General features: G+C 38.3%; 14 protein-coding genes across 17 annotated transcripts; 7 read left to right on the forward strand and 7 right to left on the reverse strand.

Moving 5' to 3' along the window:
* Positions 1-146: 146 nt before the first annotated feature.
* On the reverse strand, positions 147-1,230 carry LOC127792982 (uncharacterized). Its single transcript, XM_052323691.1, has one exon. It carries the CDS (start codon positions 1,087-1,089, stop codon positions 259-261), a length of 831 nt encoding a protein of 276 aa, XP_052179651.1. The 5' UTR covers positions 1,090-1,230; the 3' UTR covers positions 147-258.
* A 1,198-nt stretch (positions 1,231-2,428) lies between these two features.
* On the forward strand, positions 2,429-4,550 carry LOC127792980 (pentatricopeptide repeat-containing protein At2g15980). Of its 3 annotated transcripts, XR_008021251.1 has the most exons (3): positions 2,429-3,999; positions 4,153-4,207; positions 4,309-4,550. XR_008021251.1 is itself a non-coding variant. In XM_052323690.1 (2 exons), the coding sequence occupies exon 1, from the start codon at positions 2,578-2,580 to the stop codon at positions 3,994-3,996; it is 1,419 nt and encodes a 472-aa protein (XP_052179650.1). In that variant the 5' UTR covers positions 2,429-2,577; the 3' UTR covers positions 3,997-3,999; positions 4,153-4,550. The 3 variants fall into 3 exon arrangements, 1 of the variants encoding a protein (XP_052179650.1); XR_008021250.1 differs by having other exon boundaries at positions 2,429-4,207; XM_052323690.1 differs by having other exon boundaries at positions 4,153-4,550.
* Positions 4,551-5,645: 1,095 nt separating this feature from the next.
* LOC127792983 (mitochondrial import receptor subunit TOM6 homolog) lies at positions 5,646-7,739 on the reverse strand. The gene is made up of 2 exons (XM_052323692.1): positions 7,486-7,739; positions 5,646-5,861 (listed from the first exon to the last, which is right to left on the reverse strand). Exon 1 carries the CDS (start codon positions 7,660-7,662, stop codon positions 7,498-7,500), a length of 165 nt encoding a protein of 54 aa, XP_052179652.1. The 5' UTR covers positions 7,663-7,739; the 3' UTR covers positions 5,646-5,861; positions 7,486-7,497.
* A 6,349-nt stretch (positions 7,740-14,088) lies between these two features.
* Positions 14,089-16,352, forward strand: LOC127793244 (RING-H2 finger protein ATL65). The gene has a single exon (XM_052324075.1). It carries the CDS (start codon positions 14,615-14,617, stop codon positions 15,788-15,790), a length of 1,176 nt encoding a protein of 391 aa, XP_052180035.1. The 5' UTR covers positions 14,089-14,614; the 3' UTR covers positions 15,791-16,352.
* A 2,942-nt stretch (positions 16,353-19,294) lies between these two features.
* Positions 19,295-26,383, forward strand: LOC127793029 (probable CoA ligase CCL6). The gene is made up of 19 exons (XM_052323777.1): positions 19,295-19,649; positions 20,519-20,582; positions 20,773-20,862; positions 20,962-21,018; positions 21,390-21,438; positions 21,549-21,625; positions 21,836-21,875; positions 21,964-22,058; positions 22,169-22,333; positions 23,146-23,256; positions 23,413-23,500; positions 23,584-23,650; positions 23,734-23,809; positions 23,885-24,002; positions 24,754-24,999; positions 25,231-25,370; positions 25,571-25,753; positions 25,843-25,962; positions 26,170-26,383. The coding sequence occupies exons 1-19, from the start codon at positions 19,504-19,506 to the stop codon at positions 26,215-26,217; spliced, it is 1,980 nt and encodes a 659-aa protein (XP_052179737.1). The 5' UTR covers positions 19,295-19,503; the 3' UTR covers positions 26,218-26,383.
* Positions 26,384-26,468: 85 nt separating this feature from the next.
* Positions 26,469-27,910, reverse strand: LOC127793030 (cold-regulated 413 plasma membrane protein 1). The gene is made up of 4 exons (XM_052323778.1): positions 27,599-27,910; positions 27,249-27,356; positions 27,085-27,155; positions 26,469-26,972 (listed from the first exon to the last, which is right to left on the reverse strand). Exons 1-4 carry the CDS (start codon positions 27,772-27,774, stop codon positions 26,719-26,721), a joined length of 609 nt encoding a protein of 202 aa, XP_052179738.1. The 5' UTR covers positions 27,775-27,910; the 3' UTR covers positions 26,469-26,718.
* A 14,335-nt stretch (positions 27,911-42,245) lies between these two features.
* LOC127792845 (protein JINGUBANG-like) lies at positions 42,246-44,074 on the forward strand. The gene has a single exon (XM_052323460.1). The coding sequence runs from the start codon at positions 42,382-42,384 to the stop codon at positions 43,711-43,713; it is 1,332 nt and encodes a 443-aa protein (XP_052179420.1). The 5' UTR covers positions 42,246-42,381; the 3' UTR covers positions 43,714-44,074.
* Positions 44,075-49,543: 5,469 nt separating this feature from the next.
* Positions 49,544-64,508, reverse strand: LOC127792985 (extra-large guanine nucleotide-binding protein 1-like). Its single transcript, XM_052323703.1, has 8 exons — positions 62,943-64,508; positions 62,686-62,823; positions 62,492-62,596; positions 62,214-62,399; positions 60,761-60,935; positions 59,649-59,890; positions 58,785-58,948; positions 49,544-50,386 (listed from the first exon to the last, which is right to left on the reverse strand). The coding sequence occupies exons 1-8, from the start codon at positions 64,095-64,097 to the stop codon at positions 49,804-49,806; spliced, it is 2,748 nt and encodes a 915-aa protein (XP_052179663.1). The 5' UTR covers positions 64,098-64,508; the 3' UTR covers positions 49,544-49,803.
* A 2,421-nt stretch (positions 64,509-66,929) lies between these two features.
* Positions 66,930-96,924, reverse strand: LOC127792986 (uncharacterized). Its single transcript, XM_052323705.1, has 17 exons — positions 96,495-96,924; positions 90,763-95,734; positions 90,496-90,684; positions 89,000-89,114; positions 77,302-78,355; positions 76,162-76,609; positions 75,634-75,687; positions 72,674-75,536; positions 72,466-72,579; positions 70,686-70,816; positions 70,112-70,204; positions 69,706-69,975; positions 69,088-69,602; positions 68,966-69,033; positions 68,051-68,126; positions 67,810-67,976; positions 66,930-67,700 (listed from the first exon to the last, which is right to left on the reverse strand). The coding sequence occupies exons 1-16, from the start codon at positions 96,767-96,769 to the stop codon at positions 67,877-67,879; spliced, it is 11,337 nt and encodes a 3,778-aa protein (XP_052179665.1). The 5' UTR covers positions 96,770-96,924; the 3' UTR covers positions 66,930-67,700; positions 67,810-67,876.
* Positions 96,925-100,040: 3,116 nt separating this feature from the next.
* LOC127792848 (diphthamide biosynthesis protein 3) lies at positions 100,041-100,869 on the forward strand. Its single transcript, XM_052323463.1, has one exon. The coding sequence runs from the start codon at positions 100,280-100,282 to the stop codon at positions 100,523-100,525; it is 246 nt and encodes an 81-aa protein (XP_052179423.1). The 5' UTR covers positions 100,041-100,279; the 3' UTR covers positions 100,526-100,869.
* Positions 100,870-105,008: 4,139 nt separating this feature from the next.
* LOC127792831 (pentatricopeptide repeat-containing protein At2g15630, mitochondrial) lies at positions 105,009-107,439 on the forward strand. The gene has a single exon (XM_052323441.1). It carries the CDS (start codon positions 105,144-105,146, stop codon positions 107,052-107,054), a length of 1,911 nt encoding a protein of 636 aa, XP_052179401.1. The 5' UTR covers positions 105,009-105,143; the 3' UTR covers positions 107,055-107,439.
* Positions 107,440-108,655: 1,216 nt separating this feature from the next.
* Positions 108,656-110,987, forward strand: LOC127792834 (uncharacterized). 2 transcript variants are annotated; one of them, XM_052323444.1, is made up of 2 exons: positions 108,656-109,620; positions 109,948-110,987. In XM_052323444.1, the coding sequence occupies exon 1, from the start codon at positions 108,699-108,701 to the stop codon at positions 109,587-109,589; it is 891 nt and encodes a 296-aa protein (XP_052179404.1). In that variant the 5' UTR covers positions 108,656-108,698; the 3' UTR covers positions 109,590-109,620; positions 109,948-110,987. The 2 variants fall into 2 exon arrangements, with proteins under 2 accessions (XP_052179404.1, XP_052179405.1); XM_052323445.1 differs by having other exon boundaries at positions 110,075-110,987.
* LOC127792832 (cytochrome P450 CYP82D47-like) lies at positions 110,030-112,084 on the reverse strand. Its single transcript, XM_052323442.1, has 2 exons — positions 111,009-112,084; positions 110,030-110,694 (listed from the first exon to the last, which is right to left on the reverse strand). The coding sequence occupies exons 1-2, from the start codon at positions 111,951-111,953 to the stop codon at positions 110,068-110,070; spliced, it is 1,572 nt and encodes a 523-aa protein (XP_052179402.1). The 5' UTR covers positions 111,954-112,084; the 3' UTR covers positions 110,030-110,067.
* An 11,305-nt stretch (positions 112,085-123,389) lies between these two features.
* On the reverse strand, positions 123,390-125,000 carry LOC127792833 (cytochrome P450 CYP82D47-like; the record flags this gene model as incomplete). The annotated part of the gene is given in 2 exon segments (XM_052323443.1): positions 123,390-124,291; positions 124,789-125,000. Coding segments are annotated over 2 exon segments (839 nt in total), but the record flags the coding sequence as incomplete, so codon positions are not given.

Consider the following 125,000-nt stretch of genomic DNA (forward strand, 5'->3'; position numbering starts at 1 on the left):
CTTGTTCGCTTGAAGGGTATGGAGAGGTAGTAGTATGAACTGTGTGGAGATTAATGGGGGAGAAAATTCTGATGATTTTGCAAGATTCGCCAGAAGGGTATGGAGAAGAAGTATGAATTTTGTTGAGATCAATGAAGGGTCGAAGATGGATGCAGTAATTAAAAGATACATTACAAGAAAGAAAGTTTTACAAGCGACATTATTATATATTCAGTAAACAGAGCTAGAATAGCCCTTTTTCAAGCCAATTTCACCTGCTTATTTGGACATCAATGTGCCAACAATCCCTGCAATAAGAGTAGTAGGATCTCCAAGCAGTGCCGATACGACAAACTGCAGAGCCAGAGCAGCTATCTTGCAGCATTTCTCCACTTTCCCCTTCTTGTGCTGATGAGTCTGCAGTGTGGCTTTGAGGTTGGGGATTCTGGTCTCCAGCTTCCGACCATTTCCCCCTCTCCCGAAGTAAATCTCCTGCCAATTCTCGACCAGCATCTCCTTGACACAAGCAACGTGTAGATTGTACTTCTTGCAGGTTGACCGGTAGCTCCAGCTCCTGCCCTTCCTGCCACACCGGAGGCACGGCTCGGTGACTTTACTGTACAGGGAGAGCTTCACCTCGCCATCATCGAGCACCATTGGCAAGTTGGCGCAGCAGGGGTGGAGATCGAACCCACAGGCTTCGCAGTGGTAGACAAAGCCAGTGACTGCCTTCTCGCATGCATTGCAGTAGCGTGAGATGCTTCCAGGGGCCCGCGGGAGGAACTTGAATGAGCATTTCGGGTAGAAGGGGTGGCGGAAGGAGGATGAAGGCAGAGCACAGAGCTTGTGGAGATCGTAATCACAGCTGCTGCACTTGTAGCTCGAGCCTATGCCGACTTCCTTGCAGCCATCACACTTGAAAGGGGCTTCTGTGTACTCAAACTTGAGCTTGTGATAGGGGTGGCTGAAGTGAGATATCTCATTGTATTTCATGGCTGGATTTGGCAGGTTAACACCAATGGGCTCTCTGGCAGCCAATATATAAAGGGTAAGTTTTCCGGGAATATTTTTCTTGATGGATGAGAATCCCTTTCTAGTCACATTTAGCATTTCTAATTGGGATTAATCCTTCTGCTTGTTTCTGAAGCTAACCAGAGGGATTTATGCTTATGGATTGTTGTGGTAGTTGCAATAATGAATGTGTTCAAGAATCAGATTCTAATCACTATTCTCTTGCATCCAAATATAACATATGATTCGTCCAACAGTTAATTACGTGTCAAAATTTACGTAGGAGCTTCCACACGATGAAAACCCAATTATCTTCCTAGGAAGAGTATCAATGTTCTGTAATATTCCTAATTATGTAGGCAGCCCTGTCGTCACTCGGAAGAATCTATCGGTTTCCAAATAATCTGGGATCAGTGACTCTGAATTAGTACAACAGATTAAGATCAAGACTGTCTTGTCTTCCTTGGGGAACTATGCTTAGAAGGAACGAATTCTCTAGTGAATGAAGTTAGCATACGGAATTGATCCTCTGTATTTTAAGGAATAGATGTTGCTTTAAGCCAAGAATGGAGGACTAGGAAAAGTCGCTAGAAGTGAATGTGAAGCTTTGTCGACTGGGTTTCACTTGCAGACTCTGGAACGAAAAGCGATGATTGAGACTCTTAGCCTTGAATAACGAAAGAAGGAGAAGATAAAATGAGGGTATGTTTTGGGGGATTCCTTCTTCTTCCTCTTCTTGTAGGTTGGCTTTAGCTTTTTTTGGTTTCTTTTGGGGACAAAGAAACATTTGGAGGGTTGTGAAGAAGCGTAAGGCTTTTCATCTTTGTATGTTCTGCTGTGCTGACCAGTGGCTTTGTACGTCCAAAGATGGAGTAGCCCCCCCCCATTAGTGATGTGCACAGCAGAACAGAGCGAAGTGGTTTTGGCTTTGGCAACAGGGAAAAGGGAAGAAGAAGAAGAAACCAAAGTCTGATTCTTTCTTGTGCTTCTTCTACACTCAATCTCTCTTCTTTTTCTTTCTTTTTTTTTTGGGTTCCCTTTGTTTTGTTTGGTTTTCTTCTTCTTAGTTCTTGATTCTCCCAGGGCTATGCTATGCTATTTCTTGCTCTCTGCCTTCATTTCAACTTTACCCATTGCTCCCTAAGTTGGCCTCCCTCCAAATTCCTAAACCATATTACCTTTTAGAAAGGTGTTTCTTCTATCTATAGTCGGTCCCATATCCAAATAAAAATGAAAGCAAAAGGGCATAAAACCACCGTGTCTCCTGGGGGAATTATACTGTAGGTAGGTGTGTGTACCACCACAGTCACTTCAATTTGAATATCATATTATTAACAATAAAGTATGACATGCTTAGTGAATTAACATGACACCACCTATATAATTTAGTTTAGTCATTAAAATATACGGAAAAGACTCTCTGCGTGTGTGTAGAATCCATCATTTTATCTTTCGTCGGACTGATTCCACGTCATTGATTCTCGATTTCTTAGCCGTTGGATGGATTGGAAGGTCACCGCACTGTAACCCTAACACCATCCGCAACTGAATGCTTTTCGCCGGAGAAACGAAACGGACGCCACTCCCATGGCGTGGTTAATCATCAAACGCAGCCTCTCCTGCTCTCCCTCGCCTCCCCCGGCCGAAACGCTAGCCTCCTCCGTGTTCACAATCCTCAAGCACCACCGCTCCAAGTCGCGATGGAACCAAATCCGATCTCTGTGCCGCCCCACCGGCCTCACCGCCGCTGAAGCCACCGAAATCATAGCCGGCCTACGCAACAGCCCCCACCTGGCGCTCCGCTTCTTCCTCTTCACGCTCCGTCACTCACTCTGCCAACACACCGTCCTGTCCTACTCCACTGTCATCCACACGCTCTCCCGCCACCGCCTCAAATCCAAAGCCATAACCCTAATGCAATCTGCGCTGCGTCACTTTCCGGATGAGAACAGCCCGGCGCTAAAAACTCCGAAGCTCTTCGAAACTCTGGTCAAGACTTACCGAGCGTGTGACTCGGCTCCGTTTGTTTTCGATTTACTGATCGAAGCTTGTTTGAGATCCAGCCGAACAGATCAGGCCGTTGAAATTGCTCGGATGTTACAGTCTCGAGGTATTTCTCCTACTGTTATCACCTGTAATTCGTTAATTAGGTCAGTTTCGAAGAGCCGTGGCTGTTTTGCTGGGCTTGACTTGTACAAGGAGCTTTCTGGGGTTGATTCGGAGGCTAAAGCTAGAGGTCGTAACGTTGTTGTTCCAAATGTGCATACTTTTAATGAGATTATGCTTGGTTTTTACCGAGAAGGCTTAGTGGAAAGCGTGGAAGAGGTTTGGAAGGAAATGGGAGAACTGGGTTGTGAACCAAATGCTTATAGTTACAGCATTCTGATGGCGGCTTATTGCGAGGATGGGCAGATGGGGGAGGCTGTGAAATTGTGGGAGGGAATGAGAATCAAGGGTGTGGAATATGATGCCGTGGCTTACAACACTATCATTGGTGGCTTTTGTAGAATTGGAGAGGTTGGAAGGGCAGAAGAGGTCTTTAGAGAAATGGGGTTGAGTGGTGTGGAGTGTTCTTGTGCCACTTTTGAGCACCTGATAAGTGGATATTGTCAGATTGGGGATGTGGATTCAGCAATACTCTTGTATAAAGATATGTGTAGGAAAGGTTTAAGGCCAGAGGGTTCAACGTTCGATGCTATCATTGAAGGGCTGTGTGGAAAGAACAGGGTTTCTGAAGCTATGGAGTTTTTGAGAGTTGCAGTAAGAAAATATGAGCTTTCACTGAAGGGTAAGAGCTACGAGTTTCTGATAAAGGGGTTGTGCCAAGAGGGGAGATTGGAAGATGCATTAAGGCTTCAGGCAGAGATGGTAGGAAAAGGGTTTCAACCCAATTTGGAGATCTACAGTGCTTTCATAGACTCATACACAAAACAAGGAAATCATGAACTGGCTAGAATGTTGAAGGAGGAGATGCTGGAGACCCAATTGCCTGAGGAAGAGGAATAGATGGTTTTCTCTTCTCCCCTTCTCTTGAGCTGCCTTTGATTTTGGTGTTCAGTTTGCTGCACCTTCAAATAGACGAATTTGTTTAAAAATTTAAACCCATTCTAGTGCATATACTGCTGTATTTATCAGGAATTGTCTTCTGTTTCCTATATGCAGCTTGCCATTCCTTGAGAGTTCTTTCAGGAAGGGAGGAGGACTACCTTGAGTTGAAGTTTGATCCTACTTTTTTTTGTTTTTTGTTTGTAGAGAGGTCGGTAACATAACCTTCTTAAACAATGTTTTCCATTCACTAATAAGATTTCTTTTGGGCAGAGGGCGGACATCCTTGATCTGAAGTTTGCACACGGTTAAGTGACTGCAGTTAAGAACCTTGCTGCTTCATAGTGCGGTTGGATGAGAACACACCACCACTCACAAGCCTTTATCCCCTGCGAAGGGTTGGGCATATGAGTTCCAATTCTCCGTCTAATATATGATCATATTTTTTTGTAAGAATCTTGGGAGAAGGTTTATTATCATCATTATTATTTTATTTTATTCGTACTTCTTTGCCACCAACGTTTCCCATTCTGTCCACTTGCCGCAAGTATTAATTCTTCATTTTTTGGATGCCCTCCTTGTACAGCTTCTGTTCGATTTCACAATTTCAACCAAAAAAAAGATAAATTTGAATTAAATCCGCAATAATTACACTGAGAGTGGTTGAAATTGTACTATAAAAAATTGTGCCACGTGGGATGCATGGTACCGGTAGAAGTCTTCACGGTAAAGGCTGCATCTTCTCTTATTATAATCAATCTTGTTACCGTCCTAGGACAAAAATTTTGATGACTACCCGATCGTCCCTTTTGGAGTCTAATAACAAGGTTCCAGTACCAGTACTACATATATACGTAGATCTTTTGGAGGGAGTCCTCCATAAAGAATTTGCCTAAAAAATATTAAGAGCAGGAGGCTTTTGAGTGGGAATTTACACAACGCGGGAACTGCCAGACTTCTGCCTTCGCCACTAAGGCCAAGACTTTACTGGCTAGGCAAAAAAATTTCACAAGCAGCACACGGATCTATAAATTTTAAAGTCACTACAATTTGTTTACAGTTTGACCTTTGAACCAAATAAAGCATGAATAAATTTGTTAAATTTAACAGCATGTACATTTTTGTGATTCCAGTCAAACTATTAACATACTTTTGTACAAAAAGGAGTTAAAAAGTGTTTAATTCAAGTAAAGAAGATCCATTGGTTCTTCACCTGGATTTGAACTACATCAGGATATCATGGAAGGTCCATCGCTTAAATAAAAATAAATAGTAATAATTATTCCTGCATGTCAAATAGGATAGCGTTATTCAGTCTGAAAATCGAAGTCCAAATGTAGTCCGAGGAGAGTGAAATCTTTCTTTCTACTTTCGGGCTGGAAATCATTATCCTATCACCATAAACAAACCCACGCAGTAACACTTGCCAATCCTGTTATCCAGCTTCCTGAATATTTCATATGGAAGCAAACTCATGGGTCCAGAAATTCAACTCCTGGAGTTGTTTCTATTCAACTAAAACAACCCTCCCACCCACCCATACTCATCCATATTCCTGTTCATATTCAATCAAAACCACCCTCCCACCCACCCATGAAAAGCAAAACCAATATATAACATGACATTCGGATTGACAAGCAAGATTAAGTTGAAACAAACTCAATACTTCAATGCCATGAGGTTCAAATTAACTTAAAAACTACCACAGATATTTGCTAGCCTCCCAAATACTGAGCTTCGGAACCTACGAGCCAAGACATAAAAAGAAAACAAAAGACATATAGGCAATTGCTCTCCATTCCAGCATTCCTTCCCTTGCAGGCCAACTGCAAGAGGTAAAGCTTATGTTATCACCAGTCTATCATAGAAGATAAACTAAAAACCTGCTGATAATTAGAACTGGATACACCATAACGTTTTAAGTCATTACCAGTATATCATAACAAAAAATAATACAAATTTCTTCTTCACTTCCTGTTTTTCTTTTATATTCTGTTTTTCTTTTTTTTTTTTTAATGGTGGGTGTTAAACAACAGCAGGTATTCAGTGTAAGAGTTCAGGGACTGGTTTAGAAGATATGAAAAAATTCAACATGGCAAGAAATATTCCAGTCTGTATAGTTCACGAAAGTTGTAAACCCATGGATACATCCACAAGAATAGCTGCTTTGCCCTTAACAGAAATATCTAGGTTCATTGCTAATTTTGCACTTCCCAAAGTGCACATAAAAAAACAACATATCCAGCCTTTATCCCACTATCCCAAAGTGCACATAATTTAAAAAAAAAAAAAACACTAAACGAAAAATGTAAATGTTGCAAGTTGATAAATTTCCAAAGCTAACAGGCAGCACACCAAGAATTCTAATACATTGATTACCAAGTTCCTTCCAGCTTCAACAAGCATTCTATGACGAGGAACAAAAGAACAGACATCTAATGACAGATTCCTTTATGTGGTCAGTGCATGTAAGGAGAAACCCGTAAACGACGAAATATAAATGTGGCAAAACAACAGATTTTTAAAGCTAACAAACAGCACAGCAAGAATACCAAAACATTGATTATCAAGTTTCTTCCAGCTTCAATAAAAGTTCTTTGGCAAGAAACAAAACAACATACAGTTAATAACACATTCCTTTATGTAGCCTTTGCCATAGCGCATGTAAGGAAAAAACAAACAATAAACGACAGAAAAAAATGTTGCAAGTCAATAAATTTTCAAACGTAACAAACAGCAGAATGAGAATTCTAACACATTGGATGCTGTGTTTTTTCTAGCTAATAAGCATTCTCCGGCAAGAAAGAAAAGAACAGATGATTGACTACAGATTTTGATATTCTTCTATTAACAAGCAACTCCATGATGGGCTACCTCTATGCCATCCTCTTCTTCACCATGCTTTACCATCACCTCAAAGTCTTAACCTTACGGATAACAAATTTTATATATCATCGCCCTTTTTCTGTTTTCAAACCAGACCTAGATTGCTATTACTGTTGTAATATGATAGCAAACATCACTAAAATTGGAATCTTTGAGCTCTTTCTCAGACATTTTCCACTTCTCTTTCCAGTTCACCCCTAAATTCGCTCAAAACTGGATTACAGTGAACAGACACCAATAACTATCAAGGAGGAGAAATGAATTGCCATAAACACATGAAATCAGCAATCAGTACGATAAAATTTCCGAATATTGGCAAGCAATATATCACCACTTTATGGAGGTTTTTCATCGCCACCGCCCGTGAATGTAAAGACACACATCAATTACACGTATCACAAACTACACATCATTCCTTAAATCGAAGCGAATTACAAGGCATGAACAAAATCATCTCCTGTTCCGCACAATATGGAGTATGGAGAGAGAGTAATCGAAGAACACAGCAGAAAACCAAAGAGAGCACGAATAGAAGTATATAGGCAGAAGATTTAGGGATTTTACCAGAGAGAGGATTTAGAGATCAAGCTTGAGTTCGTCTTTCTGGTCGGAGAAATAGTGAAGAATGTAAGGGGCGACACGAACCACCGAGACCCAAACGCCGAACATGGCGACGTGGCTCTTGAGCTGCTTCAGAGCCACCTCCTTGTCCGGCTTCCGGGGAAACATTGACGCGAACATCTTCACTTTCTCTCTCTCTGAACCCCTGAATCTGAAACCCTAGCTGCTCTGATATTGCTCTGATATTAGTTCCCTCTTCGACCAGACTTTAGGTTAAAAAGAACAGTACAGGGTCAAACTTGGAAATGAAAATTATAATTTAAAGATATTAATAAATTCATTCAGTAATTTTATAATGAAAAAAATTATACAACAATATTAACATAAATTAATAATAAAAGTCACATAAAACTCATGATCAAATATTTAAATTATAAATAAAAAATTATTAATATATTAACAAAATAATAAATGATATTCAAATAACAGGCAACAACTTTTACACATATTTCAAATTATTTTTGGATGTCGAAATTTTTTTAAAAAAATAAATGTCTATAAAAAATAAACATTATTTAAAATAATCTTAATTCTAATAAAATTAGAAAAAAATTAAAATAGACATTATTTGTAAGAATGTTAATCTTATTAAAATTAAAAATATATATATAAATATTATTTATAATAATATTAATTCTAAACTATTTCGAATTATTTCATGTTACTTTATAAAGTTGGTGTTGTGTATAAACTTAATTTAGAGAGAGGTCACTAAATTTTTTTAAAAAAATAAAATAAGAATCGATACCTTTTAACCAAATCTCGACAAACAATTAATAATGGCCAAAATTTACTCTTCTAAGTAAAGACATCCTCGGTATAGATTTCCTTTTTCTGAAATAAATTTTCATAGAGTGAGTAGTGAGCTCCCCCTTCCCCCCCCCCGGCAGCCCGCGAAAATCAATATCCATTGTCCATCATGTGAATAATTAAACGACAGAAGAAGGACTCTGCACAAATATTTTGATACTTAAGTCAAACACTGTCGACAGTGATTCGTTGGCCTGCACTGGTGTGGTGGATCTGAGAGAGAGGAGATGGAGTGTTTGGTTCAACCTATTAACCCGCGTGGCCCGTCCTTACAAAGTACTCCGATGTTTAAGTCAATGAGCGAGTAAGTAGGTATGCAAGGTATTAGTCAGTAGAAAAAACATACTCTGACTCTCAAAAGAGTTGGCTGATATATAGGAGGATGTGTCCTCCTGCATGCGCTGTACGTATGTAGATAATGTGATGGAATAGTCGGCGTCAGCAGGAATGTCCATGTAGCAAGGCGTCGACTAGACCCTCATTAATATGGATGTGATTCGTCATTAATGAGGATGGGATCTGAGGTGAATGTGCGGAAACCCAGACGCGACTGTAATGATGTTGTCGCAAACAGGCCAAGATAGGATCGGCATGGGCCGGTCAAATGGGTAGAGAAAATGGGCATGAATGGTCCAACTGGGGTGGCCCCTATGTAATACCCAGGAATGATTTGAGGTCATAAATAATATTTGATAAATGGTACAAGTGGAATTATCAAAAGAATAAGACTTTAGGACACACTATTGCAGTCTTAAAAGACCGAAGTGGCTCGAGGGAGTACCCCAGACCTTAGATAGCCAAGGAAAATGGTATAATATCGACAAGTGATTCGAATTATGATTTTTAGTGATTAAATAAATTGGATCAGGAACAGTTTTCGGTACAGCTATTGACCGGGCTGAGGAAAACCGAATCGACGTAGGAGACATCCGAAAAGTCAACGGAGCATGTTGGGGACTAGTATTTAATGTGTAGAACAACCCTTAAGCGATTTCGGGTTGAATCAAATGGATTTAAGGTCAATTTGACCAATCGGGCCTAAGTGCAATTTTCTAATTTTACCCGAGGGAGGTCAAAACGATAATCTTTCAGGAATCTTGAGGGTCAAATAAGATGTACTAAACTTGTGGGACTTAGAGGTATATTTGGATTTATTAGGGGTGCTTTGGAAGGGGGCAGAAATGTCATTTGGAAAGTCAAGGGGGTGAAAGTGCAAATTATCAAACTTGCATAGTGTGAACACAGCAACCAGATTTCGGCTGCCGCAAATCTTTGCACGTGGAGGCCGATCTCGGCAAAGGGATGGCCAAGGGCGACCTGGGGGAGGTGGTAGCCGGCGCGAGGATGCTTGGTGACCAAGCTATGGCTGGTGATTGGCCAGATCTCAACCGGTTTTTGGGTATAAAAGGGGCCGAGGGTTTCGGATTTTGGAGCTCAAAATCGATCGTGTTTTTGGATGTTTTTGAGAGAGTGATTAAGGGGCTTTTGATCCTTGCATCGAGGAGAAGAGATTGGGAGTAATTTGAAGCATTTTGGTGTGAGTTTGAGGGTTGTTCGAGTTCGGCCGAGAATCGGAGGCGGTCCGCCACCGCCGACCTGCAACTGGCCGTTTGGGCCATTTTCCGGCGAGCTTTCGGCCTAAAAATGGTGCCGTTGGGATCGACTCACCGAGGGCTTGAAGGGGGTGTGCTTAGATCGGTCATCGGAGGGGTCGTCGCCGGCGGGTCTTGAGGAAGAAGACGACGCGCGTGGCTGCACGCGCCAGCCTCCACGCGCAGCCACGCGCAGGGCGCGTGAGAGCGCGTGCGAAGGGCTATTTTGGTAATTTTAATTCCAATATTTTTATTTAATTATTCTAGGAATTATTGTGTTGAAATATTTCGGAAAATAGTTGAAGAAATAATTATTTTGGAATTAACGAGGAGAAAATTGGGAGAAAATAGAGAAAATTATGGAAAATTGAGGAAAATGGATTTTAACGCTTCCTTAATTAAATATGGTGTTTAGGAAGTACTGTGGCTCGAGGTTGAGTATAAGTTCAAGCATTTGGGATTTGGCACGCAAACCGAGGCGTTGCACGAGGATCGAGGCGATCTGAATACATTCGAGGTGAGTGGTTTGATTCCAACTTTTCCTTGTTTTGGAAGTGTTCTTAGGTGCTTGTGGTGAGTTCTAGTGAGCGGTTATACCCTCCTGGACATAAATTGTTTTACAAGGCTTTGCTTATGATCATTGTGTCGATATTTGCTACATTGCATTAACTGTTTATTTTAAAATGTTGGTGCATGGCGTGTAAATCTTCATATCATTTGGGGTCAAGTTTAATTGCATCGTTGGGTCCGTATGGGGCGGGATGGGGTCTGCTTGAGATTGGGACAATGTTAATCCAGGTGAACGGGTGTCACACTGGGGGCACTCGAGGGAATAATGTTAAACCAGGTGAACGGGTGTCACGACGGTGCACCCGAGGGATTAACGTTGGACCAGGTGAACGTGTGCCACAGTGGGGCATTCGAGGGATTAAGTATGTCAAGGTGATATCTCGAGTTAGACATGTCTTGCATATTTACGTTTATCTGAGTATGCCATGCTCGTGTGTCTCTCATGCATTGTATGAACTGTTTTATGCCGTCACTTAGATGTTTATCATCTAACTTGGGCTATGCCCCTGGAACGTTTAATATTCCAGCCAGGAACTGCTGCGGAGGCAAGGATGTGGCCGGTTGAGGGCCAATGGTGCTTAGTTTGTTAAGTCGTTGTAACGTTTGGAGGATTTAACATGCATTTCAGGTTGTAAACGAGTAGTTGTATATAGCAATTTTATCATTTGATCTGTATTATGTATTTTGCTATGGAAATACAATGTAAGAACTATGGTGTTTGGTATTAGTGTATCCGCTGCGTTGTATTAAGACTCGTTTAGGTTATTGATCTTGATAGTTAAACGGGCAAGACTGGGGTTCGCGGGGTTTTGTTTCTGCATGTGAAGATTGTTCTTGAAATACCGCGCGTGTTGAACTTAAAGAAAAAAAAAAAGAAGAAAAATCCCGGGAATACCCTTATAGTGACACGCCTGGCGAGACGGGGTGTTACACCCTAACCTACTGATATTTCATAGCGTGCATCCCTCCTATTATGCGAGTTGATTGGTGAGCCAACGAACTACAAGGGTCGTTGAGAGTTCGCTCGAAACGTAGCTGGGTGTTCGCCTGAATAGGTTGATAAGTTAAGAGGCATTACCGAGAGTTCGCTTGGCCCTGCCATACGAGCCTGGGCTCCAACAGCGTGTGAGCTCGCTTCAATGGGCTTAGCTCGAGGTCTACTGGACCTTTTATGATTGGGTCAGTCCACTAAATTAAGCCCAGCCCATAAGGAATAGAGTGGGGAATACCCATAATAGACACTAAAGTTGTTAAAAATTGTAGATTGAAATTTTTACTAGTATCAAAAACATAATTTTCTAAAATAAATATCTACTTATTTATAGAGCGATATGGGATAATTCTAAGTAGAATAGAATTGAAATTTTTATAAATAATGTCTATTTCTTATAAATGACATTTATCTTCTTAGATAAATTTTTAAATATCGAAATTATCTTATTTTACATGTTATATGGACTGTCGCATTTTGGAAAAATATTTTTGACAATTGTGCCGCCCCTAACAAAGCCCAACTCCTGGGCCACGAGCGCCTTGTGAGTGTTTTGGCGACCCTATGGCCTTTACAGTAAGGTCACAGGCATTTTCTGTGAACATCTAAGGGTGTTTCTTTAGAGCTTTCTTACTATTTTGCCTGAGAGTCTCACAGAGAGACTTATCGAGATAGGTCAAAATGGCAAAAATATCCCCTTACCTACAATGTCTCTTCTTCTCTATCTCCCATTCGCATGGCTGCCGCCTTCAACAAGCTCTAGCATCTACTGTCGCCTTCATCATGCCGACTCTAATGCAACGACAAGTGTTGGAACTTGCTAGAGACAAGGGAGAGAAGAGGTTGGCTAATGGGCATTTTTGTTATTTTGACCTCTCTCGATGAGCTTTTTCTGAGGTTCTCAAACAAAGTAGCATTAATTGTTCTCCCATGGCCCCCTGGTCGAGTCGTGCACCCTTCTAGTCTTCCATTGTTGGGTTAGCCCAATTGATCTTTGTTAACCCATTTATTAATTTTTTTTCTTTTGTACTTTTTGTACTATGCCATATCAGTAGAAAATTATGAAACCACTCAAACTTAGAAAATGTATAATTACTTAGTGATTAAACTGAATTAATCAAATTGACAATGAGAGCCACTGCCTGTGCCTGGTTTTATTATATTAATTTCTATCTTCTTCAGTGGCATCATTCTCTATGTTGAATTGATCTTGTTCACTAACTAAACAACAAAAAGTTTAGAAGCCATGACGATATGCAATTGTGTATGACAATAATTGAGCTTAAATCTCAGGCTTTGTTTGGAATAGAATTTATTTGGACACAATATAATATGTTTTCTCCTCCAATTTAGGAAAGCGGCAAGTTTGAAATAGCAATTGAAATGGATGAATTATGGGGGTATTTTTACTCTCTCTTCCAAACAAATAAACAAAGGGAACAATTCCTAAAAAGATCTACATTTTATCCATTCAATTGGCACTGGGCGAGGAAGGCAGTCTTGTCTCCTTATCCTATGCCTTTTCATATACTTCTTGTTCCCTAACCTAAACAAGTAAACTTCTGAGTGTGAGTGACACCGATGGCCCAGCAGCCTAGCGCCTATCCCAATTCATTTGCAATCACCTCATTCATCAAACTACCAAATTTCGATCAAACCAATTCTTCCTTCCAGCTAAAGGATTGCCAAATGGGGAGATTTCGAGACATCGGAGTTAGTGATCGAAGTACAGCGATAGTGTCACCTGCAAGACACTTCGATGGTGAAGTGAGTAAGGGATTGAGTTGACAAAATCTCAATAGACTAAAAAAAAACATACCTTAACCTATGAGCAAATTAACTTATATAGAGAAAAAAATAGCTCCCTAACATACAAACTGCCCCTAGGCGTTGCAACGGGATGGAATGGTATTCAGCGCCGACGAGGTTTTTTGATGGAAATATGGTGTTAACGTACAAGACATTTATTAAATGTTGTATTAAATGTCGATAGAACCTATAGTGGGCGCGAGAGTGTTACAGGTATAGAAGTGATGATGATCACTATTGACAGGTATCGAGCCGAGATTAGGCTGAAAGACCGATAGACGTCTTGAAATTCTATCAAATCGGGTCCAATTAGGCAGTACGGTCCACCAACCATAATAAATAAAAAGCAAGGATGCTCCTGAAAATATTTAAAAGCTAAGAATATTGTAACCTCACCACCCACATTATTGTTGTTCTCTTCCCTTTGTTTTCTATCTTGTCTGTCCCCGTTGGAGCATTGCACCCTCAGGAATATCACTAGTGTAGCAGTAGTAGTAGTAGTAGTATCTATCATGGCTTCCAACTCCCATTTCCATTCCCCAGTCCCCACAAATAAATCAACGTATGGGACAACTATTATGCTATTTTTGGACATTGAAATTCATGTTATAAGACATTATTGTTATTGTCTGCTATAGTAATAAAGAGGCCCAAACCACTAATTAACAAGAGAGTAGATATAATGAAGCCAAATCATCAATTGGCTGGATTGAGAGCCCAAACAAATTCAAGGGTCACCATGAGCGTTAATACCAGATCTCCGTGTGACACCAATTTTTATGGTGCGCTGCCCTCTACCGGATCATTGCCCCCCTCCAAAGGAGAGGCAAATTAAATGGAAGCAGTGAAGCTCAGAATATACGCGCAGCCAAACGAGTTTTTAGTACCAAACCACGAAGCTTTTCTCACCAGAGGAAACGACCCGCCAATACCTTTGACTAAATTGAGACCAATCAAACCTTCCCACGTGGCGTCCCCCATACGGGTATGAGAAAGCCGCTGGCGAATCCCGAGCTGCCAGCGTAATCCCCACAGTAAGGGCTCAGTACCTTTCCGACACTTAGAAAACCCCCAAGCTGCTCTAAAATTCACAAATGTTGACGTGTCGTTCGCCCGAAGCCCGTCGACAAATCGTAACATAGACGGGACGCACCAATCCACCACTCCACTGCTCGTAAGTCAAAACCACCCAAAATACGCATTAAACCCTCCAAACACACCCCAATTCCCAACTCCACCAGCCTCCATTAACAACCCCTCGCAAAACCCATTGCTCCTCCGCCACCGCTTTATCTGGACCATGATCGCCGCGGCCGCCCCAGCTCCCGCGCCGAAACACCGAGCGCCGCGGTGGACGCCGTCACCGGAAGCCACGTTGTCCCTTCCACAGTCGTCGTCCCCGCCGCCGTCGAAGCTCCCGGTTGATTTCAGTCCTCCTTTAATAGCTATGGTCGTGATCATCGCCACGGCGTTCGTTATCATCACGTACTCTCGGATAATCTCGCGGCACTTTGTGAACACACGCCGCCGGTGGCGGCAGTGGCGTAGGCGGCGGCGGCTGATGCGGTCCTACGTGCCATCCTCGGCCGGCGACATCGAGTCCCCTCCCTACAATGGATCCCCCTTCGATCCAACCGACGGTTTCGACGTGTTGTCGCCCTACGGCCTCGACGAATCCGTCATCAAGACCATTCCTCTCTCCGTTCACACCAGGAAGAGCAGCGTTCACGAGTGCGCCGTCTGTCTGCTCGAGTTCGAAGAGAACGACTACGTCCGGACACTTCCGGTGTGTTACCACGCGTTTCACGTCGATTGCATCGATATATGGCTCAGGTCGCATGCGAATTGTCCGCTCTGCCGCGCCGGAATATTCCGGCCGGAGTCTCCGTTTATTCCGGTGATGGCGGCGAGGATCAGGCCGAGCCTGGACGACATGATCGTGGAGAGCGCGATCCTGGAACCGCTGGCAGAAGCACCGCCGGAGTCGGAGACGACGGTCGGAGAGATCACGCAGGAGCCGTCTCCGAGACAGAACTATTCGGAGGACCGTTTCAACGGCCGCGATTTCCTGCTGAAGCGTTCGTACTCGTTCGGATTCGAACGGAATATAGGATCGGAGAGGATAGTTCTGGAGCCCGCCACCGCGTCCCCGTGGAGGTACCGGCGAGGAGGAAGCTTCTGGAGCAAGAGGCCGTCGCCTTTCAGCTCGCTAAGCAAACCGCGAGTGTTCTCGTTCCGATACTGCAGAGGCATGAAGTCCCCCTTCTTCCGGCGGCGAGGCGGATTCTTTCCGTTATCGGAATCAAGCTCAAGGTACGCGGGCAGCGGAGGCGGCTCGTCGCGGCGGACCAAGTCGATGGCCAGTCCGATGTTCATGCGGTCGTCGGGGACGGCCGCCGGGCTATTCTCGTCGAGCCGGCTGAGGAGCGGCGATCCCGAGGCATTGCTGTCGCCGGAGAGATTCAGCAGACGGTGAAGACGACGCCAACACGTAGACATCCGTACAAAATCCTGACAAACACAGATAAATATAAAAATTACATACATATATGTATATGTTGTCATCGGGAAACGTATGAATAGCAGTTGGAAAGTGGAGGCGATTGCCGGTGATGGGTGGGTGGCCGGAGGAGGAGGTGGCTGATCTGATGGGGTCAGGCGCTTTAATGGAGAAATTAATGAGTTGTGCAGTGGGCTGAATTCTCAAAGCCTCTGTCATTTAATGGAGGGTTGTTGTTGGAGATTGGATCAGCATTTAATGAAAATTAAACACGCCAAACAGAGTGTGAGTGTGCGAGTGAGTGAGAGAGAGAGAGAGAGTCGAAGAGAGATCCATGGAGGCAGAATCGAATCCGAATGCGAATCCGAATCAGACTCACACTCAGGTCCCCAATCTCTCTCCCTCTCTCTCTCTCTCTCTCTCTCAACTTTCTTTCTTCTTCTCTGTTAATGCAAACGGCTCTATTTTCCTTTTTTCTAAGGCGGCTCTTCTTCATTTTGTCGTATATTTAATGGAAAAAATCGGATAATTCTTTTTTTTTTTTTAGCCTAATGAATAATAAATAAATATATATTATTTTTAGATAACGTTTAGTTGTTTTAATTTAATTTTAAAATTTCCAAATAACATAGTTAGGAAGCATGATCAATTACTATATAATAAATAAATTAATTAATTAATATATTGTTTTGGGGGGGGGGGGACGGGGGGATGGCATTAATTGCATGGTTGGTGACAGCTCACTAATACCAATAGCAAGAAGATAAAAAATAATGAATATCCCCTAGTATTTGCTTGGGGAGTTATGAAAAGGTCATTTATTTTATTTTTAGATTATTATTATTATTATTATTATTATGTAATTTAAATGCTGCTTTGAATTGTCTCTATCTTCGAGTCCACTCGTTTCCATTTGTCCAGTCAACAACAACAACTACTTCTTCTTCCTGCTATTTAATGAGACGTGCTTTTAAAATTAGTTTTTAATTTTAACATTATTAAAACTTTAATTGAGAGTTTGACTCAGGAGGAGACACTATCCAATTAATTAATTAATTAATTAATTGTTCTCTTAATTAATCCTTTTCTTATACTTAGAAAGACTTGGAATTGGCTCGGGCTACCATCAAATTAAACAGCAGCCCAGAGTTTCTCTAGATGAACTAATTAATATGGAAAAAATATCCCAAGGAAATGTTATATTTGTAAATAAATTTGACAAATAATCTGATATGGTATACATAAATTTATAATAATTTATAAATTTATTTAGGTCAATTTATAAATATTCAAATTTATTTGTGAAAATTGCATTTCCCATATCCACATGCGTTGATAAATTAGTATAAAAGGATGCTCCAATATTCGTCGTTCCATTAATTGCCATCATCCCATGCCACCGCAGGAGTCGCTTTAGGTGAATTGTCACCAATTAAGTTCTTGAAAATGTCATTTTCAGTAAATTTATGTAACAATTTTGTTTGTGATTCTTTGATGTGAAGCAGAGAAAAGTGAAGAGATGTGTTTTAAAAATTTGCCCAAACTTAAAACCGGCTCAAAAGAAGTATGGGTGCGTTTGATAGACATGAAAAATGAGGGTGTATTTTATTTTTTATCTAAATTTTAGAAAATTCTATAAAATAACTTTTCAATTTCATGAAATTCGAATTCTATTTTAGTTCAAAAAATGAATATTTTTTTTGAAATCAAGGAATTGAAATTCCTAGATATTGGGGTGAGAATTAGAATTTCATCCTCATTTTTCAACTCTATCAAACGCATCATAAGATTAAAGATATGGAGGTTGGAAAGACTTTCTCGAGAGAGATCTTCTTAAGGGTCTCTCTTGGTCCTAAGTACCCCCAAAAGACCATTCTCGAAGCCCTTTTTGGGTCCTAAAAATAGTCTTAATAATGGCCGGTTAAAAATGCATCTAACTCAATTTCAAAATTTTTACTTAAAGATAAAAAAGAAACAATCTTAAAAAACGAGGATACTCTTTCACATGTGAATCTTAATCTTATAAATAGGAAGTTATCATTTTGATTGAAGTACGCAGAACTCTTACACAATTTATCTAAATATTTTTTATTTTTTGATCGAAACTGACTTAAGTATTAAAGAACTTATGTGAGAGAGATCTTATGCCCTTAGCTATTTTCTATTTTACAAGTCTCCTAGAGAATTGCCACCTAAGATGAATACTCTTTTGTATATATACATTTTGACAATAACATTTTTAAACCCTCAAAGACAAATTCATTTTAAGTTTAAAATGTTTTGACTCAATTTTTCCTCATTTGAAAAATATCGCTTTACTATGATCTACAAAATAATTTTTACAAAATGCGAGAAAGTAATTCTTATAGAAAAGTCACATCCTTGAGAATTTAACATGTCTCAACATACCAAATGTAAAAATCACTTCCTTACTAATTAAACTCTCTAAAATGTAACTTACATTTCATACACCAATGCTGCCTACAATTGAAATAAACTCATGTCAAATTAAACAATAGTCACGTCTCATGTCCATTACATATGAAGTGTCATATGAATAAAAATCAAATATCTAGAAACAATTACAAATTTGAAAATGGGCAACTTTTTTGTAAATTATAACACTTGTTTCAAAAACGAAAAGCTTGAATACACATCCAACCAAAATATGCCTTGCATAAGTATAGAAGACTAATGCTATTCATCTCCAGTAGAGATGAACAATAATAATATGATAGTTTATATGAAAGTATTCATAATATGATAGTTTATATGAAAGTATTCATTTGAGAAAGATGAAATGACGTCTGACATATTTTAGTTTTTATATATTTTAAATAAATATATAATATCAATTAAATATTCGAAAGAAGATGAATAGCATTACTAAGTATAGAAAAGGGTCAACATCTTTACATGTTCTTGCAACCAACAGTGCCTCACCTATAAAAGGAAGCATTAATGGGTTGGGCCTGGGCTTCAATTTCTGCCCATTCGAACCCACATGGAGGACTAAGTCACACTATTTTCCTTAATAGTCATGTCAAGTACCCAAGTAAAGTTGGAAAATAACATAAAATAGGAAATGAATTGATAAAATTAAATAAATATAAATGTACAACACATTAATGCACCAGTATCATAAAAAATAGTGTAAATTAAGGACACTCATTAGCCAAATTCTTAAAATAATGTAAGTTATTATTATTATGTGATTTATTTATTTATTATTTTCATGAAATTTGTGTCACTTTCATATTCCATCTATTTAGACTCTTATAATTGATTTGATTATTATTATTAAATCTCTCCCAAACACGTCATAAATAAAAATACATTTCTGTTGAAGAAAGCTGGAATGAATGTCGTCGTTGTGGTTGGGGTGATGGAGGAGGAGGAGTGGATTATCTTCTGATCATTCATCTGTACCTGAAGAGGCGGAGGCTATCATTTAAAGCCGCTGTGAAAGTCGCTGAGGCATTTTGCCTTTTCTTCCCATCTTCCATTTATTGCTGCTGCCTGCTGCCTGCTGCCTGCTCAACCAACTCTCTCTCTCTCTCTCTCTCTCTCCGCGTTAAAGCAAGTGGAGGAGATTCAGAAGACGGATCATACAGCGACCGAAGTACATTGTGATTGAGGCGGTGCATCGCGAATTGTAGGTTAATTTCTCGATCGATCTGAGGCGGAGAATGTCGGTTTACACCGTGAAAGTGGAGGAGGCGAGGCCGGCTACCGGCGGCAAGCCGGCGGCGGGGCCTGTGTACAGGTCTATTTACGCCAAGGACGGCCTCCTGGAGCTGCCTGCTGAATTGCACTCCCCGTGGGAGTTTCTCCGGTACACACACTCCTGCTTGCATACTTGCATTCATCACTAATAAATGATTCTATCTTAGTATATATCTTGATTTCTGGATCTGTCTGTGTCCATCCAACCATTTCATCTCTTAGATTGATGCGCGTCTCGCTGATGCTGTGAACATCAAATAGGCTTAAATGATGCTGTGTTTTCTTAAGTTTCTTTGATCGCGGATGCTAGATTTTCGCACTCGCGATGCAGATGCAGCGTGAATGTGTTGTGATTACGTGGATATTCAGACGGTCGATGTTTATCTTAAAGTCTTAAGCCCGTACCATTGAATTGACATCTGGATATATATATATATATATAGGCTAAATAATATGCTTGATTATTCAAAAAATAATAGAATTTTTTGAGAAAACAAAGAAGAAAAGCGACAATTGCTACTTTTTTTTTTATTGTATGATCATAATGTTATTTAACCCATATATATAGTTTTTCGTTTTTAATAGAAGATAAAGAAATTGTACCACCGGGAAGATAAAATGAAAGATTTAGTGGCCCGTGCAGGCTTCGAACATGAAAAGCGACAATTGCTACTTTTTTTTTTATTGTATGATCATAATGTTATTTAACCCATATATATAGTTTTTCGTTTTTAATAGAAGATAAAGAAATTGTACCACCGGGAAGATAAAATGAAAGATTTAGTGGCCCGTGCAGGCTTCGAACATGCGACCTTCGTGTTATTAGTACAATACTCAAACCAACCGAACAAAAACGAATCGAACTAATAGACCATTTGCTTATAAGTGCAATTATCTTCATGGTTTGAAGAAGGCATTGTCAGCTTGGTCCCATGGGTTCATCGAACTTGGTCTCTGAATGGTTGGTTTTGCTTGTAGTGATTCTGCTAAGAGGATCCCAAAAAACCGTGTGCTTGGACGCCGTCAGATCATTGACTCCGAGGTACCTCTCTCTCATCGTGCGTTATCGACACTGTCTAGGTTGCCAGGCATATGAAAATATTCGTTTTAAGCCCGTATCAAGAACTCCACAATTAACTTTCAAATCGAAGAGAAGCCAATAAAGTTCCATGAACCGTAGGTCGAAAGTTAACACGATTGATCTCTGAATTTCCAATCAAAAACCTTGACAGGCGGGTCCCTATGTGTGGCTCACATATGAGGAGCTTTATGATGCTGCTCTTCGAATTGGGTCTGCAATCCGCAGCTGCGGTGTTAATCCAGTAAGAAATAACTGAAAAGATTCAATTTCTGCATATTAAGGGGCTACGCAGAGTTTGAAACTGAACTATATCTTCTTGGGTTGGGTTGTGTGCTTGCAGGGAGACCGATGTGGTATCTATGGATCAAATTGCCCAGAATGGATAATATCTATGGAGGTGTTTATATATATACATATATAAATGCCGTTTCTTTTCTTATTTTCACTTTGAAAGAAGCTAGCTTCTTGATGGCTTCTTCTTTCATTACCATTTTGATCTTTCTTGCACCTGCATTTTCTGAGTTTTTCTTTCAATTTCTAAGAGTTCAACCAGAATCGTGAGTAATTTTATTATTCACTCGAGGAAAATGATGTTCCACCTGAACTTTTAAAGAATATTCTCATTTGGAGAATGATATTGCAATGGTATTTTTAGGATGAATCATTTAGATAGGCTATTTATTGATAGCTATGGAATTGAAGACTACTTAATCATTTTGGTTATTTTTTTGGTATTTAGTCTGACAAACTTGTTTGATTTTGACATAGGCATGTAGCAGCCATGCCATAACCTATGTGCCACTGTACGACACACTTGGTATGTTTTACTCCTGCGATAATTTTCGGAGCATGGATGTAGGGTAGCTACTGGCTTCATTTCAACTTTAGTGGGAACTGAGTTGCTATGTTGTTCTTCTTGTACAATAGGACCTAATGCCGTGGAATTCATCATCAATCACGCTGAAGTTTCTATAGCTTTTGTTCAGGAGAACAAGTTGGCCGCTGTATGGTTTCATTGCTAAAATAAATTTGTTTTTCATTTTATCAAATTAGGTTCTATTATCTACGTAAATTCAATCCCACCGAGTCTAACAGGTATCTAGTTTGCTTTATTAATATTCTTTTGGAACAACAGAGGCTTTTATTCCTTGTTGGCAAGATAAGCAGTATTAGTAATCTCTTCTGTAATCCCTAAACGTTCACCTTTCATGCAGATATTAGCATGCCTCCCAATGTGCAATTCTCACCTAAAAAGTAAGTCTGGTTTCCGCAGGAGTACTAGTAATTAAACAGGCATTCTTCTTGAAAATGTAAGACTAAAATCTGCACATCCTTTGTTAAGCTATTGTTAGTTTTGGGGAGATATCTGGCATGCAAAAGAAGGAAGCTGAAGACGTAGGTGTATCTTGCTTCTCTTGGAAAGAATTTGCTTTATTGGTGAGAGACTTTTGCATCGATATTTTACTTTTTTTCTCAAGTAGTGATCTTTTGGTGCTTCAGTAGTTATCAACTTGTTTTGGGGTTTGACCCTGTTTATCATTTTTCAGGGAAACTTGGATCATGAACTTCCTTCAAAACAGAGAACCAACTTCTGCACAATCATGTATACAAGTGGAACAACGGGAGAACCTAAAGGTGTTATTTTAACTAATGAGGCTATCATGACACAAGTTTTGAGCATCGATCACCTGCTACTAGAAACAGACAAAGTGGTAAGTAAACAATTATATATCTTGTATGTTTCAAATGATTTTAATCTCAAAGTGAAGTTCCAATTTAAAAATAATCTTTCATCTGCCTGAGCATCAACACTGTTTCAACAGGTGTTTATGCCTCTTCGATTTCAGTCATTGCCTTTACATAAGAATTTTGATCCCCATATCCTCATTCTATTCATACTAAATTAGTGTATTGGGTGAAACTGTCATAATGCATATTCATGCATATACACCATAAGCAACATGGCTTTTGTCCAGAAACCAATGAAGCTTTGGAAAATCTACTTCTATCAGTTAGTTTCAAGGTGCTCAACTTTTCAGTGACAACAGCTTGTAAATGCCCTTATTATGAGGAGGAGAAAAGGATTTTCCTTATCATAGGACTAATTTTTTTGAACTGGATTTGAACCTCTGAAAATGATTTAAGATATGGTCCATCTCAAAATCAAAATTGACTTTAAAATTCTCTCTACCTAAAAGTTCAATTTGAAGGAAATATTGCTCAATAGTTTAACACAATGAACTTCAAGGCCAATGGCAGATCCCTAGTGTCAGCATTAATATCATGCTGAGGGGAGTCATACTCTAATTTGAAATACATTTATGTAGGAGCAATGTATTTCGCTCATGCTTATTTTTAACTAAAAATTACTTAGGTGAATTCCAGTTTTAGTGAAAATATTATTTCTCTCTTTTTTTTGCTCATTAAAATATTATTTCTCTTAGTTGAGCTAAAATGTCTTTTTATGTAGCAAATCATGTTGAGAGTAAATGCTAAAAATGTAACAATTACTTTCTCTTAACAGGCTACAGAAGATGATACATACTTCTCGTTCCTGCCTTTGGCCCATGTATATGACCAGATTGTTGAAACCTATTGCATCTACAAGGGTTCTTCAATAGGATTTTGGCGAGGCGTAAGATTACAATAATTTTCATTGTTATTTATTTTTCTATTTTTTCATTTATGATTGTTATTGTTGTTGCCTTCTTTTGTGAGATCAATTTGGCCTCTACAATTTACAATCTGGAATCATATCCAACTTAGGTTTTCGTGATTCTTGCTAAGACAGGATGTTAGATATTTGATTGAGGATGTTGTTGAACTGAAACCCACTATGTTCTGTGGGGTTCCCAGGGTTTATGACCGTATATATGCAGGTATGGATGCACCTTAGATGTGATAGTATACTTCGTTGATTTCTGTTTACTTATTATGTGTTAAATGTCATTTGTGCATGAAGGTATAATGGATAAGATTTCGTCTGGAGGTGCATTGCGGAAGGCATTGTTCCAGTATGCATACAACTAGTATGTGCTGCAGCAATTCTTTCTTCATATGTGTTGCCACTATATGCTTTATTCCACTCCTGATATGGGGAATCTATTAACAGCAAATTGAGGAATCTGGAGAAGGGACTGCGACAAGATCAAGCAGCTCCTCTATTGGACAAACTTATTTTTGATAAAGTATGCGATAATTTTCTTCCACGTGGGAATTGCTAAACTCCCATTTACACTTTACTGATGCCTTTATTGTGGTAGATCAAACAAGGATTAGGGGGACAAGTTCATTTATTGTTATCTGGAGCTGCACCTTTGCCAACGCATGTCGAGGAGTTTTTGAGGGTGGCATGCTGTTGTGTCGTATCTCAAGGATATGGTATGGAAGAATTTACTGTTCATGGTGCATATCGTGATTTAAGAATTTGGTACTTTAAGCATCACCATTAGTGAAATAAACTGTTGAAAAACAAATTTTAGTGGTCATTTTTTAGATTGAAAATGAATATCAAAATGACATGCTAATGCAGCTGTGGAAAACCAGGAAGATTCGGCTGTCAACATTACTGAATCATTAGCTGTCTCATTTGTTCTTTGTTACTAAATATAACTTAGTCAACCTTTGTATTATAGGATAGCTGTAATTAGCAGTAATTAGTTAGTTTCCTATTCCAGTTATTTCCTATTACTGTATAGATTCGTCATTTATGTAGATTTCTAATCTAGGAATAGGCTACATGCATATAAACAGATGTACACGCCAGTTATAAAATATACAGACTCATTCTCTTATTCATATATATTCTTACTCGAGTGATATTTTAAATTAGTCAGCTAATTTAGTTCTTATTTGAGTAAACCTTCCTGTTAGTTAGCTAATTTCATCCTTACTCAAGTAAGTCTCCCATCCTTACTGGAGTAAGCCTTCCAGCTGATTTCCTTCTCGTTCAGCAGCATATTTTGCCTTTGGCATTTTTCCCCAAATGGACATCTTAAAGACGCTGCTGGTGACATCCTGTCGATCATTTATGTCTGGCTTACTTAAAGTCCTTTCTTATCATGCCATATACTTTCTCAACTGAAATTCAGTCACCTATTGTTTGACCACTCCTAAATCTTAACAATCTCAGGTCTTACTGAAAGCACTGGTGGATGTTTTACATCAATAGCCAATGTCTTCCACATGATGGGAACTGTTGGAGTTCCAGTCACAGCAATCGAAGCAAGGCTTGAGTCAGTGCCAGAACTTGGATATGATGGACTTGCTAGTGTGCCGCGTGGAGAAATCTGCCTGAGGGGAAAAATTTTGTTCTCTGGTTACTACAAACGACAGGATCTGACTGATGATGTCCTTGTGGATGGCTGGTTCCATACAGGTAATAAGTCCTTACGAATTCAACAAAAATGCTTCAGTGCACTGGAAGCAGAAATGCTTTCTCAATTCCTGGACACTGGTAGATAGTTACACTGCTTATCTAATAGATTCTTTTGCTAAAGCACGTATCTTTCTGCAGATAAGTGGAAAATTAAATTTAGATTCTAATCTGATGAGTAAGGGTGATTTGGTCACTATTGAGTTGATGAAAATGCTGCTTGCTCAATTGCAGGTGACATTGGAGAATGGCAACCTGACGGAGCAATGAAAATCATTGACAGGAAAAAGAATATTTTCAAACTGTCACAAGGGGAATACATTGCTGTGGAAAACCTTGAAAATACATACTCCCGTTGCCCTCTTATAACATCTGTAAGTTAATTGATTAGCCATGGCAGATATGAAAATGTTGAAATGCTTGAAGACTTCTAAATGCTCCCAGTAGATGGTAAATAGAAAACTACTTATTTTGCCGAGCAAAAAAAAAAAAAAAAAAAAGAAAACTACTTATTTCTATTTGAGTGCCTCCTGTTCTACATGAAAATCAAAAATTGTTTTTCACTGGGTTGCAGATTTGGGTCTATGGAAACAGTTTTGAATCCTTCCTTGTGGCCGTGGTTGTTCCTGAAAGAAAGGCACTTGAGGAATGGGCTTTGAGCAATAACCAAACAGGAGATTTCAAAATGTTGTGTGAAAACCCTAAGGCAGTTAAATTTATTCAAGATGAACTCAATAGCACCGGTCAGAAGCACAAGGTTGACGATGCACCCCCATCCATCTACTTGTTGATTCTGCCTTTAATTATGTTCTCCTTTCTTATCTTACCTGAAATACGATTTAACAGCTTAGGGGCTTTGAAATGCTAAGAGCAGTTCATCTGGAGCCAAATCCTTTCGACATGGAGAGGGATCTAATAACTCCAACATTCAAACTGAAGAGGCCTCAGTTACTGAAATACTACAAGGTACTTCATGGTTCCTGTTTCTGCTTGAATTTACTTACCATCTTCCTGACCTGAATGGCTCAACCTTAAAGACCCTCCTCTTTGCTAATTTCTAGCATTGTTATTTCAACATTTATCTTCTATAGCTCGGTCATAGTTTCAGTTGTTTTTTGATTTAGTGACCATTGCTCCAAAAAACTACAACCCTTTGGCTTCCTGTCCTTGCAGGATCGCGTCGATCAACTCTACGCCGAAGCAAAGGGGAAGAAGGAATGAAAGCTGGGCGGTTGTCGACACCACGTGTAGACAAGCCAACGATTTAAAGAATAAGATCTCGGCTCAAGAAAAGATAATATGTACTTTCCCCAGCAACTTCAGATGCTTATCCTTGTTTACCATTGCACATAATATAATAATTAATAATATCATTCACTCCTAAACATATAGTTGAAGTTCTCCAAACCATCTATTGTTCCTAAAATATCATTATCAATGCCATAAAAGTCACTTGCTCGGCAAGAAAGCTCTGTTTCAATGGCCGATTCGAGTCTTCATTACAGGCATATTCTTACCGACACAGAGCCATGTTACTATGTTTTAATGTCTTTACACAAAGATCATCCATCATCATATAGAAGAACACAAGAGTTTCGCAATGTCCACTACAAACTGAGGGTGCTTCACAGGTAAATCAATCAAGCAACATGATTTATTCAGAAATGCAAACCAGGAGACAAAGCAGCAAGCAAAGACTACAGAAAGATCGATGGTGGGTGCCTATAGGATGGCGAAGATTAGAGCCCAGACCGGATAGACGAGGAGGACGATGATGCCGATGGTGTTGGAGATGCCATTGCTCTTGGTGAATGAGTTCCTGAACCCGCCGGAGGCTCGGATGTGTTCCTGCAGCAGGTAACAGCCGATGCCGAGGCATATTCCTAGGCCAATCCAGCTATCCTTCACCGTATCAGCAAACAGGCTGGGAGCTGTCACTAAGAGCAGAATCAAAGCCCCCGGCATGTCCAGCCAATCTGCAAACAAAAGGTGAGGTGTGTGTGACTATCGGGTCCGGTATTAGGTAATGCTAACAAAACGAATGCAAACGTGAGGGATTGAATAACACTACTGAACTAAAAACTGAACCTGGAAATTGTTTCGGGAAGAAGAGGCGGAGCACGACCGAAACAAAAGCGATCCATTTTCCGATTTCTCCCCTGTATTATGAGAAACTAAGTAAATAAAACTTTGGAAAGAAAGAGATCGTAGGAAGTTAATAGAGTGAATGAAGCAGAATTAAGCTTCTTCACCTGAGCAAGTTGAACAGCAATGAAGGCAGGCTGAGGAAGATGTAAGGCACCAAAAGGCTTGTGAGAATGTTGGTCTTCCAGTTTGTTCGATCCAACACCAACAAATAACTGCAAACAGTAATAATAACAATAACATATCATTTTGTAGGGTCGACTATATTAATTGTCGACTATGACTTTGTTTGTTTCCCTAAAGGGCTTCCTAGAGATCACAACAAACAAACTTTTCAAAGCCCAAAATGCTCAGATACAGTGAATTTCCTATATATGCTCTAAAACAAAGGGAAAGATCAAAACATGATGAAGAAAGGGATGTTCTGAGAGAGAGAGATGAAATAGTTGAAGCTTACATTGCCGAAACTGAAGCGACCCACTGGAGCAAAGTAGTGGCCAAACCGGAGCCCAAAGTGAGGTTCATGGCATCATTGGCCAGCCTCTTTGTTGTGCGGCCAAGATCATGCAGATCAGATGTGATCAACTCCGATGAAGTTGGCCCCGTCTTCATGGCCAGGTAATTCTTCTTCATTTTCTCTATCTTTCCTGGCAAAGAAACCGATTTTCTCTCTCCCTTTCCTAGCAAAGAAACCAATCACCCGCACACACACATATATAGATAGATATGAGAGAAGGAGCAGTGATGAAAGAGATTTGGAGGAAGTCAAGAGGGGCCTGTCGGTAGAGGGGGTCTGCTTTGTTTGGCTTCATCATCATCATTATCATTAATATTATTATTACTATTATCATGCATAACAATAATTCACTCTCTTACCTCTTTCACGGGGAATTGGGTAAAATTCATCGTTTAAATACATCAAATAGTTCAGAAGTTACATAATACATCGAGTACGTAAAATTGTGTATCTACCCATTCATTCATTATAATAATCTCTTACCACAAAGACAAACTCCCGAGAGCTGGATTTTTTTTTTTTTGGTGAGTGTTGGACTGAGAAATATTAGGTGTCATTAGGTAGGTGGGGGGTTTGGCTTGTTTGGATTAGCTTGCCAGTTGGCCCTTCTCTTAGGGGGGATAATGCTACTTTAGACTTTGAAGTTCACAAGGCGATGGCTTCCGAAGATTTTGGTGTCGTTTTCTCTTATGCAGATTTGTGACCACCGAACCTGGATGCAACTAATATAATATATATATATATATTGTGGGTACGTGGCGTTTGGAGGAGATGCCACGTTACTGTATGACTCACAATGATTGTGGAATACTTGTCCCAAAATGCCACGTCTTAAATCGTGGACTGTGAATTGTGAATTTTCTAATCATTTTAAAATTCTCAAAAATGTTATTGGCTAATCAAACTCCTTGTCACATATTGCGAAGGACAACTTTTTAGTACTTAGGTTTAAAATAAAGGACAATGCTGCATGTATATAGAGATTTATGCAATCATGATAAAATAATAAAAATATATCTCTTAAATCATTTTCACGGTACCTTCAATCTCGACAAACTCATTATCATTATTGCCCTTGCGCCGCCATTACCGCCCCCACCAACACTCGAGCTCACACCGCCATCGCCCCCACCCGTACCTTAGCTCACACAATCGTCACCCTTACCCGTTGACCACAACTAGTAGTTGTATCTACCGTTATCCCCACTCGCCACTGTTGTTGACATTTTTGCTTGCTTCTCGACCGTGGATCAAAGAACTTTATCGGGAGAGTAAGTTTCCATGGGGATGAAGTTCGATCGAACTTCATCTATGGAGAAAGTCTGATCAGACTTCATGAGAGTAAGTCTCCATCGAATGAGGTCCGATCATCTCTGTTATCTCTTTTCGACGCCATTGACATAAATATTGGTCTGAACTAGGTAAGGTTCACCGATGGTGTTGCCCAAGAATTCAAAATCGAACTCATTGTGACTCAGACCGTCCAATGACATATGTTCATATCAAGCAACAAAATCCAAAATAAAAAAATCTATAGCTTGATATACGGAGAAGACCTAGAAATGCACAATGATGTTGACTTAAGCTAATAAAAAAGCAAAAATTTAATGGTTTATAGACAAAATAGTGGTGGATAAATTATATTTTGTACTTTTTTGAAACGTGACGATAGAACATTGAAATTATAATTTAACACGGAGGGATAGAAAATGCTTTAATCACTCATTATTTTCTTACAGTGACTATTGACAATGAATGAGGCAATGACAGTGCGACGGTTGACACAAGGTGACGATTGTTGGCGGTTGGTTAAGGCGCCCATGGGAAGGGGAGAGAGAGGAGAGATGAGGCGCCCATGGAAAGCAATTGTAGGTGATGATATTTTTATCATTTTAATATTTTTCGATCATCATTTTAGTCATCCATTATGTACACATTTTTCATAAAAAGGCGTAAACTAAGATAAGAGTTTAAAGGGTGTTTTGGGAGTTAGAAGAAAGAAGAAGATGAAGATTAAGGTTATTAACTATATTTGGGGTTTTACAGTTGAGAGGATAGATTGACAATTACCTACAAATGAGTGGATATTTAGTTACTACTTATTAACTATATTTATATTTAATAGTAAGAGTGCAGGGTGGGGAGAATTCATACTCATATTATTATTAAACAATACAATTAAATTGGACTCCTCTCATATACTTTGATGCTCCTCTGTGTGTATCGATCACTTTCTCACTCTCTTTTTTTTTTTTTCAAGTTCTTTTGATGGGTACAAAATACATATTTATACTTTATCAAAAAAATAAATAAAAAAACACATTCAAATAATGGGATCAACTTTATAATCGAATTACAACAAATATAAATCAACTCTCTTACAAAGAGGCAAACGACAATTAAGAAAATAACGAAAATCCCAACACTCAAAGACGAGCAATAAAGAGAATTGGCATAGTAGGAGAAACTCTAAGGATTATTTAGAGTGCACTAACATACTCACATCCCAAGCTACCGTTATAGGGAAGGACCGTTCTAGAGAAGTATGATGCGGGAGCAAACTGACAACCCCAAAATATTAAGTGATACGAACAATAAATGATAATGCAATTGTCTTATAAGTCTTTTAAAAAATAAAAAATACTTTTATATTCTCCCAAATCATCCACATGACACTTGTACAATAGTTATAGTATTAATATATTATATTAGTAATACATAAAATTGTATTATTTAATGAAGTGGATTTTAGTTAACAATAGCATCTTTTACACTAACACTTAGGGGTGTTCAAAAAAATCGGTACACTACGAAAATCGAACAAACCAAACCAAATCAAACTGAACCGATCGATTTTTTTTTTTTTTTTTTGGCGATCCAAAACGGTTTGGTGGTTGTACAAACCGCACGGTTTGCGGTTTGTATAGTTAACCGAACCGCCCAAGAAAATATAAAAAAATAAAATAAAAAATATATTATTATAAAAATCACCCCAAGAGCCCCTACAACCCCTATTATTATAAAAATCACCCTATATTTTTATAAAAATATATAACAAGTTTATAATAATATATAACATTATAATTACCAACAAATTATAATAGTTTATAAAAATATATAATTATTTTATGTAATATTTTATAATATATTATATGTTGTCAATAGTTATTTTCAAATCGCGGTAAAGCGCACCAAACCAAACCGAAAATGTGGTGCGGTTTGGCCGCACCCAAACCAGACCGGTCTGGTTTGATCGGAAAATCGCACCAACGATCTGGCTTGCTGAAAATGGTTCAGACCGGCTAAATCACACCGTGCACACCCTAACTAAAACTAGTCCATATCAAAGATTAAAAATTAGCACCATCTTTGAAGCTAGCCCTCAACTCTGAGTAATGGGCTGCGGTGGCCCAATCCATTTTAATTTCTAGGGTTCTGAGTTATGAAGGCCCAAACAATTGTTTGTTAATTGACTCGGCCCATTAAACTCTTTTTAGTTTCTTAGGGCTTTGTTTTTGAAAGATTGAAAAGGATAGTATGAGATGGAATTATGGAAGTAATATGAAATAAATTTTCTTAATTGAAAGAGTAATAATAATGGATTGAATAGAAGGATATTAAAGCGTAAATAATGATGAATACCCTTCAACTTACAGCACCAAAGCATGAATGTCCTTTAACTTAATTTCTATAATGATATGACTTATAATACTAATAATAAATAGTATAAATTGGCACAAATATTGGAAGCATAAAGACATGAATTCAACACAAGAATTTGAGAAAATTCTTTCTCAATTATATGAAAAACTCTAATAATAATCCACCCATCTCAATAATACAAGAAAATGGCTTAAATAGTTCCAAATCCCAACTCTATAATGAAATAAAAAGACAAAAATAACCCTTAATTACGAAGTTGAAACAAAATTGAAAAAAAAAAAAAATCATCCCAACAAGATTGTGTAATCACAATGTTCAATTTTTTTGGCCTCCTTTTTTTGTTGTTGCGAACCCAATGATCTAAAAATAAGACAACAATCTCATCTTTATTATTCTCTCTGAGATTAATGTGATTCGAGAGCTCGAATCGACAACAATCTCATCTTCATCATAAATCCAACTAGAAATTTTGTTTTTACATACCCAATGAAATGAATGTCTGGACAATCCAACTGCTCACAATCTACCACCATTTGCACATAAACTTTGGTTTTTTAAACCCGCTTCAAGCCATGATGCCTAATCAATCAAGATTGGGGTAAACAATAGAAACTGGTTATGTTTCCTTTTCACTTAACTCTTGTACATAGAAAATGAGACTCAATCTTTTTACTACGAATTTATAAGCCGTTTTCTTTCATTCATATAACTATCTGGTTTAGTTCATCAACTTAAATGATGAATAAAATATATATATATATATATGAAATTCATTTCACTTCTTTCTTAGAAAAAAAGGAAATAAAAGAAGGTTTATACTTCAACGAATCACACATAGAGATATTGATAATATGCATAGAATTAATAATATTTCATAACTAATTGATTGAGCAGTAGCTCGTAGACTACTTAAAAATGAATATTTGTTATTTGATTCATATCGTGACATAAGAAGTTCAATAGGATTGTTGTTTTAGCAAAACCCCTTTATTAGTTCATTATGAACCTGCCACTTGAGCCATCCATCCAAATCTAGAATTCTTAGTCATACTCAATCATTGATATTTATGATATAATAGATGATTACATCAACATTATCTTTAAAAAATGTTATTTTTCTAGGTTTTTACACATAATAATTAATACATATAGTTGTAAAAACATAACTGTTAAATTATTTTTCCCAATGATTTTGATCTCAGGTTTATAACTTCATATATAATTTAGGGTAAAATACATCGTTTATCTCTAAGGTCTGATAAAAAATACAAGACGTGGCTCTAAAATCAGTGCTGAAATTCTATAAAATTCTCATTTTTGGATATGATGGAAAACTAGTGAGCTTGGAGCCAAGCACAAAGAGATGTGATGTGATAGTTAAAGTCATGTCACATGCAATAATTCAATAATTCGAAGCTGTGTAATCCCCCATGGCCCATTAATTGTCCCAACAAGAGTTTGATTCATTTGCGTAACCTTAGGCCATTGAAATGTGTCCAGCGCATGGGACCCGGATCCGGATCATCAACCTTCATTTCTGGGTTTCTGGATTCTTGTACAGTATAAGCACAGTTCTCAAATCCTATCTCTTTCTTCTGGATTTTTGCCATTTGGAAAGCACTACAGAGCAGTGGGGCACCACTTGCCATTTGTACTTGGAATTCTACATTAATATTTGCCTTCTCTATAGCTAGCTATTAACTTTATCCATCTTTATGATTCTTCTTCTTTCAAAGTGCGTTTATGGTCCAGACTAAGGGCATGGGCTGCCACTAACCAAGATCCATAGATGAATATATAGGGACCCTTTGGCCCTTGCATCATACCAGCAAATTGAGCACATATCTGTGATGCATTATATATACATACAAACACATATACATATACGTACCATCTTTTCATGGGGCAAGATTGAGCACTCATTGATGATGATCAGGCACCAACTACTACATCTGCTTCCTTTGTCATTACTTGCACTTGGCTGCTCATCATCATCATCATCTTTGCTACCTAGCTGGCTAGATTTCCAATATTTGTAGCTAGCTAGTTTATTTGCAATATATATGTATATGTACGTATATATGAATATATATGAACAGTTCCATGCATGCAGTTGCTTTTTGGAGAAGCCCTTTTGTCTTTTGACACTTTCAATTATTGAAATATTTGTCTTCTGCGGATATATTAATTCTGAAAGATAAGTAGAGCACTAGCAATAGTACTAGTGCATCAAAAGTATTGATCATCATTGCTTCTTCTTTTGCATGGTCTACATTTGACCACAAATTAATGCCATCTAGCAAGCCTACCTCCTGGTTTAGATATTCTGGCTGTTTTTAAGCAAATTTTTGTCTAACTGTCGGGGGTTTTCTTTCATAATTGCTTGTTGTTCCCAACTGTTCTTAAGCATCATCGAGTTGTTTCCCATCGGCTAGCTAGCTGTAACATTAGTTCATTATAGTTGTTCTTTTTGATTTTTGGCTAGAATAAACATAAAAAAGAAATATAGAACAACCTTCGGAGCTAACCAAGAAGACAGCGGACACTGGTCATAAGGGTAGGCATTACTTGGGAGGGAGCATTTGGGGTTGTTGATAGTGAGATAGATAGAGAGAGAGAGAGAGAGAGAGCACAAAGTTATCGTATGTTAAGGGGTTATATGAATTAGTTTTTATTTATTGAAGTATGAAGTAGCAGGTGGAGAAAGAAATGATTGGAGAGAACCTTAATTAGTTAACACGTAAATAAATAAATACCCTAAAGAGTAAATAAATGCCTACCCTAAACACAATATCTACGTAACTGTTGATGTTACCTGTAAAGTAATTATACAGTCACACGATCAAGACCAAAAGTAATACCAAGATCGACAAGTTGAAACAAAAAATAAAGAACATTCACAACATCACAACGCGTGCACACACAAAAAGAGTACACCGCATACACGTGTTTGGATTCGAAAGAATCCTAGTCAAGATAGAGACTCCGCTTAGTCAATCCACTATAGATTTTGGTGATTTCAATAGTAAGATTACAACCGAACCCATAAGAATCAAACACTTGCAGTATTGTAAACAAAAATGAAAACACAAGAGTACAAGATCATTCAAAGGATGAACAAAAACAACAAATACAGTACTCTAGCTTCTCAATACAAATCTCACACGCCTCAGGCGATTTTCAAATATTCAAACACAATACCTCGCCTTATTCTTCTTTGATTTCTTGCTCCTCCTCGGTCCGATCTCTCTCGCTCCGTGAGCGTTATTCTTGCCCAATTAGGAATTTCTATCTAATTTTTCCAAATCATTGCTTTATATACATGGGCCAAGAGATACGGCTAGAATTAACATAAAAGAACAACAGACTTGGGCTTGGGCTTATTGGGTAACGGCTTAACCCAGCTTCCGTATATCTCTCACAATAAAATTGGCCCATTTTACATAATATAAAATGACATGCAAATGCCCATAAAATTTAAACATATATAAGACAGAAATATAAATGACAATATTAATACATTTTGAATGACAAATCTTAACACTAACAACAAATGACAATTGCAAGGCCCAGAAGATACAAAACCAAGATGCCAGAGAACCCAGGTCTTCTTCTTCCTTAGCAATCACCAAAACAGAAACCAAAGAATAGGACAGGATAGAGCAAGGGTGGTCTTTTTCTGGCTTTCCCATGGGACAAGGGCAAAGCCTCTAGCATCTGTCTGGCTATCCTATCCTATCATATGCATATAATTCTCTGCTATTAACTTCAACTTCTAGTTATATATATATATATATATATGTATGTATGTTCTTTCATTTGCTACTAATTAAGGTTATTTAATTAACCCACGTCATTGACGAGATCTTATCTAATTAATTCTTAAATTAATTAATTACTCTCTCAAAGAACTAAATGTCTGTCCAAAACTTCCCCGGCATGTTTCCAATCAAAAAACAACAACATATATATAGAATTACTCAAACGTCGTACATTTTGCATTAGTTTAAGGATAAATAAATTAAGCCATAAAGTAGGAGAGTCAACCCGCCTGGATTAGCTTGAGTGTTCAAGCAAATTAAGCTAAATTTTATAAGCAAGCTCTTTGAGATTACGTCTCTCTTGCCACTAATCGTACGTCGTGGCGGCAAGGCAACGCAGCATATATACCACGTACGTATAATGATCTGCTTCAATCTTTTTAAACACCCATTAATTAATTAACGCACTCCATTGACCCAACTGCCCATTAATCACAAGGGGCTGCAGAATGTATTTGGTTGGAAACAACTAATTAAGTTTTTGCATGCGTCAGATTAAGATATGATTAAGGAATCCCGTCAGGTAATTTGTTTCATGTGCTTCCAAATTAGTTCGTAAATTAGGGTTTATTCGAAATTTGTAGGGTAAAGTTCAAGAGATCGATTTGCATTGTAAAAGAGACTTTTAGGGGGCAGCTATAATAAGGTGATGGCCTGGTTCATATGTATGTGGCAAGAGAGATGACGTGTTATATATAAAGTATGTATGTTTTGAGTTTCCTTGGCCATGAGTAGACGTCTTTGTTTATTTTTTATGGGTTTAGTTAGTGATTCGTTATAATTAAGATCATCTCAAATTTAAGAGTAAAATGGGCTAATAATTAATAGGATTATTGATGTAATTAAGATAAAGAATTAATGTTGAGGAGAAACTGTTAAACCTCAAGAGGATAATTATGAACTGAGACTTGGAATTCATTAAACTGCCGGCCCCTCCCAAATGAACTAAAACTTATGATAACATGTGGGTATTGTCTTTGGCAGATAATGAAACTCAGAAGAAATTTTAATTAATTAATTAGCTGCCTCCACCCCCACAGAGTTACCTAACATCATGATGACAGGTAACACTTGGCTCAATTTACAAAATTTTCAAACTTAGGGTTTGCTCGCTTTATAATAACACAGTGATCACAAAGTCAATGTACCTTCAAGATTAGTATCTTAAATTCTTAATTACTCAGTGCTGGCTGCTGATCAGCATATTTCTACCCCCTTACCCACCAGCAGCACAGCAACTCATCGTAAACAATTAATTAACAAATCAGAAAGCCAAAGATGCCATTAATTAATGGGGGACACCCTGCTTGTGTTTTGCTCATATCATCGTTACCTAATTAGGGGGGGTTTGTTAATCAAGATATGGATATAAGATGCATCCCGAACTTTTACCTTTTCCAACATATGTTTGTTAAGTTTATCTAAAAATTCTTGAAAAAATCATTAATGACCCCTTATCTTAGACTTTCAAGATATGCTTATCTCTCCCCCTTCAAGATAAGCATATCTTGGTCTTTATAAATAAGAAAAAAAAAAAAAAGACATTTGTGTCCTTTAGTACATTTTAAAAAATTTAACAAAACAGTTTGATAAAAATCTTGGAATGCTTTTCAGCCTTATCTTGATCATTTCATATCTTGATCCGGAATGCATTCGAACCTTATTTTGATGCCTCTTATTTTGCTCTTTTTAACAAACGCTCTCTTAATAAAAACATATTATATATTATCTCAAAGACAGATTATTATGTATGTATCTATCTATCTATATATATCTTATTCACGACTTGCCTAATATAGTGTTGAAGAATAAGATGAAAAACAAAAGATCCAATCACAGTCAAACACAAGAGTTTTATATGAAAAATCCTAAGAGAAAAAAATCACTACTGTCAAGACGACAGAGAAAAAATATTACTATGTAATAACGTTTATAATTATAAAACTTAATATTCTCTCTTTAAACTCAAGTCCCAATTACACATAATTCTTATATCTCATAAGTGATTTACATCCCTTGAATAGCAAGTTAAACATCTTATTTATAGATTAATTTCCTTGTTCATCAAGGTTAATGTTTCATTACCTAACAATAATTAACAACTGACTAGTAAATAGGATTACACACTAAACAGAAAACCAATATTAAGAATAAGAAATAATTTTCAAGATTAATTATAATTTTTCGCTAAAAATCTCAACAAACCACCACCTCAGCAAGAATTCCTAAAAAACATTCACCAATTCTTCGAGAACAACCATGACTAACTATTACCAATAATCACTATGATCTCAATCACCAAGATCACTGTACCCTACCATAAAAGGTACAACCACAACCACATATAGCTCTAAGATTTTCACGGCACAATGTCGAAAAGGACCTTGCTAAAAAACTATGGTGCAACCCTCATGTTGGCTTTCTTCGAAGCTCTTCAACCATCGATATCTTTTCCACCACACACCTTGCATCATCGCCAAACCAATGTTAGTGTGCAAACTTGTGGACTTGCTAGAAGTATCACATCCTCTTTCATGACAACCAAATGACAACTTTGGTGGTTTAGCAGCATACCATGAGAATATATCCATCTTTTTAGTGGACATCTTTATTTCTCACAAAATTAAAAAATGAACTTCTACTGTCACAATCTTTGGAACCCTTTGCCAAACTTGTTTTATCAGTGTGACAATTCTTTTTCACATGATTAGATTGTTTGCACTTCTAGCAGATCATTTTACTAGATTTTTCAGAGTCTTCAAGAGTTAGGTTGCATTTCTAGTAGATCACTGTATCGGTGGACTTACTATAAAAAAAATGATTTTTTGCGACAATTTTCAAAACATTGTCACTAAACTTAGAAAATAATTAAATAAGTAAAAAATAAAATCGAATTTAGTGGCAATTTTTCAAAAATTGCCACTAAATTCAAAAATAATTAAATAACTAAAATTAAAATACATTTGCAGCGATTTTTCAAAATCGTTGCAAAATTGACTAAAAAATTGAATTTAGAGCGATTTTTGAGAAATTGCTACTAAATTAAAAAATAATTAAATAATTTAAAATTAAAATTAAATTAATATTTGTGGCGGTTTGAAAAAATTGCCGCCAAATTCATTAAAAATTTGAATTTTACTTAAGAAAATAATTAAAAATTAAATTAATAAAAAGAAATATAAAATCTTAAAAGAAATTTAAAATTTAATTAAAATTAATCACAAAATTAATTAAAATATTTAATTTAAAACAAATAAAAAGAAAAGAAATTTAACAAAAATTTAATATATAAAATTTTAATAATTTTAAAAAAATATAAAATCTTTTTTTATTTTTTAATCAATTAATTTATTATTTTAATTCAATTAATTTATTGCTTTATTCTTTTAAAAAATCATAAATTAATTAATATTTTTTTAATTTATATAAAAAAATATAAAATATAATTCTGAAAAATAATGGTTGGATTAATATATAATTTATATGCACAAATATATATTTAGGAGACTTGTCAGATCGGATGATTTCGTGCGCGCACACACATAAAGGAGATCCTGGGATCGAAACCAAGAAAGGGGAAGGCTGGAGATTTAATTTCCAGCATTGTCACATGGTGCACAAAGTTCGGCATGCGCGGGCGCTAGCTGGCCGTCCACGCTTGTGAGAAATTAAAATTTTAATTTTATTTAATTTTTGCGGCATAGCACTGGCTTGGCGGTGATGCAAGGTGTGGTGGAAAAGATGTTAATGGTGGAAAAGAAATTAAATATTTTCAGCAACTGCAGCAAAATTACTGATTTAGCGTCGATTTTTAAAATATTTACCAGCAATTTTTGAACTGCATAAACTTGTGAACCCGCTAAAAGTATCACATCCTCTTTCATGACAACTTTGGTGGTCTAGCGCCATGTCACGAGGATGTATCTATTTTTTTAGAAGACATCTTCATTTCTCACAAAATTAAAAAATGAACTTCTAGTGTCACAATCTTTGGAACTCTTTGTCAAACTTGCTCTATCAGCGTGACAATCCCTTTTCACATGACTAGATTGTTTGTGCTTCTACCAGATCACTTTACTAAATTTTTCAAACTCATCAGGAGTTGGTTTGCCTTTCAATATCTGTGTAACCCATATTAGATCAAGATATCTTTGACTTATATTTGTCACAAGCCAAAAATGATCTTCCTATCGAACTTTTTAAAATTAAACTTTATTATGCTTGACATATCTTTTATCTACTAGGTGATTGATAATTAAATATCTGATACCATTTGTTAATAGGAAACCAATAATATGAATAAAAAATAATTTTTAATACTAATTAAGATCGCTCGTTGAAAATTTCAACAGATAATATACATTAACTATATATAAATTCTATGCTTTTGAGTAATATAGCTTGTGGCACTCGTCGACGTAACGTAACAGTAAAGTATGTTAAATTTCAAAAAAATATTAAAGATCAAATTTTTATAATAACATTTATTTTATATGAAGGTGCCAACTAATTATTCTATTTTGTATATATATATTGACCGTGATCACGTCCAACTTTACTCTATAGTCGAATAGGGGGAAAAGACCATCTGATTTGAAGATTAGAGGGGTGAAGTTTGAAACTTAATTATTAAAAAAAAAAAAAAAAAAAGCAAGCTTGTGTTGTGATTTTGTCGGGGTGACAGGCAGGTGTCCGTACCCTTCCAACCCATCCGAATCCTATACCTCAAAAAAAAGGTTTAGGCTTTGGAGGCCTGTTGTTCACTGCACCTGGGATTGACATTTGACAACAGTGACAACCACCCTGTCAGTCACTACGCCTTGGTGACGCTCGGTGACACACCCCCTGCAAGCGTGTCGCCCACTCATTGGTCCACCGTATTTCCTTGTTCACCTGGCCACGAAACTTTGCCTCGGCCCCCGGTTTGGTGCTTTTGGCGCGCACCGGGACACCGCAATGTTACGTGGCGGCCGTTGCTGCTACAGTCACTGTCGAACCGTCACCCTTTGTTTGATTTATGGGGGAGGCGGAGGCTGTTTGTCAAGGACCCGGACCCGTTGACGTTACAGCGGCCCAACCGCCTTGTCACGTGCCTGGTGCGCGACACGTGTGTGAGGGCAGCAGCCCGTTGTTGTATTTAACTTTGGAAACACAAGCAAGCAATCACCACATTTGGCGGCCGTTTGGTTTATCTTTTAATTCTTGTTATTATTAAAATATTAATTATTATTTACTTATTTTTTTAATAGGGTTTTTGTTCTTTTCTTGCTATTGGCTCTCTTTTTGAGTAAATTGCAAATTAGAAATTACATTAATTAGTCTCTACCAATATAAAGTTAAATAATATTAGATTTAATTTTTAGAATGTGGAGAACGCATTTTGAGTGTAATTAATTAATTTTATTAGAGTTATTTCAATTTTTTTTAAAATCTTAATAATTCAACTTTAAATAAAAATAACTCTAATATCAATGAAAGCAAAAAATAGAGTGATTAATAATAAAAAGTGATTAAGATAGTATAAGTATCATTTACTTAAAATTGTCTCTTGTTAATAAGTTTGCTTAATATCAATAGGCACAAAACATAAAAATATTCATGTACTTTATCAAAAAAGCTGCGTGACGATCTGAATTTTTAAAATATTTCATTAGACACCTTTATTCAAATAAAGTAAAATTATTAAACATATTTTTGTCTAATCAGTAAGCAATATTGCAAGAGCACTTGCTAGTAAGTGTCCTTTTAGCACATACATCCCTAACTCTCTTACTCTTTTTCTAACGACATCTTCTCAACTCTCTCTTTTTCTCTAGCTTCTGGCATTTTTCAACCACTTCTTTTAGTCTTTGGCAATATTGAAATCAAAGCCTGTCCACGATCTTTCTTAAACTGCCTTGTTTACGTTGATCTCCAACTTTTTGTTCGCCGAAACCCAAGCTCCGAAAGTTTTGTAAGTTTTCCAATTTGGAGTTCTATGACAGCAAGAGCAGACAATAATACTATAGTAAGGCCACGCTAGCGACAATCACGTGCAGCAATAAAAAGAACCAAAAGGTTAATGATGGATTGGTGATGAAAATGATGAAGAAGAGGCTAAAATTGCTCATGGGCTTGTCGAATGACTTGCCATCATTCTCTTAGATTGATTTTGGGTTAGATCTTGGATGGGGATTAATTTGTGAGAAAAAACCTAGTAATTCGCTGGTTAGATCTCGGGTGGGGATTAATTTGTGAGAAAAAACCTAGTAATTCGCTAGAGAGAGAGAAGAGATACAATTAGAGAAAGAGATGAGAGAAAAGTTGAGGAGATATCAAAAAGAGAAAGAAAATATGCCAAAAAAGACGCAATTCATTGATAAACAACATTTTGCCATGTCACATGTGACTTCTCGTTAGCCTAGTTCACATTGCATGTGCGTTTCAGGCTTTAACAAATCCAAAATTAGTATTTAATGAATATTTAATAATTTTATATTTTTTAAATAAATATGTTTAACGAAACATTTTAAAAATTCAAGGTACCACACTATTTTTAATAAAATATAAGAGTATTTTTATGTTTTGCCCGCATTTATCTCATTCATAAGAATATAAATAAGTGTTCTTATTGCCAAAATGAATAATAATAATAGAAAGTCGTTCATTCTTTTTACATTTTTATCTATTCGATATGTCTTTTTTTTTAAAAAAAATATTTTCGTTATTATCCATTCTTAATAAGGTTAATAAATGAATATTTTTTTAATTATTTTTGACCCCTTCTTTACCCTATAGAGAGAGTTGAGTAAGATACTTTTTTTTTTTTTGTCAATGTAATTTTAAAAATGGAATAGATAAGAAGGTGACAGGTAAATGGTAATTTGTGTTTGAAGCATTTCACGTAATATAAAAAGTTTAACCACCGGCTCAGCCGGTTTCCAGGAGCAGCAAAAGCAGATGCAGATCTTTCCGTTACCAAAAAGCTGCGCATTTGTAACCCTGACACGTGTCGGTATTTCAGACCCTATGCTTGCACCCAGTGGGGCCCACACTCTCCTATATTTGTGTGTGTGTTTATATATATATATATATATGTATATGATCTGCCCGATCCACTCCGAATTCGCTGCGACTCTTCAGTCTTCATCGGCTTCTCCATTTCATACCACACATTCACAGCGTTCCACTTTCTTTCTCTCTCTCTCTCTCGCCAGTCTCGCTTCTTCTCTCGATTGTCTACGTACGTCTTTCGAACCCATGACAAGCGAGGGAGGCGGAGCCGCCGCAGACCGCAACCTGTTGGTGGAGCACACCAGTTTCCGGCGCCCCATGTTCGGCACCTTCCTCCACTCCGAACCCACCCTCTCTCTCGACCAAGACGATACCATTTTCGATGATTCCCAAAGTCCCCGATCGTTCGATGGGTTCTATAACGGCGACGGCTCTCATTCTCCCTTCTTCATGTGGCCGCTCAACCACCCCTCGCCCTACAACAAGTCACCGTGGGTTCGGGCCTCGCCTTTGATGCCGCCCGGCGAATCCAAGAACTTGATCGGCTCTCTTGTTCGTGAAGAAGGCCATGTCTACTCACTAGCCGCCTCCGGCGGGCTGTTATACACCGGCTCCGATAGCAAAAACATTCGGGTCTGGAAAAATTTGAAGGATTTTTCTGGGTTCAAATCGAGCAGTGGATTAGTAAAGGCCATTGTCATCTCCGGCGACAAGATATTCACCGGCCACCAAGACGGGAAGATTCGGGTCTGGAAGTTCTCGGCCAAGAACCAGAAGAATCCATACAAGCGAATCGGGAGTCTCCCCACGAACATAGACTTTCTAAGATCCTCGTTTAATCCAAAGAGCTACGTCGAAGTACGGCGCCGCCGCGTGCCGTGGATCAAGCACTACGACGCAGTTTCCTGCCTCAGCCTGGACGAGGATCAAGGCCTTCTGTATTCAGGCTCCTGGGACAGAACCCTAAAGGTCTGGCGAATCTCCGACTCCAAATGCCTGGAATCCATCACCGCCCACGACGACGCCGTCAACTCCATCGTCGCAGGCTTCGAAGGCTTGGTCCTTACCGGCTCCGCCGACGGAATGGTCAAGGTCTGGAGCCGGGAATTACTGGGTAAGACCTCGAAGCATACGCTCATTCAGACCATTCTGAAACAGGAGAGCGCTGTGACGGCGGTGGCCGTGAACTCTGCCGCGCAACTGATATACTGCGGCTCGTCGGACGGTTTGGTGAACTTCTGGGAGCGCCAGAAGGAGCTGACCCACGGCGGCGTGCTGCGCGGGCACAAGCTGGCGGTGCTTTGCCTGGCGGCTGCGGGGAGTTTGGTGTTTAGTGGGTCGGCGGACAAGAAGATATGCGTGTGGAGGCGGGTGGAGGGTGGGGACCACGTCTGTCTCTCGGTGCTCGGCGGCCACGTCGGGCCGGTGAAGTGCCTGGCGGTGGAGAAGGACCGGGAGCGGGAGGGGGCGAAAGGGGAGCAACGGTGGATATTGTACAGCGGGAGCCTGGACAAGTCAGTGAAGGTGTGGAGGGTGGGGGAGCAGCTGCCGGATTTGAGGCAGTTGCATTACGTGTGAGAGATATTGAGGTGCCGCCGGGAACGGTGGTGATGGATGGAAAAGGTATGATTTTGAAGCACGCGGGATCTTAGAAACGTAGTAACGGTCCAGTCCCCCCAATTATTTATGAATACAGTGTGCGATCAGATCAGTGATGAATGATGAATCGACCCACCATGCACGTTTCGAAGAAGAATAAGAAACAGTGAAGTGGGTACTTTTTAGGATGAGTAATAGTATTCATCTATATATAACAGAGATAAATAGCAGTTTATGTGACCGTATTTGAACTCTCCTTTATCTCTATTGAAGATGAATAACATTAGTCTTTTAAGATATAAGATTAGGTGCACCTCTCTCAATTGTCATTATGTAATAATAATGTGAACCGAGCTCGTAAAATGCATGGAATGAGATTATGGATGGTGCCATCATGCAATTTCAACTAAGCATAACATTGAACGTTTGAGAGTGAGTCTTAATATAGTCTTAATTTCTTCTTAATTATTAAAATAAACCCATATCAGAGAGGCTTACGTACCCTTCCTTGGAAGGCAATTTACATGTTGTTTCTATTTTGCCTCACTCAAATAATCAATCATACACAACACTTGAATAGATAAGAGGGACTTGAATAGATAATTTCAATAATAATATATAAGACTATAGTTAGAACGTTACAATAAACTTTTAATGGTAATATATATATATATATATAGTTCATAAATAAATTCATTAATTTGATCCTTCTCTTCATTATTATTTTCTCTCAAGCAAGCTGCTGGTAGTTGTTGAACGGGCCAGACACTTGGTCCACGCCCAATAGAAGAAGCCCAATTATTGGCCCAATTAACGGTCTCACCACTTCAGGCCCAATCCGCTATATAATATAATATAAACCCCATTTGAAAACAAACAGGGTAGAGGACAATGGCTAGGTGGAGGGAATGCATTTTGTTTTCCGATAAAAGCATATTTATTAATATTTCATTTTTTAATTATCTTTCTTTGTCTTTGATATCAAATTATTGCTTTTGTTTATTTTAGAATTCTTGTTTTAATATATTGATTATATAAAATTAGAAATTAAGACCTAAATTGAGTTTAATTAAATTAGATTAATAGAGTTAATTTTATTTTATCTTACAATTAATCTAAAATTTCAAAACCAATTTTGATTATCTTTGGATTTTCTTTATTTTTAGTTTTTATATTTAATTAATTATTTTTCCCGAAACCTTCTTTCACTTTTATTTTGGTAACTTGCAGTCTAACGGACTTAGAAACAGAATTTGACGGTGTAGGGAATCTGAAAGAACGGGCAAATGGCCGCCAAGTTATCGGCGTAACATCGGTTCCGAGGGACGGTCGCCGGCGGATTTCAGATAGCTTTTCTAAATCTAAATCTCATCAACAGGTACGCATGCCGGAATATCTCTTTTACTCTTTACGATTCATAAAAACAATATACACACAACAACACACACGCACACAAGTAAGACGACATATATATTTATGGCCGGAGCATCTCTTTTCCGGCATTCAGCACGGCGCGAAGCGGTCCATGAGCAGGAAGATCGCTTCCTCCGAAATCGAGTTGCCTTTCTCCGCATCCTTGCTCGACCTGAGGTTCTGTTCCACGGTCGGGGAGTCCTCATTCGGGCGGCGAGTTTCTCCGCTGTCGTCTTGTCTTCTTCGGAGCTGGAACAACAATGGCTTCCTAGCTTGAATCCTCTCCCTAATCTTGGCCAGCTCGCCCTTGCACGTTTCAACCATGGCCGACATCTCTGTAAGCAGTGTTTAATTATAAGATATGATTTGAGAATTGAGAATAGTGTGGAAGGAGAAAATGTGGAGATGGTGAATTTATAGGAGGTTAGGGAAAAATCAGCGGGCGAAGACGAAGAGAGAGAGAGAGAGAGAGGGCGGAGGGCCCCATGAATTAGGGCACACAGCATTGGGGGTGTTGGTGTTGGAGAGAGAAGGGATAGGTTTTGGGATATTTCAGTCAAGACCACTGATTCAGCTCCAGCAAATAATGGTGATGCCTGATTGCCTCATCATGGTGTGCCCACTGTTTTGGTTAGGGATTGGTAATTTGATCTTATCCTTTCTGAGGTCGTGGGACTATTTTTTCAAAATCCTTTGCCCCAACTTAATGATTAAAACCTTAATATCTAAATCTCAATCTAATCCCCAATCCCAAATTCCAAGACTTCTTGTGGTTAAGGCAAGAAGTTGTAGCTTTTTTTTTTTTAATTTAATATCTTATTTATTTATTTAAGATTTAGGATGATGGATTACGGCATGAGAAGGATTTGATTTTGAGGTGTTATATTGGTTCGATTGCGAATTTAATAGTTTAACTTGACATTTTTTATTATAGTAACAAACAAGTTATATTATAGTTAGGGGTTTGTCGTTTGGTACTCGAACATGACACAAGAAAACATACAAAATTAAAAAAAATAATATCGTTTAAAGTTCGGTTAGATCATTCTTTCAACCAAAATCAAATCAAAAATTGAAAATATAACGTTTGAGAAAAATTAATTGAATCAAACTAATGTAAAAAATTAAATCAAACTAAATTGATAAATTCAATTGGTTCTCAATTAATTTGGGTAAATTAAACTTTGACTCTTCTCTATATATGTGAGTTAGCTTATGACACGACTCATTAGGTTCATTTAGCTTGATTGAAATATTTTTTTAAATAATTATAAAATTAATATATAAAGTCTTATTGACAATAATTTAAATTTTGAAGTTAATATTATATTTGATATCTACTTATTTAGTCCTTACCCATTCAAGTGCACTAGTCTCGTTAATAGTATACACACTAATTGATTACAATAAATTTAAGGTATATTTTTTAAATTATGAGTCTAATTTAAGAATTTAAAAATTCCATCTTGTGAACTTTAAATTATTATGGGTTCAAATTCAAGACTAAAAAAACATTGAACTTTTAAAATAGTTGGGAGTTTATTTAAATTTTTGTAAACTATATTGGAAATATTTTTTATTTATGTTTTATAAAAAAAATGTATTTTAAAATAATTACAAAATACTTCAAAAATATATATATATATTTTTTAAAAATTACATAAGTTGGTCTATTTAGTCTAATAATAATCTAACCCACTGAGACCAAGACAAGCTCGACACATAACCCAATCCTTTCAGCACATGTATTGATCTAACCCTTTTATGAATGGTTTAAGGGTCATGTCAAAGAGTTAGCAAAGTTTGTTTTAAAAGAAAGAAGAAAAAAAGAGTCAAATTTAGCCTAACCCTAACCCACCAAAAGAAAGAGTGGGAAGTGAGCTGATTTGACACATCTTAACATAGATGAGATTTGGCCCAAATTTATAGGCAATTTAAGCAAGCACAGGACAACAGATTAGATTGAAGATGATAAGAGAAATAAAAATTAAAACGAAAAGCAAAAGACAAAATAAAGTATAGTAGTACATCATAAAACCGACAGCAGCGAAACTGTGAGCCAAATTAAGCCAACAATATTGTTATGCTTGTGATGTAAACTAACTAACTAATATTATGATATTGAATTCACAGCACAGCACAGCACACAGATTAGAATCACTTTAAGATCATAATCTATCTATCAAACCATTTGAGCAGTACGTAGATCAGTGTCCGTACCATCATGATCTATCATCTCAATCTTCTTCTCGTGTATATTAAGCGAACCCACCCACCCCTTTCTCTCCCAAAATATCTAACCTAATTCCAAAAACCTTTCTTTTTCTCTCTCCATCCCTATCTCTCTTTCTCTGTTGATTTTATTGACGGTTTGGACATGTCTGGGCTGGTGGATATGTGGACGAGCGAGCGAGCCAGGCTGCGCAGCCAGCAGCAAGCCAGTGGTAGTAGTAGTAGTAGTGATCCTGCTCCGACCCAAACCCAATCAGTGGCACAACTTCAAGCACAAGAAGAAACCAAGAGGAGCTCGGCTCTTCTTTCCAGCTTGGCCAGCAGTAGGCTCGGCTCTTCCTTTCTCTTGCCGTCTTGCTCTGAGGCTTCTGTCTCAGCTCTTGTTGAGTGGTTCAGCCCTTGAACAAGATATGCATATATCATCTAGCTTGCTGCCCTCTCTTTGTAAATTGTGGGTTTTGTGACCTTTTTGTGTGTCTAAGGTCTTATTAATTCTGTGCTACTTAACTTTTGCAGTAGAGTGAAATAAAAATGTGAAGAATGTCTTTTTCAATCTGAGGAAAATGATAATTTGCAAGTTGAATGCAATGAAATTATGTATTGTTTGTCATCCTTAAAACAAACAATACATAAATCTCTTTGATATGGTGTTGTGGGTGTTCCTTGATATCGTCAACAAAAGGACTCCCTAGACATGTGATTGTTTGGCAATATCTAAGATATTTTGAGATATTACAATCAATCTTCCCATTATGATTGAGAGATTGAAGTAGTCTTAATTTTTGTTTAATTAATGAAAACAACAATCTCAACCGTAAATCGTAAATTTCATACTCTTTTTATTTTTTCGATTTAGAAATGACATGAATTTGTTGGCAAGAGATGGAATATTATTAGGAAGAAAAGAGAAAGGTGAAGCGGAAAATGAAATGAAAAGGGAAAATAGAAAAGAAAAGCATCGACACAATAAACTTATCAATAATTGAAGAAACTAATGAAGACAAGAAACATAGGTTGGAAGAGTCATCTTGTCTCCACTGGTTTCAAGAGATGGGCCACCTTTCTTCAAATCTTTCTGTGGCTGAGCCACCATGAAAGAAGCCAACAAGAGGTGGAAACAAGCATACCAGCGGCAGCTGCCTGTAGCAATTCATTTTGCCGTGTGCCACTCTGCTTTTTTTTTTTTTTTAAATAGACTTTCTATAATGAATTTCTTTACCCATCATAAAGAGCAATTTTACTATTGGTACGTACCAAGAATATTTTTTTACACTGTTTGACCCTGTTTTCATCTTCCCTTTTTACAAATTTTGCAATGAATAGTCAGTCATATGGAACTCTCATTGATTTATTGGTCATTTTGCTTAACTTATATATATATATATATATATATTGTGCAAGGTGCCGAGCTTGGCACCACATCTATGAACATTCAACAACACAAAATTGTGGTCCTCCACACGACTTGTTCAGAAAGAGAGCAGAAATGGGGAGGAAAAGCCCAAAACAAAACAGTGGTCATTCTTGGCTAGATATCCTCAACCAGAGCTCTGGAATATCCCAAAACATATCCTTTTCTAAGACCATATTGGCGTGCCTAAATTCAAGGGGCCTCTTTGGACACTGATTTTTCTGAGGCCCTCCCCTCCCTCTTTCTTCCTTGTATAAATGCATGAACACATTCAGCTTCTTCCACATTCTTCTTCAACGCTGGTTTTGAAGGAAGCGATCAGAGGGAAAGAGAAGAGAGCCAAGATGTCAGCCATGGGGGACTCATGGAAGGGCGAGCTGACAAAGATAAGGGAGAAGGTTCAAGCTAGGAAGCTATTGCTGTTTCAGCTCAGAAGAAGAAAAGATGTTGGTCAAGAAACCTGCAAAAATGAGGCATCGCCGTTGAAGAAGCTGAAACCTCCTCCATTGCTCTTCCCCAAGTCAAGGGAAGATGCAAAGGAAGACAACTCAATGTCTGAAGACACAATTTGTTTGCTCTTGGACCGTTTTGTGCCATGCTGAATCCCAGAAAAGAGTGTTCCAACGACAAATATGTAATCATATATGTATAGATTGTATGTTGTTTATGAACAATCTTCTTTGCATTCAAGAACACAGCAGAGTGATTTACAATTCTCAACCAGTCTAAGGTCATTTAAAACAAGGGTTCCCAATCATAAACATAGTAATGCACTTTTACATACAGGTCTTTACTATTATCTATATGTAGCTCTTATACAAGCCCAATCCTGCATCGGCAGATAGACAATCTTTGGTCTGTTAAAGAGCTCTCTACACCTTAACTTTCTTACAAAATCTAGCACTTTGGAGCTTCTTATTGCTTCCTGTCCACCATGTGTACATAGATGAGATTTGGAAAGGCTATGTGAAAACAGAAGGTTTATCTACAAGCCATTTCTTTTAATTGGGAATCTATGAAGAGTAGGTTTCCCCAATGCTACCAGAAGAACATTCCTGTAAAGGAAATGTGCGTTTCAAGTCATCCCACTTCAGAATCTCTCTGGCATATCTAAGAGTTTTATCAACACTATCTGGTTCCAATCCGGTAACCAATGAGACATACAACTTTCGCTCAGTGAGGGAATGGAAGAGTCTTTTAAACTTCATGGCAATATGGTGGAAGGCACGTTGAGCCATCGAAGCATTAATGTAGCCGCTGGTGCTGCTGTGGGGATGAAGGCTGATAACCGGCTTGAAGTCATGAAACCATTCGCACTGAGACAGAGGAACCTGTTCAATCTTCTCCTCAAGAAGGTCAAACTTGTTGAGTATCAAAAGGAAGTTCTTTTGATAGAAGGTTGGATGGGTGACAATCCTTTCAAAGAGCTTCTTGCTTGCTAACATTTTGTTTGTTGAAACTCCATTGCTGCTATATAAGAATTCATCATACTCTGTTAAGGAAACACAGTAAAGGACGAGGTCAATATCTTCGAACATCTCCAGCCACTTGCAGTTCTCTCCAAGACTGCTTGCATGCAACCTAATGAGTTGGTACCTGCAGTAGGAAGAGAGAATGACGATAGATCAACAACTAGTGCTCTGAGGGATGGATGCATGTTGAAACATTTGTTAACCTTAATGGTAACTTCAAATCATCTCTCAAGGGAAAAAATCATTCTGATTGTACAAATCAATATGGTGAAATAGATCATCATTCATTCAAAATTTCCTCATAAGTGTTAAAATTTATCAAAAGGGAACTGTTGTTTGGTTGACCAAACTGTACGATCTAGTCAACCAAAGCCAATTAGTAAGTTCTGTAACTGTGAAAAAGAAACCATGTATGTGTCAGATCACGAATCTGACAATAGAATTCTTGAGGGAATCGAGAATGGAAATCAAGAGAGGATAGGGAGATTTTAGGGAGAAAAGGAGAGATTAGATCGGAGAGAGAATTTAGAGAGAGAGATTTAGAGAGAATGAGAGGGAAACTTATTTCCAATTTCATTCAACATACTCATTTTAGCGCCTAGATCAACTATTTGTATTGATCCAGCAACTTGGGCACCAAAAACAGTTGGCCCGAGCCATGTGCGCTTACAACTAGGCTATAGCATGCTGGAACATTCTTCTAGCTATGCGAAATATAGAAACTCAACCTCTATTAGTCTAATTACACATTATTCATACCGCTAGCTACTACCCCCAACATCTCGGTACATGACAACTACCCCCTCCGTCAATCATTTCTTGTCCTCAAGAAATGTGTAATAGGCTGGCCGAATTTGGAAACTGCTCCAGGAGATCAGGTAGGTACTCCCAAGTCTCTGACTGATGTGAAGACCATTTGACCAGTACTTGAATAATTGGTGCCCCATGTCTGTAAATGACTCTCCTATCTAGGATGGTAGTAGGGATGTTGGGTCCTTCTTCTTTCTTGGTACTTCCTGGAAGTATGTGGCTGACTGGCAGCGAGCCCACTCCTTTCTTGAGTAAGGATACATGAAAGAGCAAGTCTAACTGGCACCCTTCAGGTAGTTGCAATCTGTAGGCCACCGGTCCCACTTTTGCTAGCACTAGGTAGGGGCCAAATAATTTAGGACTCAGTTTAGACACCGGCTGCTTGGTAATATTTTTGAGCTATTGGGGGTTAAGTTTGAGATAGACTTCCTCACCTTCTGAAAAGGTTCTCTCACTCCTTCGGTCAGCCATTTGTTTCATTATGTTCCCAACCTTTGTTAATTCAGCCTTTAAGAGCCTCACTATCCCTTGCCTCTGTTGCATGTATGCCCCAACTTTCGTCACTGTCGGTGGATCCTTTATTGTCGGCAATAGTATTGGTTTGTACCCATACAAAGCCTCGAATGGACTCATATTTATGGAGCTATGGTGGCACAAGTTGTACCACCATTGAGCTACTGATAACCACTTGTGCCACCCTTTTGGTAGCATGAAACATAGGCACCTTAGGTAGGATTCTAGACACTGATTCACCCTCTCTAATTGCCCATCCGATTGGGGGTGATAGGCAATAGACATATGTAGCTTAGTGCCTAGGGATTTAAGTAGTTCTCACCAGAAAGCACTAAAGACCTTGTCCTTGTCCGATACTATAGACTGAGGCACCCCATGCATCTTTACTATATTGTCCAAGAAGACTCTTGCCACCTCCTGAGCAATGAAACAGTGGGGGATAAGCCTATGAAATGGCTGAATTTAGTAAACCGGTCCACAATTACAATGATGCAGTCCTTTCCTTTCGATCTGGGTAGCCCTCAACAAAATCCATGGTTATATTGGTTCAAGCCCTTCCAGGATTGATAGTGGTTGTAGTAGACCTAGTTGAGCTATGGTCTCGTGTTTGCACCTCTTGCACACATCACAATTTACCACAAAATCAATCACAAACTTCTTGAGTTGTGGCCAGTAGAATGTCTAGCGTACTCTCCGATATGTGTTCTGTATCCCGGAGTGTCCCCCTAATGGAGAGTTGTGTAATGATTGCAGTATCTGATTTCTTAAAGTCATATCCTCCCCTACTATCAATCTTCCTTCGTACCTAATTAGTCCATTAGATAAAGCGTAATCGGGTTTGTAGTTCCCATTTACACTCAACTGCTCTAATAGCTCCTTGGCCCATGATCCTTGCTGGTAACTCTCTGAAACCTCTTGTACCCAATCCGATACTACTGTAGTGATGGTTGTCAGTGTCCCCCCTTCATGGCAACGAGATAACGCATCCGCAACCACATTTTCCTTACCCCTTCGATACTGAATAATATAATCCAGCCCCATCAATCTTGCCATTCCCTTCTTCTGAAGATGAGAATGAAGTTTTTGTTGTGTTGTGAGAGGAACTTAAGACTCTCATGGTCAATCTTAATGATAAACCGTCCTTCCTCTAGGTAATGTCTCCACTTTTCCATTTCCATTAAAACCGTTAGAAGTTCCTTGTCATATATGTTGAGCCCTTGGTGTCTGGGGCCTAGAGCTTGGCTGAGAAAAGCCAAGGGTCTGCCCTCCTGAGATAATACTGCCCCTATGCCCACTCCGCTGGCATTAGTCTCCAAAGTAAAGGGCTTGCCAAAATTCGGTAGCCCAAGTTTTGGAACTTTACTCATAGCTTCCTTGAGCTATTCAAATGCCTCCTCTGTACTCCAGTCTCATTTGAATCCCTCCTTGCGTAGCTGATCAGTGAGTGGTTTACTGATCGTTCCATAGTTCTTTACAAATTTGCGGTAATATCCGGTCAATCCTAAAAAACCCCTTAGAGCTTGGATGTTTGTGGGCTTAGGCTAATTGGTGATAGCCTCAATTTTCTTAGGATCCATTCCCACCCCTGCTGCCGATATAACATGCCCCAGATATTCAACTTGTGCTTGTGCAAAAGCACACTTTAACCTTTTGAGATACAACCGGTTGAATCACAGGATTTGAAAAGTAGTCCTAAGGTGCTCTAAGTGTTGGTCAAAAGAGGAGCTGTATATCAATATGTCATCAAAGAATACTAAGCTTAATTTTCTGAGGAATGGTTCAAATACTCGGTTCATTAGTGCTTGAAATGTAGCAGGGGCGTTAGTAAGGTCGAATGGCATTACCATGAATTCATAGTGCCTATGATGAGTTCGAAAAGCAGTTTTTGGAATGTCGAGTGGGTTCATTCTTATTTGGTGGTAACCTAAGCGTAGGTCAAGCTTAGAAAAAATGGTGGCATGTTTAGTTCATCAAGAAGGTCTTCAATAATGGGTATTGGAAATTTGTGGTTGTCGGTAATCGACACCAAAATGCCATGTCCCATCTTTCTTTCGAACTAGGAGAACAGGAGAAGCAAAAAGGCTTCGGCTGGATTTGATAATTGATTGGGAGAGCATTTCTCTCGCCAAATTTTCAATTTCAATTTTTAGTTTGGGTGGACATCAACAAGATCTTATGTTAACAGGCTCAACATGTGGTTTTAGGGGAATGGAATGGTCTAGGGGTCGCTCAGGAGGAAGATACTTAGGTTTTACAAATAAAGTCCTGATATTCAACCAGTAATAACTCAAATAAGGTCAGATCAAATACCTGCCAAGCCTCTTGTGGTCATATTTAGTCATTTTTGGGGTGATCCATCTCTGTTTCTATCCCTTCTTCTTTGGCCTCAATCGAGAACAAGTGAGCTACCTGGGATATTTTCCTCCTCAAAAGCTAATGGAGTTTCTTCCCTTTTATCATCTTACAGGATCCCACCTCCATATTACCTTAGAGGATCACCCTCCGGCCCTCCTTGTCTATTTATTCCTCCATTTTATTAAAATCAAAACTAATTGGACTCTCTCATTTCATCCAATCCATCCCCAACACTATTTGACAACCCCCTAACTTTAACAACCTCAAATCAGCTTCGAATGCCTCACCTTGCATCTGCCAACAAAATCCCAAATAAGTTGATGTGCTCGGGACTTTGTTCCCATCGGCCACCTTACACTTCATCTTTCTTGCAATCCCCTCATCAATAAAACTGTGGGTAATCCCATTGTTGATTAACACCATAAGGGTACCTTTTGGTACCCTGCCTTCCACCTTGATTATTTTGCTACTAGTAGTTCCCTTGATGGCATGTAGCGAAATTGCTCCGTTATCCTCTCGTTTGTTTCTTCTATCAACATGAGGCCCTCCTCGTTCCCTTCCTCTTCTCCTTCTAGTAGCAGCAATTGCTTCTTACATTAGTGCCCCACGAAGTATTTATCCCCACACTTGAAACATAACCCCACTTGTCTACGTTGTTCAATAATTTTGTCCCGAGACTGCAAGTTAGGCCCTGGGGGTGGTAATGCCTGAAATCGGCCCCCTGTTCCTCCATTCAGGGGTCCTTGTCCTGCGAATTTATCCCCATATTGCATAGCACTTGGCACCCCTCCCTTGTTTTGTACTCTTTGTTTCCTCATTAGTGCCTCAAACGTTAATTCTTGCACGGAGGCCCCCTCAGCAACCTCTTGTACTGTTTGGGGCCTTAGTACCTTCACCGCTAATCTTAATTCATCAGTCAATCCCCCCATGAAACTAGACACAAAGTACTCTTTGATAAGGTATGGAATCTTGCTTAGCATTAAGGATTTAAGTTCTTCGAACTTCATCTGGTATTCCATCATTGTGCCTTCCTGCCTTAGGGGATTAAACTCTTCTACTACATTCATCATACCCCTTTCTCTGAAGCTCTCACAAAGGCCTTTAGAGAATTCTTCCCAACTGTAAGACTCCCTTACTTTAGACCACCCTAGGAAGCAAATGTCCCCGAAGTCATTGAGGTAGGCAGAGGTTAAGGCTACCTTTTGGTTTTCGACCACTTGATGGATCCCGAACATCTTTTCACACCTCCTGATCCACCATCAAGGCTTCTGTCCTTCAAACACTAGTAATTCCAATCGTGGTACTGGAAATCCAGTATGGTTTGAGTGAGCATTGCCTCCTGGCCTATTCTTCCACGCATTTTCTTCCTCCACCAATAGATCTATCTCCTCCTCTAATGGTGCTACATTCCGCCGACTAGTACCAATTCCCGATAGAATTGGTTCATTATGCACCTTAGGAGTAAAGTTTGGCGAAATCCTCACCTGATGTTGATCGGAGAACATGATCATAAACTGTTGCAGTTGATCGCATAACACATTGCTTTGCTCGCGCATCCCCTGCACCTCCTCCTTAATCTTATTCGCAATCCCTTCCAACTTACGATCCACCACCGTACCAATCTTATCCTCCATCGTCTCCACTCGAACTTGGACTTCCGCCATCGTAGCGATCACCTGTTGAATCTGCAACTCCATTTGCCTCATCCTCGTGCCGTCGACCATCGTCTCTACACTGAATATTTTCCACTGGAAAGTGCTCTAATACCAATTTGTCAGATCACGAATCTGACAATAGAATTCTTGAGGGAATCGAGAATGGAAATCAAGAGAGGATAGGGAGATTTTAGGGAGAAAATGAGAGATTAGATGGGAGAGAGAGATTTAGAGAATGAGAGAGAAACTCATTTTAGCGCCTAGAACAGCTATTTGTACTGATCCAGCAACTTGGGCGCCAAAAACGGTTGGACTGAGCCATGTGCGCTTACAACTAGGCTATAGCATGTTGGAACATTCTTCCAACTATGCAAAATATAGAAACTCAACCTCTATTAGTCTAATTACACATTATTCATATCGCTAGCTACTAGGGGTGAGCAAAAGTTCAGTTAAACCGAACTAACCGAACCAAATCGAAAAATTCAGTCAATTCGATTCAGTTTTTCATAAAAAGCGGTTCGGTTCGATTATATTTTCCTTTAAAAATCGGTTATTCAGTTCGGTTCGGTTATTTTGATAAAAATACTCAAAAACCAAACCGAACCGAACCGGAGGTGTAGCAAATAGGCGAAGCGAACCAGCCACATCGCCCCCCCCCGCGCGAATCGAATTGATCGCCCCCCCCCCTCACGCACACGAGTGCGACACCCCATTTTGTCTTCTCTTCGTTCTTTTCTCTCTCTCTCTCTATCTCTCTCTCGCCTCTTCTCTTCTCTTCTAGTTCTGGCGATGACGAAGACGAAGACTCTCTTCAAGTTCGAGTCTTCGAGTTCTGGCAATGGTGAAGACGAAGACTCTCTTCGAATTCGAGTCTTCACAGATCTGGCGATGGCGAAGACGAAGACGAAGACTCTTCGATGGCGATGGCAAAGACGAAGGCTCTTGCCTCTTCGATGCTTTGTAGATCAGCACTGGCCACCCACAGATCTTGTGATGGTGAAGACGAAGGCGAAGGCTCTTTGTTGCTTCGTAGATCAGCACTGGCCGAAGGCTCTTCGTCTTCATCTCTTCTCTCTTCCTCCACCATCCATCGCCGTCGCCGATGGCGAAGAAGAAGATGAAGGCCGGAGACGAAGACGATGCGTCGATGCCGATGATTTTTTTGTAAGTTTTCCGGCTACTTCTATTTTACATTGAAACTTTGAAACTTAGATCTACTAAAATTCAACCATTAGATGCTTTTAATTTTTGGGTATGTGGGTCACCGTGGTTGGGGGAATCTGATGATGGTTCTAATCATCGGAATCGCCAGTCGGCTAGGTGGTTGGAAGCAACAGCAAGGCTGTTCTCTTGGTTATTTTGTATTCCAGTTTGGTTAGCATAGTTTAGGTTTCAATTAGTTCGGTTTCAATTAGTTCGGTTTGTTGTGGTTAGTCGATCGGTTCGGTTCGGTTCGGTTATTGCATATGGTTCGGTTCGGTTTGGTTCATAATTTTTGGCCGGTTCGATTCGGTTATAACCGATTGCTCACCCCTACTAGCTACTACCCCCAACATCTTGGTACATGACAGTATGGTCGACAAAAGTCAATTGTGTAGTCAACCAAATTTAAACAGTAAACTTTTGAGCATTGCCCCTTTCAATCTAGTCAACCAAATCCAAATGTATGGTTGACTAAAAGCCTACTGGCATTAATTTGTTGTTGGATGTTTAGTGAGGTGGGCTCATTTTGTGAGGGTTTTATCTTGCTACAAGGGTTGTCTTGTTAGCAAGGGATTTTGTAATGAGGTTCTAGCTCATGTACAAAAGCTAGGTTATCTCCATACAAAGTGAAACTTTCAAGCTTTTGCTTGAAGAGAGATAATGTGGACTCTTAAAGGTTGACCTTTATAAAAATTTTGTGAGGTTGTGTTTGTTCGTACTTCTTGTTCAACTATATCTATTAGCAAATCACACTTTAAATCAAACTCATAAACCAAACATTTGATAGAAAAATCCTAAACTTTTAGAAAACCCAATGCATCCCCCCCCCTCACGCACACGCAAATCACACTTTAAATCAAACTCATAAACCAAACATTTGATAGAAAAATCCTAAACTTTTAGAAAACCCAATGCATCCCCCCCCCCCCCCCCCCCCTCTCACGCACACAAGGCTTGACCTATTACCGAAACATAGGGCTTGGCTTGGCGCATGAGCCTAGGCCTATGAAGCTCACAAGTCAGGCCAAGCTAGGCTCAAGAGCCTGAATGGTCGAGCCTAGCAGAAGCTTGTCGGACTGACCTGTTTTCAATATAGTTTTAAAATTAATTTTAAAAAATTATATTTATTTATTTAATGAACAGGATATAAAAGTATTTTTAAAATACAAATTCCACTTTTAAAATGAAAATTTATAAGGTAGAAGTTAAAAGTTTAAAAATTGAAACTTTTTTCTTTTAATAGTTTTCACTTTCTGGTCCAATTCCATTTATTAAAACTATATTAAATTTTATAAGTATTTAAAAGTTCTAAAAAGTCCAACCATGCACCGTTCAACTTTCCTCATTCAAGAAATATATATTTAGCATTTGTTTAAGGTAATTATGACATTTTTTATATGACCATGTATCATTAAATAATCATATGAATAATGTTTTTATATAATTTTTATTGATTGCCATTGTATCATGACATCTTCTTTATATTTTTAAATTTTAAAAGAAGTAGACTTATTAAATTATATATCAAAAACTTAAAATCAAGATTGCAATATAAAAACTATAACTTTCCTATTTGGAAAAAATGAATTTAGGCTGGGCCCAAAAAGCCGAGCTTCCCAGGCTGACGGGCTGGTGGGCTTGAGACAGGTCAAGGCTTTTTCTGAGCCGGGTCGGGTGGCCCATGTTTGACATGCCTATTCCAGATCAAGTTTGGATGAAAATGAGAGGGATTTCAAAGGGTTTCTATCTATTTGCAGTAACTACCAGAATGGAGGTTAACATCCCAAATTTTCCATCTCTAGAAATTCTAAATGAAATTGTTCATGACAGTGATGCTGAAACTTCACTTAATTCAGTCATGAAGCTACAGTATCTGTTCTTTATTCCAATTTTGTTTTTGTTTTTGTTTTTTTTTTTTCATAATTGAAAATATATCTAAAAATATAAGAGAAATAATACAGAAAAACAGAAACAGATACTGACCTCGGCCTTGAATCAATTGGCTCAGATGCGCCTGTGAAGCTATCCTGTGTTGCCTTGGGAAATGAAAACTCCATGGAACTAATTCCATTTGATAAAGTGACACCCTCGGCATACAGGATATCCAAGTCAGAAGGCTCATAGTCCGTCCTTGAAATCTCAACAGCCTTCAAAGGAAGGTTAACTCGTTAGTTTAGGTGCTAACCAGTAAGACTGCTCAAACTTCAAATTACATTTTGAATGTGATGCAAAAATGTAATTTTGTAAACGCTGGAGAGCTAAAATCATTCACACCACTTTACTTGTTGGTCTAAGTCTAACTCACAACGTACAATAGCACACCATTAAGACAGAAACATGTGGGAAAATGCTCATTGTCTGATCTCATTGACCTCAAGTCCAAATTCTTAGCATGTATATCTATTAAGTTCTTGGATCCAAAACACTCTTTAAGATACATACATAGTTAAGATTAACTCATTTTAAGCTCCGAAGAACATAAAAGAAGAAAATGCTAAATTTTTAGCCCTCATCTGAATCACTAACTCCTATCAGTGAGATCAAGGGACTCCCTAAATTGAAAAGAGAAAAGTCATTCAATAGTGCTGTTGCATTTTGCTCGCATGCGATCATTCCATTAATGGTGGACCAAGTACAGCCTATATGATGTACTACATTCATATAAAGTGACTGCTCCCAGGACCCAGACTTGCAGCTAGTATGGCACACTCAAAGAGATGGGTCGCTAAATTGTTTACTGAAAAAAAAAAAAACAGAGCTTCAAATTGCATCTATAGGAAAAATAAAAACAATCTGGCAAAGGAATTAAGAAGCCAAAACCAGCTCAGGTTAGGAGTGTGGTCTCACCCGATCTAAGAAATAATTAGCTACTCTGGGCAACATAGGTAATTCATTCCTCCTGTTGTATGTAGCTTGAAGAGCTTTATCATTCCATAACTCCTCAATAAGTGGAGCATATTCACGAGAAGCAGCTGGAAAAATGGCTTCCAAATTGCCTGATATCATGACTTGCAGAAGCCAGTCAGAGAAGGCTTTCAATCTCAGGCTGATGGAATACACACTTTTTTCATCAATTTGTCCACAGCTTCCTGTTGAAAGCTAATCTCTCAGAGACTACTCAATAATATAATAGAAAAAAAATGACACTAAGATATTGTGAAATTCAACAATTAATCTAATTTCCTAACAAATATTCCACTTCGTAAATAGCTGGTAGTTGAGAAAACTAAAGAGCCAAAAGGTTTTATAAGAACAATATATTATTTTCTCTTTACTGAGCAAAAAGAATAACACATTATTTAATAGAGGAGGCCTCTATTTAATATTTATCTAACCACACTTTTTATTCTTTCAAAAAATCCATTCAGCAAAATCAGCCTGAACACCACCACTCCAAACACCTCTCTCACCCCTCCCCACTCTCCAACCCACACACACACACACAAAAAGAGGAAATGGAAGTAAGAAAAAGCAATCTTAGTTCAGGGGGCGGGTTAACCTCGCAAAATCCTAACTGAAATATAAGTAATATTTTTTCTGATAGATAAATATAGAAGTAATAATTGACAAAGGAAATATGTTGACACTATGATAGCCCTGTTAACATCCAGACTTCAAGGTTTTCTTGTTCCTCAAGAATTCAACATTTTAATTCTTGATATATTCTGCCCTCCTCCGTCCTAGGATCACTAGACAGGCTGCTGGCGGACAAACAGCTCTATGAGATGCTAAATGTATCCTTTCAGATGATTTAAGTACAAGATACAAAAAGCACTTTGCCAGCAAAAGAACCTGTGTTAATGCTCTCAAGTTTGGCACATGATTATTCAACGAATTCGTGCAACAAAGAATATTTACAGGGTGTGATATCCTTTAAAAAATGAAGGAGAAGAATAAAGTAGAAGATAAAGTATAAGAAGCAGAACGAAGAAAATGTAAAATAAACACTCCCCTTGTACCTGAAGGACCTGGTTGATCAATGCGCTTTTTTCTCATTTCCATCAAGCATTCTTCCTCAAACTGTTCACGCCCCTCAAGAAGTATTCCAAGATAAGCATATAAACGGGTCTGGATCATCAGTTTAATATTTTGACGCTCAATTTCTGAGAAATGGGCATCAAACATCATCCTGGCCTGAATTATGCACTCAATTAGTCAGTGACCTACTTAATCTAGCAGAAAAAATAACTTCAAAAGTTATTTATAGAAAATAAAGATTAACTTTGAACATTTAAAACAGAAAATAATTTTTCCCAATATCTATATCTACACATATTTTGCGAGTGCATATGCTTATGGAGGTAGGGCAGCATGAATACTATATTGTTTGGTGTGTCTACAGAGGGCTATATTTTGTATGAATAATTTGAAATCTCAAGTACCTTTAGCAATCATCATTATACAAGCCATGTATCATGAATAAGTATAATGAATTCCAGAAGAGGCACAAGCAGAAGCAATTCAGAAAAAGATAAGTCTACATGCTGGTTAAGGGGGGAAACATCTGCTCTGAATTGGGACCTTTCATTATTAATCCTCTACTTGTAGAAGGAAATAGTGCATGGAGACACTGTTTTTAGAGGCTCTAAGTGCACTAAAGCGCAAAGTGCAAGCACAGGCTCAATCCATACAAAGCACAAATGTTAGAAAAAAAATAAAGGGATGATATAACAATTGCAACTAAATTACTACATAATACAATCACAAAGACGGTTTTCAGTGCTAGTTATCCAGTTACAGAAGCAACCCCATAGCCTTTCGCTTTCGAGTCTCTCTAAAATTGCAGTCATGGTAAAATCTTGGTTTATCTAATTATCAAGGACTCCCAAGCACAGGAATTTTCATAAATAGAAATAGAAATAGAAAATTAAAGGCTTGTTACTAGTATAACATGACTTATGTCTGTGTCAACCAATTTCTATCTAGGTCTAGAATTTTTTGTAAATAAATGAAGTGGATCGCAAAAATAGAATAAGGATTTTTATACATATGACAAAAATTCATGCTAAAAGAGAACAACTGAACAAAACAGGGTCTTTTAATTCATTTCCAATTATTTAGTATAGATCAAGAAAGTCATCTTCATCATTGGAGTTATAGTTCTCATCATCTTCCTTATCAATGCTCTATCCAATTGACTTCTTCAACTAAAACTGGCTGTGAACTAGAAGTTGAAGCTGGGGTTCCAGTTGTTGCATTCCCTACTTTAATTCTAATATTAAACCTAGGCTCCTCAACTCTAGTTATACTAGCAACAACACCCTATGGCAAAAAAATCTGACCAAATACTTAATTATTCTCTTCTACAACTACAATGCTCAAATATATTTATGTAATAGATGGGTGGATTCTGGTGTATTAGGGTACACATCAACAAAACATGAAAGCTAATTTCTTCCAATTAATTGATACCTGCTTGAATATTGTACTTGTCCCAGATTTATCACAGCCAACCAGAAGAAGTTTGTATGGCGGTTTCTGTTCAAGGTAGTTCAGTACAACTCCATTGTCAAGATCTTGTACTTCTTCTGCAGAAGAACTTGTACCCTCAGGAGGAATTGGCAAAGACAGAAAGGCACAATATAGCTTGATTCCAGTCTGGGAAGAATATTTTTCTAAGCAAGTGGAATATCTAAAAACAAGATACAATTACATAAAGCACGCAAAGAAACAACCATGCTCATACACACCTTCTCCCATATTTTAGGCATTACATTCTTCTGTCCCTCTTCCTGATAGGATCCATCTGGACTTACCCAGAAGTGAGGGTTTCCTTCGCAGTGGATTCCTGCAAACTGCAAGATTCAGGAGAATAGTGTTGGTTTAATACTTTCAAAACCTGCAATTCAATAGAATTCAATCAAATCATGTGAAGCTCTCCAACCTTCAGCAACCGGAGCTCTGCTTCGGTAATCTCCCGATTATTTATCAATACATTTGTGTTTCCGTTGCTAGCGTTTCGCATAATGCTATTGCCAACAGCCAGTTGGGCACTGATAATCTGGCAGGGTTTTTGGCCTTCCTGTTCAATTGAGCCAAAAAGACATTACTTTCATAATGGCATAACAAAATGACACACCCGGTGCATGGACAAAACATTTCTTAGAGACAAGAGAAGGAATAGTAGAATTAAATGCTCACCTTTCCCCAAAATCCAGATACCTTATCATACCAATAATTTCCTGGTCTTAGCTTTCTTGGTGGATGCAAACAGGTTTGCAGCAGAACCAACTCCTCGTGACAAAGAGGCTTTCCGTTCACACGCACAAGATGAGGTGGTAGGTGATTCACTTCACATGATATCTCTGAACGCATTATCACTTTAACTTCCAAATCAGTAAGCAATTGCTTAAGCAACCGGGAACATTTTCCTAGGGTCCTCCTCCTTGACTCGTCAATGGGAAAACGAATGCATGTAACACATTTTCTTCCTTCTGGCATTGATCCCATAGCTCTGAGCACACAATTGAAACAATACCTGGCACCACAAACAATGCATTCCTCCTTTTTCGTGAACCGATTAGCCTTAAGGCATCGGTGACATAAACCTTTCTTCATCTTACGGATAATGCTTAACTCATTATAAGCAGCTCCCTCATGAACTGTATGACTAAGACTGCAGGAACTCATAGTTGAAAGCTCACTAACATGGGATTGAGATTCATCAATAGAAGCCTGATCTCCATTCGAGGAAATCTCTGAGGAAAGGGCCTGAGGGCCTAAATCCCCTTCATTCAAACCGCAACCCTCCTTGCCGTCCTCATTTAAATCGTCCACCTCTGAACTTCCTGATATCTCTTGTGAATCATCCTGACTGTCAGAAAACCCCAATGTACCAGAACTACCATCTGACAGCTTGTTTATACGTTTATCTTCCGCAGAACCAAGTGCGCTGGAGTCATTAATCACATCCACCGATTTACATGAAATAAGATGACCGTCCAATGACCCAACAGCACCTGGAGTAACAAATTCGCCTGAATGGAATGCTGTGTTCGAACCCAAAGCTTCTCCAGAACCCAACTCGAATTCCTCTGGCAGTTTATTGGCTAAAGGATCACTCTTTACAAAAGGTTGAACAACAGGAACCGACAAATGACTGAACATAGAAGCCATGGGCACGGCTGAAGCAGTCGGGATTTGACGAACATCGACTGGAACAACCCGAGGAATATCGTAGCTGACAAGAGGGCCACTGTACTCCATGGCAAAAGAGTACTCGACGCTGTAGTCATCGCCATCATCTACACTTTCTAGCGGCGGAACAGGTACAAGTTTCCTCAGAAGGGTGGTCATCTCGCAACCTCTCCCAATTCAGTCCCAAAAACAAACAAAAGAAAGAAAGAAAAAAAAAAACTTAATAATTCCAACCCTAGCTGGGCAAACCCATCAAAATCGCCAACAAGAGCTGAAAACGGAGCAAAACAGGGGCTTCAACAGGCGAATTATCCGATCAAGCGCGCTTGAACCAAATCTTGAGAAGTGGAGATGTGTTGCGTTGCGTTATGGAGAATTCGGACATTAAAAGACGATGAAAGTCTGAAGAATAAAAATAAATTAAGAAGAGGAGTGGTTCAGTCGCTTGACTTACCAGCATAGACTCGACTCCACTCTTGAGACTTGAGAGAGAGAGAGAGAGTCGAGCGAAGACTGCGAAGATGAATTCAAAGTTCTCGTTCAACGCGGTTTTGGGCGGAGAGAGAGAGAGAGAGAGAGAGAAGAAAGTGGTGATGGAGCCGGCCAGCCGGATTTCAAATTTTTAATGGCGCTCACGTGGCCGTGCGGCTTGGGGTTTTAATTTTCAATTAAAATAATAAAAAAAATTAATTTTTATATTTTGACATAAATAAAATATGATGTATGTTTTATTATTTTATTTTATTTTTTTATACATAAAAAATTAGAGATTAAATTAACTTAAAATACAAAAATTTAAGAATGTAATCAAAATAATAAAAAGTTTGAATTATTATATAAAAACTTAAAATATAAGAATTAAATTTAATATTATAATTAAAATTTTAAATTTGACTTTTTGGCTGAGGGTAATTCGTGGCTTATGTGTTTCCTTGGGCCCGGCTAAACGAGTGAAATGTGGCTTTCAAATCGTCTTTACTTTTTTTGTTTTCCCATTTCACTTTCCTAACTTTGAGATGTAAAGTTGTTTGTTTGGCTAAAATTTTCAAAAACTCATTTATTTTTATATATATATATTTCATTCCTGACCAAATTAATGTAAACACATTTCACCTAATAAAAATGTTCTTTTACTTGTGTATGGGAAAGAGGAGGTGGGACCTATACTTGACTTATATTCTCCTATATCAAGCAAATATTATATTGTCCGACGCGAGTAATATAACAATTTTATTATACTCAAATCAAAATTCTACATTTCTACCTCTTTTACCTCTCTAACTGTTAAATATATATTTTAATTTCTATATTTATACATATTTTTTAAAGATATCCCTAAAATGTGTAATTTTGAGTTAATTATATATTCTTAATTTTTTTGTTTTTTAAATTACACCCCTTAAATTATATAATTTTGAATTAATTGCATACCTCAATAAATTTGTTAAAAATAATGAATTCTGAATGTAATTGAAATAATAAAAAATTCAAAAATACAATTGATTCAAAATTGTAAGTTCAGGTGTTTATTTAAAATAATAAAAAAATTAAATATTTAAATAAAAAGAATATACAAATACACAAGTTAAAATATATATTTTACTTCTCTCCAACAATATGAAAGAATGATAATATTGTCCAATCCACTTATTTCTCCATCGCCAACCACTCTTCCGTGTCTTCTATGTTACCTCATTCATCATCCATTTTGATCGTCTTTCTCTTATCTTTTGGTAATTAACATTTTTAGCATATTGGAGTTCGACAACAAAAATTTCTTATTTATTAAGTTTTAGACATAGTGACTAAAAAGATAAATAGAATGGGTTCTAAACTTAGATAGGACATAAAGATCCTTTAGTTACTTTTTTAAAGTGTAATGATAGTAATGTAATAATAAAATAAAAGAAAGTGTTGTATGAGAAAATGCTAAAAAGCCCGATGGGCTTACCGAAAGGGGTCAAAAAGACCCAAATGCCCTCGCCTACCTTCATCTCTCTCCTCTCTCCCTTCTCCAATGACTATTTTGCAGAGCCCTCGCTTCTTTCCTCTTTGTCTTCTCCGGGCAACCACCGCTCCTCGCCTCGCTTGTCGTCACGTCTCGCCTTGCTCGTCGACTGTCGCTGGTTGTAGCGATAGTCGGCGAGGTGACGAGCGAGGTGAGGCCAACAATGGTCGGCAAGGCAATGATGCTAGCGACGAGCGAGGCGCGACGATTGGCAGTTGCTTGGAGAAAGACAAAGAGAAAGGGGCGAGGGCTCTGCGCGCAGCCATAGGAGGGAGAAATGAGAGAGGCGAGGGCTTGGCTGTGCAGTAAAGGGTATTTTGGTATTTTCAACCTTATTTTGTAAACTTATCTGTGAGATTGTCTGGTCTTCTAGTAGAACTCGTGTTGTATGAATAATAATAATAAAGTAAATTGATTATTCACGTCTAAACTTGGGGTTTTCAACTGTGCCCAACTTTATATGTTGTCAAATCAAACCCTAAGCTTTCTTATTTTTTTTGTACAAATAAGCTTTCTTAAATTAGGCATAACGCTCTTTCTGTTACTAATAATGTTTAAATTAATTGTATATTTTTTAAACTTTTAATGCTTAGCTCAAACATCCATTGAATTTTAGTTTTTATCTAATCAATTCTGAACTTTTTCAAAATGGCTAAAACTCTCATTTATAATAACCAATATCAATTAAACTAGTTAAATGGAGATTAAGAATAATTTTAATTTAATTAGCATTGTTTCTTACAAAATAATGTCCTGACCATTTTATAAAAGTTCAAGGATTAATGTGATAAAGACAATAAAATTCAAAAGAGATATAAGCCAAAATTCAAAATTTAAAAAGCCTCAAAGTCAATTTATTTAATGCAAATAATAACCACAAAAAAAAAAACATCGCAACTAATTCTAAAAAGTTTAAAAACATTACAATCTTATTTGAATATAATTTTATCTTACTTATTTTAACAAATTATACCCTAATAAAAAGTGTTGTACAACAAAAGAAAAGAGTGATCGTTTGCTATTTACTAAATCTCACATGAGCTACATAAAATTTACCCAAAATACTTAAAATACTCTTGGAAAGACGTGGGCATTTAAGGGCACTGGCGGTGTGATATTTGGCCAATTTCGAAACTCGCATCATTCATCGTACAACATAGATATGAAATTTTCAATCAGAATATTTAATTATTTACACAGTGGAATGATGAATCAACGCGACGGGGAGAAGGAGGGTGGGGGGTTAAATCAAGCAGAAAATTCCCAATGCAATAATTGACATCAGCTCGCCCCTCGACTTGCAGTCCGCATCCTATTCCTTCCTTCCTGCCCCATGAAGCCAGCCTTGCAGTTGTCGGATGCAAGCACCACACTGCATTGCCCTCAATTCTCATCTCTCCTTAAATTTGGTAAGAAGCAACTGCATTCCATTCAATTCAATTCAATTGCAGAAATGGAGAACACTGTCTTCCAGGTCCTTAACCAGTCAAGGAATAATAAGCCCTGGCAGCAGCAGCGACCAGTCTAGACAGGAACTCGAGGCAATCCATCATCGCTCAACCTTAGGAGGAGAATGAACTCGGCCAGAGCGACCCCCCACTGATCCTCATGACGGGAGAGCAATGGCAATCAGAGAATCAGCGATGGCTATCTGTGTAGACCAACCATTACCCAGGCTCGAAGAAGAATCCATATAATATCTCTCAGTGAATTGAGGCCACAGTTCACGTTCATCTTTCTTCGTAGGAAGGAACCTAGGATAGTAGGAAAGATTATAAGATATGGAGGCAGTTTGAAAGGTATTTTAGAGATGCACCTGGTTGTTGAGGTAAGGAAGAGGATGACAATAAACCCATAATTCACCTCGCACTATCCCTTGCTGTAGCATTTGGGAAGAGGGCAGGATATGCAATAAAACCGGCTTCAAAACTCAAATCCAAGGAGTCCAACCTTCATACATATTGCATAGGTTATCCACACTGGTTGCTTGCTTTAGCAGATAATCCACTTGCTCCGCAATGCTGATTGCTCTGAGAGGAGCATGGAACATCATTATTGCCAATTTTCAACAAAAGTAATTTGGATACTCTGGGAAAGTACGTACCTGTTGTCAGCAATATCTCGACCATCTATTTTCTTCTCAATTTGCTTTAGAACTGACATGGCATAAGCATTTTTACCTGCAAAAGACAACGGATTCACACTCAAAGTGACAAAGCCAACTGCAGTCAAATTTTGCCAGAGAAATTTTGTGGACCGTGGTAACATAACTTGAAATCCCTTTCACGGTATAAGGTGCATGGACAATCACAAGGGGACACATGCACATACATGTCGAACAAAATAACATTGTGCAAGTACTATGATATATTTTCAATTTTTCACCTTCCTGCCAACAAGGAAAGAACCTAACAAGCAGCACCATGTAAAAAACCATATTTGACTTGGTGCAGTTGAGGCATTCCAACGCTAGAGAATATGTAGATTTAAAGAATAATCTATATGATGCATCATATGTCATGAGCTATGACATGCATTTTGCAATTCCTAGCCAAATTACTAAACAGTCCTGTCAAAAAAATTAATTTTATTTTTTAAGCATTAGCATAATTTAAGTATTACAGGCATCCAAAATCCCATTATGCTGTGCGTCCCAGAAAAGTGCTACCTACAATACATCTTTCCAAGGAAATACAATCACATTATCTGAAAGAACGGCGCAGTTTTGACAAGCTAGGCAGATAAAGCAGCCTATAGATAGGCATATACTGAATACATAAAGTATATGACTTGGGCCTACAAGGTAAGACAAAAAGTTCTTGCTCTCTCCATCAAGGGAAAACTGCTTGTTGGTAATTATATAAAAAAGATGCATTTAAAATTAGGTTTGTTTAAGAAATGACTGCCTTTGTCTAGCTATACTATTAACTCATTTGTACTCTAAAATTAAGTTAGGGCTTACCTGCATATGGCAAGTAAGCATGTCAAAAGTGATGTCTTAATAAGGTATAGTTCTTACCTCTGACTACTTGATTTCTGGAATCAGAAACAGAAAAAGAGGGTTCATGGCCTTTGTCTTCAACCTTGTCCTGGATTAACAAAGATGGTTCATCCTTAATCCCAACCTGCAGCTTTGGGTGTTCCTGGCTGATGGAATGCGAAGACTCAATAATGCCAGGAACAGATTTATCATATAGTGATTCCCCTGATTTGGTATGTTCATCCGTATTACCAGTATCAGCATTATTAGTAAATTTGCACACGAGTCCTGACTGCTCGTTGGGTGAAAATTCTTGATGATCATTTCCAGAAAATGGAACCAATGTTAAATAACCTTTGTCCTCTGTGCCACTAGAAACATGTAAAAGCCGCTCCCCTTCTGTGTCATTAAAGCTGTCTGCAAAACTTGCTTCTGCTGATGTAAAATCAGACTCTGAGCTGCTATCACAGATGCTATCTGGAGGAGATATCCACCCTTTATCTTGTAAAGACAGTCCACTTATTACAATAGAATCACCATCATTTTCAACATCAAAGTTGAAAAGAACCTCTCCCTCCTTGTTCTCAGAGTCACTGTCATGACCTGCAACCACAGGCCTTGACAAATTAATGTCCTGTGACCTTACTTCTTGGCTTTCTCCTAGACCTTCAAGAGCCTGCAAGAACAATGACATGGTACTCAGTAATTTTCTTTTTTTGTTAGTATATATACACACACACACACTGTACATCTATAGAGTTGCAATAGCATCACATTACTTTATGAAGATTTCCTGCATGAAGACTTGCAGTTCGAGCCAGCTTGGTCAACATGGAATGAAGTCCCTCCACAGAGATTGTAAGCAAAGGTACCAGAGGTTTAAATGCCTGACAAACCTCCTTAATTCTTAAGTAATAAGACTGGTGTATTGCTTGGCCATGAATTGGAGATATTTCCATCTTGGTCTCTTTTTCCCTTGCCATAGCATCAGTCATGGCAGCAACGTCCTTGGACAAAACAGATTCCAAAGGAAGTAGAATTGCAGTTGCCTGACCAAAAAAAACCAAACTCCAAATCTAAATTTGCCACATAAGCAGACCAAATTTTGTGTTTTCTAGAAGGCCTTTGAGAGTGAGACAGTCCAAATGTAACAAATTGCAAAACCATAACTAAGAGAAGCAAAACCTTAGAAAGATTTTTCATGAGAGAACAATGTACTGAAGCAGCCTCCTTCCCCAAACTGTGAACATCATCCAGGCCTTCAGTTATTGCAAGGACCTAAAGCAGAGTGCAATGTTGTTAACCAGAAATGAGATCATAAAAACCATTGCTACAAATGGGATCACAAAAACCAAGAAAGCCAAGTCACAAACCGTATGGACCCATATAGGAGAACAGAACTAAGAGAAAACAGGAGACATCTAATGAAAATATGATGCTGCCAATATTGTGAATTCTCTGCCAACTCTCAAGCAGTGATGGAGAAAAGAGGTATCTGTTACTCAAACAGATCAAAGCTGACAAGTGTGCAGAGAACTCAATCAATCAACTGATTCTCAAGGGCAAAACAAAATCTACATATTTTCAGAAAATGAGTGTGCTGGATCTCCCACCAGTCAATTTCCATGGAATAAAAAATGCACAGAAGTAAACTACGAATTTTAAACATCCATATACCAAAATCATAAATATAGAAATTTCCCCATCAGAGTATGTAACAACAGGTCAAGAATAGTGAGATTATCTATAACAACTTTACCTCTTCAAGCATTGAACCACATTCAGAAGTCAAAGCACTGTGGCTCCTTATAACACGCCCAAAAGCAGATAGTGCCACACTGGCTTCATAGGCACAATCTTTCATTGCAAGAAGAGTGCTCTGTAAATCACCTTCATAAGACAAAAACTAACACTGTGTCACATCAATGGAAATACTTAGCACATCCAGAACGGCATAAACTCGAAATTTTTAATACAAAAGAGAACTAGCATTTGGAAAAGGTTATTTGATCCCGTCATTTGTCATTTGGAATTTAAAATTTGAAATTCATTGTTTGGTTACATGGAGTGTTGGAAGCATTCCAAATCCAGTATGGATTGAACCCAAAAAAGTAGAAGGATTTGAAATGACACCTACATTGACAGAATTTAAAATATTGTCATTCAAAATCTCTCGATACAAACACAAGCAGTGAAAGTGACTTAGTAGATCACCATCTAAGCAATGATATTGTGATTCCAGAGGGTGATCTTACAGATGGAACAAAGTTAACATCCTGACCCAAGAAATAATGATCCACATCTAGGTTGATGGAAAGCTCAACATCTGTAACCTCACAACTAGATGACACACAAGGCTACAAAGTACAAATGCCTGGCAGCAAGAAGCTTAATTTCCATAATTGAGAAAGTCAATAAAACGTCTGTAATTCCCCCCCCCCCCCCCCCCAAAGTACAAATGCCTGGCAGCAAGAAGCTTAATTTCCATAATTGAGAAAGTCAATAAAACGTCTGTAATTCCCACCCCCCCCCAAAAAAAAAGTTTGAACCAAGAGATCCGCCAATATGAATTAAATCTAGCATAACACCATTTGGATATATTTTTTACTGTTAAACAGGTGTTTGACAACATTTGTGCTCAATCAATACGTTGGCTGCACGGAAGCGAAGAGGGACCATTCTTTGTTGAGTTTTCATCAGTAGTAGAGTTAATTTTATGTCAAACTATACATCTACTTCCTAATTTACTTTATATTGACACTGAAGATATGTGGGAAAAATAAAAGCGGACAAATAACTTTAGTATGCAGATCAGCATGCTAATTTCTTGTTTCAACCCCACTTCAAATGTTATTTTAGCATTACACAAACACGTCTAATCACTTTTAGCTTTTTTCTTCAGATGGGGCTTCTTTTTTTTTTTTTTTTTTTTTTTTTTGGGGGGGGGGGGGGGGGGGGGGGCGGTGCCAGGCACCTATCATCAGTTATAGACCTTGTTATGTTGGCTGACCATAACTTAATCTAAAACTGGAGTTACTTCTTAAGATTAGCCCAAAGCCAAAAATGTACAAAGAAAAAAAATAATATCAGTGATTTAAGAAATTATATAAAACATTTTACATGCAGTAGCTCAAAACTTCAAAGACAGTTGATGGAGCCTAACCTAACCTAATCTTATAGGTCTCAACTCAATTTCATCCATCTATTTCAATGTAACCATTTACTATAATTTTCAATTAATTTGCAAATTACATAAGATACTTTGTATTTTGAGTTCAGATACCACAAACTTAAACATAGGATATTTTTCAATGACTACTACATAGAATCAGTACAGAATTGATTGGAACAGAATATATGCCAGCATAATGATATCAGTATGCATACAATACCAAGACCTGCCACCTGCCACTGGCATGTGGAGAGCCAAAAGAATCTTATATATAGATCTTAAAGATATATCTTCCTGGCTAAGCCTGAAGCATTAATTGCATAGGTATATAAAAGTAATAAACTATCAACTGATAAAAAAAAATGACCTGAAGCTGACTTTGCTTTCACAGAAGCAATGCAGAGTTCATTAGTAGCAGAAAATAAGCCATTTGATGCAGCTTCCATGTTGCTCTGAGCAACCTTCCACTCTTGCTCAGTGCCTAATACACAAACAACATAAAAATACTCCATAAAGAGGGATATCAAATGATTTGACATTGTCAACTTAAGATATGAGTAAGATTTGAAACTCACGTGTAAAAGAATGATAAGTAACGTCCAATCTTGTTAGTGCATTCAAGTAATCTTGCTGCCATGTCCTCCCATCAGCCCCAGTCCTAAAGGGGTAAAGCTCTCCCGAAGTGCGAAAAATGCCATCTCTAGATTCTTCAAAATCTAATATTGACATGCAAATTTTAATGATATCTGAAGCTTTTTCTCTGGCTTCCCATAACAATTGCCGCCGTCTCATCAGATGATTATGAAATTCAGGAGGTATTCCTAAACTCCTCGTTGAAGTACTTCCTATCACACTGGTGTTTGGACCACCACAGGCCCACCCCATGGCTCTCTCAAGCTGACCTTCTGCTGTAACAGAAGTTCTCTCACAAGTTGTTAGACCCTCTAGTGACCTAGCTATTTTTGACACAGAAGACTGTGTACTTTCTAATAGTTCAGGTCTACTGAGGTTCAGAATAACTGGAAGTAATGTATCCTCACTTGCAAGATATTTTTGAGATATGAATCTGACATTATGAAAGGGTTTCAAAGTAACATCATGCATCCATTCCATCTGAACTATCTCTAGGCTGGTCTTGCAAAGAGCATCCTTGAGTTCATTCACCTGCCTTTTCATCAGGGAGGCAGCTGACATTGCTGCTCTGACAGTTTCATGCGCATTGCAGTACTCCTCAAGCATAAGTTGTACCCTTCTTACAGCCCCCAAATCCTTCTTCGCCTGATCTAAAGCAAAGTCTTTTGCTGTCTCCGTCAATTGCTTCAAAAGTTCACTTTCTTTGTCTAATCTAGCTAACAGAACAGGGCCAACTCGCTCTTTCAGGTAGTAGCCAATATGTTCTTGAAGATGGATTTCAAGCTTTTTCTTCAAGACATTAAGAAGTTGGTCAAATCCTAAATTTTGATCTAAGGATGATGCTGTGTCATGTATGCATGAATCAAGAAATGAATCCACAACACTAACTTTCCAAATAAAGAAAGAATGTCTGTTCATTAAGCTAGGAAACTTCCAGATGTATTCTGATGTAAGGCGACCAGAACTCATCAAATCTGCAAGATGTGAAATTCCACTAGAGCTTGCAGCAACAGGTCCATCAAGTGAAGCCAATGCCTTATCAATGGATTCCAACTCAGCAAAGGGCTCCACTAATGCCACCAAAAGAGCTTTGCTCCTTAAATGCGGCCCATTTTCTGGATCAGCACTAATTAGAGATTGAAAATGACTTTCTGAAGAAAACAAAGCACTTCTAATGCCAGCTTCTCTCTTTATCAGAGAAGAAGTTCGCACATCCTTCTGTTTCCACGTGTGATGGAGTTTGTCCAGCTGCGCCCTACAAGCTTCTTCCTGAGATGCAAGCTCTTCGGCCTCTTCCCAAGAAAGATGATCCCGACCCTTCACAGCAGCTTCTTCAAGAGCCAACTGCTGCTCAGTGATGAGACCAACCTTTACAGAGTAGTTCTGTTCCAGCTCTATTAAAGATGTCCTCTCTAATTCAACCTCAACTAGCTGCTCTAGTGCCATATCAATGGATCCTCTGATCTGTGAGATAGTGCCAAATGCATCCATGACTTCTGAACTGAATGAAACAATAGATCTTATAACATCTGGTAAAACAACTTCAAGCATTTTCTCAACCATGTTCTTAGAGGAAAGTGAACTGGTCTTGAAAATGGAAGCCCAGTTCTCTTGAAAAAGATATTTTGAATGATCATCATCTGTATCAAGAGTAGGTAAATCCCCAAGAATATATTGCCGTAGTTCATTAACAAATCCAGCTACAAGTACACATTTCTCTATTTGCTCTTCAAACTCACAGGAAATAGTCCCAAGATCAGACTGCCCAACATTTTCTATACTTCTACCACCAATAGGATCGCTCAGCATGCCAAGCACTCTATGCTTAACTTCACCATATAGAGAACTCACAGCAATATTTAAAACAGTCAGAACCTTCTCTTTTTTCTCTTCAAGCTCTTCTTGCAATCTGGTTTCTCTTGTCCCATCATGCTTTGAAGATCCTAAATGGATTGCAGATATAGTATCTTCCTTCCTTGCAAGACCAGCAGACTGCATATACTTCATGAAAGCAGATAGAAGCCGATCCTTGGCTCTTGATTCATTCTCCGAGCCAATTGAGTTCACCAATTCAGCACACTCCTTCTCAACTTTATCTATCTCGTTTGCATACTTCTCCACCTTAAGACACAAATCTTCATAACTACTCCTGCTAGAATCAAATCCATCTCCATGTACCCTCGTGATCAGCTCAGCAGCCTGTCTTCTAGCAAGGGGCAGGGAATCATTGGCAGGGCTATTTATTGAAAGTTGCAGAACTTGTGCCCAACCATGCATAGGGCTTGTCGTAGGGTAATTCAGTGGTAGTATTCGTTGTAAAGCCAAAGAATAAGCTTGTAGAGTTGTTACTGCAGCAGAAAGTCCATGATTAAGTTCATCTATGAGCTGAGAAACCTCTCTATCGATATCATGGCATTGAGCTTGTGTGGGCTCAGGAACAATTGTTAATGGAACTCCAGCCACAAGAACAGCAGATGTAACAGATAAAGCTTCCTCCATACCCATCAGGTGCAAGTAGGCTTTGATTTCAGGAATCGAACTGCTTCGTAAAGCATCAAGAATCCTTCCATGTTGTTGCATCCAAGATGTTGCCTCTTGGGCTTTCTCAGCTACTACAGCCTTTGCTTGAGCATATTCCCTAGCATTTACTTCAAACGAGGCACAGATTTTCTCTGAACTAGAAGTTGCTTCAGCAACAATTGACTTTGCAGATGTCTCATGCAAAGCAAGGTTAGACCTCTCCTGATCAGCGCGATAAAAAAGAGTAGAAACAAGCTCGTATTGATTCAATATGTTTGCAAACCGCTGGGAGAAAGTGTTTGTTAAAGCTCCAATTAGTAAAAAAAATGAACATAGAAGCAGCCAGCAAAAATTTAGCTAATATTTCAAGTTTTCTACATACCTCAAGAGCAGAGTCAACCGCTGGTAAGGTATCAAGTAAAAGGTCATGATGCTCCTGATCATATTTGATAAGATAAGTGCCATTAGTATGATAACCTCCAGGTGAAATGTTACAGAACAAAGAGGAGATTTTTGTTAATGGAAATAAAAAAGGAATGTCAAACAACCTGGTCAGCATATATAGACAGAGAAAACTTATTGAAATGACATGTTTCAAATTTTCGAGATGTTAAATGAAAATTCAATAGCTATGACGCAACCAATGATGAAAATGATTGCCAGATAGGATAACAGCAAGCATGTGGGAACCATACATCATACATAGTAATACAATTAATCAGACAAAAGAGAACATTAGAGAGAAAACTTTCCCCTCATCTTCCAGTTTTATTTCTTATCCCTCTTCTATTGTGTGTCTTGGGATGAAAGAGGGAATTAATGGAGGAAAAGTGATAGGAGGGCATTTAACTTTTTCTCCATCTGTAGAGATGGGGCACACTAATGCTAAGAATTTAGAGTTCATGGGTACCTGCAACGGGACGCGAATTTCTTGCACACGGGATGCAAATAGACTCAAGCTAACTGCCAACTCCATGCCTTTTCGTTCTTCACCAACAATTGCTGCATCATCATGGAAATCTCCACGTGTCCATTCCACAAGTGGATCCCAAACAAATACCTCCAACAACATCAATATGATGTCTTTGTTCTTCCTCAGAACACCAAGAACTGTTTCACAGTTTGCTCTAAAGGTACCTTCAACACCCGTCAACCCCAAAGCTGCTTCAATTGTCTGTGTTAGACGGAAGGGCACAATTTCCGGAATCTTCAATCTTTGTCCTTTATCAAAGCACACATTATAATCAATATGCACAATATCCCCACTAGAAAAATCTATAAGAATATTGTCCAAATGCCTGTCACCCAGGCCCAGGATGTGGCCAACCATGCTCATTGCTGCAACACTACCAGCATACCTACAAAAGAAGCAAAATAAGTCAATTCAACTATATTGAGGAGTTTCATAATAAAAATTTCCACTTGCTTACCATGAGGCCAGGGGAATCATCACCATCCTAGTTATCATACCAGATATTAAAAATATATATATATATCAGAATATGTAACCCAACCCAAGTGTTGGTTTGCCCAGTGATAATATTTACAATTTGTCTTGCAAAAGCACATTCTTATAAGCTACAAAGACTTAATTCAATGCAGACACAGAGCAAAACCAAATACATGTAACCTGTTGATTTTTGTTTTCATTTACACATTTGTTATTAGTAAGTCGTATTAATACAACATTAATGAAAACAAAGACATAGTTGACAAGCCTATGATTAATTTCTAATTGTTTAAACATAGTTCAGCTCAAATTATATGACACATGAAATAACAAACACGCTAGCATAGTTCTTAATTTATCATTGCAATGATGGTCAAGTAGCCAAACTTACAGCTTACTAACAGAGTCCAAAATAATTATTTATGTGTAACATGTCTAAGTACAAATAGTACAAGATAGATACATAGTGAAGTGATGAAATCTAATTTAAAAGAAAATTTCATACATATCATGCAAAGAAAGGAAACATGTGATAAATGCATTTGAAGCATAATAGCAAAAGACGACAAAAGAGTTTTTTACAATTTTATGATAGCAAACCTGCTCAATTTTGAGCTGAAGGCTCTGAATCCTTCACTGGCACACCAAAGTTCTTGATAAAGCAGTTGTTTAGGAGCCTCCTTCATGAGATCCAGAAGAACCTTCCGCTTTACATCATGAGGCCAGTCTCGTCGTGATATAACTCTTCTTATGCCTTTCTCTTTAAGAGCTGGTATAATCTTTCCATAGAACATATCACTTGGCCGGGGAACCTGTGGAGGAACTGAGTCTTTTGAATTACCAACAGCAAAAGCCTGCATTTGTGCTTGCTGGACACGGTTCTGCCATGACTTAAATATACTGTATATACTCGTAACATTGTCGACCCATTGGATAAGACCAGCTCGACTACTTATTGGGGTTACAGAATAATAGCGAACTGAAAGACACTGACTACGAGTTGCATGTGATGAATGCAGAAAAGCATTTATAGCTTGCAATAGCTGCATGATTCTGGCATCAAGACGCAGGTCTTCTCGCCCCTTCAATAGATATGTGTATTTCTGACCATCTGAGCCCACTATGACAAGTTTTTTGGGCTTAGTCTTGGTTGATATGATAGCAACTTGTTCTGTGAAAGAAGCAATTGTGACAATTCCCTGAGGACCAGTAATCCCCCCCTCAGATTCAGAAACTGCAATTTGCTTCTCAAGACCAGGCATTGGAACATCAGAAGATGATAGCCGAGCCAATTGAGGTGCAACTTCTCCCAATGATATAAATGACTTCCTCTGGTAAGATGCCAATGATGCAGCAATGTTATCAAATGGTCGCCACACATCCCCAAGAGCCACAGCAGATGATGGAGGATTCTTGAAGTTTAAGATGGCAGATTTAAGTTGTTCCATATACTCTTCATGGAACCATTTCTCGTGAGGAGTTTCAGGTTTCCAAGAAGTAGAGGCCAAACGACGTTCTAATGCTACAACAATGGGAGCCATCATGGCTGAGTATTTTGCAGCATTTATTTTTTTCTTCTCACTATGACTAAGAGTAAGATTCTCTGCAACTCGTGCAGCCTCTTCTTTCAACAAGCTAATGCGCCTCATAACATCTAGAAATATGTATAACAAAAATAATTAAGATCATAACACAAGTTAAAAAAGAAGATTGAGATACTCTGGAGAGATAAGGTGGCACATGAATTAACCAAAACTATGACCCTAGAGTAAGTGCAAGACAGAGATATACATACGTGTAGGTTGGAGGCCTTCTTGGTTAAGAAAATAAGTTTATAAACTAACTACGCATGCTGCACCTTAACCATAAATGCTAGTAAAAGGTCAAGAACAAGTACTAATATTAAAAGGAAGCACAAGAGACTATTTTGATTTGGTATAACTTAATTTGAAGCCCCAAGCAAATTTTATTGGGATTGAGTTTTGTTTGAATATCATTATTCTGTATTCGCCTAAACTGCCCTTCTTATTCCAAAATTAAAATTTTCCTCCAACAAAAGCTTTATGTATTATTTTATATTAGGATTAACATTTATGGATACAATAAAATTTAACAATATAAGTTTGAATGTGTTTCAAGAGCTACTATATTCGTGATAAATTTGTTATCCAAATGTTCTAGACCCACTCAAAGACTTATCACATTTTTCCAACCTCTAGAAACCACTATTTGCTTACATTAATTATATATATATATATTTTTTTTTACTTACCTGTATTTGAGGGCGAGCCTTGATAGCAAGCTCTTTTGTGACCGGAAGATTATAAGTTCGAGTTGCGAAAACACACTATTTGTAAAGCAAACAAAGGCCACGTACAAAAATGACCCTCCCTCGACCCTTGCAAAATAGGGAGCCTTGTGCACTATGAATGCTCCTATTTTATTATCTATATTTAGTACTTTGCCTATCTATATTTAGTACTTTGCCAAATTAATTACCTTTTTTTTTTTGGTAATGCCTAGTAAAATGTATTTAATTGTTCTATACTTACTATTATTTTTCTTAGTTTTTTTAGGATTCTATTATCTTTGTCAGAATATCCCAAGAATCCTTCTATCTTAGGTAGTGTAAGGAATATTCAGTTTCCAAATTTCCTTGATTAGATTGATATTGCAAATTCTTAGGAGTTTCTAAAGTTAGTGATATAATTGGATCTTCTCTGTGTATATATATAATGCATGTACAATTGACATAATCAATATAGTGAAATTACATTCTTAATATGGTATCAGAGCCATTCGATTTCTAGGGCATCACGTTTCTCCAACCTTCATTGCCGTTCGTTTTTTTCAATGACCCTCAGTTTCTCTGGCCTTCATAGTCGTGTTTTTCCTGGCCTTCATCACCATCGTCCCTAGGGTTCTTTCCCATCGGCCTTCATCACCGCTGCCACGACCGTCACCCCTTATCATCCCTAATGTTCTTTCTTTGATTTTTCGATCGTACATCTCGAACCATTGTTGTCACACCAAGATTGAAAAGCTATTGATGCTGCTATTTTCGACGCTCCCTATCCTCTTTGGGGCTCCCTACTAGCTCCGATCACTACTGCCACATTCTTAGGCTTAGTTCGCGTGAGGCACTCTATTGTATTATTGACCCCTATGCCACTATCATCATAGGTACCATCCTCATCCAAGTTGTCAATGTCCACCTAGTGTTGTTGATGTCATAACCTCCCCAGTCGAATCCAGCCAATCAACCTCCCTGTGGCATTATGTTTGACCGTTCAACCTCAAGCATTAGAAGTCCTGCAAACCAAGTCCTAACCGATGATCCCATCAGTCATACACCTTTAGGAAAGTTACAAAATCTTCATTCCTCTTACAAATTGAATGGGAGGAACTACCTGAAGTGGTCACAACTGTTCGCACGTTCCTCAAAGGGAAAGGAAAGCTCAGCCATCTCCTTGGTACAAGACTGAAATCCGAATACCCTAAGTTCACAACATGGGATGAACAAGACTATGGTTATGACATGATTTTGGAATGCGATGGAACTGGAAATCAGTGATACGTGTATGTTTCTATCCACACCAAAGGCATCATCCATGACTCTTCATGTGTCGATACTCCCCAACAAAATGGTGTGGCAGAACAGAAAAATGGCCATTTGTTGTCCACTACAAGTGCCCTAATGTTTCAAAACAAAGTCCTAAACTATCACAACCCCAAGAATCCCCAAGGCTATAATTGTCATTATAATAGTAGTTAGATTACTTGCATTACACAATAATTGTAATTTTCTCTTCCTTTTCTGTTGTAGATCCTTGTCCTTAGCTATAGGCAGTTATGCCTATTGTTGTATTGCACATGGGTGCATGTGGGAGGCTCTTAGGCTATATATAAGCCACAACTGAGGATGGGAAAGATTATGTTTAAATTGATAAATGAATTCTCTGATTTCCCTCTCTAGAATTCTCTCTCAATCTCCCTCCAATTTCTCTTTGATCTCTCTCTCTCTCCTGATCCCTCTGATTTCCCTCTCCTTATTGTTATGTATGTAATCCTTCCTTATTTCTTATTGCAATTGCCTCTCTCTCAGTCAAATTCCCCCTCTGATTTTTCTCAATTTCCTATCAAAACCCTAGGAACATGACAATTGACATCAGAGCAACTCGTTCTCGGAAGCTCTTCCCTGCTGTTTCTGGAAGCTGATCTTAGATCACCGATTTTTGGAACTTCAATAGTGGTCCAATCCAATTTTAAAGTAATCAAGCTAGATTCAAAGCAAAGCAAGGCCATCCTTAGAAGCTGATTGCAAACAAATTTAATGGAGGCAATTCACAGGAGTTGCAACGAGAGCCCATCGGGCTCTCGAGACGTTGATACTTCCGGCGTGGTGAATTCTAAATTCAATGGCGAGCCTTCGATTTCTATGGTTTGTGCAAATTCTAGCTATCCTAGCGGTTGGATCCAAGTCGCTTCATGTGATAAAGGCAAACAAACCCAGGCGATCTTGGTTGTTGTTCCCTAGCGACGGTCCTCAGCTACTACTTTGTAATTTCCGATCACTTCACGATCAGCGATTCCAGTGGTGAATTTTGGTGTGATTAAGGTCTAAATTGTGAAGGCGATGCAGGTGACTCTTGGCTTGTAACGTTAGCTCATGAGAATATGGCAGTGTATCACAAGATGGAAGTTCCTATCTTTGGAGACTTACCTAAACCCATCTTAGGAAACCTTCCTAAGAGTGTACATATCTTAGATTTCCTAAAGTGTATAGCTTTGTTTCCTTTATGTATAGATACTCTAGTTTCCTATTCTTTAGTTTCCTATCTTGTTGTACATGCCTCTTCTATAAGAGAGGCCACCTGTGTACTATTATGAATTAACAAAAAATAGCATTATTCTTTACATGGTATCAGAGCCTCTTCTTGCACCTAAACCCTAAAGTCGTGCCTTCATTGCATGCCTTTAGTTTCCTCTTGCCTCCTCTCTGATTCGCTTCCCTTTTTCCCTATTTTCTTAAGCCTTAATTGCCACCGATCAAGTTCCATTGAGTGAACATGCCAGAGGTTTCAAAGACCATCCCCTGCATGACCACTGATGAAATAGCTCATGTGGATCAGGTGGCTGGTGTTAGTATCAATGTTGGTTCTGGTATTGGAGCAGGAATAGGTGAGCTACCATGGATGCAACTTTCCTACCATTTGGACGATAGGAACTATCTTCAATGGGCGCAGCTGGTCCAAACCTTCCTCAAGGGTTGAGACAAACTTGGTCACCTTTCCTTTCCTCCGCCAAAGGAGACAGATCCAGGTTCCAGGTATGGGATGTAGAGGATTCCCTTGTTATGTCATGGCTATGGAATGCCATGCAACCCGAGGTAAGTAGGAATTATATGTTTCTAAGTTCTACTAAGGAGATTTGGGAGGTAGTTAAGCAAACCTACTCTAAAGTGCAAGATGCATCAGTCATCTATGAAGTTAAAACCAAAATAAGTAGAGTACAAAACAAGGGGGGATGTCAGTAACGGAGTACTACAATTGTATGAATGGATTATGGCTGGAATTAGATCAATACCAAAATATTAAGATGGTTTGCAGCACTGATGCTGCAACTCTCAATCAAATCATTAAACGAGATAGAATTGTTGAATTTTTGGCTAGCCTTGACTCTGTTTTTGATCAAGTGAGGGTGCAGATACTTGGCCAAGAGCAACTACCCTCACTCTATAAGGTGTTTACCATGGTACGGAGTGAGGAAAGCAGAAGGGTGGTAATGCTTCATGGTGCCTACACCGATGGATCTGCCATGGTGTCAAATAAAGGGGAAGGGTCACGACCTAGATCTGGAAAGTCAGGGGCTCAAGGAAGGACTAACAACAGAGAGGGACTTTGGTGTTCCTATTACCAAAAGCCTCGTCATACCCAAGACACTTGCTTCAAGCTCCATGGGAAGGATGTTGTCCTAAACAAAAAAAGAGGATTCCCCCACACAACTCCTAGGCCTCGGACCCATTCCTACTTATCTCACAAGGGACAAGAAGAGGACAGATCAATGGATAAGCTTGAAGAAGATTTGAGTTCAGATCACACACTGCTCAATACTGAGGAGATCACCAAATTGAAATCCTTCTTGAAGACTATACAAGATGGAGGTTGTTCCTTGGCACATCAAGAACCCTCAGGTAATTGCTCTCATTCTGTATTTTTAATTATGAGATCATCCAAGTTTACAGTCGACCAACGAATCCAGGTTGCTTAGTTGACTTGTAGCTAGATAGGGTTTAGTTACCAGAACATATGTTTAACATTATTCTCAAACATATGTACGTACGATCAACAAAAAACAGTCTTTGGCATATACTATAGTTAATGTGAATTCCAAATAATTCATTTTCAAGAAAATATCTCAAATTTTTGATTGCTTCAACGGAAAATGGAATCAGATAGTAATACTGATCTTGAATGTGTGAGAAACATCAATGAAAATCAAATGACCAATACGACCATTGAATCAAGTAGTGGTTCTAAACCTCCGTTGCCACCTAAGGACTCTAAGGACAAAGCTGTAAAAAGGAAACCTAGGCAGCAATCTGAAATATGGGAACATTTTACAAAAAATGAGCATGACTATTCTGAGCCTAGAGCTGTGTGCAACTATTGTGGCAAAGATTATGCAAGTGATACTAAAAGAAATGGGACAAGTACTCTTTGAAACCATATAAACAATCAATGTAAGAAGAATCCTTACAAATTAGAAGATAAGAAGCAAAAAAATTTACATTATCTAAAGAAGAGTGACAGTGAGGATGGAAGTGGATCAGGTAGTAATCTTGTAGCTATGGAATTTAGTCAGGCGGCTTGTAGGATGACATGCGCCAAAATGATTGTCATTGATGAATTGCTATTTCGATTTGTGGAGCAGGAAGGGTTTATATTATTTTGTAGTACTGCATGCCCTAAGTTTGATCCTCCTTCACGCATTATAATTGCTAGGGAGATAATTAGTCTTTACAATGAAGAGAAGAAAAAATTGAAGTAATTTTTTGTTAAGAATTCACAAAGAGTCTTTCTTACCACTGATACGTGGACTTCCATTTAAAATGTTAATTATATGGTGCTTACAGCTCATTTTATAGATTCTAAATGGAAAATGCAAAAAAGAAGATTGAACTTTTGTCAAATTTCAAATCATAAGGGAGAGACATTTGGTAAAACAATTGAGGCATGTTTGAAAGAATGGAGAATTGAGAAGGTTTTTACAATCACAGTTGACAATGTTGTTTTTAACAATGGGGCTATTGGGCACATGAGAAAAAGATTACAGATTTGGAAGAGTGCTATTTGTGATGGGGAATTTTTACACGTGAAGTGTTCGACTCATATTTTGAATTTGATAGTGGGTGATGGCTTAAAGGAATTGGATTATTCTATTATGGTTGTACGTAATGTAGTTAGGTATGTTAGAGCTTCTCCTTCAAGATTGGAAAGATTCAAAACTTGCGTGAAGAATACACGTAAAGAAGAGAAGGCTCTTGTGTGCTTGGATGTGCCAACAAGGTGGAACTCCACCTATTTAATGTTGGATCATGCACTAAAATATGTTAATGCATTTAACTTGTTGGAAGAAGAAGATTTGCTTCATTCTCAATATTTTTGTGAAGAGGATAGAAATGGAAAAAAACATATTGGGCCACCAAATTCTACAGATTGGGAGAATTGTGCAACATTTTGTAAGTTTTTGAAAACTTTTTATGATGCTACCCTCACGTTTAGTACTTCCTTGAATGTTACTGCAAATAATTATTTCCATGAAATTTGTAATGTGCTTGGTAGACTAAACAAATGGAGTTCATGTTACGAATCAATCTTGAAAGATATGGCTTCTAGCATGAAGAGAAAATTTGATAAGTATTGGGGCAACATTGAAAACCAAAATATGCTTCTTTATGTGGTGGTTATACTTGATCCTAGGTACAAAATGAAATATGTGGCATTTTGTTTGCACAAACTCTATTCTAAAAATGAAGTTCAAACCATTATGGATTCTATCAAGAGCACTCTAGGGAAGTTAGTGAATTTTTATGCATCAATTGAATCAGATGAACAAGGTGGGACAACTTCTAGACCAAGGTTTCCAGTTATGGATCCTGATGAGGATGATACTGTTAACATGTTTAAATCTGGTTTTGAGAAAGAATGTTTTCAAGATAATGCTATTGAAATGAAAAATGAGCTTGAAATGTACCTAGCTGAGCCAAATGAGGATATAAGAAACAAGACTTTTGATATGTTAGCATGGTGGAAGGTATCTTCGACAAAGTACCATGTCCTAGCTAGAGATGGTTTTGCCATTCAAGTGTCAACTTGATTGATTTTGAAGTTCGTTGGGTCCATCTATGGTAGAAGCGTTGATTTGTTGCCATAATTGGTTGAGAGCTACATCTTTACCATTGGATATGAGCCCAGTATTAGAAGAGCATGCTACTTATGAATCAGTTGAATTTGGTAATTTTTTATCTACTCATCAAACATGTTTATTATTTTATTTGTATTAACTATTAACTTTAACATTTTAATTTTCTAATTTTATCGTTCTCTTAATATTGCAGATAAGTCCGTTATGACAAAAAAATTTCCCAGCCTTGATTAGTGATGAAGTTGAAGACTTTGGAGCATGCTTGTTGTAAACTTTGAACTTTGTGTGTGCTCTATTTAGTGATTAGTGATGAAGTTTGAACTTTGATTAGTGATGAAGTTGAAGACTAGTTAGTTCCTTGTGTGTGCTCTATTTATACTCATTTCCTTTGTTCCTAATCTCTTTATTGTGCAGGCTTTTGTTTCAATTGGCATTAGAGATAAAGTTTCAGGATGTGTTAGTTTGGTGTTAGAGCTATCTCGCACCAAACTAGAAGTTTGAACTTTGATTAGTGCTGTGTTAGTTTGGTGTTAGAGATAAAGTTTCAGGCTTTTGTTTCAATGGGAATGCACTGAAATGACTAACACCCTGAGAAGCACAGCAAAGCCAGTCCTTGGAGAGACAAATGGTAGAGCTCCTAACCTTAAGGAGTCTTGGTGGTGGAATGAAGAGGTACAATTGAAAATTAAAAATAAGAAAACTTGCTATAAGGCTGTATATCAATGCAACAATGAAGAAAATCAAAAAAATTATAAAGAAGCAAAAAAGGCAGCAAAAAGAGCTGTTAGTGAAACAAGGTCAAAAGCATATGAGAATCTATATAAACGACTTGATACAAAAGATGGAGAAAGGGATATATATAAATTAGCTAAAGCAAGAGAAAGAAAAACACGAGATTTAAATCAAGTGAAATGCATAAAAGATGAAAATCAAAATGTATTAGTGAATGAAGGAGCGATTAAGGAGAGATGGAAGGAGTATTTTACAAAATTATTCAATGATGGTGGCGACACAAGAGTTAGGTTGGGACATCTTAGTAATTCCGAAGGGAACGTGAGCTATACATTTTATCGACGCATAAGTTCAAATGAAATAAGGCAAGTATTAAAAAAAATGAAAAATCATAAGGCGGTGGGACCAGATAATATACCAATAGAAGCATGAAAATGCATGGGAGAAGAGGGCATCTCCTGGCTAACGCAATTATTTAACGCGATCCTTAAATCAAAAAATATGCCAGATGAGTAAAGGAAAAGTACTTTGGTTCCTATATACAAGAACAAAGGAGATGTTCAAAACTGTGAAAATTACAGAGGAATTAAGCTAATAAGCCATACCATGAAACTCTGGGAGAGAGTAATAGAGCAGAGGTTGAGAAAAGAAACAAAGGTCTCGGAAAATTAGTTTGGTTTCATGCCTGGTAGGTCAACAATGGAAGCTATATACCTACTGAGGCGCCTAATGGAAAGGTATCGGGATTATCAGAAGGACCTACATATGGTGTTTATAGATCTAGAAAAGGCCTATGATAGGGTTCCTAGAGAAATATTATGGAGGGTTTTAGAGAAGAAATGAGTCAGAATAGCCTATATACAAGCCCTTAAGGACATGTATCACGGTGTAGAGACAAGGGTCAGAACATGCGGAGGGGATACTGAACCATTTACAACTACAATAGGACTGCATCCAGATTCTTCACTAAGTCCATACTTATTTGCTCTAGTAATGGATGAACTCACTAAAGATATTCAGACAGAGGTGCCATGATGTATGCTATTTGTAGACGACATAGTGTTGGTGGATGAAACAAAAGGAGTGAACACTAAGCTTGAGTTGTGGAGAAGCAATTTAGAATCTAAGGGATTTAAATTAAGTAGAAAGAAAACAGAATATATGGAATGTAAATTTAGTAAGAATGCAAGAGTGGATGATGTTATAATAAAATTGGAAGACCAAATCTTACAAAGAAAAGACCATTTTCGATATTTGGGATTAATGATTCAAAAAGATGGATAAATTCACGAGGATGTCGCACATAGAATTAAGACAGGTTGGCTAAAATGGAGAAATGCATCGGGGGTGTTATGTGATGGTAAAATCCCATTAAAATTGAAAGGAAAATTCTATAAAACAGCTATAAGACCAGTCTTGTTATATGGCTCAGAATGTTGGACAGTCAAATACCAGCATGAGCAAAAGACGAGTATAGCGGAGATGAGGATGTTAAGATGGATGTGCGGCCATACAAGGAAGGATAAGAATAGAAATGAAGTTATTCGTAATAAGGTAGGAGTAGTGCCAATCGAGGAGAAGATGAGAGAGACTAGACTAAGATGGTTTGGTCATGTGAGAAGGAGACCAATAGACGCTCCTGTGAAGAGAGTTGATGAAATGGAACAATTAGTCAAAAAAAGAGGTAGAGGCAGACCCAAGAAGACTTTGGGAAAGACATTAAAGTTTGATATAAAGTGTATGGATCTAAATGAAGATATGACAAAAGACAGAAATATATGGAAGTCTAGAATTCATGTAACCGACCCCACATAGTGGGATAAAGGCTTGATATGTTGTTGTTGTTGTTGTTGGGAATGCACTGAAACGGTAATGGAAATATTGTTGCTTATCTTACTATTATGGTGTCTTTACTAGAAGGTTTTTATCTACGTGATGCATAAGCTATGGTAAATTTGTTGTTCACTGCATGGTTCTCTTTGTCCATTTGCTTTCCTTGTGTTTGACTTCCAATTGAGTTGATCCATTGGACATTCTAGGGAAAGCATTCTGATGCATTGAATGCGTTATAGTGTCTGTTCAGTGGCTTGATCCAAAAATTAAGTACTAAATCTGTTGTATTGAGTTGCAGTGTTTCACTGAGTCGATTGCTGCAAAAATAAAAATTTAGTACTGGTTCGGACCGGACCGAAATGGACCGAACGCAAAAAATCTGAAACTGTGGAAACCGAACTGCAAAATGCGGTGCGGTTCGGTTCGGTTCGATTTGGTTTGGTTTTCCGCTCCAAATCAAACCACTCGGTTTGATTTGGTAGAAAACCAAGATTGTGGTTCGGCGCATTAAACCGGCTCAAAACTGACCAGACCGAACCGCGAACACCCCTAGGAAAAAGTTTGTAAAGAAAACTCAAAACAACAAAATGTCGTTTTAGCTGTTTTCATTACAAATACGCTCAAAATTTTCAAAACGTGAAAAACGTTACAGACAAAAAAGAACGCGTTTTCAGCAATCTCAAAAGACAAAACTAAAAACTGAAACACGGAAAGAACAACTCCTTACTCTCATGTTTTGAAAACATTAACCTTAATAGTTTTTGGAAGTTTAAATTTGCCCTTGACTTAATCACACAGTATCTTTTCATTGAAAGGGTATAATAGTCATTTGTTATTTAATATCCTCCCATTCCATGTAGTTCCATTGTTCTCTCAAATAAGGATAGACATTTTTGATCGCCTTCCATCTCTTAGTCTCCAAGCAAGGAGAATATATTTTCCATTCTATTACTAAATCTCTCCCAAACAAAGCCTTAAATTATATTAACATCTCTACTAATATTTTTTCTATTGCAGATTTGTCAGGTAAGAGCCAATTACAAATGCATTTGAATATGTCCGGAGTCAAGAATAGCATATAGTATAAAATCCAAATTTGACCACAAGCCAACAGTATCAACAAGAAGTATAATTGCCATGTCAGACACATCAATATACTGTATTTGAATGGTTCCAGATGTATAAGATCAACCAGCCTCCCAGTAATAAGACCAAATACATGAGCAAATCATTATAGATGTATCAGAGATACACACATATGAAAGATGGTTAAACAAAGTCCTCCTAACCAACAAGCTAAGGCTACCTGCATGAAGCTCTTGTAGCGTACTGAGCCACAGTTCCTCCCAAAGAACAGTCACATTTTCCAGCTCTTTTATCACAAGCTGGACATCATGAATCAATCTGGGGTAAAGCTTACCCTGCTCATTGGACCAAGGTAGTTTTAGTGGAAACATTTAGGATAGCCAAAAGTACCACAAACCATATGAATTTCCAAATCCTAAGAGAAAGATACAATCAAATCTAAAAAAATCTGATAAGAAAGTAAAAAGGACACAATGATGCTCAAAGAGAGTAGAGAAGGTTGTTCAGTCAATTATTTCAACATGTTCAAACAATATATAGCCTTGGGATGAAAGCAAGAATTTCAACTGGTTATTTCTCTGTCAACTTATTACTTGGTTACTTCTTATAATTTCTTTGTAGTGATCACGGCCATCATGCATCAAGACCTATGATACCAGAAGTCAAGACCTCGGAGATACTTATCATGCAGGCAGTTGTCATGCAGCTAAAAATTCTGGTATGAATCCCCAGTGCTGGAGATATTTATCTCCAGGACTCAAGACCTTGGAGATATTTATTGTGCAGGCAATTGTGGTGCAGCTAAAAATTCTGGTATGTGTCACCAATGTTTTAGCATGATTATTGGAGTGGCTGGTCCAAGCATTACATTTCTTCAGAAAGCAGTGAACAGCTTCACTTATCAAAATATGCAGAGAATAGATTTTGGTATTGTCAGATAACTTGCCTAATTATTATCCATCACTCCAAAGATTGAATAACTAAGAGGCCATAAAATCAAGTGCTGGCATATTCCTGATATAGAAGCACCAAAAAGAAATGAAGTAAACTTCCTGTCCAGATTACAATTTTTCCATGACAAATAAGCCAAAGGGAAGAACAATTTTTGAAGTCATGGACTCCGGTGTCTGGTCTAACAGAAAATAAAGTCATCATTAAAGCAAGATAGCCAAAAAACTATTATTTGGTCTCTATTACCAGATCATCCTTGCTTTAGTTGCTATGGCCACAAGGCATATGCAAAATACAAATATTAAATGGTTTACTTCAGAGTGAAAACCATATTTTAAAAAGAAAAAAGTTAGCCCCTTCCGCTATTAGAGTAAGCTTTTTATACGAGTTGGTGGCCAATAATTTAACATTGTATCACAGCAAACAAAAATCTTTCTTCAAACCTCAACATCAACATAATGTTTCAATAGTTGCAGATAATTGGACCAATTATCCAGCAAAAATAATCATGGAAAAGATAAAGTTACCCATCTTTAATACCTTAAGCTTTTAGATGAGTTGGTGGTCAATAATTTAACAAGTTTGAACAAAGTTGATGCAAAATATCAAATTTTTTTTTTTTTGCCATGGATAAAATTGAACATTTTGCCCATTCTCGTAAGTAAGAAGAGCAGAAATTTATATCCTTTTATATCCTTTAAGTTGATGACAGTCAAAGGTGAAAGAAACATAGCCAAATATATTGGTAAAATAAGTTTTCATTACCAAACAAGCCAGAACATGCTGAAGCTCCTCGGAAGGTCTCTGTTCAGAAGCATTTAGATCAGCAAGGGTTGGGTACACAACTGACCAAGGAGATAGCTTTGTGAGCATCAGCAGCAAACCTTCCAACAGTTTCCGAACCACTTGTTGAGGATGAGAAGTTAACCGAGCAAATAGCTGGGGTGTCACTTCCTTCAAAAATACATGTCTGGTCAAAATCTCATCAGAATTTTTCAGCTTACCATGAAATTCTAAGAATTAGGATCTCACCTGCCATGGCAACAATGGAGCTGTCGAAAGAGCAGTTTCAAGCGTATCTTTCAACTCCGCTCCATAGTTTAGAAGAATGTTCAAGACGTATAGGGTAGCCCTCAGAGTGTAGCTGGCAGTCTTTTGGTTCAAAGTTTCACAGAAAGATGCAGCTAAATGACCATCAGAACACTTGAAAGATGAATATGAAAGATAATGTATGAAAGCTTGTGCCGCATGCCCAAAAAGAGAAACCCTTCTTCTCCTCAAAGACCACCAAATACCAACTAAATCATCAACTGAGGACAACAGTGCAGGTTCTTCAAGGCCAACATTTGCAGATAAAAAGTATTTCTGCAACTGAGATATCAGCATGGTAGAAAGAAGTTCACCATTGGAACTTTCTGCCCCTGGTGCCCCAGCTGCAGCTTCAATAGTACTCACCACATCCTGCACCAAAGCCATCACATAGTTCTCCTTGCTCAAAGATTCAAGCTGAAAATTGCCCTCTCCCCCTTCCTCGTTCAAATTTTCTGAATCACTCCTTTTATGAAGAAGCTGCACAACAATAGATGTAACTTTTAATAACTCTTCTTCAGTTAACTTAAATCTGTCAGGTAGAACTTCCGGAGCAAGAATGGAAGAAAAGCAGCATGATTGAAGGGCCATCTCATTTGGGGCATAGAAAGATGATTGGGCTTGATGATAACACCATGAGGCATATGAAATCCATGACTTGCCCAAGGAGGGGCAGAGACGAGATGACAACTTTGTAGCTGTACCCACAAGTTCTTCAACAATAAGACCCACATTTGGTTTTGAGCTTATCTTATCATCACTGAAGCCAGTTGCCCCTTTGTCAATAGAAGAAAAATCTGTTATGTTGAAATCTGCCAACATCTTGAGGACAGTATCCCCAAAATTCATATCTGAAGAATCCTTTCTTAACCAGTCTGAAAGTTTCAGGCATGCCTTTGCATATAAAAAATTGTCATCAGCATCAGACACAAAAGACGATGAAGAAACCAAGCAGGGATGGAGAAATGACCAAAGATTTGTCAGAGCATCCCCAAACCTGTTTTCAGCATGCATCAGCAGGATGCCCTCATACTGCAAGCTTTTCATTAGAAAATTATGATACCTTCCTTCAGAATAAGATTGTGCATGATCTCTGAGATAGTTACCAAGGCGGTTTGCCAACATTAGGTTTCTCTGTTTACGGGCTAAACTTAACAAATTCTTGGAGAGCTTCAGAGTCACCAATGAGGATGGAAGGATAGTTCGGTAAACCCGGTGAACTTTCAGCCACATGTTGCAATCTTGATGAACTTGGTTGATCGGGGATTTCAAAATGTGGATATATGAACTCAGTAATGACTGAAGCTTTTTGTCTTGGTTTCCTTTTTGTTTGCAGCTTTCTTCAAATGCAAAGATACAGTGCAACTGGGTGCAATATGCTGCAGCCTCTGTCAACCCATCAAGTGGCAAAACAGACAATGGTTCTTCCAGCATTGATTTCGCTTTCTGTATATCGTGTGACACTTTCTCCACCTTCCCTTCAATTTGAAGTAGCAGAGCTTGTAAAAGCATCTGTTCACTCCTTTGCAAGGCCAATTTGGGATCAATCGTGAGTTCACTGCTGCTTTTAGGTGTCAAATCCAGGCATGCCCATGCTGCCTGAAAATCACCCTCATCAAAGCGAGCCAAGGCATGAATTGCATTTATTTCATTTCCAGCTGTAGTTAGTGCACCTGAGTAGCTCTTCCCTGCATACTTAGCACGAAGTGTTTGCAGCTCCAATAGCCAAGATTCTAAGGACTTCCAATCAGAAACAGCAGCATAACTCTCAATAATGCGATGAATAGCAAACTGCACACCATCAGAACCCATAGAACTGAGTGACTCTTCCTCCTGTAATAAATGAGTAAAGTGAGCAGCAGCCTTTTCATACTGGCCCTCGGCCTGATAAACAAGTCCCATGATCCACGAAAAAGGTCCAAAAACCTCACCATGACTCACATCACAGTTCTCATCTGTAAACAAGGAAGAGAATGCTGTGGTAGCCCATTTTTGCAGGCCAATCAAAGCTTCGGATTCATGAACTTTACACAAAGCTAACGACATGTGAAGTAGAACCCTTGAGACATCTTCCATCAATCTTCCCCTCATATTATGAAGATTCTCAACCGTCTGTGCCCTAGGTTTATCCTTTAAAGCTGAAGCCAAAGTATTTCTAAGGTCCTGCAAACGCACAGTACAGTAATGGATTGTAGCATGATGACATTGTAGTGCCAATCCAGCATTCATCATTGGCTCACATATGCGAGAAAACCACTCCTCGCAGACTTTTCTATTTGCCCGAAAGAACAATGAGCTCTGCCTTGAAGCAGATGGTATACTGGTAGACCCATCATATGCATTAAATACATTTTTCTTCAAGGCCTCAACAAAATCCAGTAATAACCTCATTGGTAACAAGTGAATGCAAGACGAACCTGTAATATTTAAGTTCCCATCATTTTTCTCATTATCAAGCTGTAGTACATGTGCAATGTCCAAAAGCATGCGTTCCAGTGCTGCAAAAGTTTGGGTGGGTCCACCAAGGTTGGTGCGAAGACGTGTAGTAATACAGTATCTAGCTGCTTCATGTATAGCCCACCATGCACCAGCATGGATATTAACTGAGCAGATCCTTTCAAGGACATCTTCCTCTACTTTAATCTCCAATCCCAAGTCATTCACACCAGTATTTCCTGTTTCTTCTAGTTGAGCTAAAGAAGATCCCTTTGAACTCCGACAAGTATGAATGAGCCGTGGGATCCAAGAAGAAAGTGGCATCTTCCATCTTTGTGAAATGAAACTCAAGATGGAAACAAGCTGCTGTGAATTAAGTTGCTGAGGCAGTTGCTTGAGGGCAAATACTTGCCTCCAGTGCAAGTTATAACTATAACCTAACCTAGGAGCAGTAGCCCTAGAAGCGTCAACAGTTCCACAGTTGTGTAGACCACATACATAGATTGTAAGGGGCAATATGTTGGAAAGCATCTTTAGAAAGGCATTTTTTATGTCACTATCTGGATCACCAAGTCTTTCAAGGATCACTTCAGTAATGGCAACAAAGTGTGTCGGATGAATGAGTTTCGCCTGCAGAAGCAAGTCCAGAACTGATGCAACATGAGATCTCACTTTTGGTTCCCTATCTGATGCAGCATCCAAAACTGAAAAAACCAAATTCTCAACTACACCAACATATGAAAATGCTTCACAAGGATAGATTGTTGCACTAGTTTTCTTGTATACATCAACAACACCCTCACAGAATTTATAGATCCAGTTAGCGGCTTCTATTTTGACTGCCAATGGAGAGGAAATGTGAAAGGCTTTGACAAGAAGGGGAATATACTTCTGCAAATGCTCAAAAATCAGACTAGGAAGTCCATCCTTGATATTCTCATCATCTCGTAGTGTTTCACTTGCAATGTCAACAGAGCCTTTTCTGTTTATATGTTTCCTCACAGACGATTTGCTAAAAAACTCAAACATGGTTAGCTGTTCCAATGTCTTGAAAACATTAACTTGCAACTCTACAAAACCCTGAATTGGCAAGTTGAAAGGATTTAATTTCTCAAGAATAAAAGAGGACAATCTTTCTGACCTCTCAATATAAAAAGCATCAAGCTCTGCCCCTGCACTCAAACTGTTACCCCGCCCCAGAGAAACACAGCTTAGTAGAACTTTCAAGTCAAATTTAATCAATGCAAAGAATTCAGGCTTTGAATAAGATTTATCACCAAACAAGCTATTAGACTTGTCTCTATTTAATAAGGTACTTTCCAGCATGCCCTTCAACAGCTCTAGTTCTTCAAGCAAGGAAGTCACTGCTTGTTCAACAACTTCATTCTTTCCATGTTGCAGTAGGAAAATATAAGTAGCAGCACAACTTCCTGTGACCAGGTGATTTGGATGCAAACGCAACTGAGATATAGGTGAGTCAAATTTCAATATCTTCTGTGCAGATGATGGAAGGAGGCCAAGTTTTTGTAGTGACAATAGCTGAAGATTAGTTTTAAGAACCCCATGAACCTGAAAAGAAGTAATCCTTCCAGCCAATGTATGTAGATTGAGGTTATCCATTTCCAAGCTCTGAGACAACACATCAACTGCAAGGGGGTAAAAGGATGAAAACCGATCACTTAGAATTTCTGCCAAGAGTGTCAAACATCTCCAGGAATCCTCAATCCATTTTGACCACCCAAATTTTTTTCCAACCATGGATAAGCATCCTAACAAAAGAAGAACCATTTTGCTAAGAGGTTCAATTATTTGTTCAAGTAAATTCACCTCAAGCAAACCAGAAGCCGTTGACTGCAAAACTGTACAAAAACATGACAGCAAAGCAAGTAATCTCTGAAATTGTTGTGGGGTTCCAGCACTCCCATCCTGTAGCAACACATCCATATCTCCCAAGAACTTTGACAGCAATCCTAAAGAGAACTTAAGACTATTCACCCAATGTTTCTGAAATTGCAAAAAGCTATCCATAATAACACGTCTATCAGACTCAGCAAGGTCCCGTACCATAGCCCACCCCAGAAGCAGATCAACAATATCAACAAAGTGAGGTTGAAAACATCTAAAAAATTTCAATGATATCAGAGTTAAAACACCCAAAAGCTGGTGCAATAAACTTAAGGAAGTTCTCTCATCCTCAAGAAGCTCTTGGCATGCTTTAAGAATTGGTAGCGCATATCTCTCAATTGCACCAAGATCTCCAACATTAAGAAACTCTCGAAGACTTTCAAGAGCCAATTCTGTTGCCCCATCTCCAGCACCAACATTAGAAAGCAAAGGCAGTGCCCAACCAATAAACCGATCAACCAAACTCCCAAGTATAACATGGTTTTGCCTTCCATTTGAAGATACATGGATAGAACACAGCACAGAGCACAAAGCCCCATAGGCTGTAGCTGCCGCCTGGCACACCAAATATGATCTAAACCAATATTTCACAGAAAAGAAAAAGAATAAATAATAAATAAATAAGTTAATCAAATGAAAAGCATTACTTAAAAATCCATTTAAGATCATTCTGCAGTTTTCCTAATTGAAATTAGTTCATGCATCAATTCAATCCCTAAACTTGGTTCCAAGTTTAAAAATTGTAACTAGTATTAAACAAAGATTCATAGGCGAAAAGATGATTGCATATGTTTTGGAAATATAATACAGATCCTCTGCATACAGCTAACTTCCAAACTTAGTGTGCAGTAAACACATCTTTTCCATTGAAGTGAATATGTTCCCAGTTGAACTAACAATCGATTATAAACAGTAGAGTTTGACACCAATACAAGACCAGTTCTATAATCAATCCTGATTACGTTACTTTATGTAACATTTTAAAAAAAAAAAAACAACAATTTAGATCTTCCCGAAATATGAAGGAAACTCTGAATGGAATCAACTTGCAAAACTAGAGTGGTAACCAATCTTTGTCGGTGAAAAAAGGAAACTAATTCTGTAACCTTTCTTAACTATTTTAGGTCATGTATCGATTTCCTCCCCTAATTACTTGTGAATACAAAAATTGTACTGCAAACGCAAAAGGTTAAAAAATATCACAATGATCAAGAATCCAGAGAATAATGCTTAGTAAATCCATCTTCGTCTTTAGGCATTTTAGTTCGATTAACAAGCAATTGTATGTCTGATGTTTTCACGAGAAAGAGCAGCAATGGAGAACGGACGCTCACTTGTCGGAAAGAAGTTGAGAGAAACCCTGGGCAAGGAAAGAAGCGGAGTGAGTGACGAGGAGCGAGTTCGGAGGGTACAGAATGGCGCGGTGGAGATTGTTGATGGCAGCGAGGCGAGACGACTCGTCTTCCTCGGAGGCGGCAGTGTTAGGGGCGGAGGCGGAAGAATGAGTCGCATCGCCACCGGTTCCGCCAGCAACGCCGCTGGCTTTGGGGAGAGCGGCGGAGAGCAGCGCCGCGAGCTGTTGCTGTTGGTGGTGGAGTCCTTGCATCATCGCTCTTGTAGAATCGCCTTCGCATCGCTCTCGCACATTCTCTCTCTCTCTCTCCTTCTCTTCTCACTTTCTACTTTCGTCTTCTTCTTCGCTTTTCTCCGTTCACCGACTCGCACTTCTCTACTTAATTATTTCTATCCTCGCCGGCGACTTGATCGCAGATGAACTTGTGTTACTTTTTCTTTTCTTTATTGCGTCATTTCCCATAAATAGATGATAAATCAATCCCCTCTCTTTCAACCACAACACTTGGTGCAAAAGGTGAGCCCCACACATTGCTATATATATACGTGATACAGATTAATCATAATATATGATAGCGCATTAGGTAGGAGAAATAGTATATGGTGCCCATAAAAAATCATCTTATAAGAGGGAAAAGCTCTCACACTATTGTTGTCATAACTCGAATCTGCATTCTTAAATGTAATCTGTTACATAAAAAATGATGATCAAATAAATGTAAACTCGACAGAAATTCAAAGTCTACAGCAAAAGCTAAGACATGACTAGCTTGAGCCCTCGTGTCTTTGTGGTGGTTTGTTGCTTTGTACTTCACTTTTGGAATCTAAAGTCACAAGTTGGAGGATAAGTAACGTAATAGCTACATTTGTAACAATGCAATCAATTTTTTTGATTGGCACCAAAAAAAAAAAAAAAAAAACACTTCCCCACCATAATAAAATCCACATACAACCAGAAGTGCTTTACCCAATAACCACCATGGAAAGGCATGCAAAATGTCCACGTATTAGCAATATTTTTAATCACTTACAAATTAATTTGTTAATAACTCAATATGTAAGACTAGCCCAAAAAATATTAAAATAATTAGTGACCATTTAAATTGCAAAATAGGATCTTATTGGGCTCAATGTAAATCTATCTACACCATGTTATGAGCATGAAATTGTGGGCTTCATTAGAGTTTACACCATATTGGAATGATTTTCATATTATAAAGTTCATGAATTTATATAAAGAGACTGATAACATTATTAATAAAATCTTAGCAATGTATCGTACTTGTCAAGTACATTGAACGACAAAACAAAATCGTCTTTTAATTACTTTTGGATTCTTCCGCAATGTTCTTTTGAGTTATTTTTATCTTCACTTTAATTGAAAAAACAAATATACCTTTGATTTTAATTTTATTATTTTTGGTAAAATATTTAAGAATGTTTTAAAATAAATGCTTAAATATCACCTCATTGAGTGGGGTAAGTCTTTTAGAAGGAATGTTTAAATATTTTAGAATAATAATATTTAAGAATGTTTTAAAGTAACTAAAAATAATCTTTTAATTACTTCTGAATTATTTTGCAATGTTCTTTTGAGTTATTTTTACCTTTATTTTAATTGAAAAAACAATATATCTTTAATTTTAATTTTATTGTTTTTAGTAAAATATTTAAGAATGTTTTCAAATAAATGCTTAAATATCACCTAATTGAGTGGGGTAAGTTTTTTAGAAGGAATGTTTAAATATTTTAGAATAATAATGACATTTCCTCTGTTAAATTTATATTAAGAGACACGATATATTAAAAAATTTATTCATATTTTTATAAATTATAAGGACATTTTTTTATTTATTTAAATATTTTTTTCTTTTATCTCTCATATCTCTTTCTTTTCGTCGCCCCTTTCCCTCTTCATACATCTGTCGAGAGATATATATAAACTTTAAATATATTAGAAAGGATGAAGATACGAAGATTTGTATTTTACTATTTTTATTTTTAATCATTATTTTTCTTTTCTTCTCAATGGAAGCCTTATGTACATTTACAAAAAAATATCGATTATGATTTTATTTAATAAAAATCAACTATTTTAGAGAGTTTTCTTTTTGCAATTATAAAAAAATCAAAGGTATACTTACAATATATTTAAGAAATTAAAGAAGTAGCCCTCACTGGCATAACACAGATAGTTCATAGGGTAGAAAATTGCACCCAATGATGCAGGTTCGAGTCATGACAGTCGCAGTGTGGGAGTTTCATCCTCTTGTGGGGATGACTCTTTGTGGGCACTATACACTATATCTCCTACCCTGAGGACCACCGTGTACCGTGATTAACCCCTCTCACATGCGTGGGGCAATGTGTGAGGAGCCTTTAAGGTGAGGGATTTCACTTTTTGCACCCAAGAAATCAAAGAAGTATCTTTAATGTAATTCTTTAAATTTCAAATTACACAAGGTATACATGATATTTTTTATACTTACAAGTGATATCTTTCTGATTTTTTAAAAATATGAAAAGAAGCATATGCAAATAAATAATTTTGTTCACATTTTATTGGGTTATTTTTTAGTAATTTTCAAATCTTTTATTAATCCTCAAACATTTTTTAATGAGGTTTAATCTTTGTTTAGAAAAGTTAATCCTCAAAATAACCCATTTTATTTCTCATATATCTTAACTTTGACTAATTGTATTGAAATAAGCTAATTAAAAATAATGTTTAATTAAGATATAAAAAAACAAAATATTAAAATAAAACAAATTCTTGGATCATGACAAGTTTAGTCATTGCATTGACTAGTGACGAGTTTTAGTGATTGGAACCTATTGCCGGGTGTGATTAATAATTTCAAATTTAAAACTCATTGATGATCAATAGAAAAAGATAGAAATAAAGAAAAGAAAAAAAAAAAAAAAGCTCCATGTATTATGACATCTTGTTTGCAACTTTGTTTGTTCTCGATATTTTGAACTTTCAACCAAATGACGAGACTAGTTGTGGTCGCTCTTGCTAAGATTTTTTCAATTTCACGAATATTTGAAATTGTAGGTTTAATACGTCATATTTATTTATGTTAGTTGTTTTGATTGAATTTTTTTTATTTTTTACTTTTTATTTTTCACTTACGTTTCAATTGCTAGAACTTATTAGCCAATAATGGGTTTTAGTGTCTAAAACCCATTGCCATTGCTTGATGAAAATTTTAGTTGACTAAAGAATATATTTTATTTTAAGTTAAATTTATTTTAATTAAGTTAATTTAATTAGCATAATTTGTAACGAGAAGGGATTTGAGAGAAAATATTAAATCAAGGGACCTCCACACTCATTGTTAAGTACAGGGTCTCTGCACAAATGGCCCTAATTACAAGACTTCAAGTGTAATTTATCTAAAAAGAGAGCTTATTATAATTTGTAGGATTCAGGGGTATTATCTGTCATTAAACAAAACCTCTGGACCGCCGATTGTAATTCAAGAATTTATATTTTCCTACCAGTCCAAACCGTAGCTCGGTCTAGTCTCTATGTGTGGCGGTTTCGTTTCAAAATGAACCAAGCCGGGCCGCCGTCAACCTGTTCGCAGCGTTCCCGAATCACGGCTATAGTTGAATCCTACAAACCCTAATCCTCGACGCTTCGATTCAAAGCCACGCCCGCTCTCAATCCCAAGCAGAGCTATCGACAGTCGAGAGTGCAATCCCGGCTATCCGGAAGCGGCACGAAGAGAATCTTCCGGGAGAAAGAGTAGCCGGAAAGATGTCCTACGACGACGTGGAGATCGAAGACATGGAGTGGAACGAGGAGCTCCAGGCGTTCACGTACCCTTGCCCATGTGGGGACTTGTTTCAGATCACCAAAGACGAGCTCAGGCTCGGCGAAGAGATCGCTCGATGCCCTAGTTGTTCCCTCTACATCACTGTTATCTACAACATCGAAGATTTCACTGGCGATTCCAAGAAGAGTGTCGAGCAATCTAAGCAACAGCCCGTTGCCGTTGCTTGAAAATCCAGATCATAATCGGTCTCATGCGTAATATATCGTGTCTCTGAACGTGCGTTTTTGTGAGTTATTGTGTTGTCGTTCGTTAAAGGGTCGTTAGTTTTCTGCTGCGCTTTCTTTTGGGCAAAATTTTGTTCTCGTTCAACGGTTATGGTTTGGGATGGGGGGTTTAGATTTGTAGGCTCTATTGGATTTTGAGATATATTTCATATTCTGGTGGAATAATTGCTAACGTTGATTTAAGGGAGAGTCTATTCACGCCAATTCAAACAATTGTGCTTTTGGATGTTTTTTTGTTATTGGTAGTGCAGAGAAAGTTAATACATCTTGCGTGATTGGAATATTTTCATGTCTCTTTTTGTTGGTGCTATCTACTACATGTATGTTCTATTCGCTTCATTCCTTCCTCAAAATGCTATATCAATGTCCTTCTTTTACGTATTTAATAGAATACTATTTGCAGTGTTGAAGTTCTGAAATTTCAATGTAAAAAATGAAAACAATAATCTTCCACATAGGTCAATTCACTCTGGATTATATGCAGCACCTGCTTTCTGATATGTTTTAGGATTTTTGTTATGAAGAGTGCTTAATGGTTCTATTGAGTGCTTCTAGTTTTTTGCCACCATCAAACAAGACCTAGCTTTATGTCCAGCTTTTTGCTTCTTTGTGTGGAGAATGGGCTTCTATTATCATTATATACCGAAGGAAGAGCAAGGATACGAGAAACAGTATTGTTTATTTATTTATTTATTTTTTGTTGTCAAATGGAGATGCTTTTTCAATCAATGCAATCTGTTTGTGGTTTCATGGCCACTGGGTAGTCATCTCTATTAGAACTTTGGAGCTTGCTTGCAGGTGGCTTGTGTTATCTCTTTGAGTTGCTGAGTTATCTTCCTTGTCATAAACAGCGAGGTGATGCACTCACTAGTGCATGCTCTCCAGGCTGTGTCCTTATCTGGTTGCACCAGCACGCAGCACCTCCATATCATTTCCATATCACCTTTGTGTTTAACTTGTAAGATGACACATGGAGAAGTTATATTTAGAAGTATGATCCGTGCACTTTGTTTCCTTTCTTTTTTCTTTTTTTCCCACTTTAACCACTTAGAATCTGTGTATCAACTAGTAAGGTTTGGACTTATGTGTGCATGAACTAGTAAGGTTTGGATGATTTTGTCCAAGCATAGAACCCATGTAGGTTGAGGGTCTGGAAGTTAGGGAATGTAGGCTAATGCTCCTGGTGCCTTCTTGTCACATTCCTAGGGTTAGCTAGGGTTGTGGTTGGAATTAGGGGGAGAAATCAGAATGATAGAATTGAAGCAGGGAGAGAAATCAACAGAAAGAGAGGGAGAATTAGAGAGAACCGGTAGAGGAATAGAGAGAATTAGAAAGAAAGGGAATTCAATTTCATTTCACATGATAACCATCCTCTTATAAGCAGCCCTTTTATAGGCATAGCTAGCTGTTAACTGTATTCCTAACAGCATCCATGTGCTTCTAACAGATTGCAAAATATCTCCTAACAAACTATTATAACTTTATTATAATATTGCCCCTCTATTGCTAGGGTCATGACACTTGTTCTTAGATTTAGCAATGGGGGTTACTCATTAGAGGTATATTTCATATGCTTATTTTCTAACTAACAGGCACTTGCTCTGCTTAGGATATTTTCTACCTGGGCATGTTCTCTTCTAGTTCCACACCTTCATTGTCTTCACCCCACTTACATGTTGATGGCCTTTCCATACAGGCTTAATTTTGGAGTACGGAAGAACTTGTTTATGTATGCTGCTCTTTATATGATAGTTGGGGGAACTTTGGACTCCTTGTTAAAGCTTAGGGTTTGCCCATGTGCACATCCCATTTAAAGGACTTATTCCTTTACCGGTTGCTTTGTGATGTGGAACCAAGAAGAAAGGGAAGAGAAGAAATCAAGGAGGATGAGGCACAAAAGAGGTGATCAAGTAGCAGAAGAATAGATCACTGAGAAGAGAATGGCTGATCCAACTAAGAAGCTGAAGATAAAAAATATATAAAAGAAGAGATGCAGAAAACATCAGAAGCTTTGGTTCTTAGTTTTAGAATCGCTATTTTTCCGCTCATTCTTTGAATAATTGGTTTTGGCCTAGAATTGCCTCTCAACTTACTAAATTTTATCAAAATATTTGGATTCGAGCATGCTAATGAGCACAAAAATCCTTCTTTGACCAGCATGGTACTAGTAAAAATTAACTCAATTTTAGTAAGAAGAAATGCTACTCCATATTTGATGAATTTGAGTTCCTTATTACCAAGTGCAAGATTAGGATTTGATTCACCTTATGGAAATTGAACAAGAAAATAATTTTCTATCCAGAACAGGGATTTGGGTAAGGAAAATTATTGTTTCCACAAGATGAACAACATAGTTAAACTGGTGCTGTTACGGGGATTCAGGAGGATGCATATACAATGAACGATGTCTAATGATGTCTTAAACCAATAAAACTTAAATCAGATGAGAGTTGAGAGGCAATCCAAGGACAGAAACAATCACTCAAAGAATGGGTGGCAAATAGTGGTTCTAAAATTGGGAACCAAAACCTTTAAGATCCAAGTGAAAGACAAGATCCTAGGCCTACTGCTCCAAGGTTAGGTTATAGTTGTAACTTGGAGCGTTTGCCCTAAAGCAACTGCCTCCAATTTTAGTCACAATAGCTTGTTCCCATTTCTAGTTTCATTTCACAGAGATGGAAGATCCCTTCTTCTTGGATGCCATGGCTCATTCAAACTTCTTTTAGAGGCTGTTTGGCTTACCCTTTTTAATTATAGCTATTAAGTTAATTAGCTGTTAGCATATAAATTGTGTAGTGTTTAAGTTAATAACGTGTTTGAATAAATGTGTTTTTAAGCTGTTAATTAATAATTATGTATTTAATTTGTAAAAGCTAATAAGTTATCAAAACTAACCAAAAGACTAAAATAGACACGATGTTAAAAAATATAAATAAAATTTATAAAAATATTATTTTTTATAAAAAAAATTACAAATTAATTTCTAAATATTAGATAAATTATACATACTTATTAAAAAATATATTAATATAATATATATATACATCTTTTATTTTTTTTAAATATTACTATTAATATATATAATACCTATATATACACTTACAGGTATAATATATGTATATATTATATATACTTTGGCTTACAAGTCGGGGGCACCACTGGCGATGGAGGAGGAGGTGACGATCGAGGTTGGAGATGACACCTAATGGTGACGATGGTAATGGAGGATGGTCGATGGTGCTCGGCGACTTGTGGCGACAGATCTGGAACCAGATCCAACGATGGCGCGACCTAATTATGCAGTGATGGCGCGACCAACACTTAGGTTGCTTGTGGCGGCCCAGTTGGACGACGACGACGACTTGGTTATGGAGGACGGGCAACGACAGCAACAACAATGACACTAATGGCTAAAGCGAAGGGAAGATGACGGGGGTAGGGTAGAATAGTCTTTTACTTGGTCAACGTGGTAGCATTTTGTGCAAAAGCTAATTTGGGTTGCCAAACACTTTACTTAAAAACGCTACTTAGCTTAAACGTTGCTTATAAGCGATTAAATCGCTAAGCCAAACAGCCACTTATTTGACTCAACTAGAAGAAACAGGAAGGAGTGGTTGGAATATGCCCTTGAAAGAATTTGTTCTATAAATATCCATTCTATGCTGGTGCAGGGTGGCCTCTACATGAAGAGGCTTGATGATCTTTGCACCAACTTTGGTGCAAGCTGATGGAAACTTAAATATCACAAGCTCATCTTATACTCGCTTTGTCACCAATTAATACCTCCATTTCAGCTTGATAATGCAGTTATTGGTAAATTTCATTAAGGTGCCTAATGCATAAGATTGGCTGCTGCTTTTTGTAAAATTACTTTTATTAAATTATAATATTATGTAAATACGATAAAATAGTACGGTACAATTAATTTTTTAAAAATTTATAAACACTCATGCATATACATAACTAATAATAGTGACTTCAAAAAATAATTTTAGTTAATGTTTTCATAATTTAAATCTTAATTCAATCCCCCATTGTGTAGTGTAAATAGTCACTGTACATGTTAAAAATTTTGAATTTACTTCTGTTCAATCGTCGATAATATTTTGACTTGTGATTCACCTGTTCAACTCAGGGTGTAGTGGACTGTGGTTTATAAAAAAAAAAATATTATTGGTACATAATATTGAGTTACATAATGATATTAAAATGTTTAAAATATTCCTCATTAAAGATGGTGAGGTGTGAGTGATATTCTTATCATTTATATACATTATATAATATAAGGTGTACATAAATAATGTATCAACAACTTAATTCATTAAAAAAAAAAAATTGTTGCCGCGACAACTCGTTGATTTTCACGATAAAAAAAAAAAAAAAATCTTATTTCGATCTTAAAATGAAAATGAAGTACAACTACTAACGCTTAAAACTGCTCAAACTCCCCAACTTCGTCTTTCCTTTCTTCTACAGGCATACCTTTTCCCCCTGACGATCTCTGCAAATTGACGAACGAACAAACACAGCAGTGATAGTTGCCACCCACCACTCCGCAACCATGAAAACCCGCAAACCTGTTGCTCCCCAACCCCACAAACTCACACTTCTCTTCGCCACAAGCCAAGTTCTAGGTCAATCCTCTGCATTCTTCTCCTCACTCTCCCTCGCAAAACCCTCCCAGGACGCCCTCAATCCCTCTCCAACCTCTAAATCAGCCGAAACACTACCCATCCCCACTGGCTCCTTGGGCGAGTCGATCTTGTCTTCTCAGTGGCATTTCATCAAACACCTTTCGTCTAATCTCTCCCCCACGTTGATATCAACCGTTCTCTATGACCTCCGCTCGAGCCCGGACATCGTTTCCGAATTCGTCGACCAATTCGAACCTAGTTATCTCAACATTCAGTGCCACTGCCTCGCGATCGCCGTCATCTCTCGCCTGCCGTCGCCGAAGCTTGCTTTGCAACTTATAAAGAAAGTTGTTAGTTCCGGCGTTGCGAAGAATAGGGAGATTTTTGATGGTTTGGTTAGTGCCCGTGAGAGATTGGGTACGTCAAGTACGATTGTGTTTGATTTGTTGATTAATGCATTTTGTGAAATGAAGAGAGCCGATGAGGCATTTCAGTGCTTTTATATGATGAAAGACAAGGGTGTATCTCCTAAGATTGAAACTTGTAATAATATGTTGAGTCTGTTTCTGAAGTTGAACCGCACGGAAACAGCTTGGGTTTTTTATGCTGAGATGTTCAGATTGAGGATTAATTCAACCGTGTATACGTTCAATATAATGATTAATGTTTTGTGTAAAGAAGGGAAGTTGAAGAAGGCTAAGGAATTCATTGGGTACATGGAGGGTTTGGGATTTAGTCCTAATGTTGTTACGTATAATACGATCATCCACGGGTATTGCTCGAGGGGAAATATTAAAGGGGGTTGCCAGCTTTTTGAGGCGATGAAAGCTAAAGGGATTGACCCAGATTCATACACATTTGGTTCTATTATTAGTGGAATGTGTAAGGAGGGAAGGATTGAGGAGGCAGCTGGACTTCTTGGGAAAATGGAGGAAAATGGGCTTATACCAACGGCTGTGACTTATAATGCTTTGATTGATGGATGCTGCAATAGAGGGGACTTTGAAAAGGCGTTTAGTTATAGGGATGAGATGGTTAGGGGAGGCATAAAGCTAACTGTAACAACATACAATTTGTTGATTCATGCATTGATTTTGGAAGGTAGGGTGGTTGAAGCTGATGATGTGACTAAAGAAATGGAGGTTAAGGGGATGGTTCCTGATGCCATCACATATAACATATTGATCAATGGATATTGCAGGGCTGGTAATGCAAAGAAAGCTTTTGGTCTTCATGATGAGATGCTAAGTAAAGGGATTCAGCCTACACGGGTCACTTACACATCTCTTATTTATGTCCTGAGCAGGCGCAAGAGAATGAAGGAAGCAGATGACTTATTTTTGAAGATAATACACAAAGGTATTTTGCCAGATGTTATAATGTTCAATGCTTTGATTGATGGGCACTGTGCCAATGGGAATATGGACCGTGCCCTTTTCCTTTTGAAGGAAATGGATCAGCTGAAGGTTTCTCCAGATGAAGTGACCTACAATACTTTAATGCATGGTCATTGCCGGGAAGGTAGAGTCAAAGAAGCTCGTGAACTTCTTGATGAAATGAAGAGAAGGGGGATTAGACCTGATCACATCAGTTACAATACTCTCATTAGTGGGTATAGTAAGAAAGGTGATGTGAAGGATGCTTTTAGAGTTCGGGATGAGATGTTAAGTATAGGTTTCAATCCCACCCTTCTCACTTATAATGCCCTTATACAAGGCTTATGCAAAAACCAAGAGGGAGAACATGCAGAAGAACTCCTAAGAGAAATGGTTAGCAAAGGTATTACCCCTGATGACAGCACCTATTTTTCTTTGATTGAAGTGATGGGCAAAAATTGATAATTTCATGCAGCAAGGTATCTGCAATCAAGTTTCTGTGCCAGTTATTCAACTTTCAGCCGACAGATGTTCTGGAAAAGTCATGGTCTGGAAGATCTTGTCATTTCTTATGGTGAAAACAAGTGAAACATAGTTAGTTGTTCAGATTCTATGCCACTGGAAAATTTGTTGAAGTACATATAGAAACTAAATGATAAAGCTTTTATGGTGCAGTTTAAACCTGCCTATATAATATATTCACAGACTACTATGTATTTTTATTCATTATTAGTAGCCTGGAGTTAGCAGTGTATTTATATCTGATTGGTACTTCAAAGATGTTCAAATTTGAACACTGTGCAAGGCTTGCAGTAAGAAAGAGAATCATTGAAAATGTTTTTGCGAACTTTGTTGCATTAGTTCTTGTTTGTTACAGATGCAGTGAGGAGATGTGATATATGTTTTACATGATATGTACTAGTTGTTTGATAGATGACGCTGAATATTAAGATTTCTACGGACTTTATTTGCAGTTCTTGGTTAAACCTGTTAGATGATTGATTGTGGCTGAGATGGTTTATTAATTGGACTAAGAAGAAAATTAGACTTTTGGAGGGACAGAGGACATTTCAAAAGGCTAGGCTCTAGTTATAGCAGACTTGCCGTGGAAAGATTACTTCCATGTGCAAATGGTATTAGCTTGTTAATATGCTGGTTATTGTGGGAGTCAGATGACTTTTTTACTTGGCGTGCATTATGCAAGTTCCTCCCAGGTTGCCCACTTCTGTTTTGCATGCTTCCTGAACTGATTGAATCCACAAAGAAGGACTGATACACATGAAATTACAATAAATTATTTCTGAGTGCATGCTCGACCTGTAAGATTAAGACAATTAAAATTTCACTGCAAATAAGACAAATCTTAGATCTTCTGTGAAGAAGAGATTTGGTAGATTGAATGGCAGAATGTGATATTGAGTAGCTTTATGGTTATATTTACCTCCTCAGCGCCTCTCATTCAATAGACAAAAGTGATATGTCCTATGGCCGGATATTGTTCTCAAGGGCCATTTCCTTTCCTTCTATTTCAATGCATCTGCTGGACTATTTTATTTAAAGTGATATTTTTTACATCTGTTTTATGGAATTGCTTTTCATTTGCACACACAGAAGCATTGTATTTGTTTGGACCTCGACATTGATATATGGAGGTTATTGTTTAACAATTAAATCATTGCATATTTCTGTAGTTTCATAATGCTTTGCTCATTCTTTCTTGTCAGTCTCTACCAACTCTTTACACCACTATATCCTCCAAAGATAATATTGCTGGAATTTTATTACTTTATTGGATTATACTTTTTCTTGCCTGAGAAAGCTCATGGAGATATTACTTTTTCTTGTTTTCTTGAACAAGTGTAATGATCCCATTTGCTGCACTTGCTAATATTATTGGAGACATGTCAATCTTCCACTAGTTAATGGGATCATGCATAGGCGTGTGACTTTCTTTTGAATGTGGAAAACGCATGCACCATGCACCAAACATTTGAATTGATGTCCATTTTCATCTTTCTCGATATAGTGCCTCTAAAGGTACTAGATCTATTTAAGCTTTGCATGAGGATTACAAACCAAAACACACTTAGTCTCTGAGACTTTCCAATGGGCACACTTGTGGGACATCTGATACCAGGTTTGGCTCTTGTGCTTCTTGGTTTATGGCACACCATCAACACAATCAGTGACTACCGCCTCAAAGGCTCCAGCAACTTTGTTTCGAGTTTCTGGTATTCATTCAAGAGTCCTACTTCCAAACTAAAACACTTGGAGCTCCTCCTCGTATTATCTTTCTCCATCTTTTCCATTTCCATGCAAGTGCTTGACTATCCTTCCTTCCGCTTTTCCTTCAAGCTTGACAACTTTGAGCATGCCACAATGTTCCTCCACCTAGCTATATTTGCAGGATTTAATCTTTGCACGGAGTTAACTCATTCATCTGAGGTTTTATCCGGGATGTCTGGACTCCTTGCAGCCTCTGTGTTTGGTCAGGAGCTTTTCCTGCTCCACTATCACTCGGCTGATCACATAGGTCTGGAAGGCCATTACCATTGGCTTTTGCAGATCATAGTGTTTGTTTCTCTCATGGCCTCTCTATCTGCAACTAGCTTCCACGCCAGCTTTCCTGCAGCTCTTGTTCTTGCACTTTCAGTTGTATTCCAAGGTTGTTGGTTTATTAACATGGGATTCATGTTATGGGTTCCTAAGTTCGTTCCACAGGGTTGTGCTGTGCGGTTGGCTGACGCAAGCAGCAACAACATGCTTGGAGCTGTCATTTGTCAGTCACGGGAGGCAGTTTTAAGGGCTAGGGCGCTAGCCAACATGCAATTCAGTTGGATACTTGCTGGAATTATGACATTCACAGCGTGTACGTGCTTAAATTTTGCCAGAAACTTCAAACCAAGAGGCCAGTCAATGGAGTATGAGCAGCTGCAAAGCAGAGGTGCAGATGTCTCCGTTGCCATCACTGGCTTCAAGCAAGCTGCTAATCCATAAGATTCATATACTACTGTACCACATTAAGATTGTGAGTTCTAAGATAGCACGTACTTCTAATAAGCTAATCCTCAAGTTTATCTAGTTGTCTGAGTCTTATTAGTAGAATAATCCACCTGCTTGTGATTTGTAATACTTGATCTGTTAAAAGTTCTAAGCCGTTTACAGTTTTAAGTTTATCTATGGTTTTTCCATCTCACTATCCTGGAAAAAGGAGGAGGTTTGCCTTGGGTGGGCGACAATCATGAATTCCAGACTTACTAGAATTATGCATGTTGCCAACCTTGTCTAGTGAGATTAAGGCTTTTGATTGTTGTTAGTTTTTTTAAGATTGTTTATGCAACACAATGAATTTCAGATGATTCGGCAACAAACCTAGACTGGTGCTAGCGTACACAGACCCTACTATTCAAGTTCTAAGCATAAATACTTCAATGGTGTAAAGAAACCAACGAATTTTGGCCTCATTTATTGCTTCTCAACAGTTATAGAACATGGAAGGGAATCTTGGGGTGAGGAGGACCTCTAATGGAGTTGCTTTTGGAACAGTCAGCCCTGGACTCTCGGTCATATCAACCTTCAAGTCTGAGACAGTTCCCAACTCGAACCCATGAAGGAGACTGGCCAGAGTCAAGTGCAAGACCTGGAGAGCAAAAGTGATCCCAGGGCAAATCCTCCTGCCTGCCCCAAAGGGAATCAATTCAAAATGGTGACCCCTAACATCCAAATCTTTTCGGTCCGCTAGGAACCTTTCTGGCTGGAACTCCAAGGGATCGGGCCATATGTCTGGGTTGCGGTGCAGCTTCCAGAGGTTAACCAACAGGCATGTGCCGGCCGAGATGTTGAAGCCGGCTATGGTGCAATCCTCCATGGCTTCACGCTGCGCTGACAGAGGAAGGGCAGGGTATAACCTTAATGTTTCCTTCACAATGGCCTGTAAATACACAAGGTTCTTAACATCTGATTCCTTCACTTGGCGTTGCTTGCCCACGTGGATGTCCAACTCATCTTGCGCTTTCTTTAGCACGTGGCGGTTGTTCAGTAGTAGCGCGAGCGCCCATGTCAGAGTGGCCACTGTCGTGTCGTTGCCACCCAGAATCATACTCTGCACCAAACATTTCATGAGGTGAGGAATTGACAGTGATGTATAACTATAAGAATTATGTACCGCCAATGCTTATTGTCCATCCTTTTGTATATGGCCTTTGTTCTACTCAGATTTCTGTACTAGCAAACAAATAGAACCATGACATTAAACTGATTGATTAGGCAGTTGCCATTCATTTTTTCCATAGGAAAATTTGAGGATCAAATTCAGATATCTGGAATTGTAGTAACTAGAATCATGGCATCAAACTAATTGATTATGTGCAGCTCCCATTCATTTTACTGAATCAAGTGTTAGGTCTATGATCATACCAAGCAAGTAGCCTTGATAACAGTATCAGAGTCATAGTCGGAAAGGGGACCGGTATCCTCCATGGCAGTCATCATCACATCGATGAAGTCTTGCTCTCCCAAGATGATTCTTCCATCGAGCCTCTTTTGCCGATGTTCCTCCACCCACCCTTGAAACAGAGCATCTGCCTCTCTTGCCGATCTCTTCATTTTGGCGCGATATCCATTGATTACATCCAACCAACCGAGAAATGGAATTGCGTCGGAAACCAAAAACAAGCCGACTAGATGCATGAAATCACCCATCGCCTTTTGGCAGCGCCTCGACTCCTCATTGCTGCTGCCAACATAACTTTTTCCCGCAATAATCCTCACAATTATGTTCATTGCCAAGTCCCCAAACTTCTGCTTCATTTCCACCAAAACTGGGCTGTCACACCCTTTCCCTACCCACTGCTCATACATCTCCTTGACAAAAAACTTCACCTCCGAGTCCCTGACATTCTTGAGCACCTCAAGTCTATGACTTGACAGGAGTTCGACCATGGCTAGCTTCCGTAACTCGCGCCAGTATGGCCCGTAAGGAGAAAAACCAAGCACAGCACGGTCATAACTCATGATTTCTATGGCTACAGATCTTGGCCGGGTGGACAGAATTTTATCATTTACAGTGAAACACTGCTTTGCAATGTCAGAGCTGCTAACCACCAGAGCTTGCTTCATGCCTAAACGGATACAGAAGGCCGGTCCATACTTATCAGCCATGGCTCCCAGTGTTCTGTGCTGTAGCTTGTCTGCCCCAAGGAGATGGAGGTGACCCAGAAGAGGCCATGCCCCGGCTGGCTCTGGCGGTGTCCTGCCTTTCTTCTTGTGAAAATTGGATCTGGCCGCGAGAATCCAGAGACAAATAACTGGCAGAAGAAATGCAGAAACAGATATGGCTAGAAGCTGATGGTAAGACTCCATAACTCAGCTAGAGATGACTCTAATCCCTCGTTCTTCTGCCTTCTGGTATTGATATGTTGGAATGGGCGTGATTTAACTGGGAATTGGGGGTGGGGGTGGTGTGGTTGACGTGATTTAATGGCCCGCGGGCGGTGGGTGAATTGAAACTGTTGACCCGATATGGGTAGGACAGATCAACGTCGGTCAACATAAGAGAAGCTTTGACGCGGGGAACGTATTAATTTTATTTTCTATTATTGATATATTGCTCATGTAAGACTAGTAATTTTCTATTTCAGTTGCTATGGACACTGTTTTGCTAAGATATAATAATAGATTTATAATATAGGAAACGTGATCTTGAAGACCAAAAATAATTAGCGGGCCAAAAATAATTAGGTAGCCCTAAGGAGAGTCCTTCACCACAGTAGAGAATCCGAGATGCAACTGGCGAGGCTAACCGGGTCAGGATTGGGTTGGAATTGGGGTTCAAGAGAGCTGAATTTAGACAAACGCATATGAGGGGCCTTTGGGACTGGATGGCCAGAAGGGCTTTTGGGGAGCTAACAAAAAGGGTTCTTGATAGGTCTTCGGGGAAGCTGGGCTTTCGGATCTTCGGGAAAGCAAGGTTTTGACTTAGCTTGCGGCCACAAGAGAAGTCAAAAAGACACGTGAGAGACTCCCCCACATGGGCCCTCTAATGCCTAAGTTAGACAACAGTCTAGGAAAAGTGTCCAAAGTATGTAAATAAATGCCCAATATGTAGCATATATGCCAATGTAAATGTCTTTTTTGTGCCCCTAAGAGAGGGATATTTAGTGTTGTTACTAGGGGACCTCAAGGAAAAGATCAAGAGATCTTGAAAGATGATAGCTTGCTGATGTTGATGAGCAGTTGCTATTAGTCTTGTGTGCCCTAATGCTAGATTTGGATGACATCTAACGGATTTGTTTGTAATGTATTAATTATATTTTTATATAAATCAATAAAATGTAAAGTTTTCTTCATTTATATTTTCTCCATTCATATTTTTTTAATCAATTATATAAATGAGTCTGTGGATCTTTTGTGTGAGAATCTTATTCTTAAGGTGTTGAGAGACTGTGTGGCAGGAGCATTGGCATTTTGGGAATTTTCTCTAAACTGAGGGTGTTCATGACGATTGACGTTCCATTTCCTGGTTGTTAGATTACTTGCTAAACGATAAATATGACATCTCTTCGTTGTCAAGCCTTTTACAGGACAACGATTATTATGCTGTTTGGTCATCAGGTGAAGCGACATAATTTACTTGCGGTGTAAGTTGCTTACAGGTATTATGCATTCTTGTTGTCAAGTTACTCGCGGGACAACAAATATTATGTCGCTTTGTTGTCGGGTTACTTACAGAACAACGGTCTTATACCTTTCCGTCGTTGAACTACTTGCGAGATGACGATTTTATTTTTCCTCCCTTATTGAGTTATGTGGATGACAATGAGTCTATTTTTCCTTTATTGCTGGGCTATAAGCGATACAATGGGCTTCTTGTGTGTATCACGTTGTTGGGATATTAGGCTGGACAATGGACCAATCACGTTTACAGATCAATTGTGCTAACCACGTTGCTAGGTTGTTAGGCTAGACAACTAACCAATCGTGTTGACTGAGTTATTGGGCTGTGACCGAGACAACGGGACTTCTTTGTCATAATATCGTGACTCCCCAATTTCATGTATATATGCTTGCTGAAATTGTGGGTGTAGTGCCTATGTCCGCAATTAGGAAGAATATTAATATTTTATTTTTGCGGTTCGGCATAATCCCTATATTTGCAATTAGAAAGAATATTCATATTTTGTTTTCGTGATTCAACGTAACCCTTACATCTGCAATTATAATATTTGTATCAATATTTTATTTTCGTGGTTCGGTGTAACCTTACGTTTGCAATCAAAAAATAATATTTTATTTTTGTAGTTCGGTATAACCCTACGTTCGCTCTCAGAGAACAATATTTTATTTTCGCAATTCGACATAACCCTATGTCTGCTCTCAGAAAATAATATTTTGTTTTCGTGGTTCAACATAACACTAGGTCCACGCTTAGAGAATAATATTTTGTTTTCGCGGTTTGGTGTAATCCTATGTTTGCGCTCAAAAAATAATATTTTGTTTTTGTATTTCGGCTTAATCCTATGTTCGCGATCAGAGAACAGTATTTTGTTTTCGTAGTTCAATGTAACCCTACGTCCGCGCTCAAAAGATAATATTTTGTTCTCATGGTTCGGCGTAACCCTTTGCCCATGCTTAGAGAATAATATTTTGTTTTCGTGGTTCAGCATAATTCTACGTTCATGCTTAGAGAACATTTTTTTTTTTTTTTTGCAGTTTGGCATAATCCTACGTTTGTGCTTAGTTTTTTTTTTTTTTTCCTCGTTGCCAGGTTATGGGTAGGGCAACGAGACTTTCATTTTTACCTTGTTACCCGATTGTTAGCGAGACAACGATCTAATCGTGTTGATGGAGCTATTGTTCGAACCACGTTGCGGGCCGTTAGGCGGGACAACAGGCTAATTTCGTTGACAAATCAATTGTGCTAACCACGTTGTTAGATCGTTAGGTGGGACAATGGGCCATTCGTGTTTACCGCGTTGTCAGGTTGTGAGCAAGACAACGAGCCTTTAATTTTTCCCTCTTTGTCGGGCCATAAGCAGGATAACAAGACTTTTTGTGGGAAAAGAACATTTGATTGATCTTTCCTTTTATCTTGAGAATTGAGACGTACATATAATAATGGACACAATAATAATAATGCATTTGCACAAGTGAGTATAAGCATTTTTGATGTGGCTCATCCAAATGTGCATACGTCCATAGTTTCGCTTTGGGCTTACAAATGCAGATAATTCATATGAAAAAGAAACAATATAACTTGGGTGTAGTTTTACACAATTTACTTGGCAATGAGTAGGGTTTCTTCACTATTCTTCCATTTTTTGTGGCTCCCTGTCATTCTCATCTTCTTCTCGTATACATTTTTATAAGTTTCCTTTTCGGATGAACATCTTAATTTGATTTTTTAGCTCTTGGCATCAGTTAGTGGAGTGGCCATGAGTTCTATAATATCTACAGTATTCGCCCTGATTCCTTCCCATAAGATGATCAATTGTCTTCGGGAGTCTAATAAGGCCTGACCCTTCCACGGCTATTAATATGGCAGATCGTGGTTGAGTGAGCTGTGCGTAATGATTAAATTGGATCTCGGGTGGGTTTGGCCTCCACGTTCTTTCTTGATGCCTATTAGAGTTTTCTTCACCTTCTCGCTCTTTTCTTTTTCGTTCTCTATCTTCACCTTCTCGTTCTTTTCTTTATCGTTCTCTATCTTCACCTCCTCCCACCTTTCTCATTACTTTAGTGTGGAGTATGTATCTGTTTGCTCTAACAAATAAATCTATCAAGGATTTTTTTTTTTTTTTGGGGGGGGGGGAGGGGGGAAGGGTCCATTGATAATGACTCTTGGAACAATGTTAGTTGTGCCCTTTGTATTATAACAGATACTGCTATTTCAAGCGGTACGTCACGAATTTCGAGAGTGGCATTCTTGAATCTATTCACATATTATCGAAGGGTCTCTTTGTCTCCCTGTCGAATATTGAGAAGATACGTTGCGTTCTTCTTTTTATGACCATTAATGACAAATGCTTTTATGAATTCTTCCCTTAGTTGCCTGAATGAAAAGATGCATGCTTCGGGTAAGCCGTTGAATTAGATTCGGGCGTGTCTTGTCAGAGTTAACAAGAATGCCCAATACATAATTTTGTTGTCCTATCCATGAAGTACCATTAGTGATTCATAATTTTAAATATTATCATCCAGGTCATCTTTGCCAACATAGGGTAATTTGTGGCATCTTGAATTTTTTGGGCAGTGGTTTTCCTAATATGTTTTGGGTGAACAGGGACTTCCTTCTAGGTTGTTCCTCAGTAGCTGGAATCAATTTCTTCTATCAATCTTTTCATGTCGTTTCGTATGCTCATTATGGTGTTATTGTCAGCCTCTTTATTTCTTGGCATTGAATTCCTAGTGGGACTTTACTTTCCACTTGTGGGCATACTTGTAATACCCAAGAAATTGGGATTTGTTGTGCCATGAAAAAATGGGGAAAAATGAAAACATCTTTTAAAAGATGAAGGCTGACTGTAAGGGCCAGCACCGCCGTGAGCCCTAGCCTTGCGGCAGCCTTATCGCGAGGCAGCGCTTGGCCAAAGAATGGCCGTAAGGGCTAGCCTCGCGGTAAGCATTCGGATTGGCCGCGAGGCCCAGCCTCGCTGCAAGCTCGCGACAGCCTTTCATTAGGCATGGGCTGGTCGCGAGACCCAGCTCGCTGCGGCCTTGCCGCGAGGCAACTCGCGACAGCATCTGGGTTGGCCGTGAGGCCCAGCCTCGCAGCAACCTCAGTAACCTCGCGGCAGCCTGCCGTGAGGTGTGTGCTAGCCGCGAGGCCCAGCTAGCGGCAGCCTCAGTAACCTTGCGGCAGGCGTGTGTTGGCCGCGAGGCCCAGCTTGCGGCAGCCTTACCGTGAGACATGTGTTAGCCGCGAGGCTAGGCCTCGCGGCTATTTCCCCATATTTTTGTTAAATTCGACCCACTCAGTGATCGCCACGTGTCGACACCAGCCACTCTTGAGAATCGTGCCCTATAAATACCCAGCTACAGAACATTGATGAGGACTTCCAACTTCGATAAAATCTAGACACTTTGAATGCACTTGTACTATTTTTGTGAATAGTCATTGGGATTGAAGACTGACTTTGGCATCGGAAGGTCTTCGCGGGGAAAGATTCCTGCGAGTCTTCTAACCCATTTTCTTAGCACTAACAGGGCTAAATCCATGCGGCGGATCTAGCAGCGAGCCTAGCGATGAAGGAAAAGTTTTGCATCGAACCTAGTGGCGAAGACCAAGTCTCTTGGCGAAGCTAGTAGCAAAACCTCGTGGCAAAGCTAGTGGCCAAACTAGAGGCAAACCTCGTGGAGAAGCTTGTGACGAAACTAATGGCAAAAGCTTGTGGCGAAATCTTGTGGTGAGAGCTAGTGGTAAAACCTTGTGGCGAAAGAGCTAGTGGCAAAACCTTGTGGCGAAAAAACTAGTGGCAAAACTTTGTGGTGAAAGAGCTAGTGGCGAGAGTTAGTAGCGAAACCTTGTGGCGAGGGCTAGTGGCGAGAGCTAGTGGTGAAAGAACTAGTGGCAAAGTCTTGTGGCAAAACCTTGTGGCAAAATCTTTGCGGCGAGCATCCTAGCGGCAAACTCCCTTGAAGGCAACTTCTCTTACGGCAACCTAACCTCACCCGACAACGAGCTCAAGTGGACCCCACATCACAAATTTTAATTGTTGTATTTTGGCAACAACAGGATTATTTAAGAATAAGTGTTTTATTAGAAAAATAAAATTTTAGGGAAGATTGGTATCTAAATAGCCTAAAAAATTGATCGAATCAACTGTAGGGAGTGCCATGGAGCGATATCTAAGGAAAATGATACGCCATTGACGAGCATCTCAAGAAATGATTTTTAGTATCGAGAGAAATCGGATCAAAGACAATTTTTGGTACAACTTTGGATTGGGCTGAAAAACCAAATTGTCCTAAGGGACTTCTGAAAAGTCAACAAAACCCTTAAAAGAGTCAAATTGGGCCTGATAAACAACCCTTAAGTGGTTTCGGGATGAAACAAGGAGATTTTGCAAGCAAAGCATAAGTTCGGGCCAAAGTGTAAGTTTTGAAATTACTCGAGTGAGGTAGAAATGACGTATTTCCTGGAAACTCGAGAGTCAAACGAGAAATTTAAAACGTAAGGGTCTCAACAAAAATATTGGAAAACTTAGGAACTTTGTGGAAAGGGCCGAAATGACATTTCAAAAATTTAAGGGGTGAAAGTATAACTTTCAAAAAAAGCATCCATGGCTGACCAACCATCCAATTGTCGAAATCGGCCATGGGAGATCTGAGGAAGTGGATGGGGGGCCACGAAGCAAGGCTAAGACAAGTTTCATGGCTATTAAATGGCCAAAAATCGATTGGATTTAGCCAATTTTCGGCCGAAAGTGGCCGAAAGTTTGGCCTTTTTAATCAAGCTTTTGAGGGCTATTTCGGTGGGTTTTGGACGGATATATGGCAAGGGGAGACACTAGTGGCTTTGGGTTATACGAAATTAGTCGTTTTATGGGTCGAATTCGAGTATAAATAAAGGATATAGTGGCCGAGGGTTTTGCAAGATTTGAGCTTTAAATCGACCTCGTTTTTGAACGAATTGGGGTACCAAATTAAGGGGTTTTTGTTGCCCATGGCTTGAGGATGAAATTTGAAGATTTTCATGCGTTTTGCTGGTGGTTTGAGGGCTGTTCGAAGCTTCGCCAGAGATGGGAGACGGACCGTCTGACCGAGCCTTTGGTTGGAAAAATAGAGGCCTTCCGGTGCTCTTTTCGGCCCGTTCTTTGTGCCATATGGATCGACTGATGAAGGCGAAGAAGATGGCATCGAGACCCAGAATCTCCGGTGTGCCGTTGCCGGAGAAGAAGGTTGGCGCGTGGCCTTCACGCATAGAAGCCACGCACGACGCGTGGGAGCTTGGAAAAATGCGAAAAAAATACCAAAAATTCTGAAAATTATTCTCTCGAGAGTTGTGCAAAAAGTTTTAGTGTTTGCCTTCCTGATTTCTCGATTTTCGCAATGACCATCCTCGTTTTGCATGCAAATGAAGCTTTGAGGTAACTTTATGGAATTTTCCTTTGATGTTCTTAGCATTTGATGAATTGTGGTGGAAAAAGATTGGAGAAAATAGTTTCGAAGGCATTTATTTGGATTTTTAGAAGGAAAAATGGGAGAAAATGAAGGAAAATATTAAAATATTGAGATATTTTGTGAATAAATATGATTTATAGGATTGTTGTGCTGGAGGAATAGTGATTTGTGCAACTTTTGAGGTTTAACACAAAAATTGAGGTGATGCACGTTTTTCGAGATATTCTAAAATTCATGCTAAAGGTGAGTGGTTTTCCCCAAACCTTATATATGTTATATTTTGCCTATGTTGAGCATGATAGTCATGAAAATGGTTAGGTTATATGTATTATATGAGCATTATGTCATATTTATACATGTATTGTTGCATCGATGGATTATGATTTTTGCATGGCACGATATGATTGGCATATAGATACTCGTGCATGGGATTGGGATGTAGCTCTGATAGTGAAGCTGTAATTTTTCAAGGGCAATTGATGGAACAACGTTAGGATTATCTTGAAAGTAGGTCGGGATTCTACCTAGGGTTCCGTGCCAGACTGGTGGGCCAAGGGAGTTACACTAAGGCATATGATCGTTCATGTTATTGCATCATGTATCATATTATTAAACCTTCACTAGAAGATTCATCTTCTAATTGGGTTATGCTCCTGAAACATTCAAATGTTCTAGTTAGAATTTGTAGCTATGGCAATGGGATGATTTGAGATGTAATGGCACGTGATGAAGTGAATGATGGGTTCGACGAGTTGTTCCGGTATATGCACATTCGTGAGGATTCAGGATATATTTTTAGTCATGTTTAGAAGGTTATACTATATTGATGATCATGTATAATTGTTACGGTTTAATATATTTTTGAGGCATCATTAGATTGTATCTGAGGTGCTTAGTTGTTATTTAGGGAAATGAGTCTCCATATATTTAAATATTTGATGATGCAATGGTATAGATTCTTGTGTTATGATTAAAGCAAATTCGGTTATGTATCATATTAGGTTTCGATTTTAGCTTCTGCATTTATGATGATTACCTGTTTTAGTTTATTGATTGTTATTTTGGTATGCTGGGAAGGTAGAATGGGATTGTTGGGAAATGATTTATATTGAAAAAAAAATATTTTTGAAATTCCTAAATTATTTAATGTTCGGGAAAAGCGGGGCGTTACAATACTTGTCACAACTTTTGGTTGTCTTTCACCTTTTGGGCTCTACTTATCACCTTTCTCTCTTTGGTAGTCTGACTTATGCTCCTGATTTCATTGTGGGAAGGTGTTAGGTCCCGCGACGGGGGTTTTGAGCAATTTCTTTATTGAGGTAAGGATTGAGAGTGAGTGTTATGTGTAGCTTCTTAATAAGAATCAATTTCCTTATCCCTTGGTTGAGTCTTACAACTGTGAAGATGTGATTTAACTCACTTTACAAATTGTATTGCGCATCTTATATTATCATTTTTTTCAATAATTTCAGGTTGGATGACCCATATCACCCTCAATATTTTTTTGATGCCACGGGCTCACGAGTATTGCCAATAGCAACTATGAAGATGTGAATGTCAATTTCAACAATTACTTTATGTGATGGTTCGATTTGTTTTAGGTCGATTGAAGGCTAGTAATTTTCTATTTCAGTTGTTATGGACCCTGTTGTTTCCAAGATACAACAATAGATTTATAATGTAGGAAAGATGATCTTGACGTCCACATGCAAGGATGATTAGGAGACCAAAAATAATTAGCAAGCCAAAAATAATCAGGTGGCCCTAAGTAGAGTCCTTCACCACAGTAGAGAATCCGAGATGTGACTGACGAGGTTAACCAGGTCAAGACTGGGTTGGAACTAGGGTCTAAGAGAGCTGAATCTAGACAAACCCAGATGAGGGGACTTTGGGGCTTGATGGCCAGAATGGCCTTCAGGGAGCTAACAAAGAGGGGTCCCGATGGGTTTTCGGGGAAGTTGGGTCTCTAGATCTTTGAGAAAGCAAGGTTTTGATTGAGCTTGTAGCCAGAAGAAAAATCAGAAAGGCACACAAGAGACTCTTCCACACAGGCCTTCCGATGTAGTCCAGGAGAAGTGTCTAAAGTATGTAAATAAATGCCCAATATGTAGCATGTAAATGTAAATGTCATTTTTGTGCCCTTAAGAGAGGAATATTTAGTGTTGTTACTTGGGGACCTCGAGGAAAAGATTAGGAGGCCTTAAAAGATGGTAGATTGCTCATGTTGATGAGCAGTTACTTGTTGATAAATGGGAGGCCAAAAATAATTGTGAGACCCCAAATAACCAACTACCCCTAGAGACTCGACTGACCCTGAGAACTGATTGCCCTTGGAGAACCAATTGGCCTTGAGAATTGAATGACCTTGGAGAACCGACTTCCCTTTGAGAACCGACTTCCCCTAGAGAACCGGCTAGCCCTGAGAACCAATTGGCCCTGAAAATTGATTGGCCTTAGAGAATTGACTAGTCTTGAGAATCGACTAGCCCTGAGAACTGACTGGCCCTAGAAAACCGACTGGCCTGGGGAACTGATTGGCCTTGATGATCGACTTCCCTTGGAGAACGGATTGACCTTGAGAATCGACTACCCCTGGAGAACTGACTATCCTAAGAACCGACTGCCCCTAGATGCTTAAGAGCAAAATAGAGTCTCAGCGTGGGAATGAGCCTACCTGAAGGAGGTGGCAAGCCTTTTATTTATAGAGGAGGACACGTGATAACCATCTCAAATTTTTCGAATGGCATATTTTGGGTATATTCTTAGTATATTCTGTAGCATATTAGGCTCAAGGGCTTGAAGAAGTGTTGGGACACCAGGAACCGAGAGACTTTCGGCTGATGTTTTCTATTTGATATGGTTTTGATGATGGAAAACAATTGTATTTTGATGATGAAATTATTTTGTTAATGGTTATTAACTTGATGTTCCAAATTACTTTTATATGTTCTATTAAGCACCAAAATGAAATTCAATTTTATCATGCAATCCAATGCCAAAAATCTTGTAATAATTTTTAATGGCATTTGGAATATTGTATTTTATTTGGTTAAAATATGCAAAAATTTATTTAAAATATCTTTTACCATTTGCTATAGTGCATAGTGAATAGTAAACAATAACTCGACCGTTGTGAACAGTAATGGCTATAAAAATGGTTAGTTTCTTTTGAAACTCTTGGGATGCCTATAAATACCATTCAAAGATGCTCTTAAGACAACCAAGAAGTAAGAATAAATTCATTTGAGCTAATATTTGTATTTTTACTTCTTCATTATACTTGTACTTTCATTTTTCTCTTAAAAGGATTTGACTATAATTTGTATCATTTTGTTCAAGACTTGTGTTTATTATTGAGAGATTTTGTAATTAAGAGATTCATCCCTTAGACTTTATTTTCTATACATTTCTTATATTTCTTAGCTTGTGAACTAGAGGGCCTACCGGGTGTTAGTAAGAGATTGTAATTCTTAGTAGTTTGAGCTAGAGGGCTTACTTGTGTATAAGTAAGAGATTTGTATTTCTTAGCGATTTATGCTAGAGGGCCTATCGGGTTTGGAAAGAGGTTTAGTAGATTGATTTGAAAATTATTAGTGAGGAGTTAAGGTAGTGAATTATGTTTGGTTTAGCCGAACTACTACATATTATTGTGTCCCTTTTGCATTTATTTTTGTTGTGCTTTATTATTTTATTGTTTAGTTTTCAAAATCTCCCCAAAAAATTTTAAAATTTCTAAACACCCAATTCACCCCCTCTCTTGAGTTGTAGTGCCATTGCTATACAATTATAACATCGCCCACAACTGAGAGGCTCTCTGTGGTGGCCACTTGGTGTGGCTTGGGGCTTGAACCGAGAGACTTTTGATTAGAAATTGAAAGGCTTTCGACTCCACTTGTTGCTATCCTATTTTGCTTCTCTCACTTTGTTTATCTGGGCCATTTTGTTTGTTGTATTTGACCCATATTCATAAATTTGACCCATGTCTGTTTTCTAATATTTGCAGGATATATCAGATACTAATGTTGTTGGCGATGCATTTTGAATATTGTGTGATCATTTGATCAATAAGAACTACCATCCCTTAACCCTTAATGTAGACTTTAATTTATTTATATAATATAGTTAGTATTTTATTAAAGATAATTCAGTCACAAGGTTTAATTGGATGGGGGGGGGGGGGGGGGGGGGGTGGTTCACGTTGTTTATCTGGGTTTTTTCCACGGCAGCGTGTTACGCAGCTGACCGATGCCAGCACTAACAACATGCTTTGAGGGCAAGGGCACTGGCAAACATGCAATGTGGTCGATACTTTCTGGAATTTATGATATTCACAGCATGCATTTGCTTAAATTTTACCAAATCCAAGAGGCCAGTCAATTGAATATGAGCAACTTCACAGCAGAGATGCAGATATCTCTCTTCTCATCATTGGCTTCATGCAAACTGATCCATAAACTTCATAAATTTTTGCAGCACATTAAGAATGCGAGTTGTAAGACGCTTATACTTCTAATAAGCAAACTCTCAAGTTTATCTAAATATTGTCCAAGTCTTAAAAATAGGACAATCAACCTGCTAGTGATTTGTAATTTTTGTGCTCTAACCATGTAAAGTGTATCCATAGATGCTGGTTACATTCATCCAAGGTTTCTTGAATTAACCAGCAATGGGTCTCACTTTCACCCAAGTCGTGTTATACAACACATTGTATTAAAATAGAATAACAACACAATCATAAGTTTTATCCCCACTAGGTGGGGAACACATTGAATTTAACAATCAAGCTAAACGGAAGGCTAAATATGTAAGAAAAGCGGGCTATTATTCAGCTGAGACCATGGTAGAATACAAGCTTGATATGATAAGCTGTTGACAGACTGTTATTCAAGTTCTTTGTGCAGGTACTAGTATGCTGTAGAGAAACAACAAATTTGGCCCTATTTGGATGCTGCTCAACAGTTATAAAGCATGGAAGGCAGTTTTGGGGTGAGGAGCACCTCCAATGGAGTTGCTTTTGGAACAGTCAGCCCCGGGCTCTCAGTCATATCAACCTTCATGTCCGAGACGGTTCCCAATTCAAACCCATGAAGGAGCCTGGCCAGAGTCAAGTGCAAGACCTGGAGAGCAAAAGTGATCCCGGGGCAAATCCTCCGGCCTGCCCCAAATGGAATCAATTCAAAATGGTGACCCCTAACATCAAAATCTTTTTGGTCCATGCAGAACCTCTCTGGCCGGAACTCCAAGGGGTTGGACCAAATGTCTGGGTCACGCTGCAGCTTCCAGAGGTTAACCAGCAGGCGTGTGCCGGCTGGAATGTTGAAGCCGGCAATGGTGCAATCCTCCATGGCTTCGCGATGCACGGACAGGGGCAGGGCAGGATGTAACCTTAATGTTTCCTTCACAATGGCCTGCAAGTACACAAGGTTCTTAATATCTGATTCGTTCACTTGGCGCTGCTTGCCCACGTGGATGTCCAACTCATCTTGTGCTTTCTTTAGCACCTGGCGGTTGTTCAGTAGTAGTGTGAGCGCCCATGTCAGAGTGGCCACTGTCGTGTCGTTGCCACCCAGAATCATACTCTGCATCAAACATTATGCGGGGTGAGCAATTGGCAATTACATACAAGAACTATGTACCAGCAGTGCTTTTATGTGTTCATCCTCTTATCACAGCTAGCAATTGCCTAAAATTTTGTTAAGCAACCTTCCTTAATATAGCTCTTTCTAGCTAATGGACAATAATCAGTGATGTTCTTTAGCCTATTCTACCGTGTCTCAGTTGGGGTGTATGATGTTAGCTCTAGGTATGGGCTCTTATGAACTGCTTTTTTTCATTTAATCACTCATGCTTATTCAAAAGAACCATGACATTGAACTAATTGATTATGCAGTTCAGAGAGGAAAATTTAAGGTAGTATTAGAACGATTGTCTGCATATTTAGATATCTGCAATTGCAACAATTATATCATGACCTCAAAAGGCAAAAAAGAAAAAAAGAAGAATGATGACATCAAACTAATTGAGTATGCAGTTTCGATTCATTTTAGTGAATCAAGTGTTAGATTTAGGGGCATACCAAGCAAGTCGCCTTGATGACACGATCAAGGTCACGGCCATAATGGCCACTGGTCTCCTCCAGTGCACCCATCATCACATCAATGAAGTCTTGATCCTCTGGGCTGATGCTTCCATTAAGTCTCTTTTGCCGATGTTCGTCCACCCACCCCTGAAACAAAGCATCTGCCTCTCTTGCCGATCTCTTCATTTCGGCATGATATCCGTTGATTA

Source organism: Diospyros lotus, unplaced genomic scaffold (genome assembly GCF_014633365.1).
Source record: "Diospyros lotus cultivar Yz01 unplaced genomic scaffold, ASM1463336v1 superscaf1, whole genome shotgun sequence".
Taxonomy (NCBI): Eukaryota; Viridiplantae; Streptophyta; class Magnoliopsida; order Ericales; family Ebenaceae; genus Diospyros; species Diospyros lotus.

Coding starts and splice junctions, on each gene's coding strand:
- LOC127792982 (XM_052323691.1), bottom strand. CDS start 1,089: ATGCTAAATGTGACTAGAAAGGGATTCTCATCCATCAAGAAAAATATT.
- LOC127792980 (XM_052323690.1), top strand. CDS start 2,578: ATGGCGTGGTTAATCATCAAACGCAGCCTCTCCTGCTCTCCCTCGCCT.
- LOC127792983 (XM_052323692.1), bottom strand. CDS start 7,662: ATGTTCGCGTCAATGTTTCCCCGGAAGCCGGACAAGGAGGTGGCTCTG.
- LOC127793244 (XM_052324075.1), top strand. CDS start 14,615: ATGATCGCCGCGGCCGCCCCAGCTCCCGCGCCGAAACACCGAGCGCCG.
- LOC127793029 (XM_052323777.1), top strand. CDS start 19,504: ATGTCGGTTTACACCGTGAAAGTGGAGGAGGCGAGGCCGGCTACCGGC. Junction 21,876..21,963: donor GTGCAATTCTCACCTAAAAA/GTAAGTCTGGTT, acceptor TCCTTTGTTAAG/CTATTGTTAGTTTTGGGGAG. Junction 22,059..22,168: donor GGAAAGAATTTGCTTTATTG/GTGAGAGACTTT, acceptor ATCATTTTTCAG/GGAAACTTGGATCATGAACT.
- LOC127793030 (XM_052323778.1), bottom strand. CDS start 27,774: ATGAAGAAGAATTACCTGGCCATGAAGACGGGGCCAACTTCATCGGAG. Junction 27,357..27,598: donor GTCGCTTCAGTTTCGGCAAT/GTAAGCTTCAAC, acceptor TACTGTTTGCAG/TTATTTGTTGGTGTTGGATC. Junction 27,156..27,248: donor TTGCTGTTCAACTTGCTCAG/GTGAAGAAGCTT, acceptor CTCATAATACAG/GGGAGAAATCGGAAAATGGA.
- LOC127792845 (XM_052323460.1), top strand. CDS start 42,382: ATGACAAGCGAGGGAGGCGGAGCCGCCGCAGACCGCAACCTGTTGGTG.
- LOC127792985 (XM_052323703.1), bottom strand. CDS start 64,097: ATGACCACCCTTCTGAGGAAACTTGTACCTGTTCCGCCGCTAGAAAGT. Junction 62,824..62,942: donor TATCTGGATTTTGGGGAAAG/GTGAGCATTTAA, acceptor TCAATTGAACAG/GAAGGCCAAAAACCCTGCCA. Junction 58,949..59,648: donor CTAATTATTTCTTAGATCGG/GTGAGACCACAC, acceptor CTTCCTTTGAAG/GCTGTTGAGATTTCAAGGAC.
- LOC127792986 (XM_052323705.1), bottom strand. CDS start 96,769: ATGATGCAAGGACTCCACCACCAACAGCAACAGCTCGCGGCGCTGCTC. Junction 68,127..68,965: donor CAGAAATCAAGTAGTCAGAG/GTAAGAACTATA, acceptor TGTCTTTTGCAG/GTAAAAATGCTTATGCCATG. Junction 67,977..68,050: donor CGAGATATTGCTGACAACAG/GTACGTACTTTC, acceptor TGCTCCTCTCAG/AGCAATCAGCATTGCGGAGC.
- LOC127792848 (XM_052323463.1), top strand. CDS start 100,280: ATGTCCTACGACGACGTGGAGATCGAAGACATGGAGTGGAACGAGGAG.
- LOC127792831 (XM_052323441.1), top strand. CDS start 105,144: ATGAAAACCCGCAAACCTGTTGCTCCCCAACCCCACAAACTCACACTT.
- LOC127792834 (XM_052323444.1), top strand. CDS start 108,699: ATGGGCACACTTGTGGGACATCTGATACCAGGTTTGGCTCTTGTGCTT.
- LOC127792832 (XM_052323442.1), bottom strand. CDS start 111,953: ATGGAGTCTTACCATCAGCTTCTAGCCATATCTGTTTCTGCATTTCTT. Junction 110,695..111,008: donor TTATCAAGGCTACTTGCTTG/GTATGATCATAG, acceptor TGTTTGGTGCAG/AGTATGATTCTGGGTGGCAA.